Source organism: Diadema setosum, chromosome 8, assembly GCF_964275005.1.
Source record: "Diadema setosum chromosome 8, eeDiaSeto1, whole genome shotgun sequence".
Lineage (NCBI taxonomy): Eukaryota > Metazoa > Echinodermata > Echinoidea > Diadematoida > Diadematidae > Diadema > Diadema setosum.
In genome coordinates this window covers 38955203-39099381 of record NC_092692.1, presented here as the reverse complement: position 1 = coordinate 39099381, position 144179 = coordinate 38955203, and the positions used below count along the sequence as shown (strand labels likewise).

At 39.6% G+C, this 144179-nt stretch overlaps 4 protein-coding genes across 4 annotated transcripts; 2 read left to right on the top strand and 2 right to left on the bottom strand.

Moving 5' to 3' along the window:
• Nucleotides 1-5227: 5227 nt before the first annotated feature.
• On the top strand, nt 5228-11719 carry LOC140231536 (uncharacterized). Its single transcript, XM_072311671.1, has 6 exons — nt 5228-5297; nt 6722-7027; nt 9214-9330; nt 9811-9927; nt 10656-10765; nt 11267-11719. The coding sequence occupies exons 2-6, from the start codon at nt 6748-6750 to the stop codon at nt 11336-11338; spliced, it is 696 nt and encodes a 231-aa protein (XP_072167772.1). The 5' UTR covers nt 5228-5297; nt 6722-6747; the 3' UTR covers nt 11339-11719.
• Nucleotides 11720-34040: 22321 nt separating this feature from the next.
• Nucleotides 34041-34823, bottom strand: LOC140232258 (uncharacterized). Its single transcript, XM_072312391.1, has one exon. It carries the CDS (start codon nt 34821-34823, stop codon nt 34041-34043), a length of 783 nt encoding a protein of 260 aa, XP_072168492.1.
• Nucleotides 34824-34865: 42 nt separating this feature from the next.
• Nucleotides 34866-36479, bottom strand: LOC140232257 (uncharacterized). The gene has a single exon (XM_072312390.1). The coding sequence runs from the start codon at nt 36477-36479 to the stop codon at nt 34866-34868; it is 1614 nt and encodes a 537-aa protein (XP_072168491.1).
• Nucleotides 36480-41882: 5403 nt separating this feature from the next.
• On the top strand, nt 41883-107540 carry LOC140231535 (nose resistant to fluoxetine protein 6-like). Its single transcript, XM_072311670.1, has 8 exons — nt 41883-41949; nt 72741-72912; nt 78836-78915; nt 95335-95433; nt 101434-101602; nt 104683-104872; nt 105449-105591; nt 105815-107540. The coding sequence occupies exons 2-8, from the start codon at nt 72760-72762 to the stop codon at nt 105968-105970; spliced, it is 990 nt and encodes a 329-aa protein (XP_072167771.1). The 5' UTR covers nt 41883-41949; nt 72741-72759; the 3' UTR covers nt 105971-107540.
• Nucleotides 107541-144179: the final 36639 nt, after the last annotated feature.

The following is a 144179-nucleotide window of genomic DNA, read 5'->3' as shown; positions in this document are numbered from 1 at the left end:
GTATGTCTCCCCAAAACGGGCACAATTTTGTGATTTTGTGTACATTTCCTATGGAAAACAGGTGATCTGTCATGAACGTCATGAAAACCTGATTATTTTTACAATTAATCACTTTCATTGATTAGTTTTGTGCTAATTATGGTAGAAAAGTGGTCAGTGACAATTTCCAATAGAAAAACAAAGAAAAAACAAAAGTTGAAAAAGTTGAAAAACAAAGAAATACATAAGAAATTATGAAAAACAATAGAATACATTAAATTTCACCTAGAACAGCCACTTTTCGTTCCTGTTAACATCTTGATTATGTTTTGGTATGTCATGAGGATCCTGAAAATGTAAGTTTCGAGGAGTCCTGGGGGAGGGGGTGCACGGTGACCCCCCCTAGGTACCCAAGTATAACACCAATATTCCAAAGTTCGGAACTGAGCAGGTTTGGCAGTTTCAAGAGCTTGAAACAGATACACACGTATAACAGATTTTAAAGTTCGGAGCTGAACATTATTTTTGGGCGGTTTCAATAAGACGAAAGGTGGTCTAAATCTATGCTGCTAGTTGAGAAAAACTGGAGAAATGAGAAGATATATGGCTCTTCGAAAATCATTGAATTGAACAGTGCATCTTAACTGTAACAGAGGTATTTTCATCATGTTAACCTGGCACTGATGTCTTTTTTTTTTATTCCTAGGCCAAAAAGCATGAAGTTATTCTAACCTTAACAGATGATTTAAATTTTCTTCAATTCAGTGCGGAAAAGGAAAGTGCCCACTGTACCCTGCACATTATTGTGATGTATCTCGACTATTATTTCATACGAGAATTGAAATTAGTCAACACCCTGGAGTAGATCTAAACTATTTAGGACCTACGTGAATTCCGACGATTATTATGTCCTTTGTGTGGAACGTCATTAATGTCATGAATATTTTGTTAGTTTGTTCCAGTTTCTTCAAAGAGTGATTAATTGTGTTCATCATCAATGTCGATAATGGTGTCTTCATAAATTTGTGTTGTTTGTAAAAATAGTAATAATCAGGGCTACAAATTTCACCAGTGGTGAACGCAGATTTTGACATCATGCTTCCTCCCTTTTCAGTTAACACCCTCTCTATGCCATAGTGTCTATGCTCAGAGCTGTAGATTTTAACACACAATCGTCTGCAATCAAAGAACTATAGTTATGAAAATGGGTGCACGTCACGAGACTTGACACCCACGAGTCATAAAGCCCACGGGTTCTACAGCCCACAAGTCATACAGCCCACGAGTCATACAGCTCACAAGTCATACAGCTCACTAGTTATACAGCCCACGATCTCGACACTAAGTAAATAAAGGACACGAGTTCGACATCAAGTAAAATAATCACGCGAGTTATGCAGCCCACGAGTTCGACACTACGAACAAAATGGCTCACGAGACCGACACTAATGAAAGCCCATGAGACCGACACTATAGGCAAACAAAGCTCAGGAGTCCGACACTACGCAAAAGAGGCTCACGAGACCGGCAGTATAGGCAAACAAACCGACGGGATGAACAGCATAATGTGTCCAGGGCCCCATTTCATAAAAGACGTTGGGAAAGCAACCTTTGCTGGAGTAGCAACTTCAAATAGCAACAGCCAATCAGAAAGTTGGATTCTTGTGGTTACCATGTCAATTGCCATTCCAGCAAGAGTTGCTATCATTATAAACTTATTTATGAAATGGGGCCCTGATCATGACATAAAGTATAGAGTTGTTAGGGTGTCACCCCGTCAGTTGCCCTCTCTCACCCCTGAAATGTTCAAGATCTTGTGTTTGCGTGTGTGTTTTTGATTTTAAAAAAATCAGTAAAAGTGTGCATTGATCTTTCCACATTGAATTAAAAAAACAAACCCAAACACCCTGTTTTCCTTTATGCAAAACAAATAATACGCTCACTTAGAAAAAAAAATAAAATGCATACATTCAGATCAATCAAGTAGAAAAATACCCAGCAGTAAGATAAAGTTTACATGGACATATTTGACAAAATGGTCACTGTTACAAAGCACACCTGCTGTTCATGAAGGGAGAAAAAACTTACATCTTGTCCATCTTCCAGCTAGACATTCGGAAAGCATATCAAAGTAGCCCGATGGTATCATCAAAGATCTAAAATTAAACCATACATTGTTCTTGTCCTCCTTTATTTATTCTTCTTCTTTTTTTTTTGGGGGGGGGGGGGGTCATGAAGAGTACAATTTTATTTTTTTAAAAGGGTAATAATGTCGCTCCCCGTAGCGTGACAGAACTACCCCCTAAAAGCCACACGTGTAGAAATACATACTTGATGTCGTTGATATGTATGGTGCTGTTCAATTAGTTACAATCTCTTTGCTCGATTGCGTGACAAACTACATCCGACAGTATGTTATTTTCCCCTTTCATGGAACATCCTGTACATGTACATATTTGTAATTGACATGGAGATGGCCCTGTTCATCCTGTCGGTCTCGTGAACCTTCTTTGCGTAGTGCCGGTCTCATGAGCCTTCTTTGCCTATTGTCGGTTTCGTTGGCTTTCTATGCGTATTGTCGGTCAGGTGAGCCTTTTCTGCGTAGTGTCGAACTCATGGGCTGTATGGCTCGCGAGCCGTATAACTCGTTGGGTGTATGAGTCATGGATCAATTTATGCTGTCGGTCTCGTGAGCCGTATGACACGTGGGTGTCGGTCCCGTGGGATTACCCCATGAAAATGCATTTTCTTTCTAACATCCTTTCTGAATATTTCATTTCGTGTGCTAGACTTTTTGACCTTGAGATGGATCACTGTTGGTGATTTGTCTGGCTCCGATGCTCATTGCACGGAAAAAAACGTCGCGTTCAGTGCAGGATTCATCGGCACCTGGTGAGCAGCGAAAAACTTTCCTCTCCATTCACTGCTTTAATGGCTTCAAATCAACCTGTGCCAATGATATTTGCTTAAGGTCATCACAAAAAGACGACACCTCGAAACCTATTTTATTAATTACACGTAATTTATTTTGTAAGACATACAGAAAACGTTCACAATTTGCTTTATTATAATGCTTGCCTCACGATTATGGTCATATAGAAATGGATGCTAGAGATTTGTGTAGACCAATGGAAAGTTCAAATGATGTTTTGTATGGTGGTGTCCTGCGTAATTGTCTGAAAGGTTTAAATGTTTCCTTGCTTTGTTTCATATTTTCATTTTATGTACATGTAATCTTTTGATTTGAATACTTCTTCGCATTTTTATTGTCTCATAATGTTATGCAATATGTAGTAAATAATGTTTTTCTATACATTGTATTTTTATATCAGGTTTTTATGTTTGACAGAATGTATTAGTATATTTCGCTGTGATGTTATTATTTGTGTTCAGGGTCCTTATTGGATTTCTCTTCGTGCTGTCATTAATTGGAACCATCGCAGACAAATATCTCAAGCGCAAGGAAGCTTCTGTGGCCAATCTCCAATCTAAACCAACCTCAAACAGTCTGACCCTTGATGAAAAGTCACGTGCCACACCGAATAACTATGGTAGCACAGACATGATTAATACTTCGGCTGAGGGAGACCAAGGGTCAAAGGTCGGAAATGGAACAAGCGGAGATGATGGCAAATCTGATCTGTGTGTCACTGTGGAAGACGGAAAGGAAGTGACAACGGTAAGCTTCCACACGTCTGTGAAGGCAAATTTAGGGGAGCAGTTTAAAGGGATGGTACAATATACATGAATGTAGTTTAGATTTAGATGGGAATTCAGATTTTAACTTCTTGCGAGATGATTAGAAACACGTTACATGAAATATTATAGAGTAAACAATGCTGACAGGAATTCAAAATTTTATGAGAATTTGCTTTGAATAATAATAATAATAATAATAATAATAATAATGATAATAATAATGATACATTACATTTGTAATAGACTAGTTTCATTTAAAATTCCCTCCCCTAACTTAGCATATATTTAATCTTCTGTAGGTAATATGAAGTTCTTCTTTGGGACCTCACCCTATACATAATAGGGTTCTTAATGTCATGATGCCTGAGAGAGGAAGAAGAAACTTACCGAAAGAAACTGACTAAAAGGTATAGTTTTCCTTCTTCCCTCGAGGTGTCAGAACCTGGAACCATCTGCCAGGACCTGTTGTCGAGATTATCGACCCATCAGCACTCAGAGAGGCTGCTCCTTTCTAGTCATCCAAGTGAGGCAGGTTTCTCCTTGATGTTGGGTCACACATGCTTAAATAAGCACAGAGGCATCTTTTCTACTTCCACTGCACTTTTAATGTACATTATTTACACTTGAAGAGTTTGTTCGCCCCCCCCTCCAAAAAAAAGATAAGTCCATTTTGTTCAATTCTTTAAAATCAGAATTTTTCGTTACACTCTGTAGCCGTAGAACGCGAATGATGTAGAGATCATATATGAATGTCGGGTACCTACGAAATAGGTTTAATTTTAGAAATCTACACAAAGAGGAAGATTTTTAAATTTTGTACTTTTCAACGTGTTTTGTGGCAAAAGCCGGTAGGTCTACTTCTCGTTTTGTTGCAAAAGTCAATAAGTTCACCCATCGCGGTATAAAATCGGTGCGTTGCAAGTCTTCTCAAGTTTTTAACAATGCTCATGAAGTTTAGCATACACTCATTGGTTTTGCGATGGAGATGTGCAAGACATTTTATTTTTTCGAACGTATTGGAAACTGCGTTGACATGGTGATGGCATATCATGGCCATAAATCACGGAATAGCTTTTGGTAATCGAGGTACTTCTGCATTTTCGAGCAATTATCAGAAAATTTGGCGCGTTAATTGACCTTTGGTAAGTGTGTAAGTCACATTCTTTCATGGCTCAAAAACTGCATTGCCATTGTAACAGCATATTATACGGCGATTGATCGTGAAACTATTAGGGATCAAAAAAAGTGCAAGGCATTTTTCTGAACGTGTTGGAAACTGCGTTGCCATATCATATCGTCGGCGACCATCCGAACCGTCGTATATGTCAAAATTCGGTAAATTTTTCGAATTTCAGATTTTGCCGTTTTAAGAAAGCCCAGCACACACTCTTTCTACTCACAAAATTTTGAAACCGGATTTTGTGTTTTTAACAGAGAAATTTGATATACGTCATTTTGCCTGAACGCGAATTGGCTGAAGGCGTTCATCCGAACCGACGTATCGCTATACGTCGGTTCGGGTGGTCGCGAATCTTCGAGTCGCGTTCAGAGAAGGTGTCGTATCGCCAGAACTGGCAGAAGCAGACGATGGAGCGTCAACCGGACCCTCCCCAGGACCGGTGAGTTTTACAATGAGTAGCTATGAGATCATGGAATTTCAAATAAAATGAACAGACCCAGGCAAGTTCTATCCGTAAGATTGTCACTTGTCAAGATAAATACGCAGATTGTCGTGGGTTTTCCAAAATATTTCGTTTTGTTGTTAGGTGTAGTCCTGTGTATAGATAAATATGTGGGTACAAAGGGATACTCTATACATAGTAATCAGTACAGTTTAGTAGGGTTTAAATCATAGACCCTTTTAGTCTAGAAAAACAACGTTCACAATGATCTCGTTGGGTTGGCTTTATGTGCTTATGGTCCATATAGGGTGAGTTGTTTGGGAATTACCACAAAAAGTACGAGATTACTAGTCGGACGAGTCTAACAAGTTACGTGGTCACAGCCAACAGCAACAGAGCGGCTAATCGCTGGTTCATCATTGAGTGAAGGGCCCTAGAGTTCTGATGATAGGTTCTATACTTACTTATATATCTATGGCCGATTGAGCCCCAAGATTGCAAACACACACAAAGAAAAACACCCAAATCTGAGTGTAATGTATCTCATGTGAATTTGCCAATGTAAGCCAAGGAAGGAGCTAGTAGAAGCCGAAGGGCCTATACTGGCTATAGGCCTAGTAAATATGAATAATTTCACCAACGTCTGTAAATTTATCTGATAGGCCTACTAGGATTCCTGGGACTCTAGGAGTAGGATTAAATAATGCTGGCCCATAAATACATATGTGTTGTTCAGAGATCTAGGCAACTGCAAAAGCTTTGTACGGGTACCAGTACTGAGTATGTTTTTATCGCATGCATTTTTATGTCGCTGTGAGTGCCAAGTCTCCATAATATTGAAATCACTGCAATGAAGGCTTTATCAGGGCTGCCAACTCTCACGCATTGAGCGTGAGACTCACTCATTTTGGTCCTTTCTCACTCTAAAACTTTATTTCATTTGCATGCATTTCTATTGATCTCGCTCATTTTGACTCCTGAATTATAGCATTGGCCTATGGGAGTCTCACTCTCAACTAGTTTCCAGTGTTGGCATGCAGCCCTGCTTTAGTGTATTAACAGGCCAGAGGGCAGTACTTGAGTAAGCCCCTCCTGTGATATCTAATAGTAATACACTGATGTTCCACTACAATTAAAATATATAAATTTAGGTCTAAATGCAATGTTCCAATTGTCAGATCTAACCTAGCTATAGGCTATAGGTGCCCACACATTCTAGAGGGTAGTTTTGCAGTACCATAAGCACAGGGAATCTTCGCCCTCTATCCGTTTATAGTATTATGAGTTGAATTGTGCTTTTGCATTTTTATGATCAATGTAAAAATAGACCACTAGATAGACTTGAGGTAAAACATTTCTGCTAAAATTAAATTTTTTTTTAATACACTTGTAGTGAATGTTTTTGTTTTTGTTTGTTACAGGTCTTTGTCCTCAGGGAAACCACCAGATGTTGAAGTCCTTTGGGACAAAGATGGGTACGAGGAATACCGTAGCTGTTGATCAGCTGAAATTCAGGAAGGGCAGCTTCCCACGACTTGGAGTTCGTGTGTCAATGCGATGGCACAGGAAACTGTGGAAAGGCACAGTTACTGCTGTGTACAGGGGAGAGAATTCTGAAAGCAGTAGCGATGATGGAAACACGAGCACCGTACTTGGCGTAGACAGCAGTGACGAAGATGATACTTCTGATTATGACGATGATGACAACATTTACCGGGCGAAATTAGGTAAGATTGAGTGCACACAAATTAATACATACTTGTAGTAAAACGTATGGACAGTATACAGTGTGTGTGTTTATTCAATGCCTCTAATAACTTCATAACTGTGCTGCAATGTTAGAAGTAGCTTACTTCATACTGCATGAATGCATTTAAGTAGGGCCTGGTATATTACATTTTCATGGTGTCAACTCATATACAGCACAACCTGGTATACCATGTTTTCAAAATAAAGACATGAGCATGTACTTGTGTAGCTTTAATTCATGTTTATTTGGGTTATGCCTAAAAAAAAACAAAAAACAAAAACAAAAAAATTTAATGAACAGATACTAGACCTTCTATCAGTATCTTTTCTTTTTTTGTGTCACATCTGCTTGTATTTTGTGTTAGTTACTTTTTCCAATTTCATAATGCCCTTGTTTTACCGCAAAACTGAAGATCTATGTGTGTAGCCAGCCAGGCCGAGTTTAAAATTTTTTGACTTGCTGACCCCATTCGGGTGCCCTATACGTAACAAAAGAGTTTGTAAGCCTATCAGCAAATGCTATTTTTGTGCCTCACTTCCAATGATGTTTTTGTGTTCTTCATAAGCACATGCAATTGACTGTGGAAAGAGGATGCATGTACCGCTTGACTGCTTTTGCATTTAATGCAGATCACCAGTCTGTCTGATCTCTGCTGATGGGCAAAAATAAAACTCTTGTTTGTGGACATTTACATAGGGTTATGTGACAAATGTGGTATTAAAAGGTTAATCTTAATATAAAAAAATGAATTCAACTTTTAAAAAAATATGATGTTAACAGTGAAAAATATATGCACTGTGTATATTTTGTTTTCCTCATTTAAAGTTGGCATCAAAAAGGACATCATCTACATTGAAGGAGCACCGTTAGATCCATCCCAGCAGAATGTCAGCTCTGACCAACTTCTCAATGGTGAGTGTTTGTAAAGCCTTAATCTTGTTCAGAAACCCAAGCAGATATGGTTGAATCAATCTTGTTGGAATATCAATGACATCAACTATACACAATCAAAGAATGTACCATCCTGGCTACCATGTACCAGTGTTTTTTGCAGTTGTCAGGGGTGGGACAAGGAATTCTGTAAATTGGGGGGGGGGGGGGGGGGGACCACACGGACATCTCCAGTTTTTCTCTGTTTATTTTTTGTTTAAAAAAAGGGCATCTTAAACCCCATGTGTCCTTGCGCAGATCCACCATGGGTTGTAATCTGGATTACAAAGAAATGATAAAGTCAATCTTTCAATAAATGTGATTTTAAAAAGAATGTAGTATTTATGCACCATGTGTATTTTCTTTTTCTTTTTGTTTTCTTCATTTCCAGTTGCCATCACCAAGGACATGGACTGCATTCACGAGATACCAATACCAGAATTGAACAACGAAGCACCATCAGATCCATCCCAGCAAAATGTCAGGTCTGACCAACTTCTCATTGGTGAGTATTTGTAAAGCCTTAATCTTGTTGGGAAACCCAACCAGATATTGCTGCAGTAATCTTGTTGGAAAATCCATTAGTAATTAAGATTGAATTATGCTATTGCTGTCTTATAAACTTTAATAGCAATTAAAAAGGATGACATAAACTACACACAAGCAAAGAATGTATTATCCTAGCTACGATGTACCAGTGTTTTTTTCAGTTGTCAGGGGTGGGTCCAGGAATTCTGTGAAGTTGGGGGGGGGGAACCACATGCATGTCCTCCAGTTTTTCTGTTCATTTCTTTTGTTAAAAAAAATAAAAATAAAGGGTATCTTACACCTGATGTGCCCCACATGAATCAACCACTGGTTGCAATCTGGATGACATGTTATCCTTCTTGTCATATTGTAGCAAATGGCTAACACACAACTGGAGAATGAAGCTTGTCTGCCAATTGTACTTGGACCTTCCAAGCAGAGTGATAATCTATGAGCAATTTTCAAATGAGGATACATGTACCGTTTGACTGTTTTTGCATTAATGCAGATCACCAGTCTGTCCGATCTCTGCTCATGGGCAAGTCTTGTTTATGGACATTTAAATAGGGCTTTCTGAAAACTGTGGTATTAAAAGGTTAATCTAAATAAAAAAGAATTTAAAAAAATTCAATCTTAAAAAAAAAAATCAGATAGAAACAATAAAATAAACATGGGCTATGTATATTTTGTTTTCCTCATTGACAGTTGGCATCAAAAAAGACATCAACTGCCTTCCTGAGATACCAATGCTAGTATTGAACAATGAAGGAGCACCGTCAGATTCATCCCAGCAGAATGTCAGGTCCGACCAACTTCTCACTGGTGAGTGTTAGTACAGCCTTAACCTTGTTGGGAAACCCAACCAGATATTGCTGAATCAATCCTGTTGGAATATCCATTAGTAATCTGGATTAAATGACGCTATTGTTGCCATATAATAGCAAATAAAAAGAATGACATCAACTATACACAAGCATAGAATGTAGCATCCTGGCTCCCATGTACCAGTATTTTTTGCAGTTTTCAGGGGTGGGTCCAGGAATTCTGCAAATTGTGGGGGGGGGGGGGGGACCACACGCACGTCCTCCAGTTTTTCTCTGTTAATTATTTTATTAAAAAAAAGGGGGCATCTTAAACCCTATGTGTCCCCGCATGGATCCACCATGGGTTGTAATCTGGATGACATTTTGTCCTTTGAAAGAAATGATAAAGTCCATGTTTCAATAAATATGATTTCTTTTTAAATGTAATATTTATGCATCATGTGTGTTTTCTTTTTCTTTTTGTTTTCTCCATTTCCAGTTGCCATCACCAAGGACATGGACTGCATTCACGAGATACCAATACCAGAATTGAACAACGAAGCACCATCAGATCCATCCCAGCAAAATGGCAGCTCTAACCAACTTCTCACTGTGAGTATTTGTAAAGCCTTAATCTTGTTGGGAAACCCAACCAGATATTGCTGCATTAATCTTGTTGGAATATCCATTAGTAATTAAGATTAAATGATGCTCTTGCTGTCTTATACACTTTAATAGCAATTAAAAAGGATGACGTAAACTACACACAAGTAAAGAATGTAGCATCCTGGCTACCATGTACCAGTGTTTGTGTTGTCAGGGGTGGGTCCAGGAATTCTGTGAAAGTTGGGAGGGGGGGGGGGACCACTGGCACGTCCTCCAGTTTTTCTGTTCATTTCTTTTGTTAAAAAAAGACAAAAATAAAGGGTATCTTACACCCGATGTGCCCCACATGAATTAACCACTGGTTGCAATCTGGATGACATGTTATCCTTCTTGTCATATTGTAGCAAATGGCTAACACACAACTGGAGAATGTAGCAATTGTACCTGGACCTTCCAAGCAGAGTGATAATCTATGAGCAATTTTCAAATGAGGATGCATGTACCGTTTGACTGCTTTTGCATTGATGCAGATCACCAATCTGTCCGATCTCTGCTGGGAAAAAAAACCCTCTTGTTTGTGGACATTTACAAAGGGCTACCTGAAAATTGTGCTATTAAAAGGTTAATCTTGGTAAAAGAAATGATAAAGTCAATCTTTCAATAAATATGATGGAAAAAAATGAAATGTTTGTGCATCATGTGTATTTCTTTTTCTTTTTGTTTCTTCATTTCCAGTAGGCATCACCAAGGACATGGACTGCATTCAAGAGATACCAATGCTAGTATTGAACAATGAAGCACCGTCAGATCCATCCCGCAGAATGTCATCTCTGACCAACTTCTCACTGGTGAGTGTTTGTAAAGCACTTAATCTAATCGGGAAACCCAACCCAGATATTGCTGACTCAATCTTATTGGAATAACCATTAGTAATCCGGAATAAATGATGCTATTGCTGTCATATAATGACAAATATAAAGGATGATATCAACTATACACAAGCATAGAATGTAGCATCCTGGCTAATATGTACCATTATTTTTTGCAGTTGTCAGGGGTGGGTCCAGGAATTCTGTAAAGTGTGTGTGTGTGGGGGGGGGGGGGAGAACCACACGCACGTCCTCCAGTTTTTTCTGTTGATTTTTTGTTCAAAAAAACAAAAACGATAAGGGCATCTTACACCCCATATGTCCACGCATGGATCCACAATGAGTTGTACGGTAAGCTGGATGACATCTTGTCCTTTCAAAGAAATGATAAATTCAGTCTTTAAGTAAACATGATAAAACAAATGTAATATTTATGCACCATGTGTATCTTGTTTTCCTTTTTGTTTTCTTCATTTCCAGTTGGCATCACCAAGGACATGGACCGCATTCAAGAGATACCAATACACACTTTGTACCAGAATTGAACAATGAAGCACCATCAGATCCATCCCAGCAAAATGTCAGCTCTGACCAACTTCTCACTAATTATTGCTTGCCTATGGTGCCTACAGTTGTTTGTGCATGCAAAAGCAATTTGGTCTATGTATTCAAATTTTTGATAATTTATCACTCCGCACTATCTCCCCTCCCCACCACAATTCTCCATGTTATGATTTGTCTATTCTATAGCTATTAAATATTCGATGATATCACAATAAGCTTTGATACTTTCTTTAACAATAAGTGTCATATTTTTTAATGTGAAAGATGTACATGTAACAGCTTTATTCCTCCTTACAAATGTGATTTGATTTCTGTAGGACCATTGCGTAGATATTACTGTGATATCGAAATGAACGTACAATCACAAACATGCACATAATAACAACTCAAATCATACTCTTTTTTTTAGCCCTAAGACCTGAGTTATTAGAGATTCACTAATATTAAGAGGAAGTTGGCCTTCTGCTTTAAGCCATTTCCATCTGATGAATGTTTCAGAATGTTTTTCAATATAAACTGTATTGTGTACAATTTTCTCATGTTAAAATCGGTTTAACAATTAATTTAGATCAATATCTATTTAACCATTCTGTAAATTCAAAAAATGTTAATGAAATTTTACCATTGTATTTAAGGACATGTTCATTCCTTTTCTTTTCTTTTTTGATGTGAGATATGGATTGATTTTGAAATGAATATTTCTGCATTTTAATGCAGCCTTGTCTCAAGACTCATTTTCTTTGTTTTGTTTTTTCTCTTCTATGTACTGTGATCTCATATCGTGAGGAAATCATAATATTATGCACACTAAAATGTCAGCATATATAATTGGAAGTGAAATGATATTCATAGTACTACCTGAATATCATTTAAGTCTGTAGGGGTCTGTAGGACAATACACCTTTTATTATTTGTTTGAACAAGTGCAATCCATGTTTGTGTGTGTGGGTGTTTCTGCGTAGAAAATTAATTTGCATCTGTTTCAGAGTCCTGAACGTATATACAATGTATATATATATATATATATATATATATATATATATATATATATATATATATGTATATATATATATAAACAATAATGTGAGACAGACGTGTGGCTAAGTAAATTCTTTGCTTGTTATTTCTGATGAGCAAGCTGATAATTGAGTTTTACCCAACTGAATGATCATGAATTATGTCTGCCATGCATGTGAGCTGTAAAAGAAAATCTTTATTCATGGGTTAAAATGTACAGTATCCATCATGGTAGCTTAGAAAGAATGAAAGTTAGGTCATTACAGTCATGATTGCGGCATGAATTACCACAAAAAAATAGCAAGGCTTGGATGTGTGATTTTGGTTTTTGTTTACAGTATTGGAGAGTAGGAGAGAGGGTTAAAGCGTTGCAAGGGAAAGAGAAGAGGTGGAGGAGAGCAATGAGAAGATGAAATGAGAGGAAAAAGAAGAGGCAGGCTGCAATGAAAAAGCAATAATTTCATAGGCCCCACCTCTTTCACAATACATGTATAACCACTTTTTGCGTGATACAAATTAGATACAAACTGATCAAAGATAATGTGTTCTAAACATGGAGTGGGTTTTTTGATTGTTTGTTTGTTTGTTTGTTTTTTTACATCAAAGGAACTCTCGTCTGATGCCTGAAGCGTAATTCATGTCAAAAAACAAAACAAAACAAGCAAACAAAAAATCTGCAGAGGAACCTCCCCCTCCCCTACCAGTGTTTCGTCATGCATGCCAAAAGTAGACCTTGGACGTATTTGTACTACATCTTATGAAATTATGACACAGAATAGTTGCATTCACACAAAAATATGCACGAAATCACTCGTTTTACAGATAAATACCAAGTAACCATGCATATCGCATAGACGCGCGTGTTATAAGAATAGGATACGTCGGTTCGGAGATCGCACTTTCGGTACGCGCGTTCAGCAAACTGACGTATCACCCCGATACGTCAGTTCGGATGACCGCGCGTACTGAGCGTGCGATCTCCGAACCGTCGTATACCTGTTTTTCGACTCTTCCTGTGCGGAGGCCTTTCTTTTTGTGAACGTAGCATTAGTTTTATTCATACATAATTTTAAATACATATATTATACGAATCGTCTGGAATTTGCCTTTCTTTTCATATAAAAAGATCGGGAATAAAAGCAAGAAATTTCTTTACACTAGACTTCAAATGACCCCCAAACTTCAAACGCGTTTTTCTCGAAAACGTGTTCTCGCACACCGCTGACAGATACGACGGTTCGGATGGTCGTCGACGATATGATAACGACTCATTATGGTAATAATGTGAACGGCATAATATATGGCAATATATGGGGAAATATTGATCGCAGAATTTCCTCCTTTTTTTCAAGCAAACTGCTCAAGAACTTTACACACACATTGGTGTGGTGGTGAAGACGTTTTATTGAATGTGTTGGAAACTGCGTTGCTATGGTAACGAAATATCATGAAAATTAATCAGGACAAAATCAAACTATTGCAACTGATTGACAAATTGCCCTACATCGACATAAATAAGCACTGAATTGATCAATGTTTTTTTTTTTTTTTTTTTTTTTTTTTTTTTTTTTTTTTAGTAGAAGCCATGATAAAAAAAAAAAAAATCATGGGCGTACATACTCGAGCAGGATTCGAACCCATGACCTCCTGATCACCGAACAGGCGTCATCTCCACTAGACCACCGAGCTTTCGCCCGACAGCAAGTGTTGGTTCTAATCCTTATAGCATGCAGCGGGTACTGCTTTTGTTATTCAAATTTATGAAATTGTTCCGTCGAGATGTTTTCATTGCAACTGATTGACAAATTGCCCTACATCGACGTAAATAAGCACTTAATTGATCAGTGTTTTTTTTTTTTTTTTTTTTTTTAGTAGTAGCCAGGATTAAAAAAAAAAATAAGTGCTTATTTACGTCGATGTAGGGCAATTTGTCAATCAGTTGCAGTGAAAACATCTCGACGGAAGAACTTCATAAATTTGAATAAAATCAAACTACTTCCCCATCTTTTGCAGCAATGCTCATGCAATTCGGCACACATGATGTTCTTTGGAACAAGTGTACACGATTATATAGATCAGCACGCAGTAGCTGGCGTTGCAGCAGGGAGGTGCTAGAGAAGGAGAGGCAACTACTGCTCTCCTTTGAAGTCATGGGCGGCGCCGCCAAGAAGTTATGCGTTCAACTACAGGTGTTACCCATGTGCTTTGACAAAAGAGAGCATCAATAATCGGGACTAGCGCTCTCACATCTAGAAATACTTGCCCCTACTGCAATTCGCTCTCTCTTTCAATGTGATGGCAACAATGAATTTGTGTAACTTGAATTGGATCAGCGAACCAAAATGCAGTGTCAAACTAACAATTTTAACAGCAAATAGTTTAAAAGCACGCTGGAATACGCTTTAGCGGAGTACTGTATTTGAAAGATCAAAATATCCCAGATTAAAAGATTAAGAAACTAACATGCACAGATATGCGCATTATAGAAAAATATTAGGTTTTTAAGAGGGCCTAATTTTCATTTTATTTTGATTTGCGCATTACGAAGAAACTAGAAATACATGTTATTGAATTCTTTCCTAAACTATTCTAAATCAATTCGAGTAGACATTTCTATTTCATTTAAAATTTTACGGTGAAATAGAACTTGTAATTCAACGAAAGGTGAAATGCGTTCTTCGTCTCCCAACTTCGTCTTGCAAACCAGAGCGGCGCCGAGCATGACTTCAAAGCGTAATGGAATGCTAGACATCCCATTGTAACGCTTTGAACCCAAACATGCGTTTGCATGAATTACGAAGAGTTGCCACTCCATCTCTATAACACCTCCCTGGTTGCAGCCTGCATGCTTGTAGCGAAGTCCGTATCGTGCGTGTATGTAGACCTAAGTCGTACATAGTTACTGTACAGCATGCATAACACAGCGTAGTCAATGAAATCACCTGACCCATATGCGACATGCTGATTGGTTAATGTGGACTTATCGGCTTTTGAATCAAAAAGACAATTGGACTTACCAGTTTTTGGAAATACTGAATTTAGACTGAAATAATCCGAGTTATATTGCGTCTTGTTATAAACTGTTTATGATAATTATGTTATAAACTTGTCTTCAGATTGGTCCCACAATTCCTTAAATCACAGCATAATTATGTCGATTGATTTTCATGAAATGAACTTATCGGTTTTTGCGAACAAACTCCTCACTTGTCTTGCTCACCATGCATGCCACCTCTCGCTTCAAGTCCTGCCTACCCCTCCCCCCCCCCCTCACCCCAGCTTGCACTATGCAACTATCATGTCGCGATGAGCATAGGCAGAACATATTTTTTTCTTTGTTTGTTTTTTACAGTATGCACTTCAAAAAATATTTTCCAGATGTTATCCCTTTAATTTTCAAGGCATTTGATTATTGTCGGTTTCTTGATATGTGCATCAGTTGGATATTGCTTCAACAAGTCAGTCACCGCCCGAGGCTGCAGCTGAAACAACTCCGCTGATGGATGTCTCTGGCAGGGAAAACAGACAGAAACGGAAAGAAAAAGATGGTGTGTGGAGCTCCGGAATGATTTTATCAAAACGTCTAATTTCGAAATACTTCATTTGTTTCACTTAAATATCAGTATTCATGTAATATAAACAAAATACTAAAGGTAAATGTGCATATAATTGATTGCTCCATGTATATCTTTTGAATATGTAGTTCAATTTAGTGCTAAGAACCATGAGTAAGGGCGATTGAGTTGTTCAGGAATGGTATATGAAGGTGTGATACGTTACATTTGAATTATTGCTAACTGAAACTGTGCTATTAATATAATGTATCGGAGAAAGCAAATTTATTTCCTTTAAAATTTTACCGTCAATTTTACAATGTTTTAGAAATGATTGTCACTCACATATTTAAAAAGTACTCGTAGTAATCCTTGGTTCAGCTATTCAATATCAGTAACAGCATGGTTAAGTGCAATGCAAGTATAGGACGTTCGTAGTTATGAAGTTATTTCAGTGAAGTCTGTGTATGCGTTAGTCTCATGTGTGAACATCTGTTGTCATCAATATTGATAATGATCAAAATGCACAAAATATGAATTTTAGATTGCTTCAATATTGTGTCATCCTGCCAAAGTGGACTTTAACGATCACGTTACTTGTCATCGGCACTTTGTGGTCTAGTTGCAGCTACAAGGAAACCTTACGAAATCGTATTGCTTGCAAAGACTCACAGGAGTTACACTTTGTACTTTGTTTACACTCCATGTTGGACAGGAATAATATTGCGTTTCCTCCGCTGCTTCGCCATCTCCTACAACCTTCCAAAGATTCTGAGCACGAAGCCGATAGATGGCGACGTACCGTGTCTGAACGGGATCAGAGTCATAAGCATATGTGTGATCATTCTCGTCCACACTTCAGATTTCCAGTTTGCGGGTTTCAACGGTAAGAGTTATGAATTTGCCGATATTTATAATTTCTTGACCTATTAGTTTATTATTGTTGTGTGCAGAAAAATAGTGGCAAGCTGGAATTGAGATATGATTATCAAAAGATATTTAAGACAATGCCCCGAATTCACAAAAGCCAACTCAATCAAAACCCTCGATTTTTAGTCCTTGGTCTAAAACGGCACAATGATTCGATACCAGTTAGCTTTCTAGTTTCCGGGCAAATTAGCTGTAATGTGTCATGATTTTTGTAGTCTATGACCTTCAGGCAACTTATTTCATTTCATTTCATTTCATTCATTTCATTTCAATATTTCAACAATCATTACAGTAAGATATAATATAAACATTATTCATTGTGGTGGACCAAAATTAAAGCCTTTCAGGCTTGATGAAGCCTTTCAGGCTTGATGGGAAAATGGCCCAAAGTAAATACAAAACTTTCACAACTTAGGAAAATATGGGTACAAATAATAAGACACAAATGGTATTCAATCAAGAGGGCTGAAGAAGGAAAAGAGTAAAGAAAAAGTACTGGCAAGATACACAAAACTTTATGTTGCTATTTATTAAACGTGCGTTTAAAGTTGTTTCTGAATTGTTGCAGTGAATTGCACTTTTTATGCCTCCGCCACAAAGTGTCGCAGGAGGCATTATGTTTTCGGGTTGTCCGTTCGTCCGTCCGTCTGACCTTCCGTCCATTATCAATTTTGTTCACAGCGTTACAAAAAGAAAACAACATTTGAGGTACGCTAATGAAACTTGGCATGTATGAGTGGGCGAGGTTGTGCCTATCAACTTTTGGGTGCACATGCTCTAGGTCAAAGGTCGGTCAAAAGGTCAAGGTCAAATGCCCAAAATTTTACCATCCCCCGCATGCAATGCCCGAAGGTATTTACTTGTAACTTAGTGCATACATGTAGGCCTACTACCAAATAAAGATTCTCAAGAGAGAGTTTCAGGTCATGATGTCAAAGGGCAAGTGAAATGTTAAAATTGCACTTTTTTTCTCCATGTCTCATAAATGGTTCAATGTCTCTTCATGGATCTTAGTACATATGCATGTACTGACTGGCAGTGATTATTTAGGGAATTTGGGGGTCATGAGTCAAAGGTCATGGGTCAAAGGTCAAGGTCAACTCCTCAAAATTTCACTACTTTCCTCATATTTATACAATGCCTGCAGGATTTTTCTTGAAACTTGATATTTACATGTATTACCCAACAGAGATTCTCTGGGAAGTTTCTTGCCAAAAGGTCAAAAGTCATGTGAAAATGCCAAATTTCACTTCTTCCTTCGTATCTCAAAATAGACTCAAAGTATCATCATGAAACTTAGTACATAGTTATGAATGTTCTTTTCCATGTAAGGAAACGACCGCTGTTGAAAAGTGCTTAGTTCTTGACAACTATATACAATTTACCACCTCCTTGACCATAGGTATCTATCCACTTCAAATTTACGTTTGAATCACACATTTTTGTATTGACTTCGAATCACAAAATTGCAGAGATTGCTTTAAGGCTATTTGCCAAAGTGCACTGATCCAAACAGAAAAAGGACTGCGTTTCATTCTTTTTCTGAGAACAGACTTAACAAAACTGCTTAAACAGTAAAAAGATGAGGGTTGAAAATTTTTCAGAACGTGAGAAATTAGTCACCTCATCAGCCATCTCATTTTATGCTCTCTGTTTGTCATTAACAGATAATAATTACAGTGGATTTGTCACTTTCTATACGTCTTTCACATCCCAGCTGATACCGCAAGGGCCCTATTTTGTCGACGCATTCTTCCTGCTAAGGTAATATCAGCTTCTACTTTGCAAACAGTCATGAAGATCAAAATAAGATCGAGATGCTGTTGATGTTTCGGAAGAAATGTCTGCAGGTTGCTAGCGTAGTCCCTTTTTCAACCATTTATCCGGAACCTAAGAGCATTAAGCAGTGTCTTATAATGGAAAATCAAAAATTATATGGTACACGTAAGGTGCATCTTCCCCCCCCCCCGTAAATAGGTCATGGTTGGCAATAACTTTATGACATTACTCTGTTCTAATCCTCATATAATCGATATATCGATACGTCTGCAAAGTCATAGTATAGAACTCATTTAGTAGCGATCACTAACCTTATCACGTCAGAGTCATCCCACGAGATCGAATCCAAGACACGAGACAAAGGGCCCACGAGCTCGACAATGAAAAAGGTCAATGAGTCATACAGCCCACGAGCCATAAAGCCCATGAGCTGGACACTACATAGGCAAAAGAAAAAAGTCCGAAACTAGGCAAAAAAGGACTACGAGTCCGAAACTAGACAAACAAGTCCCACGAATACGACACTGGGGAGAAAAGGCCCATGGCACCTACACTGAGTACATTAAAGGTGCATGGTCCCGGTGTTTTAGTCAAATGCGTACGCGGGCGCACGGCGCAAGTTTCATATAGAGACCTATGCTATCGACTTCTCTTTGGCGCTTACGCTTTGGCCCACTTTCCCGAGTCCGAAGAAGTCCGATTAAGTGTAGTCAGTGGTCCGATCACAGTTCGGCTCATGAATCGGCTGAGGGGGATGACAGCTTTAGCAAACTTCTTTTGTGATGTCACAATAACAAGCACATATGCACGCATCCTGGCATTGCTACAGACTGCGCGATGCGCAAAAAAGACAACAGAGGCAACGTTACTTAGCAACACCTACGCACTTTACTCTTGATGACAGCTCAACTTCGGTAATCTTCGTATCAATAGGGAGCTTTAGATTTTGACGCGCGGACGATTGAGCCGACGCTTGCGCTGGACGTTCTCCTCTCCCTGCGTCATGTGGAAAAGTAGCTTTAGATTACGCTGGGACGCTACGTATAAAAAATAAAATTGCGCCCCCATATGATCAGTGCATGAAGAAGCTCTCTACGTCGCAAACTGTGCGGACGTGAAAATAGCCCAGTACGCGTACACGGTATGTAGTGAAAAACTCAGGCGAGGGAAGCTAAAAATAGATTGACTTTACGCGCGCTACTGCGCACGCTCAGAACATTTTTTTTTTCCCTTTGAACGTCCGCGCGTCTAAAATCTAAAGCTCCCTAGTGCTAACGATAGATCGGCAGTATCATCAACAGCGCCACCTACACTACTTGGACTATGCCCCTTTAAGACCCTGTGATTTAATGAGTGTCTGAATCATGGGCCCTGTTTGCCTAGGGTCGGACTCATGGGCCTAATGGCATTTTTTTTTGAGGGGGTGTCTAGGGGTCATGCTTCTTTTTTTCTTTTTTTTTTGGGTTTGTTCTCTCCTTCTTCTTTTCGTTTCCTTGCTCTTCTTTCCTTACTTATCTCTGATTAATGTAGACTCTCACTGTATCGGTCCTGTAAATGATTTTCATCAACGATCTTTTTTTTCCTTTTCATGTTTTTTGTGTATACAGTGTAGCCTATTATTTTGTATCGTAAATATGGTACCCTGTTGAAGAAGAGTCATATTTTGGAAATATGGCTGAACAGGTAATCCTCATTTCTTCATACTGAATATGTATTCTTCCTGCGAAATGTCTATATTTTATCTGAAAACGGAAATGAATAGAAAAAAAGACAACGATTTGTGAAGGATGGAAAAGTCGAAAAAATGGTAAAGTCTAACATTCGCGTTTTATTAATCTGCGCAGGGGTTCGGAAGCGTTGTCAACTGCTCCTTGCTGTCTTTTGTAAGCTCTTCGGTAATCAATGTATATACAGTATATAAACTCCTCAAAATAAGTTCTGCAATTGAAGTAAGATATATCATATTTCTCTTATACCCACATTAACTTGTCATGACATCATAAGAAAGCCTGATTAATTATGTTTAAAATGATATGATATGTTTTGACAGAAATATGACGGAAAAAATTGGACTAGCAGAATATTTTTTGAGGAGCGTTTTATATATATATATATATATATATATATAAGGAAAAAACAAACTGGTAATGCATTTTTGGCTAATGCTAGCATGAGTTTATGTAGACGCCGAAAAATTGGGTCGATTAAACTAATTATTTTCAAAAACTCACGTTTTTAAGCTCAGCGGTATATAGATATGAATATGTGTGTTTGTTATTTGTTTTGTTCTCCATCTTTGTATGTTTTATTCTCCCCATATTCCCTTAATGATATCGGTAACTTTTGTCACTTTAATTTTGTGCCTGTTTCATTATGTTTTATTCTCTCTGTGCTCCTTATATATTGTTAGCAACTTTTATCATTTGGTATTTTAATGCCTAAATTGCAATATGTGTATGATTTGTTTTCAAGGTACATTCTATTTTCACAAGCCTCTGGCTTTCTCTAAACTGTACCTGCAACAGTTTGTAAAAATTTTATATCCACACGATTTTTACTGAATACATGTGATGAATGAACGAATGAATGAATGAATGAATGTATATGGGCCTATATCTATATATATATTTATATACATATATATATTTATATAAAAGGAAGAACCAAACTGTTAATGCATTTTTGGCAAATAAATCATGAGGTTATGACGCCGAAAAATTGAGTCGACCAAAGTCATGCCTTATTGGCCAAAAATGCATTACCATATACGAAGAGTTTGCTTCCAAAAGGCACTGAATCTATTGAAAATGATGGATTTAGCGCCTTTTGGAAGCAAGCACACCGTATATTCATATATATATATATATATATATATATATATATATATAATATCGGAATGTTTTCCGCACAGCTGGTCGTGATTTGCTCGTGATTTGTTCTGCAAATTTTCTTGAAAGCCCGTCATATGTGCACATTTACGCAATATGTGCGCAATGTTCGCAAAATCTTTGTGATACTTTGAACAGATCACGACAGTTTTGAAAATGTCCTGAGTTATTTCGCGAAATCTGCGAATTTTTTTTTAGATCAGTTTGGGACACATCGGCGAAATGCTAGCGTACTGTTTGAAAATTTCTAACAATTGGCGCATATTTGGGAGCAAAATCAATGTGCAACACGTGGCGTCTGACCGCTGTACATAGACCAATTCGGTTTGGGTACTTTTTTTTTAATGGTAATTTATGCACTGGCCATTGCTGACGTAGGAAGGCACCTGGCTCATTGCATAACTCTTTGAAAATGATTTTGTTCTTCCCCCGAAGCTCCAAGCTATGACCGACTTTGAGTATTACAGTGCGCTGAAGTCGGATTCATCTATAAAGTTCATGATCAAGGTGTCTCACGTACATATTGGTGTCATATACTAAAAAAAAAAAGAACGAACAAATGAAAACTATATCAGAGTCTTGCTGTTTGTTTCAGTGTATGAAATAAACGCATAGAGTTTATCTCCGACTTTCCTCTCCCCTCTCATGCTTCCTAGCGGAATTCTCCTGACATACCTCACTCTCAAAAGGATGAAGGCTAATGATGGGAAGATGGACTGGATATGGTTCTACCTCCAAAGACACTTTAGGTACTGAAGGTTTCAAGTACTACAGATTACTTAAGGCATCACTTATTAAAAGTACTGCACGGATGGAAAATCTCATTTGTTTACTTGCAAGTTATGGTAGAGTTCTAGTGATATAAAAGCACGAGTGAAGTACTAGTATAAATAAATTACAGATATTGACTGGTACGGGTTGGAATATAACATTCCTTAAACAGCCAGGGAGTTATTATATATTCCCAAGGGAAAATATGATTACGAGGTAAATTACGACTCCCTGGTGTTACAAAGATTGCTACATTCCACCCACTACAAGTCAATTTGTATGGCCTTGATAGCGCTTAGTCGTGTCAGTGTAACAAGAAATAAAGGCATTATTTATCACTTGCAGATGAAACAAAATCATAATAGTTCTGAAAAGTGAGTTAAAGATAGAAACAACCAACGTAAAAATTTGAATTAGTATATTAATATACAAAATGTGAACAATAGTTACAAGAAAAATGTTTCTAGACTAAACCGTCTAGTTATGATTTTTGGAAAAAAGAGTGATATCTCTTTATATTTTAGGCTTTACTAATGAGATTTGTATGTGTGACCGTGCATCACAAAACAAACAAAAAGTCGCACCCCTTGATTTTACGCGAGTAAAAAAAAAGAAAAAAAAAAGAAAAAAGAAAGGTGAAATTGGTCAACAGAGTCATTATCGAGTCATTTTTTTTTTTCTGAAAGAGCTATCCTTCATCTACATTATTCTTTAGTTCGGGAACATAAAATTGATGAGAAAGTGTGTTTTCAGCAGTTTTGTTTTTTACAACCCTTATATTGGGAAGAATAGAATGATCTGGGATGTCTTACAGTCCCCTTTTCATTTCTTGAAATCCTTTGCACACGCTTTACTTTTAAGTCTAATAACTTTTGAAAGAATAAGACTACTGCTTTGAAAGTTGGCATTAATTATGAACAGAATGTGTTGATAGAACATTCTCAATTTCAGCTTAATCCAATAATCCCTTCATTGTAGTTTCTCCGGTAGTTTACATCCTGTGTTTTGTCTCTTTTTTCACACTTTTCCAGACCGTGTGCTTTCTTTCAAATATTTAGATTAGGGGAGTCCATTTGAATTGTGTTATACATCATTTTAAAGCTTAAAGGGTGTGTACAGTTCTGGTCGAGGTGAGGATTTGGCTTTTAATGTTTTGGGAGATATTCAGAAACCACTCTATGAGATGTCAAAGAGCATGCAGTTCTAAGGGGTATCAAAAGTTTATTCGATGAAAATCGGTTTTGAAATGGCTGAGATATCCAAAAACAAGGTGAAGCAAAGAGATCCTAATAAAGTTGTGGCATGTCGCCTTTTATTATTAGCATTTTTTTGGATAAACGTTGAATCCTTAAAATTACATGCTCTTTCATATTTCATAAGAGGCTTTCATTATCTCACTAAGGAATGTTCAAAACATGAATCCCCACCTCAACCAGTACTGTACAGTCCCTTTAAAGTCTGCTCTATAAGAATCTGCCCTTAACTAAAAATCCTTGCCTGACGACTTTTTGATGGTTTTGTAATGCAGGGTCATATATGGTAGGATGTTTTGTGATACAACTGGCCTACATGATGTGCATCGAATGTGATATCACGAAATATTTTTAAATCCGGCACTGCTCCAAATGGAAAACAGTACCTTTGATTTTAGATTGATCTACGGACGAGTGCAGAATTGCATGGAACATTTTCGTTGATGATTAGATAGGCCTATTATACTTGCAAAGTTCTCAGCTGCTAGGCTTTACGTACAGTAAATTCAATGCACACCACATGTTAAGATCCAATGATGTCACATATGATTATTAATTGGTCATTCAATATTTCAATCCAAGTTCCAGTTTAGGTCTTACATAATGATTAAAATCAACAGCGTGATGTAAGTTCAAACAATCGAAGCAGAAAACTAACATTATATATTTACAAAAGCTGTGAAGTAGTCTAGCTGTCTACTTGTGATGTTCAATGTACAGTGGTGAAAGTAATACTGCATGGCATTCGGATTTTTTTCTGGTCACAATCAAGTTTGTTTGGAAACAAAATTCATCGAGAAGACTGTGAGCTTGACGGTGCTTGAACGATGAATGTATATAGATTTCGGTGACTGCGACAGTGGGTGATATAAGTTCGGTGCTAGTGCTAGTGCTAGTGCTATCTCTGCGCTGGCACCGGCGATAACACCGAACTTGATGTGACGTCGATGTTGGGAGTTGACGTCAAAATGACGTATTTCCGGTAGTTGGTACAGGCGCGGTGGAGCACCCCAATTTGCATCTCATTATCGCCCCGTTCTATTTGAATTTCCAACGGGCATCCACGTCTGTCCGAAACTGTGTGCATGAAAAAGTCAAATCTTTACCTTCTCCTTGCGCCGCTATGCGTGCCGCTAGTAAACTCAAACTTCCCACACTATCTAAGTTTTTAAAAACCTTCCTTTTGATGAAAAAATTATGAAATTTGCTGCACTAGAACTTGAGATATTAAAGCGTTTTGAAAATCACCTCTCGCAAAACATGCTCTCTGTTTTTTTCCGACTGGACTATGGCCGGGCTCCAATGTGTCCGAAATTGGCAATATAAGTTCATCAGGCCTCAATCCATATATGGTGAAAGTTTTCGCTCGGTTCCACCTGTACTTTTTGAGAAATCAACTTGTTTCTACAGGGTTTGGAATAGAAAATTGTAGTCAGCGAAACAATTAAAAATGACGTCATTTCATTTCCCGTAATATTGGGCATGCGTGGTACGTGAGATTCAGGATTTTGTGCTCATTGTTGGTTTGCATGTGACGCAGTCAATTTTGCTGAGTGTCGCACGGCGGTGACTGCTGACCAAAGAGCTGCTGAGCTGCTCCCGCGCACGCTGCATGCAGCAATGCGTTGTGTGTGCTGTGACATGCAACGCTACAGTGACGCGATTATATATACATGGGACCGACCTGTACGCTTTGCGTTCGTGTCATTTTTGACATTACCTTCTGTTTTTTTTTCCGACACAACCATGGCCGGGAATATTACGGTATCAAATTTAAAATGCAAGCAGATAAATAAATTTCGGTGTACTCTGTTCGAATGGCGCTTTGGTTCCGCAATCACACTTCGTGAATTTTAGGATGATTTTCGAGGCATATTTTTGGTAATTTTGCTCGCCAGGTTTTCGCTAAAATTTCACATTTTATCATTGTCAAATCCTTTAATATGTTATATGTGCATATTTGGACATGTTTTCAAATTCAAACTAACTCAATTTTAATCCGAAAATAGGTTTCCTTAAATTGTTATTACCTTGAGAAGTTGTTTACTTTTTCTCAACTATACGAGTACATATTGTTTACTTTATGCAAATGAGGCTCGGCTGCCCATGGATTTCTGCGAGATAATTGGGGTGCTCCACCGCGCCTGGGTGCTTGGCTCGGTGTTGAATGTCGTCTGCTGAACCGGGCTCAACCGTCGTTTGTGTTAGCGATTTACGTGCTTTTTCCCCACTAACACTATCCCCTAGAGATCATTACATCCTCTTCGTCATTTCACATTCAGTGCTGGTGTTAGCGTTGCCGTGCGAGACCCGAAATTCACTTCTACTAATACCAAAATAGATGCACGTTTTACGTGCACAGTGTATCTATGCCAATACAATGGGTGATTTCAAGTTCGCGGTGCTAGTGCTGGTGCTATACCCCCGAATAACAGCCTTAAATCGAGCTTCAACAACAACGGTCAGATAAACGTACGTTAATTTTGTATTACTGCAAGAGAAGAGCAAGTAGAATCTTGTATGTGTAAGGGTGGGAAACTGATTTTCAGAATCCTCTTTCTCTTATTAAGGGAAAGTGGTTCAATATCTTAGTTGTTTTTGTTGTGATGTTAGTGACTAAATCATATCATTTTAATTTGCTATGAGGCTACACTCACCTAGATCCATGGCATAATCAGCGAGATGAGGCCCTCAGACTGGGCTACCTGCTGGGAAGGATTCTTTAGCAATGTCAGATCCCCAGCTTGAAAGGAATTTTGAGCCGTTTCCGAGATTCATCAATTCAAACTCCATACTGATCTGTGTAGCGGCACATCAGTAGACCTGTATGAAATCAAAGCTGAGGTGAAACATGAGAATATATTAAATCAATCTTTATTGTACATCACTACCCTAAATGAAGTGGGTTGTCAAATGGTTTCAATCAGCAATACGGATTCAGTCAGTGAGACAATTTTGGGAAAAGTGGTTGTTTTGTCTAGGAGTTTGCATTATTCCTCCTTCATTTTCAATTCCATTTATACTTTATTTCCATCAAACAAAAAGTAACACATCATACAGTCTATTTTGCCAATTCATACTGTTGAACAAATTGAAAATAAAAGTAAAGTCATAAAACATAATACGAAATAAATACACAGATAATTCAATTCATACTGTTGAAAAAATTGAAAATACAAGTATAAAATCATGCAATATAATACAAAGTAAATACACAGATAATTATATCACGAGAAAGCATAATGCAATAGTAACTAGTAATAGATAAACGATAGAGTATAGTGATTTTCTAAAAAAGGGAAACCTGTAAAACGAAGATCACTTGAAAGCACAGAAAAGATCATATATAATCTGTATCATATGCAAACTTAATCAGAAAATGTACCGTATAAGCATCTGATAATTGACATATAATTGACAATTTACCCTCTAGAATCTAGATTATCTAAATCTAGATCTGTACCAGTGCAGTCAAAACCAAATTTGCCAGGAAATGGCCAACACCCAATCATATAAAGCAAAAAACAAAACAAAACAAAACATACATTGTCACTCTTTTAACTATCATTGTTAAGCTGATATCCAGATATATAGATCATTTCTACATACCCAAACTAATGTCGTTGACATCATCCAGAAATTTTGTCCACGATGTCAAAAAGTGGATGAGCTCGCATTCATTGAAGTTAAATCAGGAAAAGTCAGAGTTATTATTTATTGGCTCCAAAGTTCTACTTGACAAGGTTAGTCTTCCTTCTTTAACGGTTGACAGTGATGTGGTTATTGCTCCATCTAAATCGTGTACAAATCTTGAAGTATTATTTGATTATACAATGTCCATGTCTGTTCAGATCTCTGCTGTCTGTAAATCCGTGAGGTATCAGTTACGCAACTTGGGCATTATTCGCAAGTATTTAACTCGTTCAGCCACAGTCAGTAAAAATAGTTCATGCTCATCATCCCGACTTGACTTTGGTAATGCACTCCTATTTCAGCTACCACAATCTCAACTTTCACGGCTACAAAAATTGCAAAATTCAGCAGCTCGCATTGTAACCCTTACCAGGAGAAATACTCACATTACCCCTGTTTTGTCCTCATTGCATTGGTTACCCGTTGAATCTCGCAATGTATTTAAACTATTACTATTTGTTTTTCATTGCATTCTCGGATCTGCCCCAGAGTACAATTGCAATTTGCTGACATTTTGTAATCCTCCCAGATATTTAAGGCCATCCGATTGTAGATTGATTGTTGTTCCAAAAACGAAGAAATCATGGGGGGATCGGTCATTTGCACGTGCTGGACATTACCTGTGGAATCAGTTGCCTCAAGCTATCTGTTACATTTCGAATTTTGACTCCTTTAGTTGCCCTCAAGACTCATTTGTTCGTAACCATTTTCCAGAAGAATTGTATATTATATATATATTTTTCTTCATTATCATTATTGTGTCATTCATTTTCATGTGTATGTTCGTGTAGGGATTTTTGTATTTCATAAGTTACTTGTACTGCACCTTGAGCACGCATAGCTTTGTGGAATTGGCGCATTATAAGCACCCTGTATTATTATTATTATTATTATTATCATTATTATTATTATTATAAGAAAGGTTCCCTACACGTTCTGGAACGGATCATAAGACTTTTTAGACGTACTTAAAACGTTTTTTTTTTTTTTTTGAACGTTCTAGACGGTTTTTGAAGGTTTTCTGGACGTCCGCAGAACGTCCACAGAACGTTTTGAATATTCTTAAAAGGTTTTACTGACGTCTCTAAGGTTCAAAAGGTTTTCTGCAGGTCCTTCAAAATTCCGAAAGGTTTTTTATTGTTTTTTTAAACATTTAAAAAACGTTTTTTTTTAACGTCCATTTGAAACGTTTCAAATACGTCGAAAACCTTCCACAAAAAGACGTTCTGAAAACGTTTTTACAAAACGTCCAAATAACGAACGTTGAACGTTTCAAGAACGTTCAGAAAACGTCCACGTGGTAGCTGGGTTATTCCAGAGCAAAAAGGGATGGTAATGATAGAGAACAGGTATATCTTGCCATTAGGCAAGATTTTATGCGTGTGCGAAAATGTGCGAATCAGCAATTGCCCATCTTTTGACACAAAAGTTGTCATGATCTCATAGGTTTTGCCGCTCGTCATCATCTATATTGTTTTATTCAAATTAAGACATTTCCGTCTGAAAAGGCACACCAGCGAAAGAAGACTGAAACGAGGGAAACGATTCTTTTGTTAGTGACGGTCAATACAATGATTACACAATCGTTATTGTCAAGACACCTGAATGTACTCATTAAGATGCGCATAATCATGTGTAGGTGACGATCATTTACATCAAAGAAAGACTGCCGTGAATAGTCCATGTTACTAGGTCCATGGTTACACTGAATGCATTGAGCAATACTTGGTTACATATAGCCAGACCAGCACGGCGTCAGACAGGTGGAACCTCGCCATCACATCGGAGAACCACAACACAACTACAAAACTTATAAAAATTTATACGTTACTTATAGAAATTTATACGTTTCTCTCGTAAAGTGCATGCTCATATTAAAGGTACATAGGTCCATAGAGAGCCCTCGCGATAAGTCCATGTAACAAAAAAAAAAATAAAAAAATGGCACATTCTGGCGCAATCCCGACCGTCGGGGTTCATCGTTGCAGAATTCAAAATGGCGCGTTAACCACAACATGACACTGCAAATTATGCGCGCACGTGCGTGGCTGGAAGTGCAGCGATCTATTATACGTGTGTGCGGACTTTGGTAGCAGCACTACGGTCACTCAGCGTGACCATTAAAAGGGCATTGTACCGGTTTTTTATTCTTTTATATGTTGTTCTTTTAATTCTAAAAGACCCAGCGGTGCAAACAGAATCAAAATTTCATAACGATTAAGTCCGTAATTTAATGTTAAAAATGGAACTTTTTAGGTGAGAATTATGCTAATGAGCTGACGAGCCCGGATGTTATGATGTCACAGGTGCTCTCACTATTACTGATTACAAGTGCTCGCATACGCGTGCGTTAATTCGTATCGAGTAGCAGACGACGCTTAGGCCTAATTTAGCTAGCAGGCGGCGCTTGTGTACTGTTCTATCCATGTGGATATCTCAAATTTCACGTATCCAAATCGCACCAAAATTACAGGATATACTTCATAGCATAATTCAAAGTATTCTCTTATATTTGAACGAAATCAGTAATCGAGAAGTATCAATATTGACGTCGACTTTCAAGTCGTCACTCAAAAAAAAACAACAACTCACTCTTCGTGAGAGATCTTGGCGAACGCAAGATGCACAATCTAGAACTGAAGTTAGCCGACTAGTACTGTGCAAACGGAGAATTTACGCGAGAGCTAAACTCAAAAGTGTAATGATTTTTGCGACTTGTGTGATATAGGAACTACATTTTTCATTCAACTTACCACAAATAATTTGTAAATTTATTTATTGCCCCCGATTACTTGAAAGATTTGTCTCATGATATTAAATGGCTAACTTCAGTCTGTGCGTGCGCAGCAGGTAGGTAGGGCCTGGCCGCAATCACTCGTGTTAGTCGTAAAGCAGATTATTTTTAGCGACGCCGACAGGAAAGTCGACATCTACACTTACTCTTCCCGACATGTGATTTGTTTCCAATTAACGTGAGCTGTTGGATATGAATCATAAAGTTTTTCCTGTGAGTTTGGTGCCATTTGGCAAGTTGAATTTTGAGATATCTACATGGATACGGAAGTACGCTAGCACTATACCTACACCAGCGCTGGGATCGCGAAGCGGCGACACTGTGTTAGAATCTACGTGGTCAGGCCACTCTTCCGAGATATGGGTCCTAGTAGGCCTACTGAAACAAACTGTTAGATCTAACATTAGTCCTTGGTGTAAATAACACCACTATGAGATTTATCTCGACTACAAAACATCGGAAATCCATAAAGCACATACCTTACCTGAAAAATCCAGCACAGGAACAACAGTGCCTGCAGGACAAGGGTCCAGATCTAGATCTGGAGTCTGGACTTTCTTCAAGTTCTGGCAACAGGGGTATGTAACGTTATGCTGTGCCTTATTAGCGCTGTGCATATAGGGCCTACAACTGCAATGTCGACGGTGAGTGTAGGGCCTACTCATCAACACTTGGACTGCCACGTAGAACCTACTCCTTGACTGCTCAGTAGTCCTAGTCCTAGTTCTAGTATTTCAGAGTCTATGTGTACTGGGTACCGTTTTCGTCCTAATAAGCGTAAATCGTGCGTGCCGTTGAAGAGAGTCTATCTACATTTGGATTTAGATTCACTCAGCCCTCATCTACGTTAGTCATCTGGCGAACCATCGCTCTATCATGATCATCAATGCGTAACGTTACTTACACACAGCCTTCTATGGGCAGCACGTTCGGATAACGATGCCAATTTCATTGTGCATATCTGGAATTTCCCCACAAGTTTTATCTAAATAAAAAGCTGTTGAAGAGATTGCTTTTAAAGATTAATAGATATTGTTTAACATGTTTATTATAGCTCCATATTGCAATTATACTAAATAACAGCTTTTGCAGTACTTCGCGTGAGATTTCATCAGTAAATTGGCATTATGTAGTTCGTCTTGCTAATATCGGAGTTGTGCACAAAGAGCACCTGTGACGTAGGCCAAATTTTGTGGATCGTTCCATGGCTTGCTCGTTTTCATTTTTTTTTTCAAAAAACCATTACAGGCTTATCCTGGGTTTTACAATCCTCTCTTTCCAGTAGTAGGCATCAAAAAATGTAGATTAGAATTATCAGACAATTAGAAAAATGTCAGTGCAGTTTTCTTTTAAAGGTGCATGGTCCCGGTGTTTTAGTCAAATGCGTACGCGGGCGCACGGCGCAAGTTTCCTATAGAGACCTACGCTATCGACTTCTCTTTGGCGCTTACGCTTTGGCCCACTTTCCCGAGTCCGAAGAAGTCCGATTCAGTGTAGTCAGTGGTCCGATCACAGTTCGGCTCATGAATCGCAGAGACTCCAACTCTCCCGTTTTCGACGGGAGATCTCCCGCCGAAAACCCATTTTTGCAAAATCTCCCGTTCTCCCGTTTGAGATTTAATTTCTCCCGCCCTGGCTCTGTGTCTCCCGTTAGAAAGGATTTCTTACTTATTGCTATTGTATGTTGAAAAAATAAGCCTTAGATAGCACCAGAGAGCATCTAGAACCCTAGGAACTTTGCGCTTCGCACACATCAACTTGGAGTCTCCCGTTTGCTAGGGGTTTCAGGCGGGAGAATCTCAAGATCAGAAGGTGCTTTGGGTTGGAGTCTCTGGAATCGGCTGAGGGGGATGACAGCTTTAGCAAACTTCTTTTGTGATGTCACAATAACAAGCACATATGCACGCACCCTGGCATTACTACAGCCTGCGCGATGCGCAAAGAAGACAACAAAAGCAACGTTACTTAGCAACACCTACGCACTTTACTCTTGATGACAGCTCAACTTCGGTAATCTTCGTATCAATCCTAACTATGATCGTCACAGTGCCGTATATTTAGAGAGTCTGGCCAACTCATAAATTGGACGCCATGTCGTTACCCAGCGTACAGTACGCTTAGGTTTTAGCGTGTGCGCTTGGGGGTTAGCGTTTACGCGCAGGCGTCCCAAAGGCGCAAGGCACTGTGTTGCTTGACTTTTTTTTTTTTTCATCGAGAGAGAGGGAGAGACACACAGAGAGAAATGGTGTAGGTTGGGGGAGGGACATTCTTTCATTCCATCCATGTTGAACAAAGCAAACAATCGTCAATCATTTTTACACATTCAAATAGACCATTGTAGACACAATCACCCAGGTATAGGGAAGCTGTCTAAAGGACATAATTCTTGAATATAAATATGATAATTTTTTTTTTTTTGCTGTAGAAATAAAAGAAGAATTCACAGTGTAGCTGCTCATGCAATAGATTACCAGTTGACAAACGGGACGTAGTTGGAATCGGTCAGATATTTATTCTCAACGGTCGTACCCGTGAAACTCTTTGGTGAACATTGTATCACATATAAGCAGCTTGTTTATGGTTCGTTGACTTTGATTCCTTTTCCTTTAAAGATTTCGTTGCTGAATGTACCTTCGATGTTTTCTGTACTAGCTACAGATGTGAAACTGATCTGAGCGTATAAAATCATTCTACTATTTGGTTACCATTACAAGATCAAAGGGAAGCGCCTGCGCGCATACAATAATCAAAACATACCGCCTAGCGTATATGCATACGCGCATCTAACAATACCGCCAGGGAGAGTAACTGTTACCATGGCAGCAGCCTGGGGACTGCTGCCACACTCCCACCCAAAATCATCTATGATTTTATTACAACATTAATCAGTATATTATACATTTAATTCTTTGTAAACAAAAGTTTCATACCAAACCAATAGCAAAGTATATTACAATAATAGTCAATATATCACAGCAAATTACTGTGAAAACCATCACAAACTGTGAGAGACATAGTCAGTATAACTATTCTGAGCTTTTGATCAGAACGATCAATTTATCCAGTTCTTTGGTGGAGAGGTTTGCAGCGAACACACTTGCTGAAAAAGATTAAAGACGATGCGTCTTGCAACCAGTCATCCGATACCCACTAGTGTAGAGCGGATGACATTGATGGTCAGATTCCTTCTTTGATGTGCCGTTCTTCGATGGTTGTGTAAGGCGAGAAGTTTAGAGAGGTGGCTATCCTTTGGTAGGATGACAGGATGTTTTTCATCATACATCATTTCTGCCTTCTTCAACCGACCTCCCACCCGTAGCAGATCGTGGTCATCTAGGAACGGGTCAAGCTGTCTCAGTGAGTTGGACTTCGAAGTGGCTAGGGAATCTGATTTGTCGAGTTGCTTTCTTTCTTCACGAAAGGCTTCCTTCTGGATTGCGCAGAGATTCCTCTCTGCTACTTGTTTGGCTTCGACTTCGTCAATGCTCAGACCCCTTTTCCTGTAAGAGCACTTTACTATGACTGCTACTGCTTTCAGTGCATTTTAAAGGCTGGAGAACCGCGTCAGCCTTTCTTCGAAGGACGTAAAAGTCTTTGCTTGTGTTGCGTGAACAGTGGCAGATTTCACTTCAACATCATCTGGAGAGACTTCTGCAGTAACATCTTGAGGAGGAATCTCATTCTCCCAAAGAAACTTGGGTCCTGTGAGCCAGTTTGATGCCAGCATTTCTTCTGTCGTCAATCCTCTAGATGCATGATCTGCAGGATTTTCTGCACTGGCTACATAGTTCCATTGTTCTGGACGCGAGGTCTGACGGATGCGTTCGACGCGATTGGTAACGTACATGTGGAAGCGCTTTGTCTCATTGTGTATGTAGCCAAGAACAACTTGTGAGTCGGTCCAGAAGTGGTGTGTGGCAGAACTATAATCGAGTTCATTGTCCAGGATATCGGCAATTTTCACTGAACAAGTAGCTGCTTGGAGTTCTAGTCTTGGGATCGTTGTTGGCTTTAGAGGACATACTCGTGATTTGCCATAACCAAGGAGCAATGGATGCGACCGCTTTCATTCTTTAGACGCACGTAGGAACACTGACCATATCCTGTCAATGATGCATCTGAGAAGTGGTGCAGCTCAACTTCCTTGGGAGTTCCAAAGTCTTGTGGTTGGAAGCAACGGGGGATTTTCACTTTGTCGAGTTTCAACATCTCCTGTCTCCACTTTTCCCATCGTGGATGGAGCTCGTCAGGAACAGGATGATCCCAGTTCATCTTGCTTCTACACATCTCCTGGAGAATCTGTCTCCCGACTAGAACCAGGGGTGCAATCAGACCGAGTGGATCGTAGACGGAGGCAACTGTTGCAAGAATCCCACGTCTTGTCAAGGGACGGTCTTTGAGGGTAAGTCTGAAACAGAACTCATCAGAGTCGATGCACCAGTGTAGGCCGAGTGCTCGTTCAATGGGCGTAGCGTCTTGCTGGCCGAGTTCAAGACTAGTCTTGGCAACAGCAGCACGTTCAGACTCAGGGATACTGCTTGTGACTTCTGAACTGTTGCTAACGAACTTGTGCAAACGCAAGTTGCCTTTGGCACACATGCTCACTGTCTTCTGAATGAGGTCAATGGCTTCTGCTTCAGAAGATTCACACTTTAGACCGTCGTCGACGTAGAAGTTTCTTGTAAGAAAGTCAGCAGCTTCCATGCTGAGCTCCTTATGGTCCTTCGCGATTTGCTTTAGTCCAAAGTTGGCACATCCTGGGGAGGAAGTGGCGCCGAAGAGATGGACCTTCATTCGGTAGTCCACTGGAGTCTTGGAAAGATCTCCATCTTCCCATCACAAGAAACGAAGGTAGTTCTGATGCTGTCTCATGACGCGGAACTGATGGTACATCTTTTCCACATCGCACGTGAAGGCAATGGGTCCTTGGCGAAATCTACACAGGACTCCAATCAGAGGGTTGATGAGGTCGGGGCCCTGTAGGAGATGATCGTTTAGACTGGTTCCTTGGTAACGAGCACTGCAGTCGAAAACGACTCTCACTTTGTTCGGCTTCTTTGGGTGATATACCCCATGATGTGGTATGTACCACTTGTTCTCAACTGACAATTCTTCCGCAGGAACCTTCTCTGCATCACCTCGCTGAAGAATTTCGTTCATGAATGTCATGTAGTGTTCTTTGTACTGAGGTCGTTTCTGGAACTGACTCTTCAATCCTTTGAGTCGACTCATGGCAGCTTGTCGATTGTTCGGTAGAGTGGGTTCACCATTCTTGAAGGGGAGGGGCATTTCATAGTATCCATCATCCCTTTGGTTGATTCCATCTCTGACGATCTGCAGAAATTTCTTGTCATCCTGAGACATTACATCTGTTCCTTCGATTTCATGAAAGTCCTTTTCCATCATCTGAAAGAAATCTGCAGTCGTGACATCTTTTAGCTGTGTCTTGTAGACATACTTCACGTCTGATTGACTGTCAGTCAAAATAGGAGCTTCTACCTTCACGCTGACAGTACGATATGATTGCCCGAATGCATCAAAGTTGTCTGTAGAGTACGTCTTAGAGCCACCAACAATGCTCCATCCTAATTCTGTTTCTACTGCGAAGGGCTCATCATTGTTTCCAGAGATACAGTTCTTTGGGGCGAGAGCTCGAGCACAATTGTATCCAATGAGCAGACCTACAGGGCAGTCTTGCTTTGATGCGAGTTGGTCTGCGAGACAGTTTAGGTGAGGCCACTGGATTGCTGTCTCTGGTGTAGGGATGTGAGCTTCATCAAGTGGAATTAAGTTCCTGGAGTATGCAGCAGGAAGTGGTATCTTTTCGGCCGACTTGAAACCACGAACTACAAGGTTCTCATATCTCCTACATGGAATATTCGTACAGTTGTCTGTCATAGTTGTCAACCTCAATGTAGCAGCATAAGATGGTACCTGCAGTTCTTCTCCAACATTATCTGCAATGAAGGTTGTGTCTGACATTGTGTCTAACAGAGCGTAGACCAGTATCTCTTTCTCGGGACTGTCCAGGCTTGACAGGTATACCGGCAGAACCATTGATGTGAGAGAAGCGTCTGTACCTGATATGGCTTTGTGGCAATTTGCATCTTTCTCTTTGGGAGTCTCCTTGGCCTTGGTAGACTGCGTTTCTTGTTTTTCCTTGTTTTCTCGTTCTCCTTCTGCAGTTGACTGTTTGAATGTGTCGTCGTGCATACATGTTGGATGACGCTTACTGCATATTTTGCATTCACTCCTCTTTGGACATTGCTTCGACATATGACCTTTGCTAAGACACCCATAGCACAGTCCTTCATTCTTCACAAACTCTCTCTTCTGCTCCACTGGTTTCCGACTGAATTCCCGGCATTCTTCTAAGCCATGGTTCTGTCGTTCGCAGAAGATGCAGCTTTTCTTGGCCACATTTGGTTTGCTAACTGTCGAATAAGTCATCCTTTGTTGCCGAATTGCAGACTTCTTGTTTACTTCCTGTGTCTGACTGACGTATTGGTTCCGGTCTTTTCCAGTCTTTGCAGTCTCATAAGTCTGTCAGAAACGAGACAAATTCTTCAAAGGATGGATATCGTCCACTGCTCTTCTTGAGCGTCGCTACTGTGCGATTCCACCTGTGTACGATGTAGTCAGGAAGTTTCGTGCAAATCTTGCCAATCTCTCGCATGTCGTTCAAGATTTGCAAGTCTTTGATTTCCGAAGAGGCCACCAGACATTGTCGTAGGAAGTCTGAGAGATTTTGGAGACCGTTGTGGTCCTTATTGGCGATTCTTGGCCATGCATCAAGTTTAGATCGAAAGGCTTCTGAAATCGTGAAGGGGTTACCAAAGCGTTTCTCAAGCACCGCCTTGGCCTGATCGAAGGCATTTTCTGATCTCAGCAAGAAGAAGCCACTGACAGCATCTCTAGCAGATCCTCCAAGGTATCTTCTGAGGTAGTGAATTCTTTCACCAGCTGGGATTCCTCGACACTCGATTAAAGTTGTGAAGGCTGACAGCCAGTCAGGGTACTGTAGAGGATCACCCATGAATACAGGAGGCTCAGGAATAGGCAGTCTGGTAAGCGTCATTGCTCGAGCAAGCGCCTCGGTAAGAGCATCACTTTCCTTGGCATCTGAGCGATAGGAAGCTGGATAGAAGACTGGTGACTCAGGATTTAGGGCCTCTGTCTTCGACGACTTCTGGTTTGAAGGGAATGGATGATCATCAGCTCTAGGAATGCTTTTCTCTCGTGACATTTCTTTCACGATTGTTGCACTTTTTTCCTTCTGAGATGATCCAGCCAGCTGCTTAGATGATCTCACTGTGATGGAGTATGCAGTATCGTCCTCTTCATACACTCTCATCATTGCCTCTTGTGCCTTCAGTTGACCTTCTAGACGTTCTTCCTCGAGTTCTCTGCGTAATTGCGCCATCTTAAAAGAAGCTTCCTTCCTACGAGCATCTTCTTCCAACTCAAGACGCTCTAACTCCTTCCGACGTTCGTTCTGACGCTTTTGTGCAGCAAGTTTCTCTTGCAGAGCTGCAGTCTCAGCTGCAACAACCAACCTCTTCGACGAGATTGTAGATGCTTTCGAGATCTTGGAACCAGCCGACTTTCTTGTGATAGATGGTTCCTTAGTATCGAATTGCTTCTTAGAAACGGTGGTTACGATTTTCGAAATCAAATCAACAACAATTGGGGAGAGCTTGTCTAAATTCTTAGCTATCTCTTCATCCCTTTCCCCTAGAACTTCTTCTAGCTCATCTGCTACTTGTTGCAGTGAACCAAATCTAGCAGAGATGTCAGATTTTCTTTCTGACAGGTCATCGCAGTTTACGGAAACTGAGGACAGCATTTTCTCAGAGTCCTTCAAGACTGTTAGCGTGTCAAAATGTTCTGAATAGAACTGTTCTTCTAACTCTTCTACTTTGTTCTGTCTAGCCTTTTCTGTAAGTTTCTTTGTACGGGTAGAACGCCGCACATTATTTTTGGCAGACATGCTATCGATTGTTTCTTTCTTAGTGCTTGTATTTACGCTATCTTCAAGACCATCGGTAGTATTACTTTGATACTCTTCCATATTGACAGATAACACACTCTTTGCATTAACGTCAACAGTTCTATGAGATCGTTATTATACATCAACTATGTCAACAGTGTCTAATTTTCACTTACTTCGCTTCATTTCCAGGCAAAGAGAAAGAAAATGTTTTCTTTCGTAACACAGATTTGAAATATTGTACTATAGCGAATACAATTTTTCTTTACGAAGAGTAAATACACATCACATTCTGTCCGGATAGTATATCACGTGTATAACACTAAGGATATAGTTAATACGCGATATTCACTTCTGAATTCGAGTAAGTCTATATATATAGCTCTATATCTAGTTCAAATTATATAGCTCAATCACATTCACTGTTCTTACAAAGCTATATAGTCTAGTTACATATGATTTATGTCACGCACTCCTTTCTTGCTCTAGTTCTCTTCCTACAGAGCGAAATTAACTGTACTTTAATATCTAATACAGCTTGTACGAGATTACAATATCAATACCACACGATCACGATGTATCCACAACCAGGAGACTGTTACAGAAGTCACGGATGAGGAATCGATGATGGGCTGAGCTGTCTTATAGTCTATATCAGCATTGGAAGTATCAGCATTCAGGTATCGAAGTTCAAAGTTCAAGTTCAGTTCCGATGACACTTGTTCGAAGACCTCTACCACGAATTCAAGCCGTCAGTCAGTTGCCTAATTCCCTGCGTTGCACCCGACTTTACGATGTGGTGAACGCCGATGGGACGAATGCGCTGGTTGACATCGAATGGCTCATCAGATTGGTATGACGATCATCGACTTGTCGTTGAACAGGAACGATGTTCAAAGAGTTTCACTGTAGCTGCTCATGCAATAAATTACCAGTTGACAAACGGGACGTAGTTGGAATCGGTCAGATATTTATTCTCAACGGTCGTACCCGTGAAACTCTTTGGTGAACATTGTATCACATATAAGCAGCTTGTTTATGGTTCGTTGACTTTGATTCCTTTTCCTTTAAAGATTTCGTTGCTGAATGTACCTTCGATGTTTTCTGTACTAGCTACAGATGTGAAACTGATCTGAGCGTATAAAATCATTCTACTATTTGGTTACCATTACAAGATCAAAGGGAAGCGCCTGCGCGCATACAATAATCAAAACATACCGCCTAGCGTATACGCATACGCGCATCTAACAATACCGCCAGGGTGAGTAACTGTTACCATGGCAGCAGCCTGGGGACTGCTGCCACACACAGTATGCCGTGTCATACACTTTCACTAGACTGTATGCTACATTGTATTTAGCAAGCTGTCCAGGGAACAAGAATATTGTACAACAAAATGATATATAAATTTACAATTCTAGCAGTGCACAGCTAGGCAATAGACGAATTCCACAGGTACTGTTTTGCACGTAAATAACCATCAATTACCATCCTCTTTACAATGTAGTACCATATAGTTATGTATGAAACAGACATGAAGGCCTACTAGCATGTAATCCAAAAGGAATATGCCTATGTACAATGTACAACATGAAACGTCATCGGCAAGTGCGTATTAAGGTATGTAAACTGATCTCAAATTGTTTAGAAATAGTTTTTTAAAATACCTGTAATTGAACGAAAGCACAAATACCTAGATAACATAATATGATGATGAGGGATATCCTCAGTGACATCCGTACCAAATATAAACTATACGATCAGGACCATTTAATATAATAGATATGGAATAAGTTAAAAAAACAAATAAAATTGTCCAAATGGCTACCGGCATATACCTCAGCCATATTACATTGTTCTCTTAGCAGCTGTACAGTATGTCTCCCCCCCCCCAAAAAAAAAAATACAATCAGATTTTTGCATTGATAATACCCATTAGGATTAAACTGTTTAAATGCTACTTCAGAGTCTTAAAATATGATATCTTACCTCTCAATTTGGTAAAGCGGTCACGGAGAAAAGTGGATTGTTGTAAAGCATGTCATGAGTCTGATTCTTAGACGATGCTCTTGTGTAAGAATACAATAAACAGAACTTGGAGGGAAGAGATTTCTGACATCCTCTACAAAACCCCTAATTTCTCTTTGACCACTGAAGCAAATCGAATGGGGTTTTCTGTAAATAATGTGGGCAATGAGTTATAGTTTTATATCCTGAATTTGCATTTAGATAGATTGACTATTTTTAAAGATATCAATGCGGAGAGTCCCGTTGTAATTTTTTTTTTTTTTGGGGGGGGGGTACATACGGTAGAGTACGTCTTGACAATGTTACACGTCAGTTTCTATAATTGACAGAAAAAATGGCATGTTTGTCATAAGATATAATACGTCGAGTGTTTACTTTCCTTGAACTAGGTGTGAATGGATGACTTTTATTGTTTAAGAGAGCAAGTATTAAATAATTTGAGCATTTTTTACTCGTCAGTTGACCTATAATAATAATAATAATAATAATATTAAGGTCTTATTTACCCAGGGTAGCCTCTTCAGTGTTGCCACTGCTCTACCAGAGGGCCCTGCTATTATTATTACCCTAGCGTTGCCAGGTATCCATTTATACACCTGGGTCGAGAGGGACACAGAGGGACGACCTATCTATACTTCATGGCAATACCTTGAGTGGTTATTTTAAAAATATGTGGAAAATCTTGTCATTTTACTATTTTCACTTGACCTTTGACCATCATGGCCAAAATCTTTCCCTATATATACGCGTAACTGTGTAGTAATGACGGCATGCAAATACCGTGTTTGGTTTTAAGTTTTTGCATTGGGTAATCTCCAAGGTACGGAGGAACTGGGTAACAGTATTTTAACAATAGATACTAGAATTTTAACATTTTACCTGACATTGATCCTTGACCTTTGGCCCCCTCCCATGACCCCCTCCCCTTAACCCCCCCCCCATTAAATGAATAAATAAATAAATCACCAGAGAATCATAGTCGCCGCAGTAAGTTTTGTCTGGAAATACATGCACTCACCTTCAAAAATTGCATGTAGATATATGGGAAATAGTAATATTGTTTTAAGAATTTAACCATTACGTACATGATTTTGACCTTTCACTTTTAGTGTGTTTACACAAAAGTTTATAAGCTAAAAGCAAAAATTCGTCCACTCACACATGTATGCATCATGTCAAACAGTTTCATTACAAACGGTGTCCAAAAATTATTACGGAATGAAGGACAGACAGAAGGACGGACGGACGACCAAAACAAATGCCTCAGGCTACACTTCGTACGTTATGGCGGTGGCATACAAATGTAAATCAAAACTTGGATAGTCTGAAAGACACCGTGAGGAATCCAAAGAAAACATATCGTACAGTTTTCCCGTCGCACACTGATTTCCCACTTTTTTTTTCCTTCGTTTTGGATCTGTCGGAAAGCGGTGCATCATTACACATGAGTCAGGTGGTTCAAGCAACGCCATGCTGGGCAGGAATTTAGGCATGACAAATCTTCAGTTTTTCGCAGAAACATATCAAAATAACATTAAAATAATATATTATATACCTTCTACTTCAATAAAGTATAGACAACGGCAATGACAATTCATTATCCCGGCTGCACCGTGACTGATATTGGGGATTTCCCAAAGGCAAACAAACTTAGTGCGTAGCTGCGCGTAATGAACAATGGGCACTGCGTATGAGCTTTGCTCGCGCCCGCGTGATTGACTTTGGTAACGACATGGCGCCTGTAGATCACGGGACCAGCTTTTGACCAATCACAGGCTTCAAAACACATAAGCCAAAAACCGAGTTGGCCAGACTCTCTTAATATACGGCACCGGATCGTCAGTATCAACAGCGCCGTCTACACTACCGGGACTATGCCCCTTTGAAAGTGCATAATTTTCGGTAAGTTGTGAAATGTGTATCAGCTGTATGTCAGTATCGATAACATCTAGTGTCATGAATGAAAATTACAATTTAATGAGTTTGAGTTGAACAAAATGAAGTCAAGTATCAAAACTCAACGCGATCGTAAAACTCACCCTGAGCTTGCTCTGTGTTGTGGGCCGCTCCGTCACAGCCCCGTTGGCGTCGCTATTCTTGCGGTCGGCTACACGTCACTTCCGGTTGACTGGAGTGAAAACAGCTTGCAAGCGCTAAGCCTGCATAATGCGCATACTGCATGCTGTGCATGTGCGACGCGTAATTTATGTGCAACTCTACGCAGACATGGGGACTGTTTTTCATTATTCATTTTGTCATTTGTGCCATCGTTCATGAGATACATGCAACATGTCTTGCCAGCAATATTCTAATAATCTGGATCCTGTCGATCGATCGGTCCCGGTATTTTGCCAAGTTGAAGGCAGTCGGACTGGACCTGTGCCTGGATGAAATCGCGGCAGGACTCTGGATCAACGACCCGACATAATGGCTAGATGTGCAGTAGAACCTCTTTGAGTAGGCCCTACCCCGATATCTACGCTTACTTAGTACCTTAGTCATAGAAACTTCAGGTAGGTCTATAGGCCTAACGTTAGTACTGTAGTAGGCTAAGGGTAGGGCCTAATTTAGGGTAGGCCTAGGGCCTAATCCTGCCGCCCGCACAGCTACAGTACAATGTAGTACAGCTTGCGCTAGCGCAATGCTCGCGGGGCGCCCCGGCAGAAAACACGTACAGCGTTACCGATCCAGGCTCACGCGACTGTTTGTTTTCACTCCACCGCTGTCGATGACCCCGTGACACGCAAAATACCCGGATGTCCGACCATGAGAATTAGGGAGCTTTAGATTTTGACGCGCGGACGTTTGAGCCGACGCTTGCGCTGGACGTTCTCCTCTTCCTGCGTCGTGTGGAAAAGTAGCTTTAGATTACGCTGGGACGCAACGTATAAAAAATACAATCGCGCCTCCATATATGATCAGTGCATGAAGAAGCTCTCTACGTCGCAAACTGTGCGGACGTGAAAATAGCCCAGTACGCGTAGTAAACAACTCAGGCGACGCAAGCTAAAAATAGATTGACTTTACGCGCGCTACTGCGCACGCTCAGAACATGTTTTTTTTTTTCCTTTGAACGTCCGCGTGTCTAAAATCTAAAGCTCCCTATTTATAGTATACAGCGACTGGGCTGTGTATAGTTACCGGCACGGCACGATTCACGCCTAGTTAGAAGAAAATGGCACACAGTGCACTTAGACTCTAGACTAGAACTAGGACTGTAGGACTAGTCAATGGCAGTCCTAGTTTTGATGAGTACACCGTACACTCACTCGCGTCGCCGTCGACAGCTTTATGTTCCCAGTGCTAGTAAGGCGTAACGTTCCCTACACCAGCTGCCAGAACTTGAATGAAGAAAGTCCAGACGAAAGTCCAGACCCGTCTTGATCTAGACCCTTGTCCTGCAGCATGCAGGCTCTGTTGTTTCTGTGCTGAATTTTGTAGGTATGGTCCTAGCCAACACACCCTCTATGGGGCCCATTTGGGTTAAATACGGGTTGAAGTGGGTTGACAACAACGGGCCCAAATGGACAATCTTTATATGGGCTACTTCATTGGCCCCAATTTGGGCAAAAATTCATGGTTTGGCCGCGGGGCCTGCAATGGCCCCGCGTGGGCTTGCCAGATGGGCCGTTAAATTAGTCGAGGGACATAATATTAGGAAGTCCTTTTCGCCGCATTCACGAGTATCATACCGTGGAAGGAAGCCCCACCGCCGTGCTTATCTACCGATGAACGCCACACCGTGGGGCTGAATTCACGAGTATTAACAGGCGAGTCGCCGCAGTAGTAGTACAGACACGCAGTGGTGGGGCCTATTTCACGAGTTTGCCTACAAATCTATGTAAGCTTAGCGTTGTCCGAATGCGAAGTATCCTTTTGTCGCCACAGTCTTCATCGTCTTACAGTGAAAATAATGGATATTCAAACGTACCAAAATTGTAATTTGTATTATTGGCAGTATTAAATCCGCTACAATTCATTAAATATTCTTTTGTCCAAAGGCTTAGCCAATAACAGTGCAGCGCAACGCTAGCTATGCCCTCGCTAACTCGCTCCCCCACCAGGGATAGCCGCCGGCCAGTGCTAGGGGTCGCTGCACTGCGCTAGCCTTGGCCTTGCTAGCTCGCTGGCTATGGCTCGGCTGGTCGGACAATCGATATCGACGACTCCGATCTTTGACGTCATCACAATTTAGAAGTGATAGTCCACCGCATGCGGCGAAAGTATAGAAAGTTTTCCAAAACCGACGAAATTGCATCCATTATGTTAACACCTATAGAACAACAGGGGCGGATCCAGGAATTCTGTAAAGGGGGGGGGGGCGTGACTAATATTTCTGGTGCTACTTCCGGGTTTCATTTCATTGTTTTTCTTTTTATTTCTGTTGTTTTTTACGAAAAATAAAGGGGGGGGGGCGTGCGCCGGTTGCGCCCCCCTCTGGATCCGCCACTGGAACAAAATTCAGAACAGAAAAAACCTCGCATGACCACAGAATTACTTATAATTTAACATTTAATATTATTACATCATTAAGAAAACAATTTCTAAACCTTTTATTAGATCTTTAAACATGAGTGATCGCGGCGTACCTGCCTGCGCACGCACAGACTTTAAAGTTAGCCATTTAATGTTATGAGACAAAATTAATCTTTCAAGTAAATCGGGAGCAAAAACAAACAAGCAAACAAACAGACATCAATTTACAAATTATTTGTGGCAACTCAAGGAGTGAATTAAAAATAAGTATATAGTGCCTAAATCACACAAATCGTCACAATCATTGCTCTTTGAGTTTTAGTTCCCTCGTAAATTCCCCGTCCGCACAGTATTAGACGGCTAACTTCAGTTATAACGTTAGATTGTGCAGATCGCATTCGCTACGATCTCTCATGAAGAGTGAGGCTGTTTTGAGTGACAACTTGAAAGTCGGCGTATATATTGATACTTGCCGATAACCGATTTCGTTCCAATATAAGAGAATATTTTGAAATAAGTTAAGAAGTATATCCTGTAATTTTGGTGCAATTTGATTAGGTCGAATTTGAGATATCTAACGTTAGGCCTACATGGATAGGATGCTAGCTACGTATGAGCCTAAGCGTCGTCTGCTATTCGGTATGAATTAACGCGCGCGTATGCGAGCGCGTGAAATGAGTATGTTAGTTGTGTACCTGATACTTTGCGACATTTAGGCTCGTCAGACTCATTAGCATAAATAGCACCAATAAAGACTCATTTTTTCAATTTGAACTTGCAGACTAAATTGCGATGAAAACCCGCTTTTATTTGCTCAGCTTGGTCTTTTGGAATTAGAAGAACAACATATCAAAAAATAAAATATCGGTACAGTCTTCTTTTAAAGAGATCGTCGGTGTTTGAGATAGCACTTTCAGGTTAAGCATTAGCACAAAAGATCGTATTATGATTGGATTTTGGGAACAGTCAGCCTTCACTTCCCCAAATTTCTCTACTGTACTTTACGACCGTAACCAGACCAGGGTCCCGTTTCACAAAACTTGTCATCAGTGACAAGTTGTCATAGATGTGACGCTACTGAAATCCTTGCATCTGACTGGCTAGGAGCAAATTTGTCATAGAAATGTGGCAGTTGTCACTGATAACAAGTTTTATGAAACGGGCCCCTGGACTGTGACGTTAACCCGACTGCGGGGTCACATGACTGACATATTCAAACCTATCAGGTGACTATTGACCCCATGACCTTGACTTAATGCTTGATGACTGGACTAAGGTTTCCCACGGATGCATACTCCTGAACTCCTGGAAAATCCGTGGGCATCGGGCGCATCGGACCGTTGGCGTAGTCAGTAAGGGGTGCTGTTCGTTATTTCGAAGGTTCGCTATTCCGAAGGGTCATTATTCCGGAGGGTCGTTAATCCGAAACACGCAATTCCCTATACTTAGAGGTTCGTTAATCCGAAAATGAAAAAGGGTTCGTTAATCCGAAAATTTGTGGCGTTATTTCGAAGGTTCGTTATTCCGAAGATTGGTTAATACCGAAAATGAAATTCGGAACAATGAACCTTCGGAATAACGAATCTTGGGAATAAAGAGCCTTCGGAATAACGAACCTTCGGAATAACGAGCTGTAACCGTCAGTAAGTATAGTAGCCCTACTACATATCGACCACCCTTTTTGAAACCGACCGCGTATACATTGGCGCACAGAACGATTAGTACGCACTTCAGTACGCGCAGAGCACATAAAAATGGATTGGCTTTGACCGTTGATCAGGATGGTGTGGGAAAACGCGAAAATTCACTGTTTATTAATGGTTTTAATCAAGGACAAAATTTCGAATGAATATTTTCACCGAATCGTAATGTAATGTTTATGGAAGTTTCTAAAAAGCTTCGTACAACACGGTGTTCAATACAACTCGGTTTGCGTACATTGTCAATGCAAAAACAGCGGTCGATCTCAATAAGGAGCTTTACCGCGGGGAGTTGAAACGAGGCCACGCAAGTTTGACGGCGATATTTTTTGCACTGAAACTTCGAATCGAAAAGGGAACAACGGCATTTGATAGTGCTGGATTTTCTCAATGACCTAGGTCAAGTTTTTTACGTGAATTTCAGTGTTAAATACTCTTATCAAGCAAATAAACATTAGGCGGTCGATGAGTAGTATAGGTCCAACCATATTGGTTGTCCCTGCTCTGAATTGTACAGTGTTGTACTATGGGAGCGGCCTGTATGTACGGTACATTGTTGCGCTTAGCGTTCTGGCTACTCGCAGTAATGGTCCGAGTTGTTACAACGCGCGCATCAAAAACCTCTTTTGCGCGCATGCAAAATTAGTGTGCGCCTATCAAGCACCTCTAAAAACAATCAAAGACGCTTGAAAGTTTTAAAGTTTGAAAGTTTATTTACTCACAACCCAAACTCTGGGTATCGGAGTCCAATGAAAAACATATAGCACATTATAATATCAATAAATGATAATTGCAAATAACTCTGAAAAGTGTACAACTATAAAAAAAAAAAAAGAATGAAATGCGATTGATGAAAAGAAAAAAAATGTACAGAAATATACAATATATACACGATATATGGTGAAAAAACAAAAAACAAAACAAAACAAAGAAAGGGAAATATGACGAGAGAGAGAGAGGAGAGAGAGAAGGGATATGGAGGTGAAGAGGAAGAGTGAGAAGAACACAAGACTGGTGAATCAAAAGATATACGAGTGACTTTTGGTTTAGGAAAAAAAAAGAAAAATAGAAACAAAAAAGAAAAAAGCAAAGACATACGGAAATGAATTCATACGCTAAGTGAACAAGAATGAAGGAAATATGGAGACGGGAACGAGAAGAAGAAGAAGTAGAGAGATGGAAGAAAAAAGGAGGAGAGAAAAGACAAATAAGTTATATATCAATTGTAAAGAACGCACAGCCTGTTAAAAAGACATGTAGTATTTGCAAAAAAGGATAAAAAATACTAATAATCTAAACATGTGTCATTATATAATTACAAAACTTGGTTAAATTGGAAAGGACTGTTTTCTTTTGACAATTAGATAATTGATCTATCTTCATAGTGTTTGGGTATTTCCAGTAATATTTTTTAAAGTATTTCTTTCGTTGTTCATTAAAGAGTCTACACTGAAAAAGGTAGTGAAATTCATCACCAATTTTCTCTTCATTACAATGGGTACAAAATCTTTCGTTTCTTGGAATCTGATTGTATCTTCCAGAAACAATTGGCAGTTTATGATTAGCGCAACGGAATTTACATAAAATTTTTGCATGTGAATCATTAATGTGTCGAAAATACTTTTCAAAATGAAGATCCTGCTTAAAAATTCGATAATTTAAACATTGAGAATTTTTGTCTACATTACTATGCCACTCTTGTTTATAAATATCATTTAATCTGGTACTAACTAAACTTTTGAAGCCAGCTAAAGTGAGATGTGATGCTTGATAAACAATAAAATTTCAAAGACCGCGCGTCTCAGCAACTGAGGTGATGTGCGTATAGGCTTGCACCATTTGTTTTGTACAGGATTAGCACCACAGCACGCACTTTCCTGTCTGTTCAGTTAGGCCTCGTTTGGTATTAAGGAGCTTTAGATTTTGACGCGCGGACGTTTGAGACGACGAGTGCGCTGGACGTTATCCTCTCCCCTGCGTCGTGTTGAAAAAGTAGCTTTAGATTACGCTAGGACGCAACGTATAAAAAATAGAATCGCGCCCCCATATGATCAGTGCATGAAGTAGCTCTCTACGTTGCAAACTGTGCGGACGTGAAAATAGCCCAGTACGCGTAGTGAAAAACTCAGGCGACGCAAGCTAAAAATAGATCGACTTGACCCGCGCTTCTGCGCACGCTCAGAACATGTTTTTTCCCTCTGAACGTCCGCGCGTCTAAAATCTAAAGCTCCCTATTATTTATTATGACGATCACGAACTAAGTGTAAATTGTCTCAAATAGGGTCGAGTTTTCCCTGAGACCGAGTTAGTCTGGGTCCTTCTGGAATAAAAGTCGGTTTTCCGACTTTTATTTTTCTCAAAATACTCCAAAGCGACTCATCATTCCGGCAAATCGTGTCAGCCAGGTAAGTTTCTTTGTAGACTGCGGAAGCAAATATGAAATGGTGCCAGACGGGTTCTCAAGCCCTTACCAGAACTTTGTTTTCACTTTAATAGGGAGCTTTAGATTTTCGCGACGGAGACGTTCAGGGGAAAAAAAAACATGTGAGCATGCGCAGAAGCGCGCGTCAAGTCGATCTATTTTTAGCTTGCGTCGCCTGAGTTTTTCACTACGCGTACTGGGCTATTATTACGTCCGCACAGTTTGCAACGTAGAGAGCTACTTCATGCACCGATCATTATGGAGGCGCGATTTCATTTTTTAAACGTTGCGTCCCAGCGTAATCTAAAGCTACTTTTCAGCACGACGCAGGAGAGAGGAGAACGTCCAGCGCAAGAGTCGTCTCAAACGTCCGCGCTTCAAAATCTAAAGTTTCCTAATTCTCGCTATAGCCACACAATGACGTAAAAAGTACCCGGATTTGGCTTTTTCGTCAATATTTAGTGCACTTCCGGGACTGGGGCACTTCCGGCGCGGGGCATATTTTGCACAGCGCTAGCGTGGGCATATTTTGCACTGCGCTAGCGTGCGCGTACGTGTACCTTACCTATAGCGCCAAGCCGACCACGGATACTAGTACAGTAGGCGGCTGTACCCGAGCCAGCCAGTGGCCAGGCCTGTGATACTCGTACACTGTAGCTATAGCCCCCGCAGTGCCCTAGGCCTTGCATTAGCATGCACCACCCACCGCACGCATATCTTGCTAGACATACCGGTACATCGTAAACTGCACTAGTGAATGTGAGCATCACTGATCAGTCATCTCTGCATACGTTGAAAATATGATGGAAAATATCCACCCACCTGCATGGATATCGTCATGGAATGCCCATCTTTTTTTATTTGTTCTTTGTCGAGGTGCCGCGAACGCAATCGGGAACGAACCGTGATCTCGAACTTGTCCTGGGGAGGTATTCTGAACACCGTTTTATCTCTGTTGTAACTTGTGTTGTAACTTGTGTTATAAGTCCGTGAGTTACAACTCCGCTAAAACAGTTGTAAATCGGTATTCTGAAAACTGTTTTAACGGTGTTGTAAGTCATGATAACCACGCCCATCGCAATAATCATATCCAATAGGAAATATTGTTAGAAGTAGCATCTAAGACATTTCAACCAATAAGATTGCTCCCTTGGGCAACTGCGCCTTGCTTAACTCCGCGCCTTTTAACAAGCGCTCTTTCTCTGGCGTGCGCACAAATAGGACAATGGCATGCGCAGGTATATAAAAGCCATGTCTACACCTATCCAAAAACTTGTAGTTATACTAACTACAAGCGCAAAAATGCGTCCCCCTAACCACGACAAAACTTCGATGCCGTTCACACCTACATGCAGTTAGCAAAACCTCGAGGTAAAGATAACTACGATAGAAAATAAAGGGCGCCTAGTTTGCACATAGGGTTATGCACTATTGTGGAAAAAACTGAGCGTCGTGGTTAACAAAACTCCGTTCACATCTGTCATAGTTTAAGCGCGCTGCCACAGCGGAGATCAGTATCACGTCAAATTCCATCATGGAGCCATAGACTTCTAAATACTTTTCTCAGGATTCGCGCCATCCCCAGCAATAAATATTTTTGAAACACCCAAAGGCACTGATAATGAATTCTTATTGGTGAAGATAGTGAAATCATATAAAAGAATGTTTAATATTTTGAAAGATATTTTTGAAATGAATAGTGCTTAAAACAAACTGCCGACGGTGCCGGTAACCTTTCTGTTCATGTGTTTGTGTCTTTATCTATGTGCATAATTACAGTATGCTACGCGTATGTATGGTTGGGTGTTCATAATACCGGCCACCTAATGTTTTTCTAGTAATAGAAACGTGAAAAATCTCACAATTTGCCTGAAATTTTACTCACGTGTGGAGAAAATACTCCGGATTCACGGGCGCGCACTGAAAATGCGATCTGAGGTACGCGCTCTAGATGGCGACTTCGAACGCGTGGGGTGTCATTTTTCCCGCACTCAGTTGCCCTATTCATTTCAACCGACCACCCTGGCAACACGTATAAAGGGCACTTAAATGCGTTTTTTCGACAGGCCGCTGTTTTTTTTTCCAGCCGTCATTTTTTCCCCAATAATATTTGAATATATTTTGAATCCTTCGATATTACTTTTGAAGGACTGTTTGATGAATTTGAATTGATTTCCATTGGGAAACTTTTCATCGTAATTGAAATAAATTAGATGAGTCGGTTTGTTTTTTCACATTCATTTCTCGTTTCTGCTTCAACTCGTACGGTCGTAGCGGGCGACAAAAATATGTCATGTGTATGTGTAACGTGTGTGCACGATCGTACACGCGGCGGTGACCATTTTGCGGTCAAAATCGTCAAATTTATTTCGGAAGGATACTCTACATCTAACAACGAGTCAGCAAAGGTAGGCCTATTAATGTAGTTACACGATAAATCTTATTCGATTTTGCTAAATTTCGTTAATTTAGAGGGAATACTTATTTGTTTTCGCCTCATTTTACTCGGTAGCGTAGCCCAGTGAAGAATCGAACACCGTTGCGCGTAGTCCCATGCGTACATTTTCTTTCTGTACGCGCAACGCCATTATAGTGCGCGGTCGGTTGATATGGACCCGGTCGGTGTGTTGAACACCTACTATACTTGCAATGTTACTGTTACCAAATTTTGTATTGTGGAATGAGTTTTCATTTTGTCAAACTGCTATATCTTTTGCCTTTCTGTACATACATTGTTTTTATTTTTGGTATATCTTTCTTATTTTGAACTCGCATACCACAATATTGAGTTAATGAATTATCTCACTATCTAAGATAAGGTAAAGCGAAAGTTACAACGCAGTTAAAACACCTTCCACCCTGTTTTATCTCAGAAGCATAAATTTGCACGGGGCACGACTTACAACAGAAGATAAAACAGTTTTCAGAATACCGTGTAATCTAATGGGTGTTCAGGTTTGCGCCCACTGTTACGCGCGTGCGCATACCTTAAGACAATGGTATGCGCAGGCAAAGAGTGCGCAAGATAAAACACAAGTTACAACAGAAGTTACAATAGAAGTTACAACAGAGATAAAACGGTGTTCAGAATACCGATTTGTTACAAGAGACTTACAACAGAGATAAAACAGTCTCAGAATACCACCCCTCACAGGACTTAATACAAATTCATTTTTCCTGAAAATTACACATACCATCAACTTGATACTGACATATGTTAAGGGTAGTAATCATTCCCCCTTCTTTCTGAAAGCAGTTAGTCAATTGCTCTTTCGTCATGCTAGAAAAGTGAAAGCATGTTGAATTTTCTTTATGTTTTCTGTATATTGCTGTCCACACATGATGTCATAAACTCAAGTAGTCTCCTCATCCAGCGGTTCCAACACCAAAACTTTAAAACTTCATAACTTTTGCATCGATTGCCTGATTTTCCTTATACTTTCACTGATGTGTTCTACTAATGTTGCTGCTTTCACTCACAACACATTTCTCTTTGGGTTTTGGCTTCCTTTAACAGCAATTCCTTAAGAATGGAGAAATTTCAAATCATCAATATTAAAGCTAAAATTCAAGTCGAGAAAACAGTAAGTACACGTAGAATTCAGTCGTTTGTGTGTGTAAAAAGCATAAGTCACGTATCACGCGCATACGAACGGAAGTGACTTGGCTCCCGGACTATCCCATAATGCACCGTAAATGACGCTTAAATCAACATCCAGGTACTTTTATGTCATTGGCGATAGCGCGAATTATATTGGTTGTCGGATCGCGGACCAGGATGGCGCTGACTGCAGGGAAACAGGGATGTCTCAGGGCGGTAGCGCTGAAAGGGGCGAGCGACCTGCGGGGAAACAAAAGTGAACGATTTTGTGCGAACTTACGTGTTGATTGTTGTTATCGTTGTGTTTTGTGCGACGTCGCGAGTGAGAGTGAACGGTATTTTGTCAAATCGATGTCTCACGCTAGAGATAGATTGACGTTCTAACTGTTAGACCGTCCTATAGTTCACTGTACTACGTTCTAGCAGGTCTACTCTTGTAGTCCATGGCCGGCGCAGCCGTGGGGGCCGTGGGGGCTCGGGCCCCCACACTTTTTGTGCACCGTACAAAGGATCACATAAGGTGTCATCACTTTGGGCCCCACATTTTTTTAACCCGGAAGTACGTAAGTGGCACTAAAATAGAAATAGATAGAGATCTTGAAGTATGGCGGCGGTAAGGTTATGTCTTTTATCTGAAGACCTTTTTATTTTTTTTTTTTTGCTTGTCAGGTGAAAACACCTGAAAAGGGGAGAGAATGAGCAGAGGACCATTTTTTTTTTTTTGCTTGTCAGCTGAAGAAACCCGGAGTGGACGGGTAGAAATGAGCTGAGGACCCCCCCCCCCCCTTTTTTTTTTCTTTGCTTGTTACCTCATGAAACCCGGGAGTGGGCCCCCACACTTTTGAAAACGCTGTCTACATGTATTTTTGTAGGCCTAGATTTGTTTGTAGGTTTGCTGAGTGTGTGTGTGATTGCTGTTTTATGTGACGTGCCCACCCAGCTTACGTTTGGGGAGCCGCTCGGGGTCGAAGAAAAGGAAAAAGAAACAAGAAAAAGAAAAACGAATGAAATAAAAAGAATAATTTTGCTCGAGTGAGTCATTGTGTGAGTCGATTGGTGTTCGGCTGCGTTTGCGTCTTGCTTGTGTTTGTTGGTGCTTTTGTACTAGCTATCTCTGGGAACGCTAGCTATAGTTCTGTTTGGAGTGTCAGCTTTTGCCGTGTTTTGTAGACCAGGACCTGTACTTGGTCCATGTCACACTTTGGGTGCATAACACGCTACGCGCTAGCTACTGTACTATAAGATCCGTACCTACTAGAAGCTTTTATATTAAATGGGTTAGTCAAATAACCGGTTCGTGGTTGGCTAAATACAGTCACGTGATTGAGGCACATTAGTTATGTTCGTCCATGGGCGAACATTTTTGTAATGTTTTCCCAAGGGAAAACATTTTCACGTATATAACAAAATAATGACAGAAGGCCTAGGACCGCACGCGCACAGTGAATTTGGCTCTGCGCGAGCGAGCGATCGAGTGCGTTGTGCTGGTGGTTGACTTTGACTTATTTGACTATAAACCCATATAATATACTAGTAACAGATTATGACTTTTGTTGTCGGGAACATGCACCAAACCTTCCACCATTAAAGTTTGAAATGCTATTTCGGAAGGCTATAAGTCCCTCGACTTCGTCTCGCTCAGTAGCATTTCAAACCCTTCGGGTGGAACTTTTGATATGTTCCCTCACCCGCCAGTCATCACCTATATGATATTGCGCGCTCACTAGTTTTTGATACAGTACTGCGAGTGTTTGTATGTATATGTGTTGGAGCGCGGTTCGCCGTCGCTTAGCTATACTGCATCGTTATTTGTGGTAGCGTTGCATGCAGTGCTTGGTCCTCGACCAAACGGAGTAAGGAACGCCAATCTGTTTCGCATGGAGACCGTGGTCTGCACACTCACGTAGCATATCATTCGCGCATCGGGGTGTACTACAATGTGTACGCACGGTGATGGTACTACATCATTTTAGAATGATTGGCAATGATCTCTGCAATGTAGACAATCGTTCATTTTTGGACAGGCATAAGTTTTTACATGTAATACGCAGTTGCACACACTTGTAAAGTCTTTCATTGTACATTGCACAGTGTGTATATCGTATCATCTTCTCGCGATCGCATGCAGGCACACAGGCATGGGCACGGAGCCACACACATGGACACGCAGGCGAACACATGAACACACACTTACAAAGGGGTATTATTATGTACAAAGCAGGCACGCACGGCCTCCAATGGATTCGCACGGACCCGCACGGGAGCGTGCCAACACCTCGCACGGTAGTGTGCAACACCTCGCACGGTAGCGTACCAACACCTCACACGGTAGCCTGCCAAATGGTGGCACGCAGCCGCACGCAGCCGCACGGAGGCGCACGGAGGCGCACGAGGGCGCACGGAGGCGCACGAGGTCGCACGGGGGCGCACGGGGTCGCACGGGGGCGCACGGGAGCGTACAGAGGCGCACGCACCCGCACGGGGCCGTACGAACTGGCACGAAGGTGCACGCACCCGCACGGGGCCGTACGAAATGGCACGAAGGCGCACGCACCCGTGCGAAACCGCACGCAACCACACGAAGCACCCCCGTGCGCAGTGCGTGCGGGAGTAACATAACTTAATGGTCTGACTGTATGTAGGACGCTGCGTTACCGCATCTATGTACTCTTACATGTATTCGATCTACGGCCGCATTGTCCCTGTACGTGCATACAAGCTAGCGGTGTGTGACGCCGCCCAGTGTGAATGAAACAGCGGACCGCCGTATCGTAAGTGCCGAGCATAGCAGTCTATGGTACGCCAGCTGATCCGCCGTCCGTTGCCAGGTACTCAGTAATTCGTTTACGTGTTATTTTGTGGTGCATTCCTGTCATATTGTGCTCGTTATTGTTCTGTTCTCGTGTGTACAATCTTTCTATCTCTCTTCCGAAATTGGTAGGGGATTGCATCGTATTTGTGCATTCTGCACAACCCCAGAATGTGTTAGCTAGGCTTATTAGAAGTCTGGGTTTGAGTAGAGATTTAGTTGGTATTGAATAGTATCTTTATAGAGGTATTTTGGGATGATATTTTTAATATTTATAATATAATTCTTTGATAAGGGGAATAAGAAAGAGTGGTTGAGAAATATAGTGTTGGGTAGTAATTGAAAGCATTATATAGGTCAGTTTATTAAGGAGTTTAATTGGTTAAGTATAATTGTTTAAATAGTGAGATAACTGTGTGGATTACTTTTTTAGGCAAGATTGAATTTGTTAATATCTTACCTCAAGCTAAAGAGGTTGTATTAAGGTATATTAGATAATTTGGTAAGATTTAATAAAAGTGTAGATTTGTAAGTTAGTTGTTGAATGGAGTGAGGAATTTTTTTTCAGGTAAAGTTGAAGAATTAGATTAATAGAGTGAGTATATACAATATTCTAATTGAGTTGGGTTGAGAAGTTTAGGTTAAAATTAAAGGGGATATTTTTAGATTTAGCAAGTTAAGTTTATTAGTAGAGTGAATTGTGTTTTGAGGGTATATTGTAAGACTACAAGGTAGCTTAATTCTGAGTTATTGTGAAATGCTGTGATAAAGTATTTTGATACATTATTTTTGAAAGGTTTGGGATTTTTAGTAAAGCGAGTAAGGGTTAGTTATATAGAATTGGGATGTATGTACAGTGATTGAGTAACACCATGAATCGGGTGTTAATTAATTACTGTACATTTAAAGAACTTGTGGCCATCCCTGGGATTAGCCCTCACCAGGATGGTTATTTGCTGGAACTAAGAGAGCAGCAGGGAAATCTGACCCAGGATTCATTTATGTCTGCCTCTCAGCTGGAGAACCCTGGGGGTTTTAGATTTCCGGCCATACGACTCAGAGGTACCGGAGACTCATATTCCTTGTGCAAGACCAGGTTCGGGGTCGGCTTGCCACACAGGCCTCTCCAGTACTCCAGCAGGGCAGCCATCAACAGAAGGGGAGGTAAGACATCTTTACCCCTACGACAGCTATCCACCCTCTAGGCGTGGAGCCCATGTAGGCGGGCGTGCAGGTAGCATTCCGTTAGGACGCCCACGGGTATCGACCTCATTACAGTCCCTTAATTGCTACTCGGTGTTTCCCACAGGGTCAAGAGGGATGGATGAATAATGACATGTCGGAGGAGCAGTGGTATAGTAACCCTGCACCTTAGTTCACAGGGGACAGCTCCATCCAAACACCTTATATGAAGGGACCAACAGGCTATGGGTGCAGCATTCAAGATCACCATCGCGAGATGTAGCAAACATGAGTCTGAGTGGGTGGAATACCCCTCAGGAAGTGGTGAAGCTCCCATCCTTGCCCAGGTCAATCTCATTTGATGGGAAGGGAAATTGGGAAGCCTTCTATGCTAAAATCACTCCCTGGGAGAGTGAGTGGTCTCCCAAGCGACGCAACCAAATGTGGTGGCGTCTAAACGGGCAAGGGAGTGATCACTACAAGATGCTCCTTGAAAGAAACTCTATTGCCAGCTACCAGGAATTGGTGCTGTGCATGGAGAAGCGGGTTGGTGCTACCGATCCACCTGAAATGGTTCAGATGGAATTCTGACAGTCTGACGATGAAACCACCTTAGACTGGTCAAACAGAAGGGCATCTCTTTGCTAATAAAGCATTTCCAGGAGTACGAGAGCCCCTCGTCCAGCGCCAAGCTGTTCTCCGGTTTTGTCAGGGTTGTCGCAAACAGGAGGCAGACTTGTTTGCACTTAGTTTAAAACCCATGACAGTGGAAGCTGCAGTGGAGTTAGTCACCTGACTGGTACACTCCCGACATGCGTTATTGGGACAGGGTTCTCAAGGACTTCGCAGTCACAGGGAGTGGCGCAGTGCTACTCTAGGTTGGGATAATTCCCAGCCTGGAGAGGCAGGTGTCCACCAGACAAATGTTCGTCCAAAGTCTCCCTGTCAACGTTCTGGTGAGCTTGATAAGGTTTGGATTGAGCAGCACACCACACCCGAGGGACTGACGTCAAGTGTGGGGTAGCGGATAGAGAGCTTAGAGCAGAAATTTGTTTCTCTCCAGGACACTGTAAATCAGCTGTCAGCAAAGGTAGCCAAAGCGCTGTCGCGCAGTCCATCTACCACCCATCCGAAGCTGACCCCTGCTGTAGTACATTCTGCCTTTGCGGGAACTTTTGTCACTTCAAACGAGAGTGTCCCGAGATGGACAAGAACATGGCTCTCCTCGAGGAGAAGTTGTCAAAGAGCGGGCCAGAGGAGGAGGCCACTCCCTGGCCCGAGCAGGAGTTGGCCAGTCCGAAGAAGAATAAGACCCCGTTTACACCGCCTGACCACTTTTAGGCCGGCCCAGGGCCGATCCAGGGCCGGCCCAAATTGCGGTACTCGGTGTGCGTTTACACCGAGAATTTGGGCCGGCCTATATATAAATATTCTGACGGTAGCGGCGCTCTGCATGTGAACAATGATTTCATTGGAGCGCGCCCGCGGGAAATATGTATTGTGTACGTATGCAATTCTGTGAACGTGTTCGAACCTCTATCGTATCGATTCGCCGCCACCTGCTAACAAAAATCAATTTCACAGTTTCTCACCATCCTTACTTATGCACAAATTTTCTGGAGTGAGGAGAAAATAAATTACAGAGATGAAACATTGTGAGACATTGCAGGACAGAATTCTCCGCTCCTTCAAGACAAGACATGACAGCATGCACGATATAAGCTCTCATAGCATTCCGCAATTACGTCACGATCGCTGCGGAAAGGAAGCGGGACTCGCATTTGGTACCGCATTTGGGCCAGCGTGCGTTTACACCGAGAATAGGTCGGCCCAGGGCCGGCCCGAGACAACCTCCGGAACTTGTCCAAATGCGGGTCCAAATTTGGTACCGCATTTTGGCCAGCATGCGTTTACACCGACTTTTAGGCCGGCCCTTGGCCCGCCCAAAAGTCGGTGTAAATGGGCTCTTAGAGAGGCTAGGGGATATGGTACCTAAAGAGAACAAGGTTGTTCTTACCCAAGCTCAGGAGTCGAGGGTTGTGAATCAAACTCGCTCTTCTAAGGATAAGTCAGCCAAGGACTGGAGCGGTTAAATTATTTTCGCGAGTTCATGGAATTTGTAGAAAATATCAATAATACGGGTCTAGGACTTGTCCCCCGGAGGACAACTCCCCCGGGGACTACTCCCACCTGACAACTCCCCCGGAGGACGTCTCCCCCGGAGGACTACTCCCCCGGAGGATGTCTCCCCCGGAGGACGACTCCCCCGGAGGACGACTCCCCAGGGGGACAACTGCCCCGGAGGACAACTCCCCCGGAGGACAACTCCCCCGGAGGACAACTCCCCCGGAGGACAACTGCCCCGGGGGACAATTCCCCCGGAGGACAACTCCCCCGGGGGACAACTCCCCCGGGGGACCACTGCCCCGGGGGACAACTCCCCCGGAGGACAACTGCCCCGGGGGACAACTCCCCCGGAGGACAACTCCCCCGGGGGACAACTCCCCCGGAGGACAACTCCCCCGGAGGACAACTGCCCCGGGGACGTCTCCTGGGGGACAATCCCATACTGAACAGAGATTTGTGTGTGTGTGTGTGTGTGTCCTATATAGAAATTAGAATTAAATTCATCTGTGTAAAAACAGTATTCTTTTTAAATAAAATCTAAATTAAAGTTGGCGTTACCTAAGACACGTCCATCTTTATAACAAAGTTTTTGAAATCTCAGCACAAAGTTTTTACCATTGTACACGCTACATGTAATGTCGAAAAAAAGTAGAAACGCAGGTCCATTTTGTCACTGAAAATTGGTCAAGAGATAAACACATTGACGGATACACGCTTTTGAGGGGAGAGTTCATTCCTTAGCATGTACCTGTTATTCTTCATTATTTTATAATATTTTAAGAAGTCCATTCTTTGATGATTTTCTTTTTCTTTTTGCAATTCATGATTATGATAAGGAATATGTAAAATGAAAGAAAGATATCATTCAGAGGGGTGAAGGCTCAAGTTTTTTAGTTTCTTCAGTTTGTCTCCCTCTACAAAGGAATATGTTGTTAGAAATACCCTTTTAATGGGGTTATGATTTTTATCTTAGATTCCAGGATCCTGTATGTCACTGTCAGTAATTTCATTGTGCAATTTTCGTTTGTTATGTTGACTGTGAATTTATCTGAACATCATTACAATTCTTAATGTCGGAGAAATAATTGACAGAAAAAAATATGAATATTCTGTTCCTGAAAAGACTTGAACGTGTAAAAAGGTAATATCTTCCAACCGGCATTAGGCACTATAATGCAGAAACAGTATTAGCACTGGTTGCACAGTTACCATGCATCCTGAATGCACCAGCCACATACTGGTATCTGCATGACACACGTATAACATAACCCTTGCTGTACTATTGCTGGTAGAAAGCACCAGATTGATAGCTAGAACTTGTTATTAAGAGTATGGTAGTCAATACTACTTGAAAAAATACAGAAAAAATGCAAAAAATGGCAGTTGGGGTAGGGGTAAAAGGCAAGGAAATTTCATGCCTAAATATGGGTAAAAGGTTAGTATCATGTGGAAGATTAGGTTTTACACTAAAATTATCATTATAATCCATTTCCTTGACCCCCAAAACATGGGGTTAGACACCAAAACCATCACAATTGACCAAAAAATAGCCGAGTTATAACCAGAAATGTCTTTTTAAAGCCGAAACGGCGACCAGCTTTTCGGCCGGGGCACCCTGGATTTCGCATTTTTCGTTCTTTTTTTTTTTTTTCAAAAATGGTGTCAGTAGGCACAAAGTCATCAAACTAAGGTGTGATGAGCATGTTCTGAAAATGTCATCCTCTATAGCCCATCTCTACGAGATATCAAGGGATGACGACTGTAATATTTAGCCTGTTATTTAGAGAGTTCCTTAGTTGTTTCTTTAATCAGTCAGAATAAGCACACGATCTTGGCAGTAATTTGTTGTATTACAATCATGACGAGTTTGAACAATGCAGATGCTTTAGCGATATCGATTGCATCGGATGCCCAAGGGAAGAAACGGACACTGGTCAAAAAGTATATGTGCACATTTTGTTAACACGCAGGTGATAGGTTGATATGTTTTTATTCTTCTAGGTCTTGGGTGCAAGTAAGGAAGTTTGCTGAGGTAGTACATCTACCTCCGGGGTTTCTCGAGAGGGGTAACTATAGAGCATAGCAACAGCATCATCTCTGTGGGGATTGGTTGGTGCTGCATAGCTAGGCACTAGTCTCTGCGTTCAAACTGTACTAATTTCAAACATTTGGCATCTCCCTTTTTTTTAGAAAAGTTACGTTTCTCTTTTTCACACAGATTTTTTCATTTATCAACTACCACTGAAACTTAATTAATAAGCCATTGTCTTTTTAGGATTATCATGGCAATTATTTGATACGTTGTTCACACAATATACTTGTCCTATTTGAGTAATAATGGAAATACGTCTTGTATGGGCGTGTTTAACTTGCCATATCTTATATCTTACATTCAACTTTACTACATGTGTAATCATAGCAACACATCTTATAAACACAAACATTACTGATACTTGTAAAGTGAGTAACACTTCACTTCAATATTGAGATATCACGGCTTTGTATGACACATTACAACGCACTCTTATAACGACGTAAGTTCAATCTCGCTCTTCACACTTGGAGGAATACTTGTGATTGTTTTGTAAACTGTACTTTTGTTCACTTTTAGAAATGTGTTATTTTTGTCTTTGAAGAAACGTTAATCATTGTTTCTCTTATAATAATCGACAAAGCTGTTACTTTTGATAAGTTAGATGAAACACTTTTATTGCACTCAAAATGTAACCAACTCTACTCTCCAGATGAATAGTTCAACATCTAAACATTATCACAATCCCGTGATCATTGTCATTTCATTTCCCGTCAAATTCCGGTATCTATCCTATAAAACAGATAAGTTTTTACAGTGGTCCATATTTTTGACCTGATCTTGTGATACGATATTATGTTGAGTTATCTAGCTTTGTTGCATTAAGGATTGTTTTCCGCTGTACCTCTTCTGATGTCAATTCTGTTTTGACAGGAGCATTTTTCCTTTACATTCCACTATGCAACTTCTTGGAAACTTTGTCTTTGAAACAACAACGCTTTTCGCTTCGATCAAAGTAATTTTACTGCACTTTTGTTTCTTGGTCAGCTTTGTTTGCACATTCTTTATTACTTTTGGTTTCAGCAGCTGACTAGCTGTTGGCAGGGTGGTCCTTGTCCTCCTCTGCATCAACAATATTGTGCAGGACTAGCATCTAGCCCATCGATCGGTGTGTTCCGATAGTCAAGAAATGCCAAACCTGGATCTGTTCCATCTCTCATTGCCTTTTTCATTAGACATTGCGATTTGTACTGTCTTTTCAACTTTCCCATTGCTATGTAGAAAGTGATGAAGACGTGACATGCTTGAATTGGTACTGACAAGCAAGCTCTTTGAACTGGTCACTTGTAAACTGTGTACCATTATCTGATACCACAATCTCCGGTATACCATTACGTGCAAAAGTGTTGTTTGCATACTAACTTCAATTACTCTTACGCTAGACATTTTGTTTTTGTTTTTGTTTTCCATGTTCAAACGTTATCAAATAAAACTGTGTGAAACAAAACTCAATTTTCAATTAATTGAAACTCGAATCATCCCATCTTTCAGTGGTTGAGAGATTTGTGTTGGTCGTGCGGGTGTGCTTTCCCAGGGCTGTTGGAAGATATTACCTTTTTACACGTTCAAGTCTTTTCAGGCACAGAATATTCATATTTTTTTCTGTCAATTATTTCTCCGACATTAAGAATTGTAATGATGTTCAGATAAATTCACAGTCAACATAACAAACGAAAATTGCACAATAAAGTATTACTGACAGTGACATATAGGATAGTAACTATCATAAGAATCTAAGATGAAAATCATAACCCCATTCAAAGGGTATTTCTAACAACATATTCCTTTGTAGAGGGAGACAAACTGAAGAAACTGAAAACTTTGAGCCTTCACCCCTCTGAATGATATCTTTCTTTCATTTAACATATTCCTTATCATAATCATGAATTGCAAAAAGAAAAGGAAAATCATCAAAGAATGGACTTCTTAAAATATTATAGAATAATGAAGAATAACAGGTAGATGCTAAGGAATGAACTCTTCCCTCAAAAGCGTGTTTCCGTCAATGTGTTTATCTCTTGACCAACTTTCAGTGATAAAATGGACCTGCGTTTCTACTTTTTTTGACATTACATGTAGCGTGTACAAAAGTAAAAACTTTGTGCTGAGATTTCCAAAACCTTGTTATAAAGATGGACGTGTCTTAGGTAACGCTAACTTTAATTTAAATTCTGTATAAAAAGAATACTGTTTTTACACAGATGAATTGAATTTTAATTTCTAGGACACGAATAAGAAACATCTCTGTTCAGTTATAGGATTGTCCCCCCGGAGACGTCCCCGGGGCAGTTGTCAGGTGGGAGTTGTCCTCCGGGGGAGTTGCCCCCCGGGGGAGTGGTCCCTCGGGGGAGTTGTCCCCCGGGGGAGACGTCCTCCGGGGGAGTAGTCCTCCGGGGGAGCTGTCAGGTGGGAGTGGTCCCCGGGGGACTAGTCCTCCGGGGGAGTTGTCCTGATACGCAATAATACAGCTTCAGCTACAGATACCCTTGTGGAAGAGGATGCCAGCTCAAGTTATTTGACTGGTACACGTAACCTCATTTCACTTGCAATGGAGTTGAAGCAGGAGAGTCTTAACCTTGATGGATCAAGTGAGGAGGATCCATGTCATGAAGGCTGTGGAAACCCACATCAGATCTCTGAGCCTGGTAAGGTGGGAACCACTCCAGCTGACTTAAGGGACGTTTTCAGGACTGATCATGAAGGGTATAGAGGCATCTTACTACCTCATGAACACTCAACTCAAGAAACCTAGGTAGCGGAATCTCACCCTGGTGGTTGCAAGGGTGAACATGCCCATATAAGGAATGTAGGTGGAGAACTTCAGTTGCCTTTCAATGAAGCCCCTACAAACTTGTCGGTTCCAGATGACCCTCCCAATACCATAAAATTACCGCGGGAGAGGTGGAAGGACACACAGAAGGTAAATGCAAACCTTGCAACTCCTCGAGAGTGGGTATCCACTGGCGCGGAGCCAAGGGATAAAGCTAGAATGGTGTGGGACCCAGGTGGGAGGTGACAGGGAGGAAATGCAACAAGTCCTTGTCACAGCATTGACTTTGGATCGTCTCCAAGTGTCATTTTGTGACTCCAGAGCCAACCCAATCTCGAAGGTGGGGCTGGTATGTCATGTCCTCCCCAAGACCTTCATAGCCCAAGAAGGACTCCAGAAAAGAATCATCATAATGGGTGTGTGGATCCTGCTGTCACCAAGTCCAGCCAACTGGTATAGGCAGCTTTCAGAGAGCATTGTTCCCGTCACCAGTGGGTCCACACCCATTGCTGCCAGCGGGCTGCAATGTACCGAAGCAGTGGCATGGACCAAGGCATTTCCCCAGGCGTACTTCAGTTACAACAGTGGTCTCCCGGATGGGAACTGACTAGTGAAAGGCCCTAGCGGGTGTCCCACTAAATCAGCTTTTTCTGGAGTTGTATCAATGGCCGAGGGTAGGCGGGAGCGTGTGGCACAGAACATTGATGCCACCAAGGACAATGCCCTCCCATTGTCTGGACCCTGATAAGCTAGCGGCAGGTACCTGAGGTGCTATGCATATAGGCCTTAGATATAGTAGAAGTGGGTGCCAGAGGTATTTATTTGTATTGCTTTTATTACATTTCTTATCGGGGACAATTTTGCACATGCTTAATTGCATTTGTGGCAAAATTAATCAGATAATCCCGTTATTTTGGGTAATATTTTCAGAGTAAATTTGGTTTTTATAATGTAGGGGAAAACCTCTCGATACCAAGGGGACCTTGGTTACCCCACATTGTTGGAGTGTTAGGCAAATAAAACAGGGGACTAAATCATAGTCCAGGATGACGATTGAAAATCAGTAGGTGCAATTAAATGTTTTATAATTGTTGAGTATTCAGGCCATTGTCTTTGCCCAAGCCAGTGTTCTTTTAGTGTTGCACATGGGCATTTTGTTTCCAGTGTTTATAAATTGTTCACTGTTTTTTATGGTTGTCCACAGTTGAACGTGATTTCCCCCCATTTGTGGGCTGTTTTAAGTAGGCATAGTGAAAGGTGATTTTTAAGGGATTTGATTTGGGTCAGTTAATCACAGTACGGGGACTCCTCCTTCAAATAAAACTGACTGCGGGGTCACATGACTGACATATTCAAACCTATAAGGTGACTATTGACCCCTTGACCTTGACTTAATGCTTGATGACTGGACTGAGGTTTCCCACGGATGTATGCTCCTGAACTCCTTGAAAATCCGTGGGCATCAGGCGCATCGGGCCGTTGGCGTAGTCAGTAAGTATAAATTCTGTAAAATAGGTATAACTCCCACTATACCACTTTCCTAGCACTAGCACCGAACTTGAAATCACCCAGTGTGGTAGAGTATACAGTACTACTCCAACTAAGCATGCTATTTTTAACGATGAAGCATTAGGCACAGCCCTGTCGCTGTACACAAGTGTACGGCGTCTGGTCGGGCTAGTAACGACGCTTGCTAGTAGCAGTACTGAATATTCCAGTGGCAGCGCATTTTCATCTTTCATCTTCTGTCACAGGAATCTGTAGCAATTTCAAAATCAGTCCTCTTTTACCGCTCTGCTGCAGAGATGTAACATTGTAGAAACTATTCACAAACGCAGTGTTTTGCATACTTGGTACCTACTCGGTGTCGTAGTCATTCTCCATTGACTGTCTTGTTCAATGTCAATGAATTGCCCTCGCTCTAAGAACTAAACTAATTTTGTCTAGCGCTTGTTTTAGGACATGTCTAGTGGGTTTAGAGTGCTTTTCCTCCAAAAGCTATCAAGCTCGTCGTCGTTCATTATGGACAAAACGCGGTTACCTTTTGAACTATGAATCCAAACTTCGCAGGCCGAATGATACGTGCATACACGAAAGTCCATAGGCCGTATGTTAGACTATGTATGCTGTATAAGCCCAGCGCATTATAGCCAGCCTACGCCGTCTACATAGGCTCTGGTTGAAACTATGTGCATGAGGAGACATCAACCGGTAAGCGTGCCTCGAACATTGGCCTGGGGTGGTATTCTGAAATTCTTCCTAAGTCAGGATCTTTTCCTAAGTGGTATTCTTAAAATCTTCCTAAGTTTCTTCCTAAGTAAACTTAGGAAGAACCTTAGGAAGGGGGCGGGAATATGCAGATTTGTGACTTAGGAAGAAGTTGGTATTCTAGAATGCACTTAGGAAAGAATTTTAGGAAGATATTTAGGAAAGCTCCACCCCTGTCCTAAGTATGTTGCTAAGAATAGCAAGCTGCAAAACATCGTGATAGGCGTGCTTGTCATTCACTGCGCGCTACATGAACTTTGATGGGCAAAATGGGCCTGAGAAAGGGGACATGCCGCGCACACGTGTATTTGACCCTACGTCATAGTGATATGCGATTGTCATTGGTTGGTCCCTTATGCTACGGCATTTCGTATGGACTTAAGAAATGACCTGGGCGGGGATAAGGATGGCCTAATTTGCATTAAGAAGTGCCTAGGAAGAAATTTCAGAATACCAATTCTATTTTTCCTAGGCACTTCCTAAATTTTTGACATAGGAAGAAACTTGGGAAGATTTTCAGAATACCACCCCTGGTATTTGTTTCATATCCCTAGGCCCTCTCAATGAATTTAATTGCTGCCGGGATTTTTTTTTTAATTTCCTCTATTATATACAAAATAGAAAAATTTCAAATAAAATTTAGCAAATATGTGACCCGCTACAACAAAATGGTCCTAAAGTCGCGCACGGTCGAAGCCGTGAAAATCGAGTTTGAAGTTAGAGCATCAAAATTGGTCAAAACTTACGATTTTCTGAATTTGACATATTATTAGAGGTTGACATGTCTTCTATCATCTGTCGAAATTTTGAAGCAAAATGATGAAAGGAAAGACCAAAAAAATAGCGTTTTTCTGGGCCATTTTTTTTTTTTTTTTTGCGTTTCAACGAAGCAGAAACTGGTTCGAACATTTGGATTGAGCGCCACACATAGGCTCCGCCCCTAACAACGACCAGAGTGATCTCATTGGTCAGTTTGCTGCTTGCCGCTAACCGAAGCGTGAAGCTCGCACACTGCCCAGTCGACTGGTGTGTGCGGGCGGGTTGCGCTATGCCTAGCCGCTTCTCCTGACATCCTGGTCACTGATTGGTCGGTGAGGAAACCGCCGACGCTGTGTTTGAATGAGCATTTCGGGGGTTGCTAGGGCTTAACTTCTATTGTCCGGAGGTGAATACTGACTTGCGTGTCTCTTGATTGTGATTGCGTCGCAAGGAGAACTTTTAGGGCGCTTTTCTCGAAACAGTGATTTCCCAGACGTCTTGACATGCTCTCTTTTAAACATCGATATCTCCGCAGCCGATTATTTTTATGAGACGTGTTATATATCAATTTAAAGCAGAAAGATTAGGGAATTGAGTCATGCAATTTTCAAATAATCGACCTCGCCCGACTTTAGGATCATTTTGTTGTAGCGGGTCACATATATTATACATGTCCTAAATATAACACAAATATACCTATACAAGATATCAGCATATCAAATTCAATTTGCATGAAAGTACTCGTAAAGTATATGGTTAAACATGCCCGCCGCATCTGCAAACTCAGAACGCGCTTCAACATACCCTTTCTACCCGGTACGTCCGTAGAGCTAGCTGTGCTGGGTCCTGTTTCATAAGCGGTTCGTAAAGTTACGAACAACTTATGAGCTACTGGTGATCAGTTCTGATGTGCTATACTTATCAGAATTTCAATAATTCAGCACAAGAACTGATCACCAGTCGTTCGTAAGTTGGTAACTTTACGAACAGCTTTATGAAACAGGGCCCATATCGCATGTTCGCACCGCTGTAACGCAGCTGCTGTTGTTGATATCATGGACAGTGCACCAGTGCGTAGCCGTAGCTAATTCTTTGTCTTTCTAGCGTGTTCTAGCTTGTTTATACATGAATATGGACTATCATTTGCTGTTAAAATGGGAGTAAACATCGTAAATTTGCGTAGGCTGGTATAAATTCGGTAACGGCATGTCTAACCGTAGATGAGGCACTAGCAATTACATCTAGATCTATTAGCAATACAGAGCCATCGAATGCAATTACGTACCGTATTGAACCTATAATTCGTAGGATCCAACACCGGATAGAAATAAGCTTAGAATCTAGATCGGCACTAGAAATAGTCAAGCAAGTTATCTATATCTACATTATTGTCAATATCTTTTTGGTGGGTCGCTCGAGTTTATGTCAATGAACTACGACACACGAGATCAAATTGAGGTTAAACCAGATGTGCAACTGCGTTTCAAACCACGGAGACTGGTTGACCGATCACCGACCGGCGAAGCATACGAACTCCCAAAAATTACAGAAAGAGCGGGTTCTAGTCCTTCACTGGGATACGCCTACCGTCCCACTATAGGCATTTTACCCGTTATTAGCCGGGTAATAACAGGTAATAACATTGTTATTACCATGGTAACACCAGTGGGTATAATAACGGGGAAATAGTAGACCAATCTTTCCCCGTTATTGCCCGAACCCGATCTACTCCATTTTAATACCAAATATTACCCGGTATGATGTAACCGATATTTGCAGCATTTCCACGCTATTACCATCTGATATTACTGCATTTACCCAATATTACCTGGTATGATGTAACCGATATTTCCAGCATTTCCACGTTATTAACATCCGTTATTACTGCCTTTCCCCAATACCCAGTATGATGTAACAGATGTCACCCACATTCCCATGTTATTACCACACGATATTATAAAAGATAAAGATTAAGGGTTGAATTTGGCATATTAGTTATGAGATTATGTTAGGCACAATTTTGGGATTAATATGCCGTACTCCTAATCCTTATCCTATCCTAAACCTACAACCTGTTCCTAATGTCCTACCATCTATACCTAGTACATCCTCTTCCTAACTGACGTATACTCTATCACATTCTGTATATATACCCCAAAAATGTGACGCATGAAGACATGGTTACTAGAATTAGGTCACACATTTTGTCATTTGAATATTCATGAATATGCATGAATGTTACTGTTATTGCTCAAGGTTGCAACGTTATAACCAATTAAAGCCATTCAACGTTACCAATATTCCCCCTTATCCCCCTTATCACCCTATTGTAACTCTTAGAAACGTCAGTATGAAGCGCCATATATAAATGCAATTATTATTATTATTATTATCATTATTATTATTATTATTATTTCGGTAGAATGTTGATTTCAACACGGTGATAACAGTACTTTGTGGAACTTGAAAATTGTGCTGGGATTGCTACGAGATAACCGTTATTACTCAAGTTTGCAATGTAAAACCACTAAAAGGCATTCAAGATTATCTATACTACCCCTCATCACCCTGTTGTAACTTGGTAAAATGCTGGTTTCAACACGATGATAACAGTAATTTTTTGGACTTGAAAAATTCGCTGGGATTGCTGTAAGATTACTGCTATTACTCAAGTTTGCAAGGTTATACAAAAACGAAGCCTTTCAACATTACCCATATTACCCCTCATCACCCTGTTGTAACTCTGTAAAATGCGGTTCCATCAGGGTGATTAACAGTAACAGGTAATATCATTTTGGTAATAACATGGTAATAACGGTAATATTTGGTCTTAGTCAAATTTCGGGGCGTTAAATCATTACCGGTAATACTCGGTAATATTGGTAATCGGTAACAAATTGCCCAGTGGGGTTGGGCACTAGAATTCGGTTGACCTCGAATCAAGCATACGGTAGTTGTATTGTTTTTTTTTGTTTGTTTTTTTCATACACTGAGCCGAAAACTTTGGAAACGACCTTCCATTACAACTTGTATCTCTATATTATTATAGGCCTACGACAAGTATCTTCAATTGATGCTTTCAAACAGAACTTTGAAACCTGAATGATAGAGGCCAAGATCTACGGTACGTATTGAAACCCTAGGCCTATTTAGTATTGTTTGTTTGCTTATTGTTGTTGTCGTATAGTAGATCTACGATACTCTCTTGTAACGGGCTCAGATTATTGACTCGTGACCAGGGGAGCATTTCATGAAGTGTTTTCCTACATATTGGTCGGACAAATTTGCTCTCAGCCAGTCAGATGCAAGGATTTCAGTAGCTTATAACATCCTGTCGGAAAAATATCCAACCAAAACGCTTCATGAAATGTCCCCAGACAATAGGGCTGTATTGGTCGAGACTGCCGTTATCGATAGTAATCGTTTTTCTCGTCATATAGTTACCCAGCGGATAGCCCAGAACGCGCAGTGACAACTCAGACGACGCAAACTATGAATAAATCGAGTTTGATAAGCGATTTTTCTCATGCTCAGAACAGGTTCTTTCCCCTCTCAACGTCCCGTCCGAAAACCTAAAGCTCCCTCTTGTTTTGTTAGCGCACGGGGAGCTCTGAAAGACGACGAGGCGGTAGGCTCACTCCTCATGCTAACACACTAGCAAACGAACAACCGAGGAGCAGCAAAATCTAGAAGTGCGAAGTAAAAGTTAAAAGTTCAAACACGGGTTGTAAAAATGTTTTTCCAGTGCGCAAAATCCGCCATTACTAAGTTGGTACTGGCAGCCCCAATAAAGGGCTCACACGGGTATATAATTCCCCATAGAGACGTGTGTTAAAATTCAAATTTTGGATAAGTGAGATATGTGTTTCATCTTCACTAACCTGGATAAGTGAGATATTACTTTTCATCCATCAAATTTCCAAGGCGGGTTCTTCTGCTCAAATTCTGTCCAAGGGTCCGCAAAGCCAGACTACGAGTTTTTGTCACTCAAAAAATCACCTATTTTCCGTACACGTACCTAATGAAATATAGTCCCCGCAAATTACATCAGAAAAGCTTTCATTTTCCAACCAAAATGCAGTTTGTAGAGGAATTCATACTCAATATCTACAGCCATTCAGTTTTTTGCCAAATTACATCATTGATTTTTAATTATTTTTTTTTCTTCATTTATTTTTGTATCTTTGGTACGAATTTGTGAAGGGGTCTGGGACAGTCCATTTTATTTACAGGTGTGAGCCCTATAGTGGAGGTCATATTTCTTATTTGACTTTTTAACATCACAAATGTGTTTTTGATGATATTTCCTCTACATCATTTGAGAAATTACACATTCAAGGGTTATAAAGCTTCTCAAAGGGACATTTTTGAAAATCATGCCCTTTGGGTTTTTTTCTTTCTTTTTTTAAATAAATCTTGCAGTTTTGATCAGTTCTTCATAAGATGAATACATAGATCCAGGCAGTGATTCCTTGATTATGGGAGTGCCATCATCACCTTATAGCCTACAAAGTACTTGATAAGTCTTTGTTTTTGTCAAACAGACTAACTTTATGTATTTTGAGCTGTTTCAGTGGTAGCCAAAACAAAGACATACATTAAAATAACACAGTCATTCAAAGTTGTGTGATACTGATGACTGCTATGTACTAACATCTAGTACCACAAGAGCATAATAAGAAAACAAATTGAAGCAAGGCAGATTTGGGGGGGGGGAGGGAGTAGAGGAGAGGGGTAGAGGAGGAGGGGGGTAGGGAGGAGAAGTGGGAGGGAGGAAGAGATCTGACACAATACAAGATACACAATACAAGAATAACACAGTCAAAGTTGTGTGATACTGATGACTGCTATGTATTAAGATCTAGTATCACAAGAACATAATAATAAAACAAATTGTAGCAAGGCAGAGCTGGGGGGGGGGTAGAGGAGAGAGGTAGAGGGAGGGGGGGGGGGGGGGAGGTAGGGAGGAGAAGGGGAGGGAGGAAGAGAGCTGACACAGTACAAGATCAACATAAACCAGCAGAGCTTGTATGGGATGAATACTTCCCATAGACTTGCACGTATTGCGTGCATTCTTATAGGGCTCACACGGGTATATAATTCCCCATAGAGACGTGTGTTAAAATTCATATTTCAAAAAATTCTGTAAAATAGCTGGGAAAATGAGGTGTTTCATCTTCACTAACCTGGATAAGTGAGATATTACCTTTCATCCATCAAATTTCCAAGGTGGGTTCTTCTGCTCAAATTCTGTTCAAGGGTCCGCAAAGCCAGACTACGAGTTCTTGTCACTCAAAAAATCACCTATTTTCCGTACACGTACCCAATGAAATATAGTCCCCTCAAATTCCATCAGAAAAGCTTTCATCTTCCAACAAAAATGCAGTTTGTAGAGGAATTCATACTCAATATCTACAGCTATTCAGTTTTTTTTTTTGCCAAACTACATCATTGATTTTTAATTAATTTTTTTTTTCTTCATTTACTTTGGTATCTTTGGTACGAATTTGTGAAGGGGTCTGGGGCAGTCCATTTTATTTACAGGTGTGAGCCCTGTAACTTCAGACACCATTGTGTAGTTCGCCCTCTAGTGGTGAAGAGGAGAAAAAATTCTTTGTAGTTACCGTAGTCCCACACCATTATGTTGGTGTAATTGTTGGTGATTAAACAGTAAGAGGGCAACAGGCATGGAAAAAAATATATTCATTTGACCAATTGGTGAAGATATAATGACCTGGGAAAATAGAAAATCTACGATCCTCGCAAGCAGTATCATTTGGCGAGCGGGCGACCAATCACATTCTATTGAATGTAAAAGCCATCTAATCTAATTGTATATCCGTGTATATACAAACTATTTTCATCATTGTCGTGATAATTTAGTTATTTATTCAGTTTTTTTTTTCACCCAGGATAGCCCCATCAGTGGTTTATACATTGTTATCCTAGGGGGCCCTGCAACAGAATGACAAAGTATATCAGTTAATTCGCCAACATACACAAAATAACAAATCAAGGACATCCCTTTTCACATCGTAACATCAAAACAATATCAGTACTATACGTATAAATGCAAAATTAATCTTTGGTGACAATAATACACAAATTTACATCATTTGGAAAAAAAAAATGATATCTTTACATTATACAAGAATATGAAAATAACCGAATGGTGCTAGATATAACGATGATTATAGTGCACAAGAAATTCACCCTTGGCGTAAAAGACATTATCACAGGAAATTACTAATTTCTTGATAGAACATAATGGGGTAGTTTATTCTATAGATGCATATTGGTCTGCTCATTGGTAGAGGAATACGCCTATATCGAGGATATGACCAAACTACACATGACTTGCATGATATTAGCTTCATTGTAGGACAAAAGTAATTATGTGTGCAATAATCGCAACGCGGTTGTCACGTCCATATCACTTTGCCTTCAATTTCCTTCTGCTCTCTCACTGTTCTCGTTTGATTTACAGATTAACCCCAGCCCTGGCTATGCTTATCCTTATCCGGGTGTTCATTTATCCTGAGATGAATCAAGGACCGATTTGGTACCGCACAGAAAGTGGGCGTGACTTATGCCGCCGCTACTGGTGGACTGACATTCTCTACATCAATAATTTTTTCCCACCCACCATGAGCGCTGAGGTAATTAGGCATAGACCCTACCAGCATTTGCACAGTCACAGGGTGCAATATATATATATATATATATATATATATATATATATACACATATATATATATATTCAGATGGCTACAAACATCACTCATGCCATTTAAAATGTACCTTTCCCTGTGTAGTATTTATGGGCAAATGGGTATTTGCCCTTTTATACAAGCAAGAGTCTTCGCGTGGCGTAATCCGGAGTGCCTTAAAAGGGCATTTTACCGTTTTTTTTTTTATTTTTTTATATGTTGTTCTTTTAATTCTAAAAGACCCAGCGGTGCAAACAGAATCAAAATTTCATAACGATTAAGTCCGTAATCTAATGTTAAAAATTGAACTTTTTAGGTGAGAATTATGCTAATGAGCTGACGAGCCCGGATGTTATGATGTCACAGGTGCTCTCACTATATTACTGATTACAAGTGCTCGCATACGCGTGCGTTAATTCGTATCGAGTAGCAGACGACGCTTAGGCGTAATTTAGCTAGCAGGCGGCGCTTGTGTATACTGTTCTATCCAGTGCCGTATATTAAAAGAAAACTGTACCGACATTTTCTAATTGTCTGATAATTCTAATCTACCTTTTTGATGCCTACTACTGGAAAGAGAGGATTGTAAAACCCAGGATAAGCCTGTAATGATTTTTTGAAAAAAATGAAAACGAGCAAGCCATGGAACGATCGACACAATTTGGCCTACGTCACAGGTGCTCTTGGTGCACAACTCCGACATTAGCAAGACGAACTACATAATGCCAATTTACTGATGAAATCTCACACGAAGTACTGCAAAAGCTGTTATTTAATATAATTGCAATATGGAGCTATAATAAACATGTTAAACAATATCTATTAATCTTTAAAAGCAATCTCTTCAACAGCTTTTTATTTAGATAAAACTTGTGGGGAAATTCCAGATATGCAAAATGAAATTGGCATCGTTATCCGAACGTGCTGCCCATAGAAGACTGTGTGTAAGTAACGTTACGCATTGGTGATCATGATCGAGCGATGGTTCGCCAGTTCAAACTATCTAACGTAGATGAGGGCTGAGTGAATCTAAATCCAAATGTAGATAGACTCTCTTCAACGGCACGCACGATTTACACTTATATGAGATGAAAACGGTACCCAGTAGGACCTACACATGGACTCTGAAATACTAGAACTAGGACTAGGACTACTGAGCAGTCAAGGAGTAGGTTCTACGTGGCAGTCCAAGTTTTGATGAGTAGGCCCTACACTCACTCACCGTCGACATTGCAGCTGTAGGCCCTATATGCACAGCGCTAATAAGGCACAACGTAACGTTACATACCCCTGCTGCCAGAACTTGAAGAAAGTCCAGACGAAAGTCCAGACTGCAGATCTAGATCTGGACCCTTGTCCTGCAGGCACTGTTGTTCCTGTGCTGGATTTTTCAGGTAAGGTATCTGCTTTATGGATTTCCGATGCTTTGTAGTCGAGATAAATCTCATAGTGGTGTTATTTACACCAAGGACTAATGTTAGATCTAGTTTCAGTAGGCCTACGTACTAGGACCAATTTCTCGGAAGAGTGGCGTGACCACGTAGATTTTAACACAGTGTCGCCGCTTCGCGATCCCAGCGCTGGTGTAGGTATAGTGCTAGCGTACTTCCGTATCGATGTAGATATCTCAAAATTCACCTTGCCAAATGGCACAGGAAATACTTTATGATTCATATCCAATAGCTCACGTTAATTGGAAACAAATCACATGTCGGGAAGCGTAAGTGTAGATGTCGACTTTCCTGTCGGCGTCGCTAAAAATAATCTGCTCTACGACTAACACGAGTGATTGCGGCCAGGCCCTACCTACCTCCTGCGCACGCACAGACTGAAGTTAGCCATTTAATATCATGAGACAAATCTTTCAAGTAATCGGGGGCAATAAATAAATTTACAAATTATTTGTGGTAAGTTGAATGAAAAATGTAGTTCCTATATCACACAAGTCGCAAAAATCATTACACTTTTGAGTTTAGTTCTCGCGTAAATTCCCCGTTCGCACAGTACTAGTCGGCTAACTTCAGTTCTAGATTGTGCATCTTGCGTTCGCCAAGATCTCTCGCGATGAGTGAGTTTTTTTTTTTTGAGTGACGACTTGAAAGTCGACGTGAATATTGATACTTCTCGATTACTGATTTCGTTCAAATATAAGAGAATACTTTGAAATATGCTATGAAGTATATCCTGTAATTTTGGTGCGATTTGGTTAAGTGAAATTTGAGATATCTACATGGATAGAACAGTACACAAGCGCCGCCTGCTACCTAAATTAGGCCTAAGCGTCGTCTGCTACTCGATACGAATTAACGCACGCGTATGCGAGCACTTGTAATCAGTAATAGTGAGAGCACCTGTGACATCATAACATCCGGGCTCGTCAGCTCAGTAGCATAATTCTCACCTAAAAAGTTCCATTTTTAACATTAAATTACGGACTTAATCGTTATGAAATTTTGATTCTGTTTGCACCGCTGGGTCTTTTAGAATTAAAAGAACAACATGTAAAAAAAATAAAAACCGGTAAAATGCCCTTTTAAGAGAGTCTGGCCAACTGCTAATTTGGACGCCATGTCGTTACCGCGCGTATTACGCGTTACAGGGTTAGCTTTTACGCTCAGACGTAACAAAATAACCAAGCCAAATAAGGGGTAGTTAACAATGGGCACCGCGTATGAGCGCACTTCAGTAACGACATGGCGCCTGTAGATCACGGGACCAGCTTTTGACCAATCACAGGCTTCAAAACACATAAGCCAAAAACCGAGTTGGCCAGACTCTCTTTATATACGGCACTGGTTCTATCCATGTAGATGTCTCAAATTTCACTAAACCAAATCGCACCAAAATTACAGGATATACTTTATAGCATATTTCAAAGTATTCTCTTATATTTGAACGAAATCAGTAATCGAGAAGTATCAATATTGACGTCGACTTTCAAGTCGTCACTCAAAAAAAAAAAACTCACTCTTCGCGAGAGATCTTGGCGAACGCAAGATGCACAATCTAGAACTGAAGGTAGCCGACTGGTACTGTGCGAACGGGGAATTTACGCGAGAACTAAATTCAAAAGTGTAATGATTTTTGCGACTTGTGTGATATAGGAACTACATTTTTCATTCAGCTTACCACAAATAATTTGTAAATTTATTTATTGCCCCCGATTACTTGAAAGATTTGTCTCATGATATTAAATGGCTAACTTCAGTCTGTGCGTGCGCAGCAGGTAGGTAGGGCCTGGCCGCAATCACTCGTGTTTTAATAGTCGTAGAGCAGATTATTTTTAGCGACGCCGACAGGAAAGTCGACATCTACACTTACGCTTCCCGACATGTGATTTGTTTTTTCAATTAACGTGAGCTGTTGGATATGAATCATAAAGTATTTCCCGTGAGTTTGGTGCCATTGGCAAGGTGAATTTTGAGATATCTACATGGATACGGAAGTACGCTAGCACTATACCTACACCAGCGCTGGGATCGCGAAGCGGCGACACTGTGTTAGAATCTACGTGGTCAGGCCACTCTTCCGAGATATGGGTCCTAGTAGGCTTACTGAAACAAACTGTTAGATCTAACATTAGTCCTGGTGTAAATAACACCATTATGAGATTTATCTCGACTACAAAACATCGGAAATCCATAAAGCAGATACCTTACCTGAAAAATCCAGCACAGGAACGACAGTGCCTGCAGGACAAGGGTCCAGATCTAGATCTGGAGTCTGGACTTTCGTCTGGACTTTCTTCAAGTTCTGGCAGCAGGGGTATGTAACGTTACGCTGTGCCTTATTAGCGCTGTGCACATAGGGCCTACAGCTGCAAAGTCGACGGTGAGTGAGTGTAGGGCCTACTCATCAAAACTTGGACTGCCACGTAGAACCTACTCCTTGACTGCTCAGTAGTCCTAGTCCTAGTTCTAGTATTTCAGAGTCTATGTGTACTGGGTACCGTTTTCATCTCACTAAGCGTAAATCGTGCGTGCCGTTGAAGAGAGTCGATCTACATTTGGATTTAGATAGTTTGAACTGGCGAACCATCGCTCGATCAGTGGATCACAGTCTTCTATGGGCAGCACGTTCGGATAACGATGCCAGTTTCATTTTGCATATCTGGAATTTCCCCACACGTTTTATGTAAATAAAAAGCTGTTGAAGATATTGCTTTTAAAGATTAATAGAATATTGTTTAACATATTTATTATAGCTCCATATTGCAATTATACTAAATAACAGCTTTTGCAGTACTTCGTGTGAGATTTCATCAGTAAATTGGCATTATGTAGCTCGTCTTGCTAATGTCGGAGTTGTGCACCAAGAGCACCTGTGACGTAGGCCAAATTGTGTGGATCGTTCCATGGCTTGCTCGTTTTCATTTTTTTCAAAAAATCATTACAGGCTTATCCTGGGTTTTACAATCCTCTCTTTCCAGTAGTAGGCATCAAAAATGTAGATTAGTATTATCAGACAATTAGAAAATGTCAGTACAGTTTTCTTTTAAAGGGGCATAATTACGGTAGTGCAGTGGGCGCTGTTGATGATACTGCCGATCACCGTTAGCATTGATACGAAGATTACCGAAGTTGAGCTGCAATCAAGAGTAAAGTGCGTAGGTGTTGCTAATAAAGTAACGTTGCCTTTGTTGTCTTCTCTGCGCATCGCGCAGTCTGTAGTAATGCCAGGGTGCGTGCATGAGTGTATGTGCTTGTTATTATGACATCACAAAAGAAGTTTGCTTAAGCTGTCATCCCCTTCAGCCGAATCATGAGCCGAACTCTGATCCGACCACTGGCTACAGTGAATCGGACTTCTTCGGACTCGGGAAAGTGGGCCAAAGCGTAAGCGCCAAAGAGGAGTCAATAGCGTCTAGGTCTCTATAGGAAACTTGCGCCGTGCGCCCTCGTACGCATTTGACTAAAACACCGGGACCATGCACCTTTAACGATGCAGAGGACGTATACAGACCCAGCTCTATAATATCATAGCAAACCACAGCTGTGACTTCTGATAAAACAATACTTGGAAAATCCTAAAAGTGTGACCGTTTCCTATTGACAAGTAGGATCCATGATTGTAACATGAATCTCTAGCTACAATCATCTGGTTTTAGAAACCGCCTTAAGAAATTGATATCATATAGACCATAGGCATATACTCCACTAAAATTTGGCGAGCCTTTTATCGTACACCGAGCCCCCGAAATACAGAAATTTAGCGATATCTCCATAGGAAAGATGAAAACATGGATATCTTAATGCATAATGTGCAATTCTTTTCCTCTCATACAATAATTGCAAATTTAGTATAATTGTACGCAAAACTTTTGAAAGTTTCGAAATCCGCCCGATTTTTTTTTTTTTTGGGGGGGGGGGGGTGCTAAAATAGACTTTCTTCGCATAACTAAGTCAATTCATCAAAAAGCGCTACTTCCGATGTTCACTTCTCGTGTTAAACGAGTTCCCACGGGACTTATACGGAGCAGATGGGCGCAACTTTTCCATGATAGCAAAATCCTCCATTTTAGAACTAGGTCCTACATGGTTTGTCCTCGTAAGGCTTACTCTTAAATCAGAAGTTATTTAGATTCAAGTTTCAACTACCGATCTAAAACGTTCACTATAGGGGACTCTAGGGTGCGAAGTTTTGAGGAATGATACTGCATAAAAGATCAGAGGGTACCTATTGATATAGGGCTTAAACTATACTTCAATGTATGAAATATTTTATCATAAGTATTTGACGACGTCATGTTGGAATCCTGGAACCATAGCCAGCCTGTTCAAAGCGTGTATATGTGTAATTGACACTTAGGCCTACTCAATATATTGCTTGTTCTAATTATTTCTCTGTCTGTCTTTTTTTTTTTCCATTTTAGTGCGTAAACTGGACTTGGTATCTTGCCTGTGACATGCAGTTCTACTACTTAAGTCCTCTACTCCTGATTCCTCTGTACAGGTTTGTTCATTCCATGTCCTTATCCTACATTGGCAAGCAGTGCCAGTCATAAGCCCTACCCTCAGGGAAGTAGCAGAGCCGGCGGAACCGTGGGGTAGGGGCCGAGGCGGCTCGGGCCCCCACTTTTTACACCATACAAAGGAATACACAAGGTGCCAACATGCATCGTGCCCCCACATTTTTTTTTTTTTTTTTTTTACTCCAGAAGTGTGTATGGATTAGACAGAAATAGATACAAATTAGAAGTGTGAGCTTGTTTTTGCGCTGAAGACGTGTTTTTTCTTCTTTTTCTTGTTACCTGATGAAACCCGGAAGTGACACCAAAAGTTTGAAGTGCCCCCCCCCCCCCCCCCCCACTTTTGAAAACGTGGCACCGGTCATGAATATTACCCAAGACCACGGAACCATGTAAGCCGTCATCCAGCAAGCTGTCTAACTCCAAAGCGAATTCCCAAGATCGTCTTAAAGGCCATCGAGCTGTATTTCAAAGGGCCACTGAAATCCAAATGCACGTTGATTTGTATTGATTTATGATACTCTCGATATCACTTTTGCAGTCGAACGAATATCTAGAAACATTCCATATATTTTTTACGATTTTTCTTCTATTTTTCTTCAGATTACTAGGGAACGCCCACAAAAATCCTTCCAAACCAATATTCCTCAGATGACCTCATCTGTCAATCATTGCTAAAGTACTGAAATGTTTAACAAAAGATATTGGAATGCACCTTCCCCTCGACTCGGCATAACTTATTTATTTATTTGGAGGGATTTTTTGTGGGCGTTCCCAAGTAATTTGAAGAAACATAGAAGAATAAATCGTTAAAAATACGTGGAATGTTTCTAGATATTCGTTTCAGAACAAAAATGATCTTGAGGGTATCATAAATCAACACAAATCAACATGCATTTGGATTTCACGGGCCCCTTAAAGCTGGTAAACAGAGAAGGGAGCGGGGGCTGTCTCTCGCGGGCCCCTGCTTGACTCCGTCTCGCTCAACAACCCTCAGCTCTTTTGTCATGCAATAAACAACAAATTATTAATGAATAAGTGAACAAAAAAAAAACAAACGAACAAACAAACATAATATACTTCGAGCTTTCATTCAAACAAACATCGCTCATTCGGAATCCACACTTTCTTTGACAATATTATCTGATTATGCAACACCTAGAACGGTAACAGATTATCACCATATAGTCTGTTTACGACAACACGATAAAATGACCTTCCCATTTTATCATGAACCAATAATTAGTTATAAGTGCTGGAGGTCTATGATAACTCTCCCAAATCATTCATTGTCATTTGTCCATGAATCAATGATACAATCATACGTCCTTTTGTCAAGAGACCTATAGGCTAGGCTTAGTACTTCCGAATCAATAATAGCTTTTCAAAATCAGTCACAACTGTTGCGTTGTATTTTACAGAACATCTGTTTTTGTCTTTCTTTTTGTTTTTTTTTTTTTGTTTTTTTTTTGTAGGGTTTTTTTTTTGCGCAAGAAGACTGCGTACGTGTGTGAAACAGGTCAAGTCTAACTTGGATAGTAAGGGTGCGATGGGAGTTTTAAAGACACCCAGTCGCGAGGATACATGGACATATTTCAGCCGCGGGCGGCAGCACGTAAACTCGCTTCCGAAGTTGCTACGAAGCGAAATGTGTGTGTGCGCAAGACATCCCTAAAGCAATGTATCGCGCTATAGTATCTCGTTTGCTCGCTTGATTGATCTGAGCGCGGGGAGTACGTTTTGTGTAATGTGAATTGAATGTACGGTATACTGTATGTACTGTGTGATGCAATGTTCGCATGAGCTATAGTAGCTAGCTGCCTATACTTCGTACGACTACAGTGTACGCCTTCTCTTCATCGCACCGTCGATCGTCGTCACTCGTTAACTATTAATCGTCAGATCAGATTATATATAGGTACGGTGGCCATCATGGACGATGACACATCGTCATGGGTAGCGGATATTACCGCCGAGTTGTCCATTCTGAACGCGGACGATTGGGTCGGAGACCCTGTGTCTTGTATGGTAGCCCTACTACATATCGACCACCCTTATTGAAACCGACCGCGTATAATTCGCGCACTGAACACTTAGTACCAATGTACGAACTTCTCTGCGCGCAAAGCACATAAAAATGGATTGGCTTTGAATGTAGATGAGGATGGTGTGGGAAAACGCGATAATTCATTGTTCATTAATGGTTTTAATCAAGGACAAAATTTCGAATGAATATTTTCACCGAATCGCAATGACAGCACAATGTAATGTCAATGAAAGTTTCTAAAAGGCTTCTAAAAAGCTTCGTACAACACGGTGTTCAATACAACTCGGTTTGCATGCATTGTCAATGCAAAAACATTTTACCGCGGGGAGCTGAAACGAGGCCACGCAAGTTCGTCGGCGATATTTTTGCACTGAAACTTCGAATCGAAAACGGAACAACGGCATTTGATAGAGCTGGATTTTCTCAATCACGTAGGTCAAGTTTTTTTACGTGAATTTCAGTGTTAAATATTCTTATCAAGCAGATAAACATTAGGCGGTCGATTAGTAGTAGGTCCAACCATACTTGCCCTGGCGTGTGTAAATTCAGGACGGGGAAGCGACTGTGCCCGTGCAGGGCCAACGGCCACAGTTGCACTGCACAGTGTACCTGTGGCCGTGGTAGAAGGGGGCCGTGCACCAACCGACATACCTTCAAGTCGAAGTAGGGCCTAAACTAGAATCTATTATTGTTAGATCTATCATCTTTGAACCTATAGTTCCCCTGTTTAAACGTTAGAGTTCTACCAGATCTATTGGGTTAGACTACATGTACGATGGAGCTTGCGATAGATCTATTCATTTTTTTTTTTTTATTTGCAAATCCTAAATCATATTCTTGGGGAATTTGCATAACATGATTGATATGAAAAACTTCTCATTTAATGGGACTAATGACATTAAACTGACCCAGCAAATGTCATTTCAATCACGGCATTATCATAATTTGACATAAATGAGAACTTATAGAGAAGTTTTTCGCGGAATTATACATAGAAAAATAGGCCTACTTGTCGATCAAACGCAAATGCCCTAAAGTTACTGATACTAGATTAGAAAAAGTCATTCCACTTCAATCATTGATTCATGTGTAGACTTCTACTTACACATCATCTGGATCTGGATTCCTTGAAGTTGTTGACTTGGCCAGCTGGGGTTGCTTGATTGGCGTAAGCCGTGGCAACACAATTCCACCGTGCATGTCGTAACACGAATTTGCACATTCTAAATAAAAATTCCTGCAAAACTGTTCATGCAACTCCAGCAAGTAGAAAGCAAATTTTTCATCGGCACGCTGACGCTGAAGCCTCCCCTCTGGTCTCTTACTTGTCCTCCAGCTAAGAACACGTCTCTCTGCGTTCTCCACTCGTCGATAGCGTCAAACAAGTAGATACGTTGCCTCGAGTTGGACGGCTGTTTGATCTCCATTGTGAGGTTTCATTACTAAACCAAAGCCAAGGCTAAGCCGAAACAGTACAGCACTTTTTATTGCAAACAGTACACGCATACCACACACAATATTGATATTGACATACCGTGGTACCGACGACTTTCTATCAACTTTGTTATGTTACGATCCGGCCCAACGTACTGTAAGCTGTACGTATAACACATGCAGCTGACGCAGCAGACAACATTGCACGATGAGATCATAACAACCTGCCATATGGCCATATGCATTGCAACTTGCTATACATGAAGCTTAGAGTCTTAATATTTCTTCATCAAAGCATATTTATAAATACCAAATATTAAACAACGTAATATATGAATAATTTATGATATTGTTATATAATATTTTCAGACATTTTGAAATATTATTGCTTAGATTGCTGAAATTGGCACCATAGTGCATATAAACAGAGACTGGAGCCAGATACGTACGTACGTACACCCGACAGCTCTCACTACTTGTTGTGTCGCGGACCGGGAGAGATTTTCATGCGCATGGCTGTTGTGCGGTTTTGTGCATGCACCCATTCGGCCCCATTCGGTAGGTATTCGGGCGTCCATGTTGAAATTACAGTGGACAGCTCGCACGGCGCTCGTGCCCCATCTGGTTTTCGCTGGTGCGCTGCGTAGCGTCGTGTTCGGCATTCGGTACGTACGGGGGTACAATAACGGGAGGAGCAGCTTGTCGTGCTTTTCTACTGAGCTGCGAATCGCCTGCGACGACCGGCTGCCTTTAAGTGCGTCAACCATAGTCTCGGTAAAAGCGGGCAGCAGCTCGTTGTACCTGTTCCAATCGAGTGGCAGAAGTAACATCATAAGGATTCAAGGAGCAGGCTTCTACTCCGTATTCAAGTTATAGGCGGACGAGGAACTTGTAGGCGTGGGCTTTCACCTCTTTAAATGAACCTGGAAACAGAGTCATCCCCAGTAGACTTAGGGTTGGTTTTCTTTGATAGCAAGCACAGACTCCAACGCAGGTTTTGTTCGACTCTGATTCCAAGATATTTATACTTACCTACCCGTTGGATATTGGTGTCAAGTAGAGTATGCACTTGTTTGCTAGGCTTGCGCTTTCTTGTAATAGTCATAACTGCATTTTTTTTTCTGAAAACCATCAGCTATTTCTTCAACCAGTCCGATAGTTTGTGTAAGTCTTGTTGGAAGATTTTGTGATCTTGATAAATGATACTGACGTCTGCAAAGAGGTGCATTTTTGACTTGATATTGGTGTTAATGTCATTAATATACAAGAATCGGACAGGCCCAGTCACTAAAACTTTCGGTACCCCAGATGTCACGGGTTTCTATGATATACGAGTCACTTACCATGACTGTCTGATGCCTTGTTGTAACTCTGTTGGAACAGAACAGAGAGGACTGGTGCAATCTCCTGTACCACAAAGTTTCGGGGTCATCCCACAAGACCGACACCCACGAGTCATACAGCCCACGAGTTCGACATTGAAAACAGGTCCATGAGTCATACAGCTCACGAGTCATACAGCCCATGAGTTCGACACTAGGCAAATAAAGCCCATGAGTTCGACACTTTTTTTTTTAACGTAGAGAGCGCCCTGCGTGGTTGCCTCTTTTCTGTGCTCTGAGTTGTTTATGATTTTTGTGTTGTTCTGTGATATTATTTTTGTGTCACTGTGCCAGCTGTATTGTATGTGCTTTGTGAATCTCCTGGACCATTTTTGTGTTAAGTAATTCGAGGATTTGGCTGAAAATCGGCAAACTGGATTTGGGGTTTGATATCATTTGCACGGGAGCCACACCACAGCCTTCATATTCAGGTAGGGTATGTGTTTATGCGCTCATGCGAGCCTAGGGCTGTTAAGCGCGTAGAAGTCATACGCGCTAATGTGTTCATGCGCTCAACTGTTGTATACTTGAATGAGCTGTAGCTTTTTTTTTTGATTTTTTTTAAATTTGTATGTACGTTTTGCACAATGCAGTGATGATAATGATCAGTATAATGGAACGAATGAGGAATATGTTTGTTGTGAGTCTAATACTGACTCTTTTGCCATGTATGTATTGTTGTACAGCCACATGCGCTTTTAGTAGGTCTATACTACCAACTGTGAAGAATGATAAGAACATGTCTAGTACCGGTATCAGAGTAAAAGGCTACTCAAAAGCATGCATTTTGTATTATAAGAATGCAAGCTCTACTTTTCACATGTCACTGCTTACCAGTGGAGATGTTGAAATCAACCCAGGTCCGTCATTTAGTGTGTCAGCTACTAAAGATCATGCTGTTGATAACAATACAAGACGTGCATATAGCATTTCGGACCTTTTACAGCTGAACCCTTACAATGTTTACTCCATTCAACCTTCTTGTAAGTGCCTTAGGATTAATGAAGTGACATGGCAACGAATAACAGCACTACAGATTAACAGAGTGAAAAAGACTCACAGAGGTAAAAGAGTAGTAAGACAAAATAGGGATCAAACTGTGAAGTTGTTACACGACAGAAAATTTGTGAATTCTGATATTTCATGTATGAATTTGAAATTTGCTATGTTAAATGCCAGATCGCTGACGAACAAAACCGCTGAGTTTGTAGATTATATTCTTGATCATGAATTAGACATTGTTGCTATTTGTGAAACATGGCTTACGCCTAATGATGCTGCTCCGATTGGTCAATTGACACCACATGGCTTCACATTTAAGCACATTCCCAGAGTTGGCAAACGAGGAGGAGGAATAGCTGTGTTGTTTAAAAGTCATTTAGATATCAGAATTGTAGATTCCCCAAATGTTACAACATTTGAAATGATTCAGATGACTCTGAATTATATGCAGAAATCGTTGCATTTCATCAATGTATATCGTCCTCCCAGTTCAGTACAGTTTCAGATTTTCTTGGATGAGTTTTCTAATGTTCTCGATAGACAGCTTCTCTGCTCGTCTGACTTGTTGATTGCAGGTGATTTCAATATACCTGTGGACTCATCAACTTCGAATTCGAAGTTGTTCTCTGAATTATTGTCAGCCTTTAATATGATTCAACATATTAATGAGCCAACTCATAATCGAGGCCATGTATTAGATCTGCTTATAACTCATAAAGGTAACACTGTACAACTTTGTAATACCGGTGTTGTGGAAGGTATATCAGATCATTCAGCAATAATGTGTGAATTGAACCTTCCTAAACGTTGTATCAACTAGAAATGTCGCTTTGGCGACTGGTATGCCTCCGCCATAATGCATGATTTTCCCAATAGGTCTAGATAGTACATGTGGACACTGTGTGATTACATTTTCACAAAATTGGCAAAATATTGGAATGACAAGTTTGTCACAAATGTGTTGAATGTTCACCTTCCTTGACGTAGGTTTAATTGGATGAATAAGAGAGCATGTATCTAGGGATTTAAGGACTTTAACTTGACTTTGACCCATTCATACATTTAGGCATTGAGTAATTTTCAAGGTACAGGTGTGGAGAAAAAGTGCAATTTCTGAATTGAATAGTAAATTGTTACCATTTTCATCTGGCCCTTGACCTTAAAATTCATAAGATAATTACTTTCAGGTAGAACATGCATAATATGTACTAAGTTTCAAGGTAACTTGAGCCACTTCCGAGATATGGAGGAAAAAGTTAGTTCAGCACTTTCACTTGATCTTTGACCTCTTGACCTTTGAGGCAAAAAGAGAGAAAAAAACTTTCCAGAGAATTTCTATTAGGTTACACACGCATACACCAAGTGTAAAAAAATAGCCCTGCTGGCATTGCATAAATATGAGGGTAATAGTAAAATTGTGAAGTCTTGCACTTGACCTTTGACCCCTGACCTTTGACCCCATGAACCCTACATTCTCTAGATAATCACTTCCAGTCAGTACATGTATATACTATGTTCCATGAAGATACCTTGAAAAATTTTCCAAGGTACGGAGAAAAAAAAAGAAGTTTTAATATTTTTACTTGACCTTTTGACCTTTGACCTCATGACCCAAACTTTCACCAGAGAATCTTTATTGGGTAATACATGTATACACTAAGTTTCAAGAAAATATCTTCAGGCATTCAATAGATACATTTGTATGGTGGAAATAGAAAAATTTTATGTATTTGACCCTGACCTTTTGACCTTTGACCTTTGACCTCATGACCAAACTTTCACCAGAAAATCTTAATTGGGTAATACATGTATACACTAAGTTTCAAGAAAATCTCTTCAGGCATTCAATAGATATGGTGGAAATAGTGAAATTTTATGTATTTGACCCTGACCTTTTGACCTTTGACCTCATGACCCAAACTTTCACCAGAGAATCTTAATTGGGTAATACATGTATACACTAAGTTTCAAGAAAATATTTTCAGGCATTCAGTAGATATGGTGGAAATAGTGAAATTTTATGTATTTGACCTTGACCTTTTGACCTTTGACCTTGAGCATGTGCACCCAAAAGTTGATAGGCACAACTTCACCCCCTAATACACATACATGCCAAGTTTCATTAGGATACCTCAACAGGTTTCGATAGTTACCTTGTCCACAAAATTCATTACGGACGCACGGAAGGACGGACGGACGGAAGGACGGACGGACGGAAGGACGGACGGACGGACGGAAGGATGGACGGACGGACGGACGGACAACCCGAAAACATAATGCCTCCAGCACCACTTCGTGGCGGAGGCATAAAAAAAACATTTATAGTGACACGGAATTTGAAATCTGTAAACCCACAAGAGTTTGTTGCTGATACTCATGTTAAGTCTCTTTTATCAGCTGAACCTCAAGTTAATAATGTTGATGATGAAGTGAATTTGTATAACACCTTACTCACTGCCACCCTTGATAAGTTGGCACCTGAGAAACGAATCAAGGTCACAATACACCCCAATACGGAATGGTATACCCCAGAAATAGCTCAAGCAAAACTGCTTCGTAGACAGAAAGGAAGTCAAGGTCCACAAAACTGGAGATTCACAAGCAGATGTATCATGCACAAAGGCAATGTGTGAATGCCTTGATTAAAGATGCTAAGTTACAATATCATTCAAAAAAGGTTACGGATTGTGGGAAAGATACAAAGAAGTTGTACAAAGTTGCTAATGCTTTACTTTACCGAAAACAGCGATCTCCTTTACCAGAACACCTCACTCATGGTGATCAGGCTGAGTTAGCCAATTGTTTTAATCAATATTTCATTGATAAAATTGTGGCAATCCAACGGAGTTTCCCAACTCGTTGTGAACAGCCAAATGACATTGTTTGTGAAGTCAAGTCAGAATTGAGTGAGTTTCAGTCTGTCACTGTTAATGAGATAGAAAAGCTTATTAAGAACTCAATTAACGAATCATGTGAACTTGATCCAATCCCAACAGATTTGGTTAAGAAGTGTGGCAGAGTTTTAGCACCTGTTATCACAAGAATCATAAATGCTAGCCTGAGATTAGGTGTAGTTCCACAGGTGTGTAAAAAAGCAGTTATTCATCCAACTTTGAAAAAAGCAGGCTTAGATCAGGAGTGTTTAAGAAATTACCGTCCAATTTCAAATTTACCTTATTTAAGTAAATTGCTTGAAAAGGTTGTTTTCTCACAACTGACAATGTATCTGCAAGATAATGAATTGCTTGATTCATTTCAATCTGCGTACAAGCCTGGTCATAGTGTAGAAACACTGTTAGTCAACTTATCAGATATTGTGTTCAGAGAATTAGATAGTGGTAACATCACTGCTCTTATCATGCTTGATATGAGCTCAGCTTTTGACACAGTCGACCATGCTATTCTGATTCAACGATTGAGATATTTGGGCATCAAAGGAACTGTTCTTGATTGGTTTATATCCTACTTATGTGATCGATCTCATTATGTCAGAATTGGTGATTCTACCTCTTGTAAAACTATGACAAAGTTTGGTGTACCTCAAGGTTCTGTTGGAGGCCCGCTGCTTTTTTTCTCTGTATATGCAACCAATTAGTGAAGTATTTCGCAAGCATTGTATTAGTTATCATTGTTATGCGGATGATATACAACTTTATTTGTCTTTTAAACCCACTGTGTCTTCATTGTCATCCGCCATTGTAAAACTCGAAGCATGTTTGCAAGACCTGAAAATTTGGCTTACATCAAATGGCCTTAAACTAAATGATGATAAATCTGAGTTTCTGTTATTGGGATCAAAGCATATGTTAAGCAAAGTTGATTATCAGTCATGTCATGTCAACATCGGTAGCACTTGCATTACTCCGTCGAAAACAGCCCGTAATTTAGGTGTCATATTTGATCAGGAAATGTCATTTCGAAGTCATGTAACTCATATTCAGCGGAATGTTCGATATCAGTTGCGTAATTTAAGTTTCATAAGGAAATATTTGTCTAAATCTGCAGCTGAGATACTTATTCATGCTTTGATTTCTTCTCGGTTGGATTTTTCGAATTCATTGTTGTGTAATCTTTCAAAAAAAGATGTCACAAAACTTCAACGGTTGCAAAATTCTGCTGCCCGATTGTTAACTTTTACTAATAAGTTTGATTCCATGTCACCAGTTCTCCTTACATTGGTTACCTGTAGAAAAAAGGATTATTTTCAAGATTCTGTTATTAGTACATCATTCAGTTCATTCTTTTTCCCCAATATACATAAGTAATTCTATTCAAAAATACAATCCGACACGAAGGCTACGTTCATCATCAGATGCATTCTTACTCCAAACACCCAGAGTAAAACATGGGTATGGTGATCGTGCTTTTTCCGTTATGGGACCAAAATTGTGGAATCAGTTACCTCTTCAGTTAAGGGAACTGTCATCTACAGAGTCATTCAAATCCAAACTTAAAACTTAACTGTTCCTTTCATACTGAGGACTGTAACTGTTGTATGTCATTAATATTGGATTAATATTGTTTTTTTAATTGATATATGTTGTATTCTTTATTTGGTATATATTTGCTTTTGTTTACCATTTTTTTTTCTTTGTTGAAATGTTTGAACATGTATATGCATGTAAATATATGATATTTTTTCATTTTTGAAGCGCCATGAGCAATGAAAAGTGGACCTGTGCGCTATACAAGTAGCCACTATTATTATTATCATTATTAAAACAGCCCACGAGTTAGACAGATACAACACGGGGCTTAATGTGTCGGTCTCGTGGGCCTTGTTAGCTTAGTGTCGAACTAATGGGCTGTATGACTCGTGAGCTGTATGACTGATGGGTGTCAGTCTTGTGGTGCATGAATTTCGCCTAAACCCACTCGGCTTCACCTCGTGGGTTAAGCATGTACCAAGGAGCTACTACAGACATGGAGTCCCAACAGAGTAATTTACGACCGAACTCTTCACGCAACGCGCTTAACTTCAAAGTGCCGCAGCGACGTTATCACCAAAATCTTGCCCCCGGTGACAGCTGCAGCGCGCTTTCAAGATCAAGTTCGATGCCGCAGCTCTGTCCGTTAGTGGAGGAGAGTAAAAATTGTCGAAACAAACACACGTCTCTTTTGTGCATGCGCAGTCCATAAGTCAGCCATTTTAGTATGCGCAATCGATATCATCGAATCCACAACGAAATTTCGAATCTGGTAGTCGTTATTTCGCGAAATTTGGACCTTAGATGGGTGAGTTATGATGAAATATGTATAAAAACATGCCATATTACCTTCACTTTTTAAATTCCTCTACATGAAACATGACTTTTGTGGGAACTTTTAAAGTAATTTCGTTCGAAAGAGGATACTTCAACCTTTCGAATGCAACCAAGCATGAGAGTGCCAACAGGTGCCAACACATATTAAAATGCACTGGAAGTGAGCTGACGGTGGGCGACACTGTCGTCTGCTCACGTCTTCATACAGTCCCATTTGTTCATATTTGTGTTAGTCGTCAATTCATGACAAAGTTTTGATCTCTGCCCAGACTCAGACTTGATTACGAATACGATTATCCGTTCATCACGATTAATTAACTTTAGTCTTAAGATTTAACTTAAGTCTAAGAATATGAATAAAACTTAGTTTACTATAGATCAAAATTTAGAGTAAGAAGCTTGATAAAATAAATATGTGATACTCAGTCATGTCTTAACTCACGAAATTCGCGAAAATAAAATCGCGAACATTTCAGGTAATACATTAGAATCTCATTTTGTCATGTTTTCCCAAGTCAAGTCACCAATGAAACTCTTAACTAGATCTAGATCTTAGTCTTAGAGTTAAAACTTAAATTAGTAAATTTAAGCCGTTTCGGCTTTCTCCTTTGCCTTTCCATCCCATGCCATGGTCTGTTCCTTTCCCCTAGGAGCTAGTCTTTTTAGTAATAGTACTGTAGTAGCTCCTTGCTTTCCCTCATATTTTCACAACTACGGACACGAAAACATGCAGGTGTAGCTGTAGTGCTGTACTGTAGTGTAGAATTGGTGTATAAAGACCGATTTGGGGAGGCCAAAAATACAATGAAAATCGACATACTGTTTGAATCAATCTCAGAATCATCGGGAACCAATTCCAACTGTTCAATTTCTAACAGGTTACACAATTCACTGTCCGCAATATCGTCAAAACCCGCCATATCGAACAAATGTTTGGACGGTACACAACGAATTGAACAAGCAAAATCAAGCAGTTCGAACGCGATCGATCGCATGCATTATGCAGTGTCTACCAGAAACCGCACAAATATCAACCAATTCCGCACTTCCCCCTTCAAACACACATTTCCGAATTACGGATTACAAGTGGGTTTTCCCCGATGAAAACGCGATCGCTCCGTAATGTTTATCACAACGCAGTGCGGAAACCACCAAAGCGTGCGATAGAAACGCCAAACCCGGGCGATTATGCCACGGACGTGGACACAGATGTCGTAAATCACGCTCGGCTCCCCGCTGCGTATACGCGCGTTCGTCGGAGCGGCATCGAAGCTAGATCAAAGAAGGTTGGCTTGATGGGACTCCATGTCTGTAGTAGCTCCTTACATGGACATAGTTACCTTCAAAGACGCTTAACTAATAAGACACGAAAGTGCGCGCTAATCCTGTACTTAAAACAAATGGACAGCGCGCGGTCTTCAAGCGTATACGCACATCACCTGAGACGCGCTGCCTTGACGCTTGATAAACAACAGCAGCGGCTTCAGGGACAGCGCGTCTGAGGCGACGTGTGTCTTTGCCTGAGACGCGCTGTCTTTGCAGATGTTGTTGTTGTTTATCAAGCGTTTTTGATTGTGAGATCATGTTGTTGCCAAATTTTTACCTCCACGAAATAATCCTTATTACTCTAAAATCTCGTTCTTCAAAATAATCCCTTTAATCGAAAAAAAGCTGCGACTATAATCTTTAAATTTTTTAAAGATAATAAAAACACCATTACCTTTGGAAATGAGTGATGTTCCTAGGTGTACTGAGTTTGTACTTAGCTCTCTTTTGTATCGTCATGTAGGGTAGCCATTTTGTGTCCATTGTTATCGCGCGCCTTCGTATCTTATATCTCTACTATCTTTGGTTACCTTATGCATGCAATTCCGACTGACGCACTCAGACCTGTTCGTCATTTGCATACTGATGCATCGTTAATGAGTGCGCGAACGCTTGCTTAATGCGCGAACCTTTGTTACAAGTGCGCGTACTCTTGCTACAAGTGCGCGATAACGTGTTTACCACTGTGACTCAGCGTGCGGCCAGTAAAAATAAACACATAACTCTCGACCAATGAGATCGCAGGATTCTCGCTACCCATTCTATAATAGGGAGCTTTAGATTTTAGACGCGCGGACGTTCAAAGGGAAAAAAACATGGTCTGAGCGTGCGCAGTAACTTGACGTGCGCTGCTGCGCACGCTCAGACCATGTTTTTTTTTCCCTTTGAACGTCCGCGCGTCTAAAATCTAAAGCTCCCTAATACCGTTATTAGTACGCAGTCAATCTAAAATACTTATGCCCGCTGGGCATGTTAGGCAAAATAAAAACTGGTCACATGATTGCTCTCAGCCAATCATTTAATTATGATCCATCCATTCTAAAAAATCGATTATAAGTGGGTCAGAGTTATCATTGATTTCACGATCAAACATAACTCCTGCTGATCACACTGGTTTCATGAGAAATGTGCAGGACTGTGTAAACCCATATCCCATTACAGTGTATATTCAAGAACACTTCGTTTTGATTATCTATAATCTTGATGATTTTTTTATGGTTTACTTTTTCGGAAAAAAAAAACCCATCTTGGAATAAAAAAGTTTCAAAAAGTATTGGCTAGCAAAGTGAAAATGATATAGATTTCATTCTGCAGTTCAAAGTTTAGTTCAGCAAATACAGAGCGTAAGGTAATCCAACTTTGGAGGGCTACCATTTCATCATTGTGTGCTATGAAGAACATAATGTTAGTTGTGAGGAAAGAGGAACTCTTCCTCTTTTCATTGATACATAATTATGTTGACAATATAATGTCATGCATGACTTAGCACATGAACTTTAAATGCAACAATGACAAATTGCACGTTTTCTAAGTTTGCGTGTTATTGTGAAGGAACAATGCATGTTGGACGGGATCTGCCAATGAAAGTTATAAAATAGGCCAGCCTATACAAATGCAGGTTTGGGTTTAGGGTTTGTGTTTAGGTTTTCTCCTAACATTTTACGGTCCATAACCTTTAACATGGCCTTTTGACCGACAATCGCTCTCACAGAGGCCAACTCACACATTCCATTTCCTCTGTTCATATTTAACACATAGCTTCCAGTGACAAACCATGTCTTGAATATGAAGAGAGTAAAGTATAACGGTTTCGCCTTAAAGGGACTGTACAGTACTGGTTGAGGTGTGGATTCATGTTTTGAACAGTCCTAAGTGAGATAATGAGAAACCTCTTATGAAATATGAAAGAGCATGTAATTTTATGAAGGATTCAACGTTTATTTGATGAAAATCGGTTTTCAAAATGGCTGAGATATCAAAAAAATGATATAATAAAAGGCTACAGGCCACGCCTTTTATTAGGATCTCTTTGTTTTACCTTGTTTTTGGATGTCTCAGCCATTTCAAAACCGATTTTCATCAAATAGACTTTGATACCCCTTAGAATTGCATGCTCTTTGACATATCATAGAGTGGTTTCTGGATATCTCGCAAAACGTTAAAAGCTAAATCCTCACCTCGACCAGAACTGTACACACCCTTTAATGGGAGGGACCGAGTTATCGACAACGTGGCCATGTTGAAGGTTTGAAGGTTAGGAATCATAAAAAAATAGAAGAAACCCTAAACACGAATCTGCTTTTGTAGAGACTGGCCTGATAGTTTGACCACTTTCATTGTCATATCTTATCCATTCAGTGAAACATTCATTGTTCCTTCATGTGACACTCAAACTTGGAAAAAGTGCGATTTGTCATTGTTGTCTTTGAAGTGGTCATTGTTGTCTTTGAAGGGCGTGTGCTTAGTCATGCATAACGTTTGTGAATATAATTATGTATCAGTGGAAAGAGGAAGATTTCCCTTTCCTCACAACCAACACTACACTCTTCATAGCTGACAATTATAAAAAAGTAGTCCTCCAAATTTGGATTACCTTTTTTTTTTTATACGCACTGTATATTTCTTTATTATTTAGAGACTACAATGTATGCAGTGGTGGTTTGAAACCAGACTTATTGTCCCCGAGCAGGGGACTATGAAACGGGCTCCGTACGTGTGTGTGTCCGTGTGTCCGTGTGTCCGTCCGTCTGTCTGTCTGTGCGTCCGTGTGTGATCAAAATGTTCAATTTGCTACTTCTCTGTCATTTATGAGCCAATTTTGATTCTGTTTGCTTTATATGATAGCACTACATGGGAGCTTTGAAACTTCTACACAGAATTTCAGTTGTGACCTTTGACCTTGACCTTTGACCTATATTGTACATTTTGCTTCAAAATGCTACTCCTTTGCCATTTCTAACCCGATTTCGATTCCGTTTGCTTTATGTGATGGCACTAGGTGAGGGCTTCAAAACTTCTACACAGAATTTTGACCTTTGACTTCTTTGACCTTTGACCTTGATTTTTGACCTATATTGTACATTGGCTACAAAATGCTACTCCTTCGCCATTTCTAACCCGATTTCGATTCCGTTTGCTTTATGTGATGTTACAAGGTGAGGGCTTCAAAACTTCTACACAGAATTTTGACCTTTGACCTTGATTTTTGACCTATATTGTACATTTTGCTACAAAATGCTACTCCTTCGCCATTTCTAACCCGATTTCGATTCCGTGTGCTTTATGTGATGTTACTAGGTGAGGGCTTCAAATCTTCTACACAGAATTTTGACCTTTGACTTCTTTGACCTTTGACCTTGATTTTTGACCTGCCTTGTACATTTTGCTACAAAATGCTACTCCTTTGCCATTTCTAACCCAATTTCATTTCCATTTGCTTTATGTGATGGCACTACAGTCTGTAGGTGAGAGCTTCAAAACTTCTACACAGAATTTTGACCCTGGACTTCTTTGACCTTTGACCTCGATTTTTGACCTATATTGTACATTGGCTACAAAATGCTCCTCCTTTGCCATTTCTAACCCGATTTCGATTCCGTTTTCTTTATGTGATGGCACGAGGTGAGGGCTTCAAAACTTCTACACAGAATTTTGGCCTTTGACTTCTTTGACCTTTGACCTTGATTTTTGACCTATATTATAAATTGGCTACAAAATGCTACTCCTTCGCCATTTCTATCAAAACCCGATTTCGATTCCGTTTGCTTTTTGTGATGGCACTAGGTGAGGGCTTCAAAACTTCTACACAGAATTTTGACCTTTGACTTCTTTGACCTTTGACCTTGATTTTTTACCGATATTGTACATTTTGCTTCTAAATGCTACTTCCGGCGGGGACATATTTTACGCACCGCGTAATTTCTACTCTTCCTTGTTTTAACTCGGCAGGTTTCCCAAGATTGGACTGGGCGCCATTGTCGCCACGTGTATTGCCAGCTTTATTACCACGGCTGTCATCGTATGGAAGAACGACTTCCGAATCACAGAGTGAGTGATGTAAACACCGTGAAATACACAAACACACTCACGGACACACACATACACACACACACACACACATATATATATATATATATATATATATATAGCGAAGAATCAAGATATAAACTAGTAATGCATTATTTCGCCAAAAAGAATGAGTTTATTGAACAACTCAAATTATGAGTGCGCGCTCTTCATGTTCAATTTATGTTTTGGTATTGTCTTTCCCCGTCGAGCCCGTCGAGACTCCTGAAGAAGATGGAGGCCACCGACAATTTGAGTTGTTCAATAAACTCATTCTTATTGGCGAAATAATGCATTACTAGTTTATTTCTTGATCCTTCGCTATATTGGAGCCAATACGTGAATTCGCAATATATATATATATATATATATATATATACATATATATTCACATATGTTGCGAATTCACGTATTGGCTCCAATATAACGAGAAATCAAGAAATAAACCAGTAATGCATTATTTCGCCAATAAAGAATGAGTTTATTGTACTCAAATTTTTTGGTGGCCTCCACCTTCTTCAGGAGTCTCGACGATATCACATATACATATTTGACACTGCATCACAAATGCAACAAAAAGTCGCCAGACACAGATTTATAGTTAGGGCAGATTCTGAAAGAGCAGACCCTTCTAAATATTGGAAAGAAAGCACACACCCTGGAAAAGTGTGACCCGAGAAAAGATGCTCTGAAGTAAAGAGTCTATTCAAGCGCTTAATCTTCACCAAGCCTTGCTAGCTGTGTGATGAATGGGACAAAAAACAGGGTGTGAACCACCGGATCAACGATGAGGAGATGATCAGATTGACCTGAAATTAAATATGCTCTATCAATGCATTCTGTCCATGATGAATGCCAACTTTCAAAGTAGTAACATTATTCTTTCAAAAGTTACTAGACTTGAAAGTGAAGAGTGGTGCAAAGGGTTATCAAGAAATGAAAAGGGGCCTCGAAGACATACCTCAACTCATTACTCTACAAAAAAAAAAAAAAAAAAGGTTGCAGGAAAACTGCTAAAAATGCATTTTCCCATTCATTTTGTAGTCCCAAACTTAAGAATAATGTAGACGGGTAGGTCTTTCAAAAAATATGAAAAACCCAATATTGACTTGGTTGACCCGTTTAACCTTTTTTTGAGTCCTCACGTATAATCACGGAGTGCAACTTTTGTTCGTTTTGTGATGCACGGTCACATATAATATTGTATATAGGCCAACGGCGTAAATCCGTACTGAGGAGTGGGGGGGATGGTCACCATCACCACGCTTACAAGCCCATAACCGGACCGGCGCAGCCTTGGGGGGGGGGGGGGGGGGAGAAGCTTCTCTCCCCCCCCCCCCCCACACACACACATGCACACTTTACAGGGATCGGATGTCCCACTCTTTTGCATGAAATATAAAGTGGGAGGAAAGTGGCAGCAAAAATATGAAGACTTTTTGTTCCTGTTGTTGCTTTTTTTTGCTTGTCAGATGACTTGCGGCGGAAAATCAGACCTTAAAAGTATGAAGACATTTTTTTTTTTTGAAATATCTGTGAGAGAGAGCGGAGCGACCGGGTTAACGGGGGGAAGGTGTGTATGGGGGGGGGGGTGTCCCTCTCCCACACGAGGAAGATTTTGCATTTTCAGACCTGAAATTCAGCGATCTGGTGCACACTTTTGGTGAAATTTTTGTTTGTTTTTTCTTTAAAAAACCAATAGAAAATGAAATATTCACAATATATTATTGAACGCCTACTAAATAGTGGGGCCTATCACCGGCGTAGACAGGATTTGATCTTGGGGGAGCGGTTATGAGATCGTGAGGGAGCGAAGCAAGCGAGGGGGGGGGGAGGGTATGGTAGGGGGTTTCTCCCTCTCACGGTGAAATCTTTTTACATTGAAAATTTTGACATTTTACAGTCCAAAAACTGCCCTTTGTAGCTGTGCTGTCAATCACTGGCAGCAGCATCAGGAGAATGGCATAGCGATTAAATGCGAGCGAGTGAAGCGAGCGAGCTTGAAAATTTTGACATTTTACAGTCCCAAAACTGCCGCTTTTGGCTGTATTTTTTTGCTTTGGAAATTAAGGGGGGTGCACCGGGTGCAACTACTGGCAGTTACTGGCAGCAACATCAGGGGAATGACATAACGATTGAATACGAGCGGGCGAAGCGAGCGAGCTTGAAAATTTTGACATAATGCTTTTACATGCTAAAAACTGCCGTTTGTAGCTATACTTCTTCGCTTTGGAAACCAAGGGGGGCCGCACCGGGGGCAACTGTTGTCAATCACTGGCAGCAACATCAGGAGAATGGTATAGCGATTAAATGCGAGCGAGCGAAGCGAGCGAGCTTGAAAATTTTAACATTTTACAGTCCAAAAACTGCCGTTTGTGGCTGTGTTTTTTTTTTTTTTTTGGCTTTGGAAATTAAGGGGGGCGCACCGGGTGCAACTGCTGGCAATTACTGGCAGCAACATCAGGAGAATGGCATAACAATTAAATGCGAGCGAGTGAAGCGAGCGAGCTTGAAAATTTTTACATTTTACAGTCCCAAAACTGCCGCTTTTGGCTGTATTTTTTTGCTTTGGAAATTAAGGGGGGTGCACCGGGTGCAACTACTGGCAGTTACTGGCAGCAACATCAGGAGAATGGCATAACGATTGAATACGAGCGGGCGAAGCGAGTGAGCTTGAAAATTTTGACTTTTTACAGTCCCAAAACTGTCATTTGTAGCTATATTTTTCGCTTTGGAAATTAATTAAAGGGGGGCGCACCGGGCACAATTGCTGGCAATTACTGGCAGTAACATCAGGAGAATGGCATAACGATCAAATGAAAGCGAGCGAGTTTGAAAATTTTGACATTTTACAGTCCCCAAACTGTCGTTTTTGGCTGTATTTTTTCCGCTTTGGAAATCAAGGGGGGGGGGGGGACACACCGGGAACCTGCCGGCAATTACTGGCAGTAACATCAGGAGAATGGCATAACGATTAAATTAATGCGAGCGAGCGAAGCGAGTGAGCTTGAAAATTTTGATATTTTACAATCCCAAAAACTGTCCTTTGTGGCTGTATTTTTCGCTTTGGAAATTAAGGGGGGCGCACCGGGCGAAAACTACTGGCAATTACTAGCAGCAACATCAGGAGAATGGCATAATGATTAAATGCGAGCGAGCGAAGGGAGCGAGCTTGAAAATTTTGACATTTTACAGTCCCCAAACTGCCGTTTGTAGCTATATTTTTCGCTTTGGAAATTAAGGGGGGCGCATCGGGCGAAAACTGCTGGCAATTACTAGCTGCAACATCAGGAGAATGGCATAATGATTAAATGCGAGCGAGCGAAGGGAGCGAGCTTGAAAATTTTGACATTTTACAGTCCCCAAACTGCCGTTTGTAGCTATATTTTTCGCTTTGGAAATTAAGGGGGGCGCATCGGGCGAAAACTGCTGGCAATTACTAGCTGCAACATCAGGAGAATGGCATAATGATTAAATGCGAGCGAGCGAAGCGAGCGAGCTTCAACATTTTGACATTTTACAGTCCAAAAACTGCCGTTTGTAGTTTGTAGCTATATTTTTCGCTTTGGAAATTAAAGGTCCTGTTTACCTTTGGGAGCAGTGATTTGAAAAATTTTCAAGATATCACATTTGATGCATATGTGTAGGTCTGTTGTATCACAAAAACATCCTACCAAATAAAATTTTCGCAATAAGGCCTGAAATAAAAGGAGATTCTCAATAAACCATAACTGTACACGGTTTAGTCTGGAAACATTTTTATTATACCTATTGTTCACATTTTTAGTATTTAACAATACGTAACATGGATTATAAGGATTCAAATTTTTACAGTGCTCGTTTCTATCCCTAACTCACATTTTAGAACTATTTTAAAGCACTAATGCTGGGGTCTTGTTTCATGTGCAAATGGTAAATTATGCCTTTAAGGGGCCGGGGCGCACCGGGCGCAACTGCTGCCATTCACAGGCAGCAGCATCATTAGAATGGCATAGCGATTAAATGCCAGCGAGCGGAGCGAGCGAGCTTTAAAATTTTGACATTTTACACTCCAAACACCGCCGTTTGTAGCTATATTTTTCGCTTTTGTTTGTCCCACTTTTACGGGGGAACCACCCCCCCCCCCCATGGACGCCTCTGCATTTATGAGGGTGCTTTTGTTAAGTGAAAGATCTGCTACACACTCTTTGATAAATTAGGGAAATATACGTCAATCTCAAAAGTGTACAAAGTCTATCGAAAGGGATCCTGTATAGCGGAGCTTTTGCATGTTTATGATTGCAATACAACGATCTGGTGCATAGTTCTGGCGATATTTGGACAATTTTCCATTAAGAAAGTTCGAGATTTGTCCTCATTTCGGGAATTGCTTGGGGGATAAATGATTTGTCTGCTTAAACACTTCCGTAGGGGCGGGGCAAATGCCCCTTTGCCCCCCCCCCCCGATATAGATTCGACGCCCCTGATCTTCCCTGGGTATGCTCATAAATTTTAATGTATCCTGACCGAGTCACCAGTCACTGTCGTTTCTCAGGAATGATTCAGGAAATGGAGGGGGTTCAATTATGGCGATATAGCTTTTGTTATTGTTTGTTTGTTTGTTTGTTTGTTTGTTTTCCTACATATAAATCTTGCAGATGGTCCCCAGTTACTCGCGTCATAGCATGTTTACATTATAGGCCTATACTATTTGACGTTGTCAACGTCTGAGCCATACCTTACAGTGTATGTCGATGTTACTTTCTTCGCGAGCGAGCGAAGCGAGCGAGCGTTTGAGAAAATCATGTATACATTTTCCTACAAGATAGAATACTGTTCAACTCTGTTACCTGTCTGAAGGCCGGCGTACAAACGTCATGCAATATGCCAAAATTGATACAATCACATTTCTGCTTCCTCCATTTTTTTTTCCAAAATTCAGGGGGGGATGATTGTACAGGCCATCCCCCCCTCCTCCATTTCAGGGGGGGGGGGATATATCCCCCCCCATCCCCCCCGGGATTTACGCCCGTGTTATAGGCCTACAGACTCGCATATTCTCGTATCAGAGGCTTCAGCCAGGGATATGATAGACTGCTCAAGGTAACCAGATATTTTTTCAAATCTACCTGTAGCCTATACTTTTGGGGTTTAATCCCCCTTTTGACAACAATTAAACAGTGTATGCCCGGAGAGTAGCCATTGCCATCCCCTCCTCTATCATCTATAATTCTTGCGTCATAAGCCAATTCATAATCAGCACATGTTCACATTATGGAAAATAACTTTTTTTTTTCACTTAGATACTTGCACTCTACTCGTTTTTAAAGCTTTGCAATACCTAAGCGTACCCTGCAATGTCTTAATAGCAACATGAAACCAGACAAGTTGTGCTTAGGCTAGGGAATCACAGGTGCTTTCCAATGTTTTTTGTGTGATGAAGACTTTAGCAATGACATTGACCGATGCTGTCACTGGCAGAAATTTGGTTCCAAAGGTTTTGTTGTTGTTTTGGGTGTTTCTTTTTCCATTGTCTTGGGGTTTCAATAAAAGCTAAAAATAAAACGAGTGAGAAATTATGAAATACATGCGACACGTATGACGTATAACAGATACCAATCTGGCCACATACAGGTGTTAATGATTCTGAGTGTATCATGAATCCACGCAAGTCAATATGCACTTGCATTGCATTAGTTGCAGAGCCCTTTTAAATCATGTTTTTGCTCTGCCAACAAAAGTAGAATATCAACTCTCTATGGACACAAAGGTATAGAAAAGGAAAGTCGATTGAATGTTACAGGACGTGTTCGCACGGTATACTGCTGTTGAAATTGCAATTTTATCTTAGAAATGTAGACGCCCGGGTATAATGAATGTTTGCTTCTTGTCCCACGAAAAATGAAATTCAATCGCAATTGGGAGATGTGGGGATTTAGGATCTATGACAGCCTTAGAAGAAAGAGAATACTCTACACTGTAAAATATGTTCCTGTCTTGCAGTGGATACGCTGTTCTCCCAAAGGAACCTGCTGCATTCCTCCAAGCTACTGCGGGCAACCAAAATATGGTGTACATCAAACCCTACTGTCGCGTCTCGCCGTATTTGGTTGGTATGATGTTGGGATACATTATTCAACGCATCGGCAAGAGGAAGCTTACTTTGAAATCAGTGAGTTTCTGGCCGATCTTTATTCATTGAGAAGGACGTGAGTAGAAGATTACAAAGTTTCTGTCCAAGAACTAAAGATCTTCGCAAGACCCGAAGTTGAAACCTCTATTTCAAAGTAATAGTCTACCACGAGGTATCCCTTTACCCAAGCGCCCTCAGAAAGTCATTCCATTCTATATCCACACATGCCATATGAAAAAAGCAAAGATGTTATACATTGCCAGTTACTGCCTGTTATTTTATTTTACTATACATTAACTCTATACCTGCAATTCAGATGTATTGCTTGTTTTACCATTCCACTCCTATTTGTTGTATTTCGTCGGTTGAAAAATACTCCACTTTTGTGCATTTTTGCAGAAATCTACCTGTTTTCGTGCATTTTCACTCTTAAATCGACCTCTTGAAGCCGGCTGCTTTGTTTTGATGTTTGCTAATACACCAAACCTACAGTTAAACCAAACCATGACCATAGGAAACAAACATTCTGTTAACGTTATTGTTATTTTGTTTTTCGTCTGTATTCTAAAATATGGTCCAAATAAAAGATAACGATGAATGATGTTTGATAAAGATTATCAAAAGAAGCATACAGTCTGTGGTATATAAACAAGCCCTATGACCTTAGAAAGACCAAAAAGGATATAGATATAGGACGGTAATTGCGAGACAAGAGAGGAGTCATACTTTTTTATATTGGATTAACTTTTGCAATTTTATACGTACGAAAATTTGCCAGTTGATAGCGACAAATTAAAAATATGCAATAAAGGTGTTATTATACTACCAATAATTTGTTTTAAGAGAGACTGCTCACTTCATCAATACCATTTGTATAACTTTGTTTTTAATAAGGAATGTACAATGTCAAGGATCTCACTAATCTTTTGATATAACAAGTAATGAATCATCATTTGAAGCGCTTATAAATACACTTGTACTGTAAGAGGTCTGTTTGTGTAGGATCGATTTTTGAAGATAGAATAGGGCATACATTAACAAAGTACTCATAAAAAAAAAATGCTACTTCTCTAGGATTACTGAGCGTGTGTCCGTCATCCAGAATTTGAAATGTTGACACCTTTTGTTTACAAATGATCTCATCAATATCCTTCCAAGTGGCTGACATAATTATTTCCAATAGAATTTTCAAAAGTTTCCGTACAATACACTCTGCAGAAAAGCCTAATAATTTGTGTCAGTGTATTTCTATTCATTCAAACATCGCTTTGTTATCCACGGATTTTTAATTTTGTTATTAATTTTGTTTTCAATTGTGGGGGTATGTTTGTAAGAATAAGAAAGAAATAATATGTTCCAAAACGTATCAAAAGCAATATTTGGCTCTGCGCAGAGTAAGCCCTATTATATCATCCCCTGATTCCGTTATCAAATCATCGGTGAGTAATAATTGTATTTTCTAATGTGAATTTACGCTTCTGCCACATCACTTTATCAACAACAACAAAAAAAAAAAAACAGATTTCGAATAATCTGTGTCAATATTAGTAAAAAATATTATCAAGTAATGCTGATGATTTGCCCGTAATTACCGATGGATAATCAGTTGTGATATATAACAAAAAACAAAAAAAAAAAAACAAACAAAAACAAAACAGATTTCGAATAATCTGTGTCAATATTAGTAAAAAATATTATCAAGTAATGCTGATGATTTGCCCGTAATTACCGAAGGATAATCAGTTGTGATATATAACAAAAAACAAAAACAAAAAATGCTTTCAAAATTTTGCAAAGTTTATTCTGACAGATATTTTCTTTATTCAATAGATCTATGTTAAAATCGCCCATCAAATAGACATCTTTGTTTCCTTGATTAATCAGCTCTAATAAACCATAAAAGTTATCTCAAAAAACTACCATCTGTGTTAGGGGGACTTTATATCACACAGATCATTATACATGTATTTGTTCTATTATACATATCAATTTCAACAAATGTGCAATCAAATTCATTTCCATTGTATATCAAATCAGACCTTACTTTAAACGATAACGAGTGTAATAGGAAGAAGGCGACTACGCCTCCTCGGTCCGCATCAGAACGGACAAGAGAATATCCATCAATGATATGCAAGGGGGAGGTATTGTACGGAAAGCCATGTTTCTATAACACCAAATAACCGAAAATCTCTTGTTTATCGCAAACAGCAGTAATTGCATAATTTTTTTTTTCTTAAAAGACTACGAACATCGACGTCTAATACACTGAGAGAATGTTCATCCCAGCACTAGTAGATTCTGAATTGAATTCGTTAGGTAAATAATACCCACATTGGACATATTTTATGCGTATACATGAATTCGGTGCACCCATAACTAAAATAAAGACAAAATATGGACCATATGACATACGGACCATGACACAGAGTTTTAATTTCTTGTTCATTACCATGCGAACCGATGTTCTTACATTGTTCACATGTTATCATTTTGTTTTGCTTCTCATGTTCGTGTGAGACATTCCTAGCCAAACGAAATATCACACACTGTGGTTGATACTTACTGGAAAGGAACAAAATTTCAATTTCACTCTGAATATAGATCCGACAATGGATATATATTAAGAACATGTTGGTTCTCCTGTCCCCTAGTAAATTATGCAAAAATGTCAACCGTGATTCCGTGCCATATTTTTTTCAAAATTAAAAAAATTTTCCCAAGGGGGATTTATGGAATGTCTCGCATTTTATTTCTGCAATCCCGTATTCGTGATAAAATCTTCAATCTTATTGGTATACTACTGTTGGTGTCATGCCTTTATAAGTTGGAGAAATTATTTTATTTGAAGCATCAGTGTATGTCGAACCGATTTTCAGGCTGTTGTAGCTGGTGGAATGGTCACTGCCGTCATACTTTACCTGGTGATGATCTACGGTCTCTACGATGTGTACCGTGGTGCGTCAATACCGAGTATAGCTGCGAATGTCATGTACCATGTATGTCCCAAAGAAATTGCAATCAGATTTTTGCATTGATAACACCCAATAAGATTAAACTGTCTAAATGTTAGAGAAATTATTTTGTTTGAAGCATCAGTGAAATAAACCGATTTTCAGGTTGTTGTAGCTGGTGGGTGGATCACTGCTATAATACTGTACATGGTGGTGATCTACGGTCTCTACAATGTCTACCGTGGTGCGTCGACTATGAGTTTAGCGGCCAGTGTCATGTACATCACCTTCTCCAGATTCATTTTCGCCCTCTCCGTTGCGTGGATCATATTTGCCTGTCACTATGGATACGGCGGTGAGCAGAAATAATATTATGTCTTTATATAGTGCAAATTATTTTAGACATAGCTACATCTAAGCCACGTTGTGTATTTCAATGAATAGTGTTATTCTTGGACATAATAAGTGGGCAAAAAGATGAAGCTAAGTGGATCGGAGATGTTTGGTCTTGATAGGTTTACTCGACTATTTTTTTTAATGGAATTAGAATGAGGATTTGCAAACCCACCATTGGTAAAATGTATGAGCTGTCTGTGAAATGCATTTCCCCTCTTTTTTTTTTTTCTTCTGCAGATTACATGTGCGAAGCAGCGATGGCACAATGTATTTTGTAAATCTTCTTTTTAACCTGTTGATATAGAGTAAAATGATTGGTTTTTCATGCTATCATTTCTTTTCCCCTAACCTTCCACGTTCTGTATTTAGTTGAAAGTTAATTGCAATTGCACCTGAACAGCTCAAAGCTACACTGAAAATTGACTGAAAAGTTCGAAACTACGACAATTTGTCTGTAGACGCCTTTCTGCGTATATATGCGGGTTTATCCTGTCTAGTTCATGTTAAGTTTTGTTTAAGAAATGTTTTTCTACAGGAGTGGTCAACGACTTTCTGTCCTGGCGATTTTGGACACCTCTTAGCCGGCTTACATACTCCACATACCTTCTGCATCCTGTTATTCAACAGGTGTATGCGTACGGCTCAGCCACACCAATCCACTTGTCTATCTTCAACTACGTGAGTATTATAATAGATAGATAGATAGATAGATTTATAACAGCAGTCCATATATTGGCAATTGTTATTTTTACTGGAAATGACAAACTCCTTGAAGAAAACGTTAAGGAAATAGACTCCATCAGTGGATTGATTTATTTCTAAGAATCTGAAAATCGATGAGCATTACATAACGTATTGAAATTCATGTAAGTTTGATTTTTCACTCTTCGTGTCTTTCCAGATCATCTGGAGTGCAGCATTCATCTCGCTGAGCTACTTTTGCACCCTCGCCATGTGTCTCCTTCTAGAATTCCCATTCATCAACTTGGGAAAGATGCTTAAGACTGAAGTGAACATGGTGAAAGAGGTCCGTAGGAATGAAAAACGCAATAAATAAATTTGGGATGAACCAACAAATAGGATTTTCTTCACTGTTCTAAAAAAAAAACAAACAAACAACAGCAACCGAGTAGATGATCATCCAGTTGGAAATCCGCTGTTAAAACTTTCGACTGCTAAGAAAGTTATAATTCCTTTTACTGTTACATCTTTAAAATCAGAAACCCAAGAATCGAAATTTGATTTTTATCTCAAATTGTATTCTACAAATCAAAAATTATTGACACATTACCACATGGAAAAGGATGTAATTTCTCTATTTCATTCACAACCTATAAATGATATTTTTGTCTCCCATTACTATATCAGAACGGAGAAGAAAATTGGCGATCAATTACGTAAATATCACGTAATGTTATCATCAGAAGTGAGACCTGGCTAAGGAAACGTTATCTTCTTCGTACCTTATTATCGATGGATTTTAACTAATTACAACTAAAGGATTGGTGAAAGAGGTGGCGGTGTAGGCTTTTACGTTGTAGCAACAAGTTTCGATTATGAATTGTGAAAGGAATATCATTATATCAGAATGTCTTGAGAGCATTTTTATTGAGGCTATAACTGGAGTAAAAGGTATTTCAATCCTTGGGAAAATCTTTATATAGCAACACATCCAACCATATCTAATTTGTTGCGCTACTTCACCGTTTTCTTTCTGATAATTACTATGCCATGACATGCGTCGTCATGGCTGACTTCAATTTACATCTCCTTTCATAGCTATGAAAATGGAAATGGAATCCCATTTTCTTTGCTCAATTCTTCACTAATAAATGGTATTCTAATTGATCAAATTTTCTTGAACCCTACGTTGTGAAATCCGTTATTCCTTTTATTATTAAACCTATACATGTACTAGAATATCCAATACTTTTACTGTCATCGATGATATATAAGTATATGTTAATAACTATCCTCTCATTTCATATCCGATATTGTAATTTCAGACCTTTATAATATTATTTACCTGTTATATGTGCACGTATAATAATTTCTCAATAAAAAATTCCAACCCACAAACTCTACTTTCCATGATATGTGTGATTGACTAATCCTGATATACTTAGGGAGGGACTGAAGTCAGTTGACACGTCATGTGTTCATAATCAAAGAAATGCAAACTCGTCTTTTGAAATTTTCATTTATATCTTAAGAAATTATAAAACCTACATAACTCTGCTAAGCTATTAGATCAAATATTCAACCGTTCACTTTCATTCTCTTCAATTATCAGTTTATGTTTTTAAAGTATTTTCCTTGCATCTTTTGAGCACCTTAATAGTTCTGAAATGCCCTAATCTCACTTCTAAAATACTTCAGACGAATTATCGTTTGAATATTGCTACCATGAAAACCATTGATAACCTGTAGCGTGACAATACATGTAGTATCAATGTGCTTTATTTTGTTCTCTTATGCTAGTATTTGGGAAGTATGCATTTGGAATTACTCCAAGTATTATTGTCAATTCCTTTTCGTTAGTTTGTTCCAAAGTTGTATCCGATCTCTATTGGGACCTAAGAAAACTTTCTTTTAAGTATGTCCCACCGTATATTTCTTTCACTAGACCGAGTTAAATTTTACTTAACTGAACGTTATAGTATACGTTCGTATTTTTTGATTGTTGTTGTTGTTTTGTCCAAGCAGGATATCATATGTAGATATTATGCTTGATGTAATTTTCATTGAGAATTATTGAAATCATGAATTTCACTTGAAAAAAAATACTACTACGCTGATACTCCTCTTCGGCATAAGGATGATTCATTTGTCAATTCATTTCTTCCCTTTCCAACAGAAACATACAGTAATGGCACTTTATCGAAGATAAGTGTACAATATATCAACATCACATCGTACAGCAAACTGCAAAATTCAAGAGCATGCAATTAACACGCATTCCATAAATATATAAATTCTAGAAATGGAAGAAATGCTGATGAAGCGATGCTTGTTTTGATAATATATTCTATTATACATTAAAGGATAGTTCATTTGTGCAAAAATACAGGATGAATCGCATGACTACCCTCATTTTCCACATGGGCTGTAAAAATTCAAAAGAAGTACCAGATTCATTTATAATGTGCACAAACAATAGTTCCCTAGTTGGTTTGTTTCTTCCTTTTATGCGCAATACATAGGAACATACAAGGGATTACAACTGACAAAAAGATGTACTTTCATAAATGTAACATATTTCAATATCAACAGATGGTCATTAGAAAAGGAACACTTTTTATATAACTTCTTCTTTCCCCAAAAGGTTTATCATTATAAATAAGAAACAGATTGTTGGTATCCATTTTAATATGAATAATTTCTACACAGTAATTCTGGGATGTGATTCTCCCAAACTGTGATGTGTCTTAATCAAACAAATACACACACGATAAAGACAGATCTTAGTATTCCAGACTGCATCTGCAATTTCTTTGTCAAAGTTGATGCTGTCTATTCTTGGTCGTGGGTCAAAGTAGAGATTGTAGAGCTCCTTGGCCTCAAGGTGAAGGTCTCTTTTCTGCTGGTCAGTCATATCGGGCACAAGGCATCTCCGATTAAAATCGTCTAGAATCAGTGATGACATTCAGAAAGAATCAATCTGAATGAAGATGAAAAGAACACTTTGATCCGAGGTTTTTTCAAGAATGCCACTTGCATGGTTGGGTCTAAAAAGCTTGAATCTGTAGAAAGGGGTGGAATTTCTTGCTTTTTAAAGGTTACCTAATCCCCTAATCCCAAATATGCCACCTTGGCTTTTCTGTTGAACTGAGGCACGTTGTTACTCCGGAGGAGCTAACTTACGGGATCAACAGAAAGCTTATGACATACTGGCAATTCATATCTACATCGTAAATAACTTTGCACAGAGAAGATAGATATGTATAAAGATATCAAATGAATTACATGTTTTTCGTTTTTGGGAAGGTTTACTATTAAACTGACATACTGTTAACCGGAAATATCTGCAGCATGAAATTGCCACTGGCATTCATATCGTGTAGACAAGAACTTTTGCGTGCATTATCACTTCCTGAATCTTGACACACGTAAAATTCGCAAAATTAACATGCACGCGAAAATTTCTCGTTTTAACAACTTAACAGTACAGTAGGAGATATTGAATGCTGTGCCAATATGTCCAGAGTTGGGGATTCAGACCAACTGTCGAGCAAAACTGCAGGAGGTTGAGGGCGCTTTCCCTCCGCATGAATTGAAGAAAAGGATATAGAGAAAGGTGCTGTTGCTCAAAATTTCTGATGTCTCGTAATAGAGAGCCTGACATAAAAAGGGAAAGGCATCATTCTGATTAAAACTCACGTTCTCATATATTTGAGAGTATAATGCCAACATGCCAACATGGCTTTGAATACAGCCTGTTAAATAATTTAAAAGATACATACGATGCAAGTTTTTGAAGAGTATAAATGAAATAGTAGGTCATATTGGATTTTTTCCCACTCGAATGATGGAAGACGTCGTTCAGCATTTGAGCAAAAGAAATTAAAATAATCAGCCCATCCCGCACATTTATTTTTTTATTTTCGTTTCACAGATGAGAGGAAAGGAAAGGAAAGGAAAGGAAAGGTCAGCAACTCTCTAAAAATGCTGCAACATGCCAGACTTCTCCACACTAGTAGTAGCAAAAAACAAAAACAAAAACACCAAACCAACATATGCACTGTATGTTCCATGTACACCACCCTTTTATTTTTGTGTGCGCGAGGCAAGTGCTCTGTAGCCACATCCATTCACAATAATTATGATTTCAAAGTTGTTTGAATGCAGTACTGCAATTCATGTATAAAACAGGCGTTGCTCGTTCAATGTCATCCCATAAATTTGAGGTGGGATAGAAACTTGGAAGAAATGTCAATCATTTGGATATTCTTTCCTGGAATTACAAATATTTCATTAGTTACGGTCACACAGTGTTTCTTAACTTTGAGTTAAAGGACAAGTTCACCTTCATTAACATAAGGATTGAGAGAATGCAGCGATATTAGTAGAACACATCAGTGAAAGTTTGAGGAAAATTGGACAATCGATGCAAAAGTTATGAATTTTTAAAACTTTTGTGTTGGAACCGATGGATGAGGAGACTACTTAGGCTCGTGATGTCATATGGGTACAGCAGTATAAAGAAAACGTAAAGAAAATTAAACATATTTTCACTTTTTTCGCATAATAAAAGAGCACTTGACTTCTTTCTAAAGGCAATGGGAATAATATTACCCATAACATAATATGTCGTCAGTAACGAGTCAAGGGAATGTGTACTTTTTTCAAAAGATGAAATTTTGTGAAATTCTCTTTATATTTTCCTTATATTGTTGTACGCATGTGACATCATACACTGCAGTAGTCTTCTCATCCAGCGGTGACTGCACATAAACTTCAAAAATTCATAACTTTTGAACGGATTGTCCGATTTTCCTCAAACTTTCAATGATGTCGTCGGCGTTTTCACGAACCGACGCTATTTCGTTTTTGAGCGAAAATGCAATTCTGAGAAAATCGCGTTTAAAGATCTCACAAGTTTTAGGCAACGTTTTCAATGACTTTTCCTGTCTTGTGTGTGAAAATTTTGACAGGGTGATGAGAGTGGAAGTTGTTCTTCCTATCCATAGTGTAATTTTAGTGTGAATCCAAAAAATTCACGATATTTCTGTCTTCAAACTCACTGCGTCGGTTCGTAAATCCATCGTCTCTTGCGCGCACCATAGGTCGTCGGCGTTTTCACGAACCGACGCTATTTCGTTTTTGAGCGAAAATGCAATTCTGAGAAAATCGCGTTTAAAGATCTCACAAGTTTTAGACAACGTTTTCAATGACTTTTCTTGTCTTGTGTGTGAAAATTTTGACAGGGTGATGAGAGTGGAAGTTGTTCTTCCTATCCATAGTGTAATTTTAGTGTGAATTCAAAAAAATTACGATATTTCTGTCTTCAAACTCACTGCGTCGGTTCGTAAATCCATCGTTTCTTGCGCGCACCATAGGTTATGTACTTAAGCGCGGGTCTCACGAACCGACGTAAGTTGTATTACGCCGGTTCGTGAGACCCGCGCTGTAGGGCCTGTACAATAGGTAACGTGCAATACGCGTGTATTTACGAACCGTCGCTATTTCATTTCCGTATGTGTTTACATACAAATACTATTAGGGCTATACCTGCTTATCAACAATAACCTTATTAATTGAAATTAATTGTCATGTAATGATTGTTGTGATGATTACAATACATTTAGTGATAATTAAGATGATAAATACAAGCCAGTTTCTCTTAATTGTTCTAAAGAGTGTTGTCATTGTTTTCATCTTCATTTAGTACACGCATGTATTGTTATTATAGCTGTGGTTGATCGTTCCAAAGATTTCTTTGCCCCCCCCCCTTTTTTTGTGGATATATTATTATTTAACACTTTTGCATTTGGACATCTATCATTTGGTAATACATGTACTCTGTATACTGTGTTTCATATTTTTTACTTTTTACTGTTTTTCTTTACTTAATTAACTTACTTTTTCATTTTTTCACATTATTTTTAATTCAAATTCAGTTCACTTCTTTCATAATAATTATGAATGTTTGTTCTAAGATGAAGGATACCGCCAAATCTTGGGAAAAAGACGTGCCAGTCAGTAATAATTACTTGTATTTACTCATCTTTCATACTCATGCATGCACTCTGTTATTTCTTTCTCTGAAATAATATATTAATTTCTTTATTTCTTATTATTCCACATTATATTTGTGACATTTACTTTGTCACAGTTTTTATCAGTGTCATTATTGTCATTTGGCTCGCATGCGAATTCACTCATAATTCCTCATTTTTCATCTTTCTCTTTCCTGCTCAACAGATTCTATGATAGCTGCACCTGATCATATAAAAACATAAAACTCATCCTGCATGCACTCTTCGAAACTGATAAACTCCTAAAAATACATAAATATCAACACTATCAGAATTTCAAGCTTCATTTTAAATATATAATAATGGTCATGTTTTATTATGCCTTTTGCAGCAATATATTGAAGAGGTACATTATGTAATCGAAGAAACATAGGTCCTCAATAAAATATCAAATTTGAATTATTCAGAGATGAGTAATGACAATGGGAAGGATAACAATTGCGGAAGAGCTCCATAAATCGATACATATCTAATGGCAAATGGAGATGGAATCAAGATTCAAGAATATGTGTAATTCAAGTTCATTATTATATCAGTTCTTGTGTGTTCACAAAAAGAGGAACACAGTTCGAACATGCACACCAAATCTTACATCGTACATTTACATCTATAGAGTGCGGACGGAACATATACAAGAGAAAGAATAACATTCTCAAATTAATATATCAAGCATATATGAACACACAAAGATGTTGCTGCATATGCATGAAGCTTGAGAGTGCTGCAACACCCATATGCTCAGATAAAAACTTGATGTATATCATACATAAGAGAAGAGGTACTGCATGTACATGTAGTTACACTATTCACAGGACAGTAGAGAAAAAGCACGAGAGAGGGAAATGGGTGTCTAAAATTGGTCGATGTAAGGAGTGCCAAGCCAATTAAGTCTCTAATAGAAGTCATACATATATAAGGAAACAAATTAATCACAACATAAATGATCATGCTCATGTTAACCAATAATTAGCATCTAAACATGTGTGTAGAAAGCCCATAATATCAGCCTTTCGCCCCGTAGGCTTGTTACATATGAGAAAAGAGAAATTTTGGCCGACCCCCCCCCCTCCCTGTGAATCCTTAATCCACCAGTACTATAAACACATTATGAGAATGTGTTTTAGTACATGTACTAGCAAATTCACAAGAGGGGTGGGGAAATTCAGCCAAAATTGTGTGTGGCTAAAATAATTAAAAAGAAAGGTCATCAGCAAAACTACAGGGTGGATGCAGACGAATTTTCATGTGATGACTAAAAAAAAAAATGCAGCTAAAGGAAAAAAAAAGACGGCGGAGAGGGGCCAAGGCTAATTTGACTCCCCCCCCCCACCAAAAAACAAACAAACAAACAAACAAACACCACTGTTTTACAGCACCTTTAAAGGACTCTTAATTTTTGGTTTGTTAAAAACAAACATCTCGAAGTAAAGAATTCCATATTGTAGGCGAAATGTAGACCGATACAGTGTATAAAGTGTACATCCCAAGCTATTAAAGAAAAAAAAAAACAGATTATGAATATCATTTAAAGTAAGAATTTCAGTGTATTTAATCATCTTTAGTTGAGTTGCAAATGACATGTACATATTTAGTAAGAGCAGTAAACTTCGAAGCGCCCCCAAGCCCTTCTATACTTAATTATTCATGTGTAAAGGTAGCGCCAGGGCACTCCGGTGGTCTAGTGGTTATGACGCTGGTCTAGTAATCCAGAGGTCGTGGGTTCGAATCCTGCTTGGGCTGCCTGTGATTTTTTTTTTTTTCCCAGCAGCCTACAAACTGCACACTGCAGTTGCGTGCGTTACTACGGATGGAGACAAATGAATAATCTATTATTTTAATATACAATGTTTGACATCCTTATTGCAATCACTTTCTTTAATTGTAAATTTAGAGACATAATGAATTGTTATTAAAAGAAATCAAATTTCTGTATTTTGTTGTGAGTTTGCATGGGAACATACACGTATCATAATTTACAATTTTAGTTAGATAAAGAACATCTTATAACAGAACTGTCTAGTGATGATTGAATAATTATGTCAATTTGTTATAAGTCCTATCAGTTACATGGAGTGAATGTTCCCATGTTTATAAGAATCATACGTGACACATTCAAAGTGGGTTGAAGACAACAAAATAATAAATAAAAGAATACAGGAGAATACAACTTAATCTGATTACAGCATCATCTAAATATTGCCAATGTGCACTTAGAATTCTATCAAGATTTATCACAAGGTTATGATTACCACACAAAACCTTCAAGAATTATTATCATGAAATACATACCAATGAACACTTAAAAAAAAAATCTAAAATTCCATATCCACATGAAGCTTTCCTTGATATAAATGTCTCTCTGTAGTGTTATTAAAGTGTAGCAAAATTGTAATTACGACATCACAGAATGGAATGCATTGTTTTCACCTTCAATCTTAGGATCTCCTTTCATCTTTCCACTTTACAATCACATTTCACTGTAGATATACCGTCCTTATGTTGTCGCCCTTCATCCCAATTTCTCCCTTCTATCCTATCTGTAGATTGTCTTCTTTCCTAAGCCATTGTATTCACATTCCTTGATGATCAGCACGATGCTGTACTTTTTTCTTCTTCTTCTCTGAAACAGTCCAGCTCTTCTCTACTGCATGGCATCAGTCATCTGAAAGAAAAGACAGAAATTAAGAACTTTCGATTAAAATCAAACATCATGATACAAGATACAACTTTCATTTTGAGAAAAAGAAATCAGCCAGCTAAACTGTAGTTGAAATTATTTTGCTCTATTTATATTAACCATAAAACAAAACGGTATACAGGATCAAAGAATGTCAAAAAAATACTGCTGTTCGTCTTTGATGCATATTCAAATTGTCTCGCCCTTTACATATTTTAATGATGCAAGATCTTATGTCTAGCACTTAGTAAGTCTCATGTAGAATTTAAATTATTATTATTCACATGAATAAATCTGCATGTCCTTGTAAACAAGGCATTGCTTTGAAAAAGCTGAATATTACTAATTGCATTTGGGAAACAGTCTACGACAAACAAACTTGTTTATTATCAGAGACTTTAACATCTTAATTAGACCTAGACTCTACATTACAATTGTATTCACATCCGTAATTGGTGATGTACACGACCCTGTATTTTTCCTTTTCTCTTCTGAGACAGTCCAGTTCTTCGCTACTACATGGCACCAGTCATCTGAAAGAAAAGAAAGAAATTAAGAAATTTTCATTAAAATCAAACATCATGGCACAAGATACAACTTCAATTTTGAGAAGAAAAAAAATCAGCCAACAAAACTGAAGTTGAAATTATTTTGCTCTATTTATATTAAACATAAAACGAAATGGTAGGCCTATGCAGGATCAAAGAATGTCAAAAAATGCTGCTGTTCGTATTTGATGCATATTCAAATTGTCTCGTCATTTACACATTTTACTGATGCAAGATATTATGTTTAGCACTTAGTATGTCTCATGTAGAAATTGAATTATCACTCACATGAATATAAATCTACATGTATTTGTAAACAAGGCATTGCATTGAAATAGCTGAATATTACTACATGTACCTGCATTTGGGAAACAGTCTATGACAATCAAACCTGTTTCTTATCAGAGACTGTAACATCTTAATTAGACCTAGACTCTACATTATCATTCAGCTTTTAAAGGTATTAACCATTCACCTATAAAACACTAGCATTGTCATGTGCATCATATTTCTTTGATACTGCACATATTTTCATGAAGTCTGTGCAAGAATGCAAATGAAACACGTCTGCTGTTTGGTATTTATGAAAAAAAAAAATCACTAACCCGAAAGTACTTGGCCTTAGGAATAACACGTGGCGAGTTAGTAGGAATTGACGTTAAAATAGAATAAGAATAGATCTACTAAATAGGCCTTTGCCTCATGAATGTCTAGTCTAATTATAGACTAAGTGAAGTCTAGACCTTTCACTTTTAAGTTACACAGAATTTATATTACTTAGATCTAGACTACATCTAGATCTAGACATCTTATACTATTAGATCTTGGCAACTTTTGTCTTTGTGACACGAAATTAACACGTCACGGATGATATTGCAGCGAAAGCCAACAGGATGACAGTACCACTATTTCTGAATCAGTAAGTTGACACAGATAACTAACATCAACTTGTTAACGTACATTAGAGATGGCACCATTATACAATAACCGGTGACACTGACACTGACAGATCTAACGACTACGTTTAGACTAACGTTAAAGAGTTAGACTCGCCATCTCGGTAAGTCGGCCAAAGACAAAGTCAATACAGGGCTAAGTCAGTGTTACTGTTATGTTAGGCCTAACAAACGTTAACGGTTACTCGGTTAGGTTAGGTTTACCAGGACTCAAGAGTCCTGGTTAAATCAGTCGAGGGACATTTCTTAGAAGTCCTTCGATTCCAAGAATAAAAAGGGTGAAAGAACAAAGGGAAAAAAGGAAAGAAGAAAGGACAAAAGATTATGTATGGCTGCTGTGGAAATCGACAGCGCTACTGTATCACTATCAATCATTCATCAATCATCTATCAAGTTTTAGGGAAAAAAAAAACCACCGCTGTGCTTCAAAGGTACTCCACACGAACTAACGTTAGACATAATGTCACATATCTACACACAATACGGTACTAGGGCTGAATTCACAAGTATACTATAACACTGCACTGTACAGGAAAGCCACCTAACCTGTAGAGTACTCGTAGTGTTTAGGTAGTATCACTAGACCACATACTGTCATAGATGACATCTACACCAACGCTGCACACTGGCACTGGTCCGACGGTCCCTGACCAGGAAAAATCACTGTTGGACACTGACCAGTAACTTTTTCAGGAATGGACCAGTCAAAATTGGGGGGGGGGGGAAATGGGTGGACTCTACCTACTATTACCACTAGTCTAGATGTAGATCTAGAGCTAGACTATAGACTCTGTGTTAATTTGACTTGGTCTTAGACTTCAGCTGATCTTAGTTTTAGTAACTGGTATTACAAGTAAAGTCTTAACTTAGACTTAATAGTAAGACTTGAAAGTTAAAGTCTAACATGTCTACCTTTATTCTTTACTCTTCCTTTGAGTTTTACTTAAAGACGTTTTACTCTTTTTTTTTTTTAGTTTAGTAGGCCTAGGCCTATTTTGCGACGGTTCGTAAAACCCGCATTGCTCTTCACCCTAGCAATTCGGGTTTCACGAACCGGCGTACCTTTCCTGCGTCGGTTCGTGAAACCCCTTTTTCTCAATTTCTCGATATTTCGAGTACCGTCGTTTTTTTCTTTCTTTGATAAAATTAAGAATAATTAATTTTGTGATCTAAAATTTGGGGATTTGGTAGAGTTTTGAAAGCACTTTCATTTGGTACCAATATCTCGATTTTGAAAATTTTTGACCAAAATCGAAATAGCGTCGGTTCGTGAAAACACCGACGATGTGTTCTACTAATATTGCTACATTCTCTCAATCCTTATGTTAATGAAGGTGAACTTGTCCTTTAAGCTAACTTTGATGATAATCTATTTGTTAAGTACTGTGTATACGCACTTGACAGTTAGCTAACACAAACAAATAAGACTAACAAATAAAAAAAAAGAGTGTGACTCACATTGTTAACATTGACATGCTTGATGGCCTCAGAGAATGCCTTCAAGATGTTCGGTGGCAGGGTCGTTTGTTATAGCCATCTGTGTGTGGAGATTTGTCATACAGTTTGCATGTATCTCAAAACATAAGAACCATAAGGACCATTTCTGTAGTGTATAAAAATTCATGGTTGTTTCTTTTCCCACCGCCTGGTAACAACTGCCTTACTCGCCTCCTCTTGAAAGCATTCTTTAAAGACTGAGTCATGATGCATTGTCATACATTGCCATACTCTGTCAAACCAATGTGCTTCATGTGTGTTCAGGCAGCGATAAAGCATTCCCCTTCACACCAGATTCACAGATTAATACCCCTTTCATACTCGTCACTCAGGGGATTACCAACAAGATTCACCGTTAATTAAACGGGGAACACTTGGAAAATTTAACTTCATACTGGAAAATGAGCGAAACATTAATTTCTCATGTGTTAGATGTTTCGGCACATTGGCCTGTCACTTCAAGTAGATATTGCATGCCAGTGCCAGGTGAGTGCTGAAACAAGATAGAGAGAGAAAAAAAAGAAGAAGAAAAACGTGTTTTATGACTGGAAATAAAAATTTACCATTGACTGATTGACATGGATTTGGTATCTTTCCTTCAAGCGCATAAAGCACATGCATGTATGAGGCAATGATGGACGATATTTCATTACTTTTAGTATTGAAAGAATGCATTACGGAGTTTAACTGTGATTTCTTTCTCCCTGCAGCTCCACCAAGAAGCTCCTAGTAGCCCACTGGAGTTCAATAGGAAGGTTGAAGGGTAAAATTTCCGAAAAGTTCATTGCCATTTTACCTGGGATTTCACCCCAGAGATCTTTCACGCTAAAATGATTTCCCTGGTTAATCAAGATGCATCCTGCTAAATTTGCCTCAATTTGCCAATTGTGAAAGGAATATTAAAAAAGGAGAATAAAACTAGCTGACCCCAGCCAAAGAAGAGGCACACAAAAGACGCTGAGGCGCTCATGGACTACCAAACAATGGATTACAGTGGGTTAAGGCATGTGTACAAGACACTGAGGCGCCCATGGACTACCAAACAATGGATTACAATGGGTTAAGGCATGTGTACAAGACACCAACCTTGCTCAATGAACCAAGACAACGATTGTATGTGTTTCAAAAGGTAGATATGCACACGGCTCGAGATCAAATGGAAATGCTACACGATAAGGTTTGCGTGAACGATTCAACAAATACCACAATGCAATCTCTGTTTAAAGTGAGACAATAGCAAAAATTCACAATTGCCATTTATTTGAATATCTCTGTCATGCAGGCCTACAGTGCAAACAAAAATATGTATTGACTTGATTCTGCCACACTGCATATTAATACGGGCTTAACAAAACATCAACGCAGGTATAAACAAGGCCACAGTACAGAAAAGCAGTTATTTTGTTCTTAACTTCAGACTAATAATACAGCTAAAGTTAAACATTTAACCATGATAACATTCTTGTAAATTGGATAGAAGAAAATAATTGTATACGCAACAAGAGAGAGATCTTTTTACTCATCAAGGGGTGGAGTTGAATGTTGAATTTGAGTTTCATAACTTACTGGCTCTTTGTCAAAGAAATTCTCAAGAGGTTTGTTGACAACATCCTGTATGAAAAGAGAGTAATTGAGATTAAGAATGAATTTTAATCACATCGACACAGACTGAAGATGGAAGAATGAGAGGCTTTCTGCATTTGATCGCAGTAACCATATCACAATTGGGTTACTACAGTAATGAACAAATGAAAAAACTCATCACTTGGAATACAATATAATTATGTAATATCATTTGAAATCATGGAAAACATCAGCTGAAACTGTGAGCAAGAGATAATTATACTGATGATATTAATGTATAAAGAGATGGTAAACATGCTTTCACCATTTTTACACAATTACTGCATTTGGTTTAATCACGATCAAACCACCATTTCCATACAGAGCAAGACTTTCTCTTTATGTCTTCAGATAGTGATCGTGTATTCCTGTCTGGTCACAAATGAGAAATTATCATAAATTATTACAAATTTGCAACTGATTGTGACAAAATGAACTTTTTGATATTCCAATCAGATGAATCGTTAAGCGCACCGATAGTTATGGATTCACCATGTTATGAAAGTGAACAGTGGCAACACCTGCTTAGGTGTTGCCACATGAAGGGAATACATTGAATTATAGTCTTATTAAAACAACAGGTAAACTGAGAGTTGGCTTATGGATGATGAGAAAATGTCTCGAATGATGTCTGGTGTTTGGGATGAAGAATTAAATTGGGTTTGGGATGAAAAGTTGTGTCCGTAATAAGTCTGTAATAATGAAGGCTGTCTTATAGGAGGAATCTTCATCCTACAACTCATTCCTCATCCCAGACAGTATTCTCAGACATAATTCCTCATTCAAGACACCATTTCTCATCCCATGCCCCATTAGGGTACTCTTTTGATACCCTATTCCTACTCGAAGATCCTTTTTCTCATTTCAGACCTTAATCCTCAACTCCAGTCCCTTGGCACGTCCTACATCCTGGGTGTAGGATTAGGAAACGAATGAAGAATGATAGGGATGAATATTTCGATATTTCAGGTCTAGGATGAAGAACAGTGTATTGATAGAATGCCTATACGCAGTAATGTCAATCACTCAATTTCGACCTGTTTTCTCCTATCAGAACCAATTTCTAATCCTGAACCCCATTCTTCCATCAAGACACAAGTCCTCATTCAAGCTCTCATTCTTATTCCCAGACAACGTTCCTAATTCCAGGCACCATTTCTCATTTCCGGTAGGATGTGGAATAGGTTCAGGGATGAGGAACGGTGTCTGGAATAAAGAATAGGATCTCGTATAAGGAATGGGTATTAAACCAAACTTACTGGATTAGCAATAGCATCCATGGCAGATATGATGATAGACATCGACAGTACTTCCCTTAGATATGATGTTTTGTACCTGTCAAAGAAAACATAGCTGTCACAAACAACCAACTTAGGAATTCACACAAATTAGGAATTAAATACCGGTATTACTATAAAAGCATGATTCACATATCTGATTTCAAATATGTACATCATTCAGGAAAAAAAGAATACACTGTAAAACCTCCATATTTTCAATGATGACATTCCAAAATACTTCATTACTTGATTGACCTCTCTTTACCCTGCATACCAATTAGAATGACAATAAGAGAACAATATACAGTAGTATACTGGATACTTAAAATGGGCTGTAACCACGTGAACTGGAGGGATGCCTAATGTTCACCTTCTATAGTACTATTCAAGACGCACATCACTTTCTTTACATCTGACTGTACATTGTACATGTGCATAGATGCCATACCTGCTACTTTGGGCTTATAGGAACAATGAATATGAAAGAGAAGTTCACACAGATGTCTGATGTACTCAAGCTCTGCGTGCAGGTTTCTTCCCAACCTCTCTACAAAATTGACAGAATAATCAACTTGTTGAGTGTGGTCGCTAATATGGAAGCAGAACATCCTCCCCCAGAAGCGGATCTAGAGGGGGGGGGGGGGGGGGGGGGTTGCAACCCCCCCCCCCCAAAAAAAAAAAAAAAAAATCTGGGGACCATTTTTTTTTATCTTATCTTTTTTTTAAACTTGTAATTTTATTTTTTTTTCTATTTATGGCAATGACCTCTGTACCAAAAAATAGTGGTGTTTTAGATGCAAGAAAACGCCATTTTCACTCACAGATTTTCAAAAATTCTCCCTACAGTGGGAGGGGGGACACCCCCCTCCCACACCCCCCCCCCCTCGCTCGCTCCGCTCGCTCGGGCTCGGTCGCCCATACCGCCCCCAACCCCCCCCCCCCATTAGAAACAGCTAGATCCGCCCCTGTCCCCCTCCACCTCTGACTTTGTACCAGTGAACGGTACGTGCAGAGGTGACCGATATAACTGTTATCTAGCTATTCGAGAGGAATGCAGAGCGGAGAGGGAGGGTAAGTTTCCGGTCGCAGTTGGTATGGGTGCAGTAATCATAGTACTGGTACCTCTAAATTTAATGCATTGTAATCATGACTATAATGGTGAAAGATTATATGCAACTGTAAAATTCATACCATATGCGCATAAAATCAGAGGGAAGTTTGTATTTGTTTTTGGTAGAGCAAATGGAATTTTCCAACATGAGTTGCAAATGTGAGATTTGCTGTTACACATTGAACAAAAGAGATTGTTGAAAGCTTTGCAACCAAACTGAACAATGATAATCATGAGCCCCCACCCTTTATAAAATTTGTGTCCCCAATCTTTAGTATTACTAACGTGTTTGTGCAGACATGCTTCAACGCATGAACGCCCTTCAATCTGTCATAATTATGTGGTGAAGCAGCATACGATTCAAGGTGTTAATGTATTTAGAGTAATTTACAGAAAGGCGTGGTGACACACGGGCTGTTGTTCATGCCACTGAACGTAATGTTCACGTAGGTTTCACCAGTGCCATGTTTTTGATTCCCTCGATGTCGACGCTTCCAGTTGCTATATGCCTACAGACTTCGGACTTCATAAACAGGTAATAGGTAATCTCGATACTCGAAATATTGTATTATGTATGCATTAAACATACATTTTCTCTCTGCTGCTGTAGAACATTAATTCTATGCACCGCCAGATACGAGTCTGCAACCTAATATCCAGTATGAAAACTTTGCCATTTAAACGTTACCATTTTAGAGAAAATGACGCTATAAATGCGGTTTCCTTATCATCGTCTCAATTGGACCACGTATGAAAAGATACGTAATTTTACCGTACAACACATCATATTTCCATGAAACCGTAAAATCGACAACAGTATAACATGTTGACAATACATTCAACATACACTATTTCCCATATCGACTTGTTCTCTAAATAATCGTTGACCTTTCTAGGTTTGAGTCATTGCAAATCGGAGGATGAAAAAAAAAAATCCCATCAAACATAGGCCTAGGATTTTCTTTTATTGCGGGTATCACCCGATTATGAATTCGTATTATAAGGAGTAGTACAAGGATAATAAGGAGTAGTTAATATGAGAATAATTTTCATAATGAAATGCAATTTTCGGTGTAAACTGTTGAATTATAGTTGCTTATGCTAAAATTGTTAATGGGCGAAAATAATTGTCTCGTCTGATTTGCATAATAAGCTTAACTGTGGACATTCTATCACCTTCTGATAATTTGTAATAAAGTTTGTGTAAGCTTCTGATAATATTGTAATGAAGTTTGTGTAAGTTTAGATAGCATAATGCTAGACAGTCCCCGTCCTACTGCAGTTCCATGGCATGTTCAAGTTCACTTTTATGAGTGGAGTAAATGATACTGCATTGAATACAATGAATCCGGACTAAAATGAAATAAGAAGCCTTTAATTCTAATCTCTCACGCGCTTTCACCGAATGATGTGTTATTAGTTGCATAAATCTCGCAAATACGAACTAGTTTGCTGCTGCTGTATCTGAGATGCATTATCTTTCTGCTGCTGCATTTGAGATACATTATCACAAAAACAATCACTGTGTTCACTTCTAAAAAAGCTTCATACCAGTATTTTCCTTCCAAACGATGTTCTTCCTTCTAATATCTCACTCAAGTTTGCTGATAAATCAGAGGACCCTGTTTCATCTAACTTCATCTAAAGATGGCATCAGGTTCCGTCAACTTATGTACACTTGTCAGCATGATGCTGATGATAACTCATTGCCATGGCAACGCTGAGAGAGACCCCATCGTCACAGGGACGTACATTAGAGATGAAATCAATCCAAGGATCCTGTCACCACAGCTTCAGGCTAAACAGCCAGCTTTACAGGAAGTATCCCAAAACTGCTCGCAGGGCTTACGAGACCTCCTCGTCCGGAAAGAAGGCTTGATACCTGGTAGGTTGTGCTTGGGGCGAGTTCAGTAGTTACCAGAGTTTTTCGCTCGTGGTCATACTCCAGATTCACCTCTGCTTTATTGTCAGATCATGTACATCAGTTTGCTCACCATTCAATAATGAATAAGCTTGATCAGGGAGGCGTTTCGTCTCACCTGCCTGCCATGGCCTGATTTATTATGGGGTCATCCTACAAGACCGACACCCATGAGTCCTAGAGCCCGCGAGTCCTACAGCCCGCGAGTTTCGACACTAGACAAATAAAGCCCTTGAGACCGACACTATAGCCCACAAGTTTGACAGACGTACAACACGGGGTTTAATGTGTCGGTCTCGTGGGTCTTGTTTGCTTAGTGTCGAACTTATGGGCTGTATGACTCGTGGGCTGCATAACTCGTAGGATGCCATGCACTTTATTTCATGGCTGGTGAAACAAGTATTTATAGTACACTATATAGGGGGAGCGGGAATTCTTTTTTAATGTGTTAACATCCTTATCCTTTTATGGACTTAGCCATGTGAACCCGATATTTCAACCAAGGAGCATTGACGTAAATTGCACAACCAAGTCCTATTTCAGTGTCATAATGTATGTGCATGGTGTAAGGCCTATTCGAATTTATTTAATTAGCTCTCATTCTATTAATTACCGTCGATCAATCATCAATTATTTTAGATTCTTGTACAAATCGTTTATGCTACTTTGCAATTATTTTGTATTATTTCAATATGGAAACAAATGAAAAGAAATAAATGAAATTATACTGCATTTTGTTTAAATACTTCATGATTATAGGCCTACAAACATGATTAGGGCCTATCAATAAGCCTACATGTATAAAGCCACAGGTGTGCCCATCAATCAATGCTCAGCCAAATGAACATTGATGTAAATTACGCAGTCAAAGTAATTTCAGTGGAGATTGTGGTCCATATTTTCATTCTGTCCCTGTTATAGCATTATAAGTTTCAAGAATTCAGTAAGTAATCTGCCTATCTTCTCACCTATGACTCAGAGTATGGTTGAGTGTCCAACACATTGACACCCTAACGTTTATCTATCAATAAAACGTGAATAATCTCACAATTTGCTTGAAATTGTACTCACATGTGGAGAAAATACTCCGGATTCGCAAGCGTGCACTGAAAATGCGATCTGAGGTACGCGCTCTAGATGGCGGCTTCGAACGCGTGGTGTTATTTTTTCCGCACTCAGTTGCTACCACCCCGCCCTCTATTAACAATACGTATAACGCGCACATGAACTGCTAAATCTAGGTAATTTAGAGCGAATACTTACTTGATTTCGCCTCATTTCACTCGGTAGCGTAGCCCAGTGAAGAATCGAACACCATTGCGCGTAGTCCCATGCGTACATTTTCGTTCTGTAGGGCCAACACGCAATGCCATAAATAGAGGGTGGTCGGTTCGGTTTCTATGCACAGTGTCGATGTGTTGGACACCTACTATACTATAAGGACGAGACTATAGTTCTCGAAAGTCTCCTTGCTTGACAGTCTTAATGGCCTATAGCATATCAATTTGCGATCCCCAAGCATTTCTCGTCGATTTTCGTACTTACTTAATATAGAGGCATTACTTCCTCAGATGTTTCGGAACATTTAGTTTTCGCACTATAAAGCATTCCACTATTCATGCTACTTTAGTGCTGATTGAAAAAAAAAATATAACCCAAGTCATCGATGCAAGTGGCACACGGTTGGTATCTTTTTACGCTACTCCAAGGCCTTTGACACGATTTACCATGAACTACTATTACCAGTACACAAATTGCAACACTATGCACTTCGTGGAAAGACTTTAGATTGGTTCAGAATTGGCCTTTCTGATAGCATTCGAGCCTAGTCATGCCAGTACACAGCTTTTTATTCTTGGTAAACCTGAAGGATCCCTATAGGTCCTCTCGGTGTTGTCATGGTAATGAATATGCATGAGATACATGTATATGCAGATGAGTGTGACGTAGTAAGCTGACCCCAGGTCAGATCGCATGTGCGCGATGTAAGCAGGCGCTCAGGGGTTGGAACAATATGGATACTGGCAATAAATACGTGCCGATGTTGAACTGGTAAATCATGTGTTGATGGTGCTGTTATTTTCACATTTCGGGCCACAAATGTGACATTGGCGACGAGGATAAACATGTGGATTACGAATCCGTGGCTTTGAGCAGGAATGTTTCATCATGGCAGTCGCCGGAGCTGAATTTCTAGCACTTCGCGGTGTTCCTCATTTCGACCCGACTGGCGATGCAAGTGCCGTGAGCGTGAAGTGGAAGGCATGGCTTGAAGAGTTTGAAGCCTACGCAGACAGTCGTGGCCTGTTTCTCGATGGGAGTACGGCGGGGCAGAAAGCGCAGCGGAGAGCGTTACTTCTCTTCACCGCAGGACCTGCAGTTCGGGAAACTTTTAAGACGCTTTCGAATACTGGAAGGAAGGAGGAGTACCAGAAAGCCGTGGATGCTTTGAATACACACTATGTGGTGACACCAAATGCCACATTTCAGCGCCATTTGTTTCGCAAAACGAAGCAGGAAGATGGGGAAACAGTTGCCCAGTACGTGACGAGATTGCGACAACTGGCGGTTGGGTGCAATTACGTGGAAGCTGATTTGGACAATCAGTTATTGGACCAAGTTGTGCAGCACTGCAGATCTGACAAATTGAGACGACGACTGCTAGAGAAAGGGGGTGAGTTGAAACTTACCAATGCTTTAGCAATAGCTGCTGCATTAGAGGCCATTGAAGGGCAATTTCATACTATGAAATTGAAAGACAGTTCAAGCCAGCCCAAAGTGAGTCAACACGTGAATAGACTTTCACATAGCCATAGCCAGCCAAGACATATGCCTACTACTAGTACACATGACTTGGAGTGTTTCAGATGTGGGAACAGAGGGCATTTTGGAAGAGACCCATGCTGTCCAGCAAAGGGCAAAGTTTGCAGGAAATGTGGAGGGAAAGACCACTTTGCTAAGAAGTGCAAAAGCAAGTCAAATGCCAACCAGAATATGAAGAGTGCAGCTTCTAACGTTAAGGGCAAAGCTTTGGTGAAAGGAAAGTTTCCTGGCAAGAAAGGCAACTATGGACAGAGAAAGCAAGGCAATGTTCGCCATTTAGAGGGTGATCCAGAAAGTGATGATAATGACAATCAGGATGGGCAGAAGTATTATCAGTTTACGTTGAATGATGACCATCATGAGAAGGTCCCAGTGGTAATTGGTGGCGTGACAGTTCCAGTCATTGTAGATTCAGGCAGTGACAGCAATGTGATCGACCGAGAGTTATGGGAGAAGTTGAAACAGGAAAAGATCACATGTACATCTACGAAGTGTTCGAAGAAACTGTATCCATACACAGCAACTAAGCCATTGCAAACGATAGGATGTTTCACTGCGACTGTTGAAACTGGTGACAAGTGCACGAAAGCAGAGTTTGTTGTCATTGAAGAGAGAGGAGAACCATTGCTGAGTAGACGCACGGCGCAAGAACTAGCAATTCTTCATATTGGAGCTCGTGTCAATGCTGTACAGTCATACGAGGATATGAAGCAAGAATTCCCCACAGTTTTCCAGGGAGTGGGAAAGCTAAAAGGTCGACAACTAAAGTTGGCAGTGGACGAAACAGTCAAACCCAAGGCACAACCAGTGCGCAGAACCCCATTTGGACTTCGTGGGAAAGTTGAGGCGAAAATCAACGAGTTGATTGCGCAAGACATCATCGAACCCGTAGAACATTCAACACAGTGGGTTAGCCCAGTAGTGATCGTGCCAAAACCAAATGGAGACATAAGACTGTGTGTTGATATGAGGATGGCCAATGAAGCTATCATTCGAGAACGACACCCCATACCAACAGTAGAGGAGGTACTTCAGGAGCTTACGACCAGTCAGGTGTTCTCGAAAATTGATCTGAAATGGGGCTACCATCAATTAGAACTGGACCCTGAATCGAGGGATGTGACAACGTTCGTGACACATTGCGGATTGTACCGATACAAGAGACTATCCTTCGGCATCAACGCAGCTCCTGAAATCTATCAGTACGAGATTCATCGAGTGATCCAAGGCATTCCGGGAGTTGCAAATATTTCCGATGACATCATAGTCCATGCGGCTACACAGGAAGAGCATGACAGACGATTGAAGCTTGTGCTATCCAAACTACAGGCAGCAGGTCTCACTGTGAATGGAGACAAGTGTCAATTTGGTGTCTCAGAGATGGATTTCATGGGACACAGGCTCACCCGAGAAGGACTAAACCCAGCTGATGCCAAGGTGAAAGCTGTTGCAGATGCACGTGAACCCCAGAATGCAACAGAGATGAGAAGCTTTTTGGGATTGGTCAATTATTGTGCGAAGTTTATCCCCAACTTTGCGACACTGGCAGAACCACTGAGGAAGCTAACCAGGAAAGGTATACCATTCCATTTTGGCCCTGAGCAGAAGGAAGCATTCGCAGCCCTGAAACAAAGTCTGACTAATGCTGATACTCTTGGGTATTATGATCCAGATGCACCAACCAAAGTCATAGCGAACGCTAGCCCTGTTGGTTTAGGAGCCGTGTTGGTCCAGACCCATGATGAGGGACCAAGAATCATCGCCTATGCTAGCAGATCTTTGACGGACGTCGAAAGGAGGTATTCTCAGACAGAGAAAGAAGCACTAGGACTTGTGTGGGCCTGCGAGAGATTTCATGCATACTTGTATGGCATTGAATTTGAACTCATTACAGACCATAAACCATTAGAGGTGATCTACGCAGCCAGGTCTAAACCGTGTGCTAGGATAGAACCATGGGTGCTCAGATTGCAACCATACAAGTACAGAGTAGTCCACATTGCTGGGAAAGCAAACATTGCTGATCCGCTGTCCAGATTGTTGAAAGATGGACGTCCACAATCAGAGTCAGAACTGGGGACAGAAGCAGAGAGCTTCGTACGTTTTGTAGCTATCCAGTCGACGCCAGGAGCTGTGACAACGAGAGAGGTCGAGAGAGAATCTGAATATGACCCAGAACTCATGGAAGTTCGAGAATGTATCCTAGGTGGACAATGGGACAAGTGCACACACAAGGCATATGTTCCCATTAGAGATGAACTTTGTTCCATTGGGCAGTGTGTGTTGAGGGGAAGTAGACTTGTGATACCACAGAAATTGAGACCAAAGATTGTATCACTAGCTCATGAAGGACACCTAGGTATTGTTGGTACCAAGCAAAACCTCAGGAGCAAAGTATGGTGGCCAGGTTGTGATAAAGATGCAGAGAAATTCGTCAAAACATGCCATGGGTGTCAACTCACAAGTAGAAGTAACCCTCCAGAGCCGATCAGAAGTACGCAACTGCCGACAGGACCGTGGATTGATGTAGCTGTTGATTTTCTAGGACCTTTGCCAACTGGCGAGTCAATCATGGTATTGGTGGATTACTACAGCAGATACTATGAGTATGCAGTGATGAAGTCAACGACCAGTGAAAAAACGATACAAGCATTGGCAGAGATCTTTGCAAGACCTGGATTGCCTGTTACGCTGTATTCTGACAATGGTCCACAGTTTATCTCAGAGACATTTGCTGAATATATGAGGACCACAGGCATCCACCATCACAAAGTAACTCCTAAATGGCCGCAAGCCAACGGAGAAGTGGAGAGACAAAATCAGTCTATCGAAAAACGACTCCGCATCGCTCATGCTGAAGGACAGAACTGGAAAGAAGCGTTGTTGTCCTATGTAGCTGTCTATCGGGCAACCCCTCATGCAACCACGGGAAAAAGTCCAGCAGAAGTTCTCTTCGGGAGAAAAATTCGAACGAAAATGCCTGAACTGAAAGAAATGAGAGATGACCAGGAGATGAGAGACTACGATACTGAAAAGAAGGGAGCAGCAAAGCTGTATGCAGACACGAGGCGTGGGGCCAGGTATTCAGACATCGTGCCTGGAGATGATGTTCTTGTGAGGCGAGAGAGTGGTGGTAAGCTAGACACACCTTATTACCATCAACCCTACACCGTGGTATCCAGAAGTGGCAGTATGGTGACAGTCAGGTCTCCAGCCGGGGTCCTGTACAAAAGAAACGTGTCTGGTGTCAAAAAGTACCAGTCCAGAGTGATACCGAGTGACGTGGCTGCAAATCCAGTACGAGATGCTCAACCTCAGGGACCAGACGATGTTCCAGAGGTAGTTACCAGCCTTCCTGATGACGTGGCCAGAGTTCCAGAAACACCAGAGGTTGCAGCTAGCAGTGTTTCCAGTGCTGAGGGTGAGCAACCGAATCACGACAGTGCCATCGCAGGACGGCCGAGACGAGACAGGAAACCACCTAAGGGATATGAAGATTTTGTGCGATATTTCTAATTGTGTTCGCGTTATCATGAAAGTGACAGTTTGTTATAGTTCAAATGAGTTTCAGTGAAAAGTGCATTGATTCAGTGGAAGCGCAGTAATGATACACGCCAAGAAAAGCGGAATCATTAGTGGAAATGTGTTGTTATTGTGTGTTAAAAAGATATAAACAAACAAAACAGAAATGATGTAAAAGGGTGTACGCCGAACGCTGCCCTTATGAAAACGCAGTGAATGCGTATGATGTATATGTCAAGAAAGAGACCATTGCGAAGTCTGAGAAAGAGACCATCGCGAATTCTGAGAAAGAGACCATCGCGAATTTTGAGAAAGAGACCATCGCAAATTCCGAGAAAGAAACTGTTGCGAAGTTGTGCTATGATTTCTTGGATCATCGCTGTTTGTTGGTGTTAAGCGTTATAAGAATAAAGAAAACTGTGAGCTGAACATCTATCTTATATGTGACGCGGTTTGACTTTGGACCATCAATAGCAGCAATCACCAATCAAATATTTCATGCTGGAAGAGAACTGATAGCAGGAACAATTGAACAGTGACTTTGATAAATACACTATAAAGTGCATGCATGACTATTGTAAGAATGGTGTAATACAACAGAAGTACATGACCGAGTGTTGTCAGAATTGCATAATACAACAGAAAGTGTATGACTGTTAGTGTTGTAAGAATTGCATTATACATCAGAATGTACAACATGATTGTAGGTGTTGTAAGAGTTGTATTATCACTTTTGGTCAAATATTTGGTATCAAATGTGGAGGAAAAACACACAAAAGCAGTGGGATTCCAGTATGTGGTTATAAAACAACAAAAGAAAAGAAATGAGTATGAAAAAAAAAACACCAAACAAACAAACAAAGGTAATGTGTTTTAAAAAAAAAAGGAAAGAAATATGTGGGTGTAAACTGTAAAGTTCAAATGTTTACATGTTGCATATCAAGTGAGCACTGCATTAGTGCAACTACATAACACAAGAATGTTGAGCTATCGTATTACATGTGTGGTTAGAACATGGTTATATGATATTTTATGAAGAAGGAATTTAAAGTTGTTTTGTTGGTTTGGAAGGCAGAACAACAATGCTATTGAGAATGTTCACATGCAGTGTAAGTGTTTGCAAAGTGTTCATAGTTAAACATACAGATGTATGGACGGACATGCGTCTAGACAAGTGTTTGCATTTAAGGGTTTGCATTTAGACATACAGATGTATGAACATGCGTATAGAGAATGAACGCATACATGTAATATATGTTGTTTGTTAGATGCCAGTTTGATCATAACATTTTGGTGCAGTTAATGACAGGCAAGTTCCCACTCGTGGGAATATCAATTCAAACAGAAAGAAACACTGCAATTTATTACGTTTGGTAATTGTCAACGTATATCCATACAAGATATACACTGTACACATTTAATGCCTACAGTTGAAGTTGTATAACAGACAAGAAAACCAGAGTACACAGATTCATACACTCAGAGTGAAAGGTTAAGATCCACGTGGATGTAAACTTTATTTCCGGTAAAAGGAGGGATGTCATGGTAATGAATATGCATGAGATACATGTATATGCAGATGAGTGTGACGTAGTAAGCTGACCCCAGGTCAGATCGCATGTGCGCGATGTAAGCAGGCGCTCAGGGGTTGGAACAATATGGATACTGGCAATAAATACGTGCCGATGTTGAACTGGTAAATTATGTGTTGATGGTGCTGTTATTTTCACATTTCGGGCCACAAATGTGACAGGTGTTTATCTATCTATTCATTTATCTATTTATTTACTTTGCAATGAATGATTAAAGGGACTGTACAGTACTGGTAGAGGTGGGGATTTATGTTTTCAACATTCCTAAGTGAGATGAGAAACCTCTTATGAAATTTGAAAGAGCATGTAATTTTAAGAAGGATTCTATGTTTATTTGATGAAAATTGGTTTTCAAATGGCTGAGATATCCAAAAAAGTGCTGATAATAAAAGACTTCAGGCCACGCCTTTTATTAGGATCTCTTTGTTTTACTTTGTTTTTGGATATCTCAAGTCATTTCAGAACCATTTTTTTTTTGCACCATACAAAGGAATACATAAGGTGTCATCACTTTGGCCCCCTACATTTTTGAACCAGGAAGTACGTAAGTGGCACTAAAAAGAAATAGAGATCTTGAAGTGTTATCGCGGTAAGGTTATGTTTTTCCAGAAAAACCAAAAAAAAAACAAAAACAAAACAAAAACAAAAACAAAAAACGAACAAACAAACAAATAAAAAGTTCCGTCGGGTGGAAGGGGATATCTTCTTCCATTTTAATCCTTTCCCCGCTTTTTTTTTTCACTTCAAAAACGCTATATCACTTTCAGAACTATTTCCGAATTCCATCAAAAATGTGTTTACGAGAATTTTTTCATTTGTATTTGTATTTTAAGAATGCAAAAGCCCTCCTCGTATGCAGAGACGTCGATCCTAGAGGACGGGGATGGGGGCATGTATGTCAGTTTGTCCCCCAACAATTCCCGATATGATGAAAATTTTCTTGCTTTCTTATTTATAGAAAACTGTCCAAATATTATCCAAAGTGTAGACCAGATTGGTTAATTTCAACTCTGAAAATGCAAAATCTCTCTCTCTCCATACCCTCTCCCGTTTGGTCCTTTTCCTATAGACTTACGACGCATTTCAAAATGCAGATCTATTACTTCAATTCTAATAGATTTAAAAGTTCCCTCATCCTCTTTTAATTCAACTCTCCCATCCATTGATTTAGACTCTGCACACTTTGGGGATTGACAATTTTCCGAATATTCCACAAAAGTGCGCATCATATTGTTCTATTTCAATCCTAAAAATGCAAAAGCTCCGTCGTTCCCCTATTCCCCCTTCCCCTGACAGCTTCCAAAAAAAAATCAATGTGCTAAATGTTCACTTTCCTTGAACTAGCTTTAAAGTGAAAACGCTTGCAATGTATCGAAAGAGTCTACCAAGAAATTTACCTGGATGACGCGATTTGCCGGGATGATGAGTTGTTTCGGAGCATTTTGAGAACAAAAATAAAAGTCGGTATATGGCCTACCGACTTTCATTCCAGAAGGGTCCAGGTTAACTCGGTCTCAGGGACAACTCGGCCCTATTTCAGACAATTTATACGCAGTTCGTGATCGCCATTATTCTATACATAGGCGCACGTTCATTTTTTGTAGGCGCGCCAGAGGTTCTTTGATGCGCGCGTTTTAAGGCGGACTCACACTGTGCGATTTTTACTGCGATGCGCTGCGCTGCGATAATGTGCGATATCGCAGCCTGTTGCAATCTGTCGCAGGTGCTGCGATGTATACCGCACACTGTACGATTTGTGGCCTACATTTGTACGATTTACACCGTGCGCATGCGTACATCGTACATTACGGCACCTGTTCGTCATAAAGAACGGTCACCATGAATAAAGTCACTCGTGACTGTTTTTTTTTTTTTTTTTTTGCGACGTTGGTTTAAAAAGTACAGGTATGTTCAAGCTTGCTTTTTTTTATATTCTAAAGTAACTACAGAAATTACTAGATATGAATCGAATAACACTGTATATTCTAAGAAATAAAGTTAATGATGATAGAAAAAAGAAATGCCATATTTTGGTATTAATTTGGATCACTGCCTGGATCAAAGTCCCTCCCCCCCCCTTTTTTTTGGGGGGGGGGGGTTACGTGGTTGTAGGATTCTTGATCATTGGAAATAGTCATTTACAGCATATTACGCATATTTATGTAATTATTACAATGGGTAGAAATCACAGTATGGGTAAAAAAGTACTGCTTGGTGGAGGTCATTATTCTCTGAGTGCTTTTCTAAGGCTTTGATATTGGGATTCTAACATTGTGGTTTTTCAAACACATAAAATATTGTGCTAACATATTTTTCTGGTTAGCCCTTGAAAAATTCACTCTTGTTTTGTGTATGTAATTACCATCCAGATGTAAGGGAATCAAACTTATTTACAATATATATTGATTCACAAATAAAAACGTGACAAGAATAAAGATAATGATATATTCAAGTCATTAAATTAAATCTAAAATATAGACACATTGATCACAATTAAAGTCAATTCAATAGTATTTATTTCCATCATCAAAAAAGAAAAAGATAAGATGGTGCAAAGCGGTTCAAGTTGCCGATTTGTCTTTCTATATTATGACTACAGCTGTATGCTTCAATTAGTTCAATACAATTGTACTGTCAAAAAAAAAAGGCAAAAAAAAAATGCAAAACTAGTAGGAAAATCAATATCATAATTGTGCTGTACAATTCATATATACATACTGCAGTATGGATGTCATAGTTCTTAAAAGTATCACACAAAGTGACAAAAAACATCAACTTCCATTTCTTTTCCACATAAAGAATGAATAAATTCAGTCAACTTGAACATCTACAAGAAGTTCAGCTCAACGAGTTAGCATTACAATTTGCATGAGACAACTACCTATGCCACTACAATTTCCCAAATAATGTTGCAAAAACAAACAAACAAACCTCAGAGAGGAAATTGCTGCAATCTAACATACTCTACAAGCAATGTTTACAGTTAGAGTTTGTGTACAAAGGTACATAAACACTTACTGTAAACATACAGTGTATTTTGAAAAATGTCAAATTGAAATGATCATACCAGCATCCGAAGGGGTGCTTTGAGATGCACTAAATGTGCTACTGGTCCTAATCCAGATTAATCAGACACTGCATACACTGCAAAATACTGTGGCAAAGCAGTCATTTGAATTGAAATTCCAACTGTGTGTGAACCTTGTCAATTATATACCTTAATAATGTAATATCATTACAGCAGATCTTATCTTCAACATTGTCCATTTTCTGTCCATCCAAGATTATGTTGGTGCCTACCTTAGGCATTCTTTACAAGAAGAAGATGTGCTGGTTAAAATGTGCGGAAGAAAAAAGAAATAAAAGGTTCAAGGCTAGAGTACATACGTATGTAATTTTGGTTACACATTTTACTTTCCAGAATTGACTTATAAGCAAGAAATATACAATTGTGTTACCAATAAATCAGGAAGATACAAATGAATGGACATTGAATTGCTTTGACTGATAAGGGTAGGTGGCAAATTGTAGCCTACAATGTAGCAAATACAACTATAACAATTTGCTGACTCAAACTCTCAGATGTTGAGTCCAGTAATAAATGTTATCCATCGATACAGATAGAGGTATGATAAAAAACAAGCAAACAAACAAACCTAATTTTGTGCAGAGGGGGAGATCAGCAGTTAAAATATGTATGATTAAAATACCATGCAGCATTTATACGGTAGCATATATATGACTGCATAGGAAAAAATAGCTATCTCAGAATGCTGACTGCTGCATTCACATCGCTCTAAATTCAGAATTGCTCAGTAACATGATTTCTTGTTTGCAGCTCTAGTACATGTACAACTTATTGCAATGATACATGTGCCATTCTCCATTTTTCTAGCTCAAACATTTCTGGCAATACATGTTTCATTGTCAGACTCACATTTCAATACGCTTAGACAAGGGCGATGAAAACACACTGTGCAATTCCATCATTGTGCAATGATTAAAGCCTTGTTGATGTAGACTGGCATTATTAGGATGATTAATAAGTTTACAAAACTAAGTTGTTCAATGGTCAAGTTAAACTAATATTAGAAAACTTGCAATAAGCTCTCACTTCCACAAAGGCCTAAGGTGTTTTTACTCTGCGCAGTCCTGTGAGTGACGAAGAAATATGATGTCATGTCACTACCACTTTTGCAACAGTGTAAGTCATATACAACAACTTCAAGGTAAAACATCTCTTGAACTTCTGAAGTTTTCCATCGATTCAAAAGAAGTTTTGCTTACATGTTCAGCTCACTGCGAAGTGTGTTGCCGTGGTAACAGCACTAATTGCCCTCAAAGTTATGTAACGGTTTTAAGAACAGCTTTCTTCCCCAGTTTTCGAACCATTAAAACAATGTTTGGCACACATGTTGAGTTTAATGTAAAGTTGCACAAAACATACATTTCTAAACAGTAGTGGAAAGAGTGTTGCTATTGTCTCTGAACATTGTAATGGTCCTCGCAAATCAAACAAAAGCTTGTGGATTTTTTCCCTCTCCAGTTTTTCAGTGATACAAACAAAACATGGTACATTTGTTGTACATGATTTAAAGTTGCGGGATACACTTAAAGAGAAGGGGAAAGTGCATTGTCGGAGTAACAGTACATAATCACCTTAAAAATCATGACAAAACCTTGCACATTGAAATTCTTCAGCTGTTTGTTGGTATTTCAGAAAAAAAAATGACTCACGGTGATTGCATGTAAATTTGAGTTTTTCGAGAGTAGCTGTGTTTATATTTGGTGGGAAAAAAGAAATCAAAAAATTGTAAGTTAACATCAAATGCATGTAAAATTCATGGAAACTTGCACTGGTCCAACATAAATGAAAGAAACAAATCAATATGTCAGTTTCTTCAAGTTCCTCCTTCCGGACTGCCTGCTGTAGTAGATACCACTTTCCTGCTTTGAAAAGTCACATTTTGTTTCCAGTAAGTCCCAGAGAGACAACAATGTCATCCCACACCGATCTTGCAGTTACAGGTTAAGTGTTGAGGTGAACTACATGACAAGGGCTAAACAAACACAAAAAAAGAGAGCAAAAGGGAGAAAATAGGGGAAATATGGAAATATTAATTGTTACAAAAATGCATAAGGTTCCCTGTGAAGCAAATGTTTGTAGTTTAGGATGCCTCCAACTTTCCGCCCATTTGCTTACAGTGTTTACAGCACTTGAACTACACACATTAGCAACTGACAACCACAGTTGAGTTATCGAGTTGAGTTTTTAAGAAGTTCCTCGACCATGGAATTGACTGTGGAATTTTATTTTGTTGAAAAAGTAAAAGAACAATGTGGCATGTTTTTATTTTATACTTGGAGAACTTACACCTGAATAATCCTTTCGACAGTGATCATAGATTTGAACCCACTGACAAAAAGAAGTATCCCTGGATGATAATTCTTTGAATAAAGTCTACTCAACAATGTTCTTTGAAGTATGTAAATCAAATTTGAGATTTTCAGGTACACCCCAAATACATAAATATGTTGCACTTGTCTGTATAGAGAGAGAGAGAGAGAGAAAAAAGCATGTTTTTGTTTTTCTTTCTCTATTTTAGAGGTAAAGCAAACATTTTCCATTAGTGCATCAGCAGGGTACCTACTGCTGATAAAATTTTTGTTTCCTTTGCTTCTTGACTCCTTATCTTCTTAGGTTTTGCTTTGACAGGTCCTGCTTCTCCTTCTCCTGCTCCTTATGTGTAGCATTTCAGCCTTTGACCTCTTGCTGGTAGAGTCTTTATCATCTTGTAATTCCTAGTAAATAGGAGAAAAAGAAAAAGAAAAAACACACAAACATGATTACATATTACATTGAATTAGAAAGATGAAGAGGGATGCATTCCCCCTATGTCTTACAATGGATTCATTCTTTCAAAGAAATGATGTTTTCATTTATTTCTAGAAATTGCTTACAATGACTTTATTTGAAGTTCTATGAATAAAGTATTCATCACTTTTAGGCTAGCATGAATGAAAGTTTTATTTTCTTCAAAATACTGTCACAATTAAATTACACTTTTTGAAATTATTTCTTTCTTGCTCTCAACTTAATGTTGGTTTTTTTTTAAACTGTCAAGCCACCATAAAAAGGAAAAGAAACTGATGTACTCACACATGCAGTCACATAAACATTTTGGAAAGTATGAAAAAGTGTTTACTTTATCTTCTAACATACAATACTGTACCTCAGTCTCCAAAATTGGTTAGTGATCCTCTTGGCATGTTTGTCCTCAGAAATTGCAGGTAAGAGAGGGATTCATGTACTTCTGCAGGACAACCAGTTGCCAGCTGCTCCTTTTCTGCTCTTCCTTTTCAACATTGAGACAAGCCTCCAGTATGAATTCCTTAGAGATTTCATTTTTATTCAGACCTGTTTAGGGTGACACAAAGGGACAACTATTTTTAGGCATTTATGATAATTACAGTAGACTCTAAATTTACCATTTGGGTAAAAAGGACAACATTTGGGAATGAATCTAGAGTTAACAAACACATATAGTGATAAACAAATTTATTCAACTATTCACCATTGTTGATCATTGGACATAGGAGAAGCACTTGCATGTAACCAGGGAGGCGAGACAAGAATAGCATCATAGAGGCCTGTACATAAGTGCTTCATAAATTCATATATCATAATCATAATAATTTCAGTCATTTACTAAGGTCTAAGGGCTAGAAAGCTTAACTAAATTACACTATGCATTACATGTAGTGTACGTTTAGTACAAGTATGTCAATATATTGTTGTCAATATGTCAACAACAACAACATGTCAATATACATACATGTGTAACACATGACGCACACAGCATTGTTTCCTACAGTCTGCAATTTTGGATAATTCATGATTGCCCTTGAATGATGTTTTACATTCTGCAATCAAACTGCAAGTACAGTTTGTACACCCTACAGATTGGGGCAGGGTCTTTGATGATTTCAGACTGCGAGTGCATTTTTATATACTTTGTTATGAAATTAAAGGGCAATTAAAGTTAACAGAGAGTATGACATGTATACCGGTACTGTACTGTATACTATAATAGTCTTACCAAGTGCTGTGCACAGCACGTTTGTGACTTGCTGAGGCAGCAACGACAAGGCTGTGTTTATTATCGACACAGATTAACAAATGACGCACTGCCGGATAATCAAATACTTTGTAGCACTAGTCTGCAGACCTGAGCATGAACATGTTACAGCCTCATACAGTACCGGTAACAAATTTCAGTTTGGAGTGCATGATCGATCATCACATAAAAACTCGGACAAACATGGATAAAATGTTAATCACCTAGTAACCTACATGTAGAGAGGGTCACTTCACTGCATTGCAGTTGTTTTGTGTGTGTGTGTGTGTGTGTGTGTGTTTCTAGACTACAATTTCTGTACAAATCTCCAAGAACAACTGATCAATCTAAATTACCTCAGCTCCACTTAGGCCTTACTGTTAAAAATCTAGAGTGCTATACTCCTGGCTTAGTTAATTTCCATGAGACTAGACACTACGTCTACTCTATAAAAAAAAAAAAAACAGTTTGGGAACAGTTTGTTTATTTTTTTGTCTAGGATCTGAATTCATACTGCTTGTAACTATAGCAATGGATCTCAATTACAGTGTAGGTCTATTAAACGCCAACGGTTAGAGTTCTAATTCCTCTAACGTTTAATACAAAATAGGTCTAAGCCTACGGTTCTAGCGTTAGACCACAGCCAAGGGCAGGAAAGGCTAGCACAGCTACTGACAATCTAGATCCAGTAGGTGCCTAGGCCCAAGTAATAATCGACATTGTATTTCTGTAGCCATCACTAGCTTAACCAGAGTAGGCCTACCGTATGATTTTGAAATCCATGAGCACATTTTGGCAAAAAAAAACAAAAAAAAATGTAGACCCATCTAACGTTAGTACCCTTACGTTAGATCAGGCCAAAAAAAAAAAAAAATTGTTGCATTGGCGTAACATGAGATTTTCAAATAGGGTCGGTCGGGCGGATTTTTTTTTTTTTTTTTTTTTTTTTTGCTACCTGCATTTTACGTGTAAAACTCGTGCTCAGCTCAGTAAACAGTTACAACTGCTGAACCGAATGTGCTGTGTTCATCTATTCTACAAATCATTTATGAGGCCGATATTACTGGAATTATACCCCTTCACAGAATTTAAAGATGTTGAAATCCCCATCTTGAATGTTTTCACTTCATATTTTACTATTTTGACTTAGATAAGATAGATGCAAATTGACCCATATGTACGATCTTTTCATCGCACACGGCGATCTCTATTACAGTCCCACATATACAGATTCGTGTAAGTTCTCCACACAAGAAACCTATGGCAAAACTGTGCACAATACATCGCAGTCTGAATGCTAGATCTCTCCCTCGTACATCCGATATCCCCAGAGCCGTTTCCACTTCCGGGTTTGTGCGATCGCGATCGCAATCAACAAGATATTTGATATCGATAGCAAAAAAAAAAATAATAAAAAAACATGGGGTCGGCGGAATTTTTAGGGTCGGGCGGGTTACGCCAATGCAACAATTTTTTTTTTTGGCCTCACCGTACAAGGGACTAACATATTACTATCGTTTCATGTTGTAGAACGGGTCTAAAACTAAGAAGAAGCCTGCTGACTGTGAGTAGTGCTAATGTTAGTGCATGCTACGACTGCTAGTGCTAGACTAATTAACTGTTAGATCTAGTGCTTAGGGTCTAGACAGACTAGTTAATCTATATAAGACTTTAATAAGAATGTAGGCCTAGATTTCAAGAGATCTTATCACTAATATTAAATATCAGTTACATCTTGATGGGCTAGACTTTCAATTATCAATATCCTTTCCTATCAATGTGTAAAAAATCATCTGGATCTGTTTCTGTTTCGGTTCCGTCAGCATACTCGGAATTAACTGTACTCCATCAACGTTTTGTAACCGTGTGTTAGTATGGTCGTGTGTGCAGGGCAGGAAGAATGTTTCACATTTGAAGCCTCTTTACATTTGAAGCCTCTAGGATCTCTACCGGTAACTGTTGGTTAGGTTACTCTTTTTCAACGTTATGTCGTTAGACAGAAACTACGTCTAACGTTAGGCCCTAACGTTAAGTCTAACGGTTAAGTGTTTACTGTTACTGTTAGTGTTCACGTCCACGTCAGTCGATCCAGTGGCAGTGCAATACTAAGCCATTATGGTCTAGACTTAGATCTAGGGCCTGTCCAGACCAGGGGCCTAGCCCTATAGTTTATACAACGTGTGTAGGTCCTATGTCGATTTATAAAATTCGACTGGAACACGTAAATTTATGTACAATGTAGATCTAGGGCAGACTAGGCCTCGCTAGAACCACTTCTAGGCCCACACACGTATTTAGGCCTAGCTAGATATGGGTCTAGTATACTCAGTAGGGCCTAGGCTTAGTATAATTTAAACATTAGATCTAGATAAGTCTAACAAGGCTACGCATACAGTACCGGTCCGGCGGTACGCAAACAAAATTTTAACCCACCCACAGACTGTTTAATCTGCCCTCGTTTAAACTCTATACATGGGACTACGTATGGACAAAACAGCTGCGATGGACGCGAGAAGCCCATATTCATGGTAGAATTACTCACGATTGCACTCATCTTCGTCATGATGTTGAGAGAGATCAGTAAGCAATTGTGGAATAAAGGAAGCATATCCAGCCAAATCTTGATTAGTATTTCTTCTACTGCCTTGTTTCGCTGAAAGTTTTCGATCATCGTCGCAAGCAATTGTCATAGAATTTTGAACGTGTTCAAAGTTCTGCGATGGGCTGCGATGGCTGCGATAGCCCCCAAATCGCCGGTTGTCGTATCGCAGACATCGTCACACTGTGCGATTTCTCGTCGTGCGACATCGTAAAGGGTAAATCGCAGTAAAAATCGCACAGTGTGAGTCCGCCTTTATTAACTCGGCCCATAACTGCGACCAGCCAGAACGAGAAGCGCTTCCATAGTACAACACTGTAAAATCCAGAGGGACAACTCGGCCCCGCCATCAAAGTGAGGCCGAGTTGTCCCCGAGTCCGAGTTAGCCTGACCCCGATCGGATAATTTCTGAGATGCGAACATTTTTGGTTAATATTTCGCCTTTTCGTCATTACCCCAAAATATCTTGTTATTACAGCGTTATTCCACTCATTTCTTAGGCATACGTGTACATTTCGGAGTAAAATTTGACAATTTTGTTGGCGTACCAGAACTATGTCTTCGCTTTAGTTGGATGAATGGCTAAATTGTCTAAGAGTGCAGGTATTTGGGGATTTGAGGATTTTTACTTGACTTTTCACACTTCTATAAGTTTATGCATTGAGTAATTTTCAAGGTATAGCGAAAAAGTGTAATTTCAGTATAAAATGGTAAATTATAGGTTTTCCCGGCCAATTTCGCACTTTTGTCAATCCATTTGATAAAAGGTTCATTCAATTTAGCGAAAATCCTCGTCACTGCACATTCTGTCATTCAAAATTGCAACTTGTTCGTTCAATTTAGCATTTCGATCAATGAAATTCGCACATGTGCCTTTCGAATTCGTAAAACGGGCATTCAAATTGGCACGTGCTCTTCAGTCATTCAAATTCGCCAGCACTGGCGGAAAATGGTAATTCAGTCATTCAATTTCGCGTATGGGCAGTCAAATTCCAAACATGTTCATTCAAATTGGCGCAATGTTATTTGAAAAGGTGAGAACCGTGATTTACTCGTATTTAAATGTGAATTTTTGCTTCATCCACACACTGTAAGTACATAGTAAAGGTATCTTTGACCCTAAATAACTCAATTTTGTTGTTCTGTAACGCCCCTGTTCTTTCATACATGTTATGAGAACTATACATGTACCAGTACCAGTATACATTCACTTCACTACCTTATGTCCAGTTATGGCAGCACAAGTTAGATACAGGCGTATCTCTCAAGAAGACAGGGAAACAATCAAAGAAGCATTTGAGGGTAATAACCTTGACAAACTGATGGGTAGAGCTGATCCAAGAACCTTATTCCTAGTGATGATAAACGCAATATAGCACCCAACAAGTGCAAATAATAAAAAATGCAGATGAAAGAAATAATCACTATGTAAACTGAAACCTTCTTCTCCCAATTAATGTCAAAACAAACTTAAAATTAATGTATCTGTGAATGAAATAATGCTATCGAACATTATAAACACATACACATATCTTTTAAGTACTGTTGCAAAGATGATATCAGAATAACGAATGAATACGAAAATATGAAATGTTATGATTCTTACAAACAATACCTATGATGAATGAAAATGCAAAAAAAAAAAAAAAGGAATAAGAGCATAAACGTGTTTGCTAAATTGACTGCAGTAAATGCGAAATTGGATGCCCAAGAATGAATTCGAATGAACGAGCGCAGCGTATACGTGATCACGTGACTATATCATGCTAAATTAAATTTTGCGAAATGGTGCTTGTCTTACGAATCTGAACGGAAAAAGTGCTGATTCGAATGATGTTAAAGGTAATTTGAATGCTCCAAAATGAATTTGAATGAAAAGATTTTAAAATTGAAATATCGAACATGCCATCTACGCTAAATTGTGCTAAATTGAATGCAGCAATTAGGAATTGGACTGAAAAAGGTGCGAAATTGGCCGGGAAAACCTATATTAGCATTTAAACCTGGCATTTGACCCTGACCTTTGACCTTATGACCCACAGTTCCCAAGAGAATCACTGTCAGATAAAACATGCATAAAAAGGTTTCATGATGATACCTTGAGTCACTTTCGAGATATGGAGGAAGAAGAGAAATTTAGCTTTCACTTGACCTTTGACCTTTTGATCTTTGACCTTTTCGTCAAGAAACTTCCCACAGAATCTTTATTGGGTAATACATTTATATATCAAGTTTCAAGAAAAATGATCGCGCAGGCATTGCAAAAATATGAGGGAAGTAGTGACATTTTATTTATTCATTTATTTATTGAAACATATTTATACAGGAAAAAAACGATCAGCTAAAAGCTGTTTTACATCGAAGTCCTGTGTAAAAACAATGCATTTTCCTGCACAGGGGATACTATAAAAGAGACACCATCAAAAAGCGAGAAAAAAAAAATCATTTTCAACCGATTTAGAACAAAAAGGACTGCCGGACTGGGATACAAATGCACAATTCGGTAAAAAAAAAAAGAAATGCTGAGTTTTGGCGTATATGCTACCCACTATTCGCACCAAACAGAATCAATACACACAAGACTGAAACACGCAGTTTTCAGCAACCCCATTTATACAGCATCAGGCACTCTGTCAAACCTACAGTTCACACACGGCACACTCAGTTACACACATACACACACACACACACACACACAAACACACACACACACACACACACATCCAAATACACACGCACAGGCACACTATAACAGACACACGCACACGCACACCAACAAAGACACGCCATCACAGACACACCACACACGCCCACACACAAAACTCACTCGAGCATACACTCGCACCACATGCAGTGATACAACACAAGATCACATATCACAGGCAAATATACTCACACAAACAATGCATACATACATAATACACATTCTAGAAACACAACAATGTACAGTAATACGACACTGGCGATGGCATTATACATATACATAAACGTGTCAAAAAAAAAAAGCGACACAACAACCTCCATTTCTATGTATATGCCTACTGAAATACAGAGATGAAATGTGGTATGTGACTGGTAAAACGTGACAGCCCGGCAGTTCAAAATAACCATTATAACAATTATTAATCAATCAATCAATGAAAAAATAAAATCATACATAATGAAATATCCAAGGAATCCCCGTGCAGGAAAAGCTCACAAAATTCAAATAAAAGAAAAGAAGTTTACAATCCGCATTGAA

Coding starts and splice junctions, on each gene's coding strand:
- LOC140231536 (XM_072311671.1), top strand. CDS start 6,748: ATGTTGAAGTCCTTTGGGACAAAGATGGGTACGAGGAATACCGTAGCT. Junction 9,331..9,810: donor GTCCGACCAACTTCTCACTG/GTGAGTGTTAGT, acceptor CTCCATTTCCAG/TTGCCATCACCAAGGACATG. Junction 9,928..10,655: donor TAACCAACTTCTCACTGTGA/GTATTTGTAAAG, acceptor CATTTCCAGTAG/GCATCACCAAGGACATGGAC.
- LOC140232258 (XM_072312391.1), bottom strand. CDS start 34,823: ATGAAGGTCCATCTCTTCGGCGCCACTTCCTCCCCAGGATGTGCCAAC.
- LOC140232257 (XM_072312390.1), bottom strand. CDS start 36,479: ATGACTTATTCGACAGTTAGCAAACCAAATGTGGCCAAGAAAAGCTGC.
- LOC140231535 (XM_072311670.1), top strand. CDS start 72,760: ATGCTTATCCTTATCCGGGTGTTCATTTATCCTGAGATGAATCAAGGA. Junction 72,913..78,835: donor CACCCACCATGAGCGCTGAG/GTAATTAGGCAT, acceptor TTTCCATTTTAG/TGCGTAAACTGGACTTGGTA. Junction 104,873..105,448: donor CTGTCACTATGGATACGGCG/GTGAGCAGAAAT, acceptor GTTTTTCTACAG/GAGTGGTCAACGACTTTCTG.